The sequence below is a fragment of the Hibiscus syriacus genome, unplaced genomic scaffold, assembly GCF_006381635.1.
Source record: "Hibiscus syriacus cultivar Baekdansim isolate YM2019G1 unplaced genomic scaffold, ASM638163v2 tig00111587_pilon, whole genome shotgun sequence".
NCBI lineage: Eukaryota > Viridiplantae > Streptophyta > Magnoliopsida > Malvales > Malvaceae > Hibiscus > Hibiscus syriacus.
The window spans coordinates 94156-224646 of NW_024063129.1; the positions used below are offsets into that span (position 1 = coordinate 94156).

General features: G+C 32.9%; 6 protein-coding genes, 1 long non-coding RNA gene and 3 pseudogenes across 13 annotated transcripts; 5 read left to right on the top strand and 5 right to left on the bottom strand.

Annotated features, from left to right (window-relative positions):
- The first annotated feature begins 7362 nt into the window (after nucleotides 1–7362).
- LOC120165688 (homeobox-leucine zipper protein HAT14-like) lies at nucleotides 7363–8486 on the top strand. Its single transcript, XM_039175154.1, has 4 exons — nucleotides 7363–7537; nucleotides 7613–7905; nucleotides 7992–8071; nucleotides 8162–8486. Exons 1-4 carry the CDS (start codon nucleotides 7363–7365, stop codon nucleotides 8484–8486), a joined length of 873 nt encoding a protein of 290 aa, XP_039031085.1.
- A 2422-nt stretch (nucleotides 8487–10908) lies between these two features.
- Nucleotides 10909–12822, top strand: LOC120165689 (probable protein kinase At2g41970). Its single transcript, XM_039175155.1, has 7 exons — nucleotides 10909–10999; nucleotides 11104–11369; nucleotides 11562–11688; nucleotides 11771–12044; nucleotides 12206–12338; nucleotides 12443–12529; nucleotides 12691–12822. The coding sequence occupies exons 1-7, from the start codon at nucleotides 10909–10911 to the stop codon at nucleotides 12820–12822; spliced, it is 1110 nt and encodes a 369-aa protein (XP_039031086.1).
- Nucleotides 12823–14718: 1896 nt separating this feature from the next.
- On the top strand, nucleotides 14719–15749 carry LOC120165690 (annotated as a pseudogene).
- A 6886-nt stretch (nucleotides 15750–22635) lies between these two features.
- On the bottom strand, nucleotides 22636–28775 carry LOC120165666 (annotated as a pseudogene).
- A 14555-nt stretch (nucleotides 28776–43330) lies between these two features.
- On the bottom strand, nucleotides 43331–44300 carry LOC120165679 (probable CCR4-associated factor 1 homolog 11). Its single transcript, XM_039175148.1, has one exon. The coding sequence runs from the start codon at nucleotides 44205–44207 to the stop codon at nucleotides 43362–43364; it is 846 nt and encodes a 281-aa protein (XP_039031079.1). The 5' UTR covers nucleotides 44208–44300; the 3' UTR covers nucleotides 43331–43361.
- A 1379-nt stretch (nucleotides 44301–45679) lies between these two features.
- LOC120165682 (ubiquitin-conjugating enzyme E2 variant 1D-like) lies at nucleotides 45680–47737 on the bottom strand. Of its 2 annotated transcripts, none has more exons than XM_039175149.1 (4): nucleotides 47597–47737; nucleotides 46551–46690; nucleotides 46170–46295; nucleotides 45680–45984 (listed from the first exon to the last, which is right to left on the bottom strand). In XM_039175149.1, the coding sequence occupies exons 1-4, from the start codon at nucleotides 47628–47630 to the stop codon at nucleotides 45844–45846; spliced, it is 441 nt and encodes a 146-aa protein (XP_039031080.1). In that variant the 5' UTR covers nucleotides 47631–47737; the 3' UTR covers nucleotides 45680–45843. The 2 variants fall into 2 exon arrangements, with proteins under 2 accessions (XP_039031080.1, XP_039031081.1); XM_039175150.1 differs by lacking the exon at nucleotides 47597–47737 and adding an exon at nucleotides 47041–47059.
- LOC120165683 lies at nucleotides 45925–67982 on the top strand. Its single transcript, XR_005519849.1, has 3 exons — nucleotides 45925–46061; nucleotides 59607–59612; nucleotides 67972–67982. It is a non-coding gene; the product is annotated as an uncharacterized LOC120165683 (long non-coding RNA).
- Nucleotides 67983–79971: 11989 nt separating this feature from the next.
- Nucleotides 79972–81360, top strand: LOC120165685 (B3 domain-containing protein At2g36080-like). The gene is made up of 2 exons (XM_039175152.1): nucleotides 79972–80617; nucleotides 81042–81360. The coding sequence occupies exons 1-2, from the start codon at nucleotides 80086–80088 to the stop codon at nucleotides 81215–81217; spliced, it is 708 nt and encodes a 235-aa protein (XP_039031083.1). The 5' UTR covers nucleotides 79972–80085; the 3' UTR covers nucleotides 81218–81360.
- Nucleotides 81361–82490: 1130 nt separating this feature from the next.
- LOC120165705 lies at nucleotides 82491–97451 on the bottom strand. Of its 6 annotated transcripts, none has more exons than XM_039175162.1 (16): nucleotides 97262–97447; nucleotides 96054–96529; nucleotides 95839–95930; nucleotides 93910–94074; nucleotides 93416–93809; nucleotides 93009–93127; nucleotides 92844–92916; nucleotides 92537–92757; nucleotides 92401–92445; nucleotides 92073–92148; nucleotides 86188–86379; nucleotides 84742–84891; nucleotides 84449–84574; nucleotides 83511–83681; nucleotides 82918–82977; nucleotides 82491–82836 (listed from the first exon to the last, which is right to left on the bottom strand). In XM_039175162.1, the coding sequence occupies exons 2-16, from the start codon at nucleotides 96333–96335 to the stop codon at nucleotides 82723–82725; spliced, it is 2280 nt and encodes a 759-aa protein (XP_039031093.1). In that variant the 5' UTR covers nucleotides 96336–96529; nucleotides 97262–97447; the 3' UTR covers nucleotides 82491–82722. The 6 variants fall into 6 exon arrangements, with proteins under 6 accessions (XP_039031093.1, XP_039031094.1, XP_039031097.1 ...); XM_039175163.1 differs by having other exon boundaries at nucleotides 96054–96532; XM_039175166.1 differs by lacking the exon at nucleotides 83511–83681 and having other exon boundaries at nucleotides 97262–97449.
- A 13210-nt stretch (nucleotides 97452–110661) lies between these two features.
- On the bottom strand, nucleotides 110662–111475 carry LOC120165700 (annotated as a pseudogene).
- Between the last annotated feature and the right edge of the window lie 19016 nt (nucleotides 111476–130491).

The window sequence follows — 130491 nt, forward strand, 5'->3', positions numbered from 1 at the left end:
TATGATAGACATCATGGTGCGGTTGAGGGTTTTGCATCTCGGAACTCACTCCCATTCTAGTCTACCGATGATGAGGCCCAAAATCTCTACATCTGACACAACACCCTTGACTAACCCACCCCTCGCGAGTGTCGGGTCTTGACCCTAGTTAGTCAGTTTAAAGTGCCTCACGCACTACCTAAGGATATCCGGACTGATTCTAATTCTCGTTACTAATATCATTTACTAAAGTGACCTAGGTGTCTTGATCATTTCCCGAGTATTCAACCAAGGATAGTTTTGTGTCCCCCTAATTTATCTCGTTTATACTATATTTAATCAATATTATTGTTATTACTTGAAGTCTTATTTGAGGGTAAATATTGGGTTCTTGGCATCATATTCAGTTGATCAATTGAGCTTTGAAAATCCCAACATAAAATAGTAATAATAAATAAATATTCTTATATAATCAAACGAAGTAAATGAATAAAGAATTAAAGTAGAGAAACAAAATTGATTTACTTGTATTTAGACATGAAATCGGATGGGCGAGGTTAGATAAATAAAAGAGAAAATTTTGTTGAGGCATGTATGAACAGTTTCCTTAAGACAAATTTGTCATCTCCTCGGTGCTTTGAGTAACGTTAGATGTCGGTCTCCTAGGATACAACGACAAACTATTACAACTGTAAGCATAACAGTATTGATCAATCAAACACAATCTTGTCTTTCTCTATCACCAAAACGAATGAATTTGGAAGGAGTTTTTCTAAGTGTTTTCCTATTCCAAAGTTCTACACTTGTGTGTTATAACTCGTGTTTCTAAATTTGTGCCTTAACTATATTATATATAGAGAAGAGGAAATTAATCATAAGGTTATGACCTTTTGACGAAGAATTAAGACCATTTGATGAATGGATTTATTTAAAAACTAATAGATATAATTGAATAGATGCAACATTAAATCAAAAATAAATCTATTCACTAAACGAAATAACTTATTATAATAAGTATATTTATTAAATGACGTGAATTATTATAAATATCATTAATTTTATTCAATTAAATCATTGTTTTCTAACCATTTATGTTTAAGGGGTGATTGCCCTCGTCAATCCTTCTTAATGTATCTATGAATTTAAAATCAGATCTAGAATGTTGATGTGCCTGGTGTGCTGTAAATAATATGATACATTTCAGCCCCATGTTTTACTATAATTTAGACATATAATGAGTACTAGAGAGAGCTCCAAGTTTTTTTAATAAACATCTTCTGTTATTATATCGGTCGAAGGAAGGAGAAGACCTGTTATTATATTGGTCTCTTCCATTCATTCAGCCTTTTGGATTTAGATCCATGGTCTATCATTCGATTTAATGTCTGAAGTTATGCTCGCCAATTTGAAAACTCCATTGGTTCGTTCATGGAGTATGATACTAAGTTGATATCTAATTAGGGTGAAATTCTTTTTAGAAGATTCAGTCCATTCCGATCGCCGAACAGTTTGTCTGCAGAGTGAATGCTTTGTCATGGATCAAGAAAATCCTGGACAAATATTTCCTTATAATCACGCTATTTTAAAATTTTCAATTTATATATACTAGTCCCAATGGAAGCAAAGTATTCAAATTTATGGTCAGGAGAAGATTACCCATGAGCCGGGAAATTGCAGAAAGAGCCCATTGTGTTTTCAACTTGGATTTTAACGTCTCGCAGAAACCCTAGAGTTGGGTATATGGGCTAAGGCCCGCGGGTTATCCGTTTAACCCGTGATCCGTGCGGGCTTCGGGCCTCAAAAATTGAAGATCGTTTAAATTGCAGGCTTTTTAGCCCGGACCGTTAAACATGCGGGTTTAATGGGTATAATCGCGGGCTACCCGCGAAACCCGCTAAAGCCCGCTTAATTTAAAATTTATAAAATTTTAGAGAAAATAAACTTAAAGAATTTTATAGAAAAAGAAAATAAATTACCTATAAATATGTTGTTACTTATATCTATTGTAGATCTTAAATTTATTAGGGTGTTTGTCATAATTCTATCGCTGCTTGATATTTTTTTCATTTAAATATACATCATTAATGTATCAAATTATTCTTCATTTTAAAAAAGTTATATAGTATTTTAGTCTTATTATAGCCTTGAATAATCGTATTTTATAAAAATATAATGTGGTTATTGTTTTATTTGCTTTTCAATTTGGTGATATAAGTGAATATTGTTTTTTTAATTTGAGTTTAAGTAATTATATCATTATATATATATATATATATATATATATATATATATATTAATGATTAAAAAATTAAAAAATATTATTTTACAATCATTTACGGCTATTTAAAATAAAATTTAAATATTATTTATTATTTTGACGGTGCTACCTTCATTTTCAAGTTGCTCAAACATTTTTAAAGGTGTAGTAAGTTAAAACATTATTTTTTATTGCATTTAAAGCATTTAAAATTATTTTTATTAAACGGGCCACGGGGCCCGTGGCCCGTTTAGCCCGCGGGTTAAATGGACGGGCCACGGGCCTTAAAATTCAAAACCGTTTATGAATGCGGGCTTTTTAAACCGCTCCGTTTAAGCCCGCATCGTCAAAACCCGCTGGCTAAACGGGCGGGTAGCCCGTATACCCACCTCTAAGAAACACCGATAAATAATAAAGCTCTCGCATTCGATAAAGAAAAATGAGAAGAAATTTTATTTTTATAGAGATCCAAAATGGCGTTTTGAATTAAATTTGGTTTTTTTCTTTTAAAATAAAATTATTTTGGTTTTGTATGTCACGTCATAACGTCGTTAACTGTTTAACGAAGAAGTGACCAAAGCATGAGTAATTGAAAATTTTTAATGGTTAAATTCTACATTTTAAACTTAAGTGACTAAAATATAAGTGAGAGTAAAATTAAAGGATAGAATTTGTAATTTACCCCTAATAACAATAATAATGGCAATAATAATTAATAATAGTAATAAGAATGAGAATCATTGACAAAGCATTGAAAGCTTGTAAGACTAGAAAGAAAATAAATTAATGATAATTGGATTCAAAGAGAATGATTGAGTGACGAGTGAAGTATGTTTGAAGGCATAAAAAAATGGTCAATATTCCTCATCATTACTTTCTAAAACTCAACCTCTATGTCTTTGGCCTTGTAATAATTTTATGTTGATATTTTTGTTAAATTATGTTTCATAGGATTGGATCTTATATTGATTTTATAAATCTTAAATATATATTTTACAAAAGTTTAAAATTTATAGTAATTGATAAATAATTAGCAAAAAAAAAAACTAAAATATTGAAGAATTGGTGTATGAATTACCCGTCCAGCTTAGTTGGTAGAGCGCAAGGCTCTTAACCTTGGGGTCGTGGGATCGAGTCCCACGGTGGACAATTCATAATTCTGACTGTTGGAGATCTTCCACGAAAGCTGCTCTCAACCTGGCGTTGGGGGTAGCCTACTACCTTACCTCCCCCTCACCCCATTACATATGGGAATAAGGTCAGCTACTTATTGAAGAATTGGTGTATGCTATTGTTTAGTGATAGAATTATGAAATGGTTAAATAATGATTTTATAAGTAATTGTTGGATTAATATTTTATTACTTTTTTATATATTTTGTATGAATAATTAGAGTATTTTTAGTTAATTAAAATTAATTTGATTGACATGTTGTTGACCAAATATTTAAAAAGATGTGAGATTAAATATGTTTTAAATGTTTAATATTGTTCGATTTATAGATGGAAAAGAGTTTGAAATATAGATATTGTTAAAAAATAAAATAAAAAATAGTTATATTTTAAAAATAATGACATAAATTATTTATTATTTGAATATTATTTTTTCAAACTTTAGGAAAGTGGGAAAATTCAACATAAATTGTGATTATCAAAGAAAATAAATAAATTGTTATGAGCCTACGATGAAGGATGTTCATGATAATGAATTGATGATGATTTTTATCACTAAAAAAATATTGCTGCAATTTTTTTTTGGGTGTTTTGCCCCATGCTTTTTCAGCATCAAAACAACATCTAAAATGACGATGATGATGGATGGAGATAATTATAATAAGGGTTAACTACACATATGATCACTTATGTTTATGTTTTGTCTAATTTTGGTCATTGATTTAAAAAATATAAGATATGGTTAATTTTGTTTTTATTTAATTAAGATATAATCACTTTCGTTTTTATTTAATTAAGGTGTTGTCATCACGGGTTAACTGATGTTAACAATTGATAGAATGTGGATCACGTTGGTATAATCACGCATTTGGTCTCTGTTATTTACATATTCTCTCAATTTAGTTTTAATTTTAAATAAATTTTTTAACATAAAATTTATATTTTTAATAAAATATTTTTAAATTAAGTTAATAATAAAATATATTTAATAAGTTAATATAAAAAAATATTTTTTAAGTTAATAATATAAAATATTATGAATTTAAATATTTATACACTAAGATACAAAATATATACACTATGTTGTCAATTTTAGACCAAGTGATAGTCTTGGCATGACATGTGGCATCATTGATTGGAGGATCAAATTTATTTTAATTTATTAAAAGTATGACTAAATTGAGAAAATATATAAATAACAATGACCAAATGTGTGATTATATCATAATATTTACCTGTCGTTAACGTCAGTTAACTTGGGGTGACCACATCTTAGTTAAATAAAAACGAAAGTATCATATCTTTTATTTTCTGAAACCAGTGACCAGAATTGGATAAAATACAAACATAAGTGATCATCCATGTAGTTAACCCTTATAATAATGAAAGGAAGCATGTCAAAATGCTTAATGATTATGTCTCGGAAGAGAACATGCAAGAAGATCCTATGTCTCGGAAGAGAACATGCAAGAAGATCCTTCTTTCCATGCGATTGCAGTTGCTGGCCTCTGTTTTTATTCTTATTTTCTTTACCAAAATGGAGAAAAAGCTTTAAAGTATGTATTTTCAAACACTTCCATTCTACTGTTTTTTTTTTTTACATTTATAAGTAGATAACATCAAATTAACAAAATAAAAATAAAAGTATATGTATATGTATGTTTTCATTTTATTATTTTGAGTTTTTAATAAAAAAAAATATGTTACTGGGGTTTACAATGTTTGAAAATCTAATTAAGTAGAGCTGTAATGTTACATAAAGTAATTATCAGCTCATTAGTCCAAACATAATAGTGTCACACATGATTCCCGTGATGATCTTCTACTGTCATAATTAGTAAGCAACAGCAGCCTAGAAGCCATTATTATGTTGTTTTTATGTATCTAATTAATATGTGTCTATAACTATTCCACTTTATTTCATGATTCTATTTGATTAATGATAAACAATCACCACACTATGACACTATATTATATTACTATTTATTGTTTTTTTTGTCATTAATATCATGTAATCATATCAGTTTAATAAAAAATTATAAATTAAATAACTTGAAACTATTCATTTTTTTTATTAATAGTCTTTTATTTCTGAAAAAATCTTAATTTATGTCTAAATAAATTCTTAAAACAACTCATTCCTTCACTTGGAATACTTTTGTTTATTAAATACAAATAAAAAATGGTAAAAATTAAAAAATATCATTTATCATTATTCCTTTTTTTCAAATGACATGTTTGATGAGATATTCAAATATCATCATTTTTAAAATTCAAAATCTTTCTATTGTCGATATAAAATAAATATTTAGATCTCTTCAAAGCGTGACATAATTAACTCGTAATAATTTAAAACCTTATAAAAAATTAGTAATTTAATTCTTTTTCATATTTTTTTATAAATTAATATTTGTTCAAATACTCTCAACTGTTTGATAATGAACGCTCATAGAGTCATACTCTTTCATACACGATGCTTGAACTAAAAACCTTAAGAAATAACAATAAATATATTAACTACTTATATCATTCTATTCTTACTTATTTAAAAATATTGATGCCATTGAAGATACGTTAATTGACCAGTCGGAAAACTGAAAATCATTGTATTAAAGTGGCATCATCATTTCCAAAAGAAGACAAGAACAAACGGTGAAAAAAAATGTGTTTGGTAAAACAACACATTTCAATCATTAATTATTTTCACTCTCATCATCATGAAGTAGACAATATTTTTAAAAAAGAAGTTGCATGGTTCACAAAGGGTGGAAGAATATTTGATGAAATATCTCTCATGTTGGGTTGATGATGATGATACATCATTTTTCCTGCCATTGTTTAGTGAGAACCTAATAATCACTAACCTTGTCAAGTTATTGCATCTAGGGATGGACTTAGGGTAGCAAGTAGGAGCGGTCACCCCATAAAAATTTAAAATTATCATACGTCTAAGATTTTTTTATGTATTTTTTATAGAAAACTTATTTCCGTTTCCTGAAATTTTATAAGTTCAAATTCACCCTCTTAATTTAAAATCTTACATACGTCTCTAATTGCATCATTAAGTAACAAAATCCTTCCTTTCAGTATTTAATAATGGATGGTGCGATTCTTTAAACTGGTAGCTGGGAATTTATGACTTAAAAATGTTTCAATAGATAAAAATATATATGACAATAAATATTAATCTTAAAAAAATAAATTTATAATATGTTTAATGATATTTTGATCCTCGAGCTTTTAAAAAGAAATTATTTTTGTCATTAATTTTTTTTCTATTATCTTTAAACTATTATTTTTTATCAAATTGAATAAATATAAAAAGAAAAGAGAACATGATTATTAAACTTAGGTTAATAGTACGAGGTGATTACATCTTGTTATCTTTTTCATTCAAAATTTTTTAGTAAATTGACAATGGTCACATTCTCTGCGAACGTAGTTATCAAATCTAAGACTTCTAAGAAGGACAACATTCTTTTGTACTACTAAAATCATTCAACGGATTCAATGTAAAATTTTTGAAAAACTATAAAAATATGAAAATAAATTATATGCTTATGTTAATAAATTTTATTTTTTTAATATTTGGCTCTAGTTTGAATCTCAAAATTTTAATTGTTATTTATATATATATATTATTTTTATTGAAACAAATATATTTAAATTCGATTAAACAACACTCATACCTGGTGTTGGTGTATAATTTATATAGATATATAATCCCCGTGCATTTGTCAACCTGGATTTGTCGGTCAAATCTTTTTACTCACACAAGGCAAAATGAAAAAGGGTTGGTGGGTCTTATGTCTTCACCAATCTTCCATTAAACAACACTCATGCCTTCGATTTCTTTAACTCTCTTTTTTATGGTGTGTGTATATATATATCTGTAAATGAACCATACAACATATTCGCAGTTGTTGTTGTTTTAGATTTTGAAAAAGGCTAAAGATGGAGCTAGCTTTGAGCTTGGGTTTAGGGTTTCTTGAGAAATCCCCACAGATATCGAGAAGCAAGGATCTAGGGTTTTGCATTGGGCTTGGAGATGCTCGTAAATACGGAGATGAAAAAAGGGTTCCTTCGGATTCGCCTCTTCTCCTTCGTTTTCCTTGCCTCACTGATAATCGTCAGTATTTTCATCTGCCCTAGAAATGATAGATCTGTTTGTTTTATGTTATTAACCTTTGCATTGTTACGTTAGATGGAGATGGCCGAGGGTTAGACGTGAACAGGTTGCTACTGGCGGAGGCGGAGGAATCTGAGGAAGGAGCGGCGGTTTCGTCTCCGAACAGCACGGTGTCGTCTTTCCAAATGGATTTCGGGATTAGAACTGGGAGTAACAAAGGGAAGAGAGACCTAAACAGCTTTGAAGCTGAAAGAGCGAGTGATGACGATGATGAGTTGAACGGATCAGCTCGGAAGAAACTCAGGCTATCTAAAGAACAATCTGCTTTCCTGGAAGAAAGTTTCAAAGAACACAACACTCTGAATCCTGTAAGTAAAAAACATAAAAAAAAATCATATCTCCTTGTTTAAGGGTTCTAATTTGTTCCAACATTCTCTTGGGGTGTTTTTTTTAGAAGCAAAAACTTGCTTTGGCCAAGCAATTGAATCTTCGTCCTCGACAAGTGGAAGTTTGGTTTCAGAACAGAAGAGCAAGGTATTCTTTTGTTTAAATATAAAGGAGAATAATTAAAAAAATGACCTTTTTTATGTTAATTTTATTGAAATAATAATTGTGATAAAACAGGACAAAACTGAAGCAGACTGAGGTAGATCGTGAGTATTTAAAGCGATGCTGCGAGACACTGAGAGAAGAAAACAAGAGGTTACAAAAGGAACTCCTAGAATTAAGAGCTTTGAAAAATTCTCAACCTTTTTATATGAACTCACCAGCCACCACTCTCACCATGTGCCCGTCGTGTGAGCGCGTCGCCACCGCCAAGGCCCAGTCACCGGCAGCCAACAATAGAGGATACCCACCCTCTCTCCGATCCACTGACGCATGTGACCTGGAGCCATCACCACGCACGGCAGCCCACTTGATCAAATCATTGGATTTGGATGACCTGTAAAAATGCATGAGTACACCCCTTTTATTTTAATTTCTTTAACTGTTTTTAGCATGCTAGGATTCTTTTTTTTTTCTCCTAAGAATTTTTTTAATTTGTTTCTAGGAAGTAGGAACTGCACACCTTTTTTTCCCTTTTTACAATGGAAGAAATTAATTTATTTTAATTATCTAATGTAATCTTTAATTTGATATAATCTTAAAGTTTTATTTACCTTTATTAGGAACTTTATTTTTTTTGGTACACTTATTAGGAACTTTTATTCATTAGAATAGTTGGAGCTAGAGTTGTTAATGGGCGAAGTCAATATGAAAATTATACACACTTCACTGGTTGAAACTGGGTCCAATAAAAATAGTTTTATTCTATTACAATCATATTTAATCAATAATCTCTGGACCATATAGTTAAAATATATTAATTAACGAGAAGACGTGCTTGTCTTCATGAACAGAAGCTCATTTTTGTCCTTTAGTGTTACAAAACTTAAAAGAATGGAAACTATATAAATGGTCCCCAAACGTTTAGAGAGCTTGTAATTTGATCTTCAAACTTTTGAAACTTATAATATAATCATTAAACTTTGTTCACTTTCATTACGATCGTTATTGTCAACAATTGTTATGAAATATTGACGTGACACGTTAAAGTTTTCTTCCTAAAAACTCCTAAATTTCGCAAATTAACTTCTAGTTATTGATCTCTTTTTAGTTGTGTCATCAGAGTTTGACATTCTTCCCATCATTGTCACCTCCAAACACTATGGTCATATACTCAAAAGCTTCATTATTTTCCCATAACCGTTGAACCATTCATCATCATTATTTCATCCAAATCTCAAACATCATAATCTCAAGCCACAACCATCATCTACAACTAGATCAACCTCGATCGGCCGCAACCGCTATTCATAACCAGACCAACCCTGTGCCACAATCACCAATTTCATTTGATCACCATCCAAAACCACTAATACCATTTGATGCCATCTTAACCTCCAATAGCATGAGGCAATAAATAACAACAAAAACAAACAAAAAAGTAAAGAAAAAACTAGAGAAAAAAAGGAAAACTACTCATCTTGGCCTTGGCAAATTTGGGAAAGGCTTTTTTTGACCAAAAGATTAACATAGCTTGTCTTTTTCAGTTTCAATTGAGATTGAAAGATTTTATGATGATTTTGAACATATGAAAATAAATAAAAGAAGAAAAAAAGAGGAGTGTTTGATACTGATATTTTCGATAAAAAAAAAACCATCGATCAGAGACAAAAAAAAGTCAACAAAAAGAGGAGCTACGATTGTTAATTTTAAGTTCAAGAAACTGAAAGTTTGGGAAAGACGATTTCTTACGTGTCACTTTAGTATTTCTTAACATCAATGGACGATAATGATCATAGTGAAAACGAATTAAAAGCTTAATGATTGCATTATAAATTTTAAATTTTTTATGACCAAAATTCCAATTCCCTAAAAGTTTAGAGAACATTTATATAGTTTACCATCCCTTTTATATTTTGCCTACGAATATCCGGATTGCATTAGTAATATTGTACTCCGTGACGCTATATTTGGTTAATATTATGATCATCTTACCCTTTAAGGTCGCAACCAACCAAGAAACTTCGGACCTGTCATCAGTGTGGTTGCTGACTAATAATAAGAAACATGGAAAACCCATACATATCCAACAAAATCCTAATTAAGAATACATCATGCATCTCGCGATATGTATGTATGTATGCATGCATGCATGATCCTGAAGATTGAAAAGATTCCAACCCTAACGTATAAACAGAAAATAGAAAACTATTTTCATATACAACCATGAGCATTTTAATTGTGAAGTTACAATAAAACCCGACTACTAATAGAAAATAAGAAAAATAGAATTGAATTATGAGACATGCAGACGTGAATCCACGTAGAATTAGGTTAGTTTTAAGATTAACGGTTAAACTATAAAGAGACCCGAGTTCCTCGCAGAACAATGAAAAAACGTGTGTGTCTGTTCCAAAACAGAGCAAAGAGGGAATTAACCTAAAAGAAGAAGATGAACAAAACAGCCTTTCAAGAATTCTTTCTCCCTTTTATGTTTCCCCCCAACATTTAAAGATTTTGTTTTTATTTGTGTTTCTTTTTCTTCTCTGTCATCAGCCTCCCCCCTCCCTCTCAATTCAGCCTTTCATAGCTTATTATTATCATAATTACTTTTTTCCCATTTGAGTGTTTTTTTTCTTTTTTTCAGATCATAGTTTTTCAGGTATGTTGCTATTGTTTTTTTTATTTGATTGTAAATGTTGGAATTTGAATAATTTGGATGTGTAGATATGATATTAGTACATTTTCATTTGCCATGCAGGAAAAAATGATTTGATTTTTGCATTGAATTGTATGAACAAGTTGACAATTTAATATTCTAAGCTATGTCGTGCTGCGGGGGTGCGGAGGAGGAACTCGACCATCCACCGCCGAATCAATATCAAGCCCCGCCTGGTCAATACGGTGGTGCCGCCGGTACTTGCTCCCCACATTGCTCCGATTTTCTATTTTGTTTAAATTATGATTTTAGTCCTTGTACAATACTCGAGTTGCGGTTATTTTTTTTATTTTTTTTACAGCGAGTGGAAGAGGAAGGGGAGAGCCGAGGGGTGGCCCAACTACTCAAAGTGGGGGCGGCTCTCAGCAAATTCTACCAATTGAAATACCAGCCATTCCATTAGAAGAGTTGAACCGGATGACTAATAACTTTGGTACACAGTCTCTGATCGGAGAGGGTTCTTATGGCCGAGTTTTCTATGGAGTTTTAAGTGATGGTCAGCCTGCAGCTATTAAGAAACTCGACACCGGTTCTTCTCCCGAACCTGATTCCGACTTCGGAGCACAGGTGAACACAATTGACTCGACCCTTGCACTGTAACTCAAAGGCTCTTGTATGAAGGAGCCAGCTGGCTCTTTGGAGGCTTTCGTAGTTTGAGTGGCCTGCTTACGGCTCTAGCTGATAATTTCTAGAAATCATTCTCTGAATATATAATATTTTAAATATTTTAATATGTGTAAATTTATGATTTGTTGACAGCTATCAATAATTTCGAGACTTAAACATGACCATTTCGTGGAGATGTTGGGGTATTGTTTGGAGGATAATAACAGGATCATGGTGTATCAGCATGCAACAAAGGGCTCTTTACATGATGTGTTACATGGTAAAATACACATGCTCAGTTTCACCAGTCATCTGAAAAAAAAGGAGAAGAATTCATTTTTTTTTATGTTTAATTTTATTAGGGAGGAAAGGGGTGCAAGGGGCTGAACCGGGACCAGCTCTAACATGGCACGAGAGAGTAAAGATTGCATTCGGTGCTGCAAAAGGGATCGAGTATTTGCATGAGAAAGTTCAGCCTTCCATCGTCCATCGTGATGTGAGATCAAGCAATGTGCTACTTTTCGACGACTTCGTCGCCAAAATCGCCGATTTCAACCTGACGAATCAATCTTCCGACACGGCAGCTCGGCTTCATTCCACTAGAGTCTTGGGTACCTTCGGCTACCATGCCCCAGAGTAAGTCTTTCGATTTTAACACATTATACAATATCCTTATAACTATATGATAGAAACAAATCTCGTATTCGACACGTATCTTAAATGGGGTCAGAGAATGTAAACTCAAATCCCGTGATTTTGACTCTATATTTTTAAGAAAAACTTGGTTTTGTTTCTAGGTATGCTATGACAGGGCAAATAACACAGAAAAGTGATGTATACAGTTTTGGAGTTGTTCTTCTTGAACTCTTGACAGGGAGAAAACCAGTAGATCATACAATGCCCAAAGGACAACAAAGTCTAGTTACTTGGGTATGTTTCCTCTCTCTCTCTCTCTCTCTCTCTCTATATATATATATATATATATATTTGCAGCCATTCAAAATGTGTGTCTAACTCATTTCCACTGATTTCAGGCAACTCCAAGACTGAGTGAAGATAAGGTCAAACAATGTGTGGATCCCAAGCTAAACAATGACTACCCGCCAAAGGCAATCGCCAAGGTTGTAATTCTCTCTTCTGTTCCATTACTTTCTGGTTTTCATATATATATACTAATTGTAACATAGTATAATGCTTAATTGGCGTATATATATATATATGTATATACTAATTTATAACATAGTATAATGCTTAATTGGCTTGTTGGGGTATTAAAAATCAGCTTGCAGCAGTTGCAGCACTTTGTGTGCAGTACGAGGCAGACTTTAGGCCAAACATGACGATCGTTGTCAAAGCTCTTCAGCCTCTCCTAAATGCAAAACCAGCAGGAGCAGAACCTCCTCCATCATCATAATATATATACAATATATATGTGTGTGTGTTATATTTCCCACGTAATAAACAGTAGTAAAAGGCTTGTGCAGTAGTAATTCTTTTTCTTCATGTTTTGTAATCTCTTTTCGAATTAATTTCCCTGTAAGGTTTTTTACATCGACTGAAGAAGATGATACTGTTGATTCAATGCTATCACCTTAAAACCAATTGCAATGTATTTTTATTTATTTTTGGGGTCCTAAACTGGTGTTTTCTTCATCTGCTAAGTTTTGAATCTTTAGTTCCTGTTGTTATTATTTTTTTTTCTTCCGTGTTATTTTTGCTTATTATCTTTACGAATTTATCACATTGCGGGCTCTATTTTGTAATTAAAATTCGACGTATAAGGTTGTATTTTTTTCTTTCTTTCAATTACATATTCAGTTTTTCATTAAGCATAGATATTAGATTTCTTGGTAAATATCAAAATTCGAACCCATATGAAACGAAATAATATGAGTATTTTTTATCATTTAACCGATTAATGGATTACTATACACCTAACTTTTAATTTCGTAGTTAAGTATTTAACCTTTTTAATGAGTTTCTAATTTCTTTAATTGTGCAATTAGGTATTTAATTTTTTTGGGTACAATTAGATAGCTGATTTTTATTTTCTTAGTGCAATTAGGTACTTAATGCTTTTCTAAAAAATTACACATTCATACTTAAAATTTTAACACTTAAGTTATGAATCTATAACACATATTATCTCTTTAACTAGATGACATTAAAATTATAGTTATAAATCAATCAAAATTAAACATTTATAATTAAAAATATATACTAATTACCTAATTATACCAAAAAATATCTAATTATACTTTTAAAAAGGTTACCTACTTAATTCATCGTTAAAAAGTTATAAATTGGACCTCTGACTATATGGTATTGTTTTATTAAGTCCCTCGACTATTAAAAGTTACAAAGTGATCATTCAACTATAGAGTGTTTCTTTGTTGAGTCCTTTGACTATTAAAAGTTACAAAATGGTCACTCGACTATTCATTACGTTCCAAAATTGTCCTTTTTTGTTAAAAATTTGAATTCTCAGTTGAATGTTAACCTACTGACTGTGATATGATAAAATTTGATCCCATAATCTTAAACGACTATCATATCTAAGGCATTATGTTAATGTTCAGCTTAGACAACCGTCAAATTTTTAACGAAAAATGACAAGTTTGAAACATAATGAATAGTTGGGTGATCATTTTGTAACTTTTAATAGTCAAGGGACTTAATAAAGTAACATTCTATAATTAAAGGATTATTTTGTAACATTTAATAGTCAATGGACTTAATAAAATAGTGTCCTATAATCGGGGGACCAGTTGTATACTTTACCCTTGTTTTTATATCTTGTTGCATTAAAGAATGACAATTAAACATTTTACTTTTATGGTTTTGTTTATTTATTTTAAGAAAGAGTTTAAAATATCTTTAATATATAAATATATAGAATTATATATGCCGAAACGGTATTATCTTCGCACTCAAGACATTTGTATCTTAAAATCTATGTTTTTCAATCTCATACATGAACTTTATGAGGCCAAACTTTCTCCATGCTATTAGTTTGTTTTGAGACAAATGCTAATATGATATCTCGTTAGTTGCTTTGGAACTGTCAAACAATTCCCTTGCAGGTGTTCAACCTCATTCTCTTTTGCTCAAATTCATGGTATTACCGTGGCAGTAGCACACTTTTTACATGAGAAAAGCAAATGTTTTTGGGTGTAGTTTATAAAGATACTATTTCTGAGAAATAAGCTGTAGTTAGCCAGCCTGAAGGAGTGAAAGAACAGTAGAGAGTTTGAATAGAGAAGAACACCGGGGGTTGCCTGGTAGGGAAGTTGGAGTTGATCCCAGTGTCATGGTGAACTGCGTTGAGAAGAGATATCAAACACGTTATAAAGTGAGACCATCTACAACCAAGGCTAGTGATATCAAATTTAAGGCTACATAAATCCTTGCTTCTGATATAGGTGATTGCCATAGTTCAGAATTTTTTTAAAGAAAGGGTTTGTCTGTGTACATGTTAAGAAATGTTTTAAAAGATCATTTAAGCAACCGAATCGCCGAGTTAAAATGAGTTTGTGTCGAATACGTCTAAAACATGCGGAAATTAGAATAAACTTTTGGCTTTATTTGGTGGTTCTTGTGGATTCTATGGAGTAGTGGCACAGCAATCATACAAGTCAAAGACTGTTTCAGTTGTTAGCGTTTTACATTGACAATTGCCCATTTTGATTTTTCAGGTTGAAAAGGCTTTTAGTGAAGGAACATCACGCCAAAATGAACACAGTATTTTTGTTTCCTTACAATAAAGCTGTTGGAGGAACTGTCCATGTTGCATGCAAGGAGATTATTACGCTGGAGAAGCAGGTCTGAATAAATTGGTCAGACTTCAGGATAGCCTTTCCTTTCTGCGTATTAGTAGATATAGGAAACTTTTCTTTAGTTTTTTGATAAATATTACCGGCATTAAACGATTCTACAGATGAAGCTTCTCGAAGAAGAAGGAAAAGTGTGAAGAAGAAGAAGACAAGGAGAGGAAAAGAACAATAGAACGAGAGAAAAAGCTCAGGAGAAAGGAGAGACAAAGGAAAAGAAAGAGAGAAAGAGAAAAAATGTGCAGAGTTTGGCATTGCACCTGCTGCTCCTGATTTATCCAAGGAAGTATCTTCAACATATATCGAGATTGAAGAAAATATTGCTATTGATTGCAGAGACTCCGTGAGTGAGAAAGGTGATATAATTGTGTCTACACTTGGTTCTCTAGACGATCAAGAAGAACAATTTTTAGATGAGCATTCAACTTCTAGTTTGCAAAATGACTCTTTAGATAGCTCAGACGGAGAAGATGTGACTGATGGGAAAGAATCTTTCACTATGGAACAATAAAGATCTTTCTGGACGGAGATTGAAATTTCGCAAGGATGGTCAATTTGATATGCCTGTGAAACAGTCTGATCGCTGTTTCTGATAGTGCTCCTGTTAATAGATGTGAAGCTAGACATAAAAGTGAAAGCTTTAAGGCTCCTTCAAGGAGCATTAATGGACTAAATAGGCAGTCCAGGATAAGCAGTGCCAAATCCAATGGCCGTAATTGTGGTGTTAAGTATACTGAAATGTTTCAGTGTCCAAACAGCCGAAGTGACAGATATGAAGTTCGCAGTTGCGGTCAACACAATGAGTGCAGAGCCAGGATTGAGCCATATGTTTCTGCTACTAGAGTAGGCCGAGAACCGAAGTCTGTAAGCAAGTCAAAATATGCTTTGGATATGTCCAAGCAAGTCTATCCTGGTATCAAGTATAATCAACAATAGTACATGCGCGGAGATTTTGGAAGACTAAAGAATAAAATTAGATAAAATAATTTTAGTGACTGAAAATGTCTTATAATATACGATTTTAATCAAATTTTTTTGGATTTACGAAAATAACCAATAAATTCGCAACGCGATTTTATCTGATAAACTTTATAAACTACACAACAACAACTCATTTCATTTCGTTGGGACCCATGTCTATTTTCGCAATACGAACTTAAAGTTTCGCAATGCGAAAACTGTGTGTGGTTTTGGGGAAAGTTAATCCTCTGAACTCTCCAGTATCTTTCTTCTTCATCACCCACCCCCATTACCCATAACCCAAAACTAATTTCTTTTCCGTTTTTCTTCTTTTCGAAATAAGCAGAGAACATTGTGGAGCTAGAACTTCTTTGACAGCCATTCGTAATTCATCTGCATCAAAATGATTCAGAGCATAGTGAAGCACCTAAAAGGTTTGAAGCATATTAGCTGAGTTGCTAGATAACTAATAAATAAACAGAATTCGTAATCATGCCGATGCTTTTGGTTTATCCAAGGCTCTTGAATGAACAATCTCAAGAATCGGCTTCTCAACACCAAGTGATTTCAAGGAGTTCAGATCAACACCCACATGATTGTCGTTGATATCATCGAATTCTTGGTTCGCAAACACATCGAACTCAACACCAAAGATGCTGCTATTGGGATCACCATTGTTGGTGAAGTTAAAAAGACCCAGATTCTGAGCTGAGCTAGCACCGGGTATACCAGCAAAAGGCAGGAAAACAAAGGCAAATCCATGTCCTGGGAGAAACCATTTGAGAGGGGAGATGGAGAAGATGAAAGATGTGGAGAAAAGAAGTACCTTTGATAAATTCGATGACTTTACAGGGATCTTCAAAAGGTACAAGGCACGACCAATGGAGAAAGTTGTGTTTGTGAGGGAGAGAATTGAAGAAGAATCAATGGTGGCATCGCTGAAAGTGAAGAGATTTGTGGAGTTGAAGTCGGTGTTGTAAACAAAATCAAGAGATGAAACTACCTTAGCGAAGAACAAAAGGATGGTTATAATTGCAGTTGAAAACAACAGAGGAGACATGAGAAACCATAAACAGAGATCACAGACGATGAAAGCTTGGGTTACATGTCAAAAAGGTATATGCTTTTGGTTTGCGAAACTTTAAGTTCGCATTGCGAAAATAGACATGGGTCCCAACGAAATGGAATGAGTTGCTGCTGCTGCGTAGTTTCTAAAGTTTATCAGATAAAATCGTGTTGCGAATTTGGAAACTGTGTTGCGAAATTGGAGTTCGCGTTGCGAATTTATTGGTTATTTTTGCAAATCCAAAAAAAGTTGGTTAAAATCGTATATTATAAGGCATTTTCAGTCACTGAAGTTATTTTCTCATAAGCAACCCTTCTGGTAGAAACTCACTCCGTTCCAAGAAAGTTTGGGGAGCCAGCAGAAACCCAGAGAAATTATCCCAGGAGAAACTCTGACACGGATATTACTCTGAGGTCGTCTACTTACAATGAAGGAGTTGGACCAGATCATAACTTTGTTAAGTCATCTGGTGAGACATGCTCAATCGAAGTTAGAGTAAATTTGGGAGAAATTGATCAAAAGCATATCAAAGTTAACAAACCAAGCACCAGCATTGCAACATAAGAGGATTTTCATGTTGAAACACAAGATAAATGATCGTGAAACATCCAAGGAAGTTGGAGTTTGTCCTAGTAGAAACCCTACCTTTAATGGAATTTCTCATTCTATGATGAGTAACACTTCTAGTTCTGATAACTTCTCTTCATGCCTTAGTGAAGGAGATAGCAATACCTTCTCTTCGAGTCATGAAAACTTAGAATCTTCATCATCAAATTCTGAAGAGGCCAGTCAACAATCAGATGGGAAAGATACTTAAATCTGCTTTCAAAACGGGTTCTCCGAGCTTCAGGTGAAAGGGATTGATAACTTACAACACGTCAATGCAAGGGTTGCTTTCGAAAGCCAGCCATTGTTTGGACATTCACTTGATGGAAGAGATTCTTCAGTCTGCATTCCGAGTGTCTAGTGAAAGGAATTGATAAGAAGCAGGATGTCAATGGAGGGGTTGCTTTGGAAAGCCAGGCATTGTCTGCGCAATCCGGAAATCCATCGACAACCATTGAAATTTCTGATAATGAAAAGTCAACTGCTACTATGGGTTCTCAACACCAAGGCATGTTGACGTCAGTTTAAAACCAACGTCTACTATTTCCTATCTATCAAGCTCCTTCAACCATGGGTTATTGCTATCAGAATCCCGTTTCTTGGCTGGCAAAACCTGCTAAAAGATTAATGCGTTTCCCTCTTCCAAATCTTTATTTTTATAACTTCCCCCTTGGCTATGGTTTAAATGGGAACTCAGGTTTATGCATGCCATATGGCACTCTGCAGCATTTTGCTATCCCCATGCTTAATCCTGGTCCGGTTCCAGTCTATCAGCCAGTTTCAAAGGCAAATGGCTTGTATGCCGAGGATCATATTCAGATTGTAACACCCTTAACCCATATCGAACTCGAATACGAGTCTGAGGTGTCACATTGACTTTTCAAACTTTGACTCTTGACAAAATTCAAAGAAAATTTAAAACTCTCATTAAAATAAAAGCGGTTTATTTACATAAATTGATCAAAATAATCAAAATCGATCAGGGCATATTCAACTCAATCAATTAGTACATGCCAACTATATTCAAATTAACCAAACACATTTAAATCATCTATTTTCTGATATGAAATTTTGTAAAGGAGATGCTGACCTGTCTTGCTCTTCTTCGCTTCTGTTCTCGCTTCTGTAACCTATGTGTGAAACAATCACACGAGAAGTCTATGACTTAGTGAGGTATAAACAAATCGACTATAACATATCATAACTAATTTCTATTATGCACATTTCATGTAATCATGATAAACCATAAAATGCATCCAAACATAAATATATATATATATATATATCATATACATACATATTGTTTCACAAAGAAATACCCATATCATCATATAATTCTGGTAACATATTTCCTAACATAAAACATATAAAGCGTATGTAATAAATTTCTCATTATCTCTTTAATAGTCTTATTTTCTTCTTTATCTTTTAGTCAAATGTTCTTGTACCGATTCTTCTTAACCAAACTATATACACATCACCATCATATCACATATATCATTTCACCATAAAGATTACAAACAAAGCACATAATATCATACAAGGTTCTTTTATATCATCTTCTTTATTAGCCCATATACATATGTGAGAACTATAGATATGTGAATCTATAGAGGTTGTGCACTAATGTTGTCACCACAGCTCGTATAAATGCACCGAAGTGTCACGTAGAATTGCACCTAAGTGCCGCGTAGAAATGCACCGAAGTTCCATATAAGATGTCCCTAAGGACCACATAGAAAATTTCTTTAGATCCATATACATATTCCAAGGATCAAGTATGTGTCTCAAAATACCTCATAGATGTTCCAAAGGATACATATATGTCCCGAAGGACCGCGTAGACCCTCGACTCTTGGCATGCCAACTATACCCCTAGCTCTCATGACACATATCATGGGCATTATCTTTTATATCGTTTTTCATATTCATGTAAACATATCACATATTCATATAAAATCTTAGCTTCATTTATATATACATGTAATCACGTAGTTCATGTAAATTCTCATATCATTTCGTATTCATATATCTCATAGCATATAACACTTCTCATGTGTTCCTATAAACATGTTATACATATCAGGTATGTTTACACAACTCATTTCTATATAACTTACATGAATCTATATTCTTTTTCATATACCCATATAATCATATAATATAATATTTCATATAACCTCATGTATCACATCACATAGATACATACTCAAGTACTCATAGCTACATATCACTTAAATTATTCATATTTACATAATTCATGGTCATATAACTTCTAACACCAAGTCACTTATCTTATCTCCTATTCTCATATGTTCATATTTATCATATAACACATAAGATTTATTACATATTTATATTGCATTCCTACGTCATTAATTCATAATATAATTTTTATCGTATCATCTATCTTATTCTTTATTTCTTAGTATGGACTTACGTTACATAACCTATATTATACTTATAAACATATATATATATATATTACTTATATTATTTATTTTATATACAAATTAATCTATTTACTTAATTCAATTCCATATAACTCCTATAATCTTCTCATATCACTAGCTTTTATCATACAACTAATGTATCATAATTTTATTTAAGTATATGAATCTTTCCCATCTATCTTATCCTATATGTTCATATTATCACTTAATTGATCATACTACTATGTACTTGCCCAACTCACCTTCTTATTATTTATGTAACCTTTTCCTTTGCTTACTTAGTTCATATAATTTCTCATAAACTCACTTTTACCATATTCTCATATTATTACTTAAGTTATCTCATATCATGTATTCGCGTAGTTAAATTTCATTTCTATATATATCTCAAAGTTCTTATCTTTTATATTCATATAATTTATTATCATCTAATATGGTTTATATCATCATAACATAGCATATATTCACGTCAACCATATAATACATATATACAATAACATGTCAACACATATAATTCATACACACATATACTTCTATTTATGAATTCATGCATTTTACTAGGAAATCGACTTGTCGCAAGTCTTATTTCCATTTAACATCATATACTACTAATATGCATTCACCTTGACCTCACTAAGTTACAATCCACTTTTATGCTTTCCTTTCTTCCGATCGAATCTTAACTTGATAATCGTTCCAGAACTTGTTCGTGCTCGATATCTACATAATCATGTATTTATACTATCAGTATCCACTTGATATACTATAATCTATCATTTCTTAGACTAAAAGAAAGGTCTATTTCTATTTCCCCTTTGAAGTGCATCGATACATTCTACAGTGCATCGATGCATTCTTTAACATGTGCATCGATGCACTACCCATGCATCGATACACAAATCACCTTCGATGTTTTCATTTTAAGGGGGTGCATCGATGCACTCCTTATGTATCGATGCACTAATTGCATTCGATGTTTCCATTTTTAATGGGTGCATCGATGCACTTCCTGTGCATCGATACACACTGAACAATTTCTGGAAATACCCTTGATGAATCGGTACACATTGAATGTGCATCCATGTACATAGCCCAGAATTCATTTTTATGCCCGAAAATCCACTCTTTTCAGCTTAATTCTTCTATTTTAAGCCACTATCATGTCATTAAACTCAATTACCATTACTTAAACCAACTTATATCCATGTAAACCATCTTTATCTTCCATATCTCATCACGATTCTTAAAATTTAAGAATCTTGCTAAACTTTCAACTTTGTTAATAATCATTTCTAACTTCATATATCTCTTATTCTTAGTGATGACAAGTCAAATTCATTCAAATTTCACTTATTGACTCCTTTCCAGAAATTCATCTAAAAACTCATTTTCTTTAATCTCTTCTATATCTTTCATCTTGTTGTTTTAGAACAAATTAAGCTTTCCTTAAGCTTAATTATCATCTAATGATCATAACCCAACCTTAAAATCAATAATTAATCAACAAACAAATAAACTCACCTTTGAGTCAAGCCTTCACGTATGAAGAAGGAAGAAGAGAAGAGAAGAGAACTCTGGAACATTTCTCTCTTCCCACGTGGTTTCCTTATCTTATAAGGAAAATAAAAAAAATCTTTCTTGTCAAATGACCCTTTTGTCCTTCAATTCATCTAATAATTACTAACAACTTTTATGATTTATTTTCAAATAAATCATTGAACTAATCCATGGTTCTACTCTAGTCACCAAATTCTGAAACTTTACAATTTGATCACTAACCCGGTATTAAGGATGTTACACATATTCTCAAGCTAAACCATGTATTCGATAATGGTGGTTATTTTGGCAAATGAAAGCAGATTTAGAATAGCCTTAAGCCAACGAATTTTCAGTACATTTTAACAAGATCAAACGTGAATGATATCAAAACGTCATGCAAACGTGAATCTCATAATCCGTATGATGGGTGATATGGTTAAATGCACAAGGAATTGCAAGGCCTATTTAATAGCTGAAGCCTAAAATGGATAAAGGAATGGAAAACAAAAACCATAATTTAAGCATTTTGTAAATGCATATAAAGATTATCAAAAGGATTTACGTTTGCGGGATATACGCTACCAGTATTTTTAGAGAGAATCCTTTAGGCTCAAGAGGTAACAGATCATGTCACATTGGAGTAAATGACTAAATTTGACCCACCCCCCCCCCCCCCCCAAAAAAAATACAATTAAGGAATCAATAGTCTTACCCGTAAACACATCATTAACAATAAAACCAAAGCCAAGGGGATGTATGTATGTTCCAAAATAAATACCAACACTTTATGCAAATTTATCATAAATATATGGAAATTACAAATACTACTTCTTTTGCCTTTTTCTTTTCCCATGGCTAGGAATCTACTTCCGACTGTTTTTATGTTCTGCATTTCATATGAGTGGCTTATTTAGAAAGTGAATAAAATAATAATAATAATAATAAATAAACCTTATCGTTGTATTCCTATAATTACGACTGGAAATCACTCCGTTGTCACCTCTCGTATCAGCCCTCATGCAACTACTGAAGAAGAACTCGTCTCATTCAGAATGCGGTAGTACGTAAAGAAATCTGAAGTGCTACGGAAGCCGGGAATGAAATCTGAAAAGAAACGCAAAACTGCGGCCAGGTGTTGCGAGTCATTGGAGGTGATAGCTGCTTCAAGAAATAATGAGGGCCGGATGGTAGTCACCTGAAACAATTTAAACCATGATTTGGTGAAATGCCCTAAAATATCACACACAGATTCGAGTATGAGTATTGGATGCATGGATGTGTCTGACACGGGTATGTTTAGATTTTTCTAAATTTTCAATACATTTGGTGAGGATCAAATATCCCCATTCGCATGTCCAGGTATGTGTTGGACGTGTATTTCAAGGGAATGCCATCAAATACCCCCTATATCTTTACAGCAATTTCAATCAAGTAAAGATTTAGGTAACTTAAGGTTCAGAAATATGCACAGGCATTTTACGTAAAGAACAAATTTATTTTCGAATGCAGTCATCTAATAAAGGATTACCTTATGCTTTCGTGCATAGCATAGAGCTTCAAGATAATATCCATCTTGCACTAATAACAATACATAATCCTGATGTAAAGAAATCTGTCTCAGCATATCAGAGCCCAGTTTCCTAATTTGAAAATTTTGACGACCTGACTCCAGCAGCTGTAGAGCAACTTCTTTCGAGGGCTCAATAATCTGAAGCAGAAGAAATGGAACTCTTAAAAAGCTAAAATCAATATGCAAACCTCAGTACTTTCGTTCTTTTGCAAGGAACACTTATTATTAAGGTAAAAGGAGACTTGTAAACCTTGTTTATGACAAGCAAACCAAGTTCTGCATATTGCTCGCTGTGGGCCAATAGTTGAATAGTTAACACGTACAGATTTGGATGCATTTTGACCTTTTATAAATTGGCACTGCAGAAAGTAAACATATAAGATTTCTCGGAACAAAGTACAAACCAAACTCCTTTTCCATAAGAGTACCATAGCCAAGGAGGTCAATAAGCAAGAGTTAGCTTGGTTTGTCATGCATTTAATATTCTTCGACCTGCTCTAGACACAGTTATACCAAAAATTCTTTTCTTTCCCTTTTTTCTCCAAGGCTCATTAACTGATCTAAAAAGGTAGCTATATGTTGTAAGAGTTTATTTGATGCATATCTACACATATATTATACACTTACATAAGGCCACAAAAAATTTGCTGCTCAGTTGAAGGACAGGCCAAGGACTTCCTCACAGTAACCAGGACATGATTTATTAAATAACCTATATTTCTATTGACCACATAAATGGCTAATAAAACATGGTTAGACAACAAGCTTAAACACCACAGGGAGCTTTGTTTATATATCCAGAATACGACTATAGTAGCTCTTAACAAGCTTAAAGCCAATTTTAAGAAACCTTTAGAATTGTTATAAACAAGAGTCCTAAACCACTTAAACGATAATCATACCTTCGAAAAAACTCAAGAATGATGGCAACCAGATAAGAAGGCTCTCCAATCATCTCTTCCTCAATAGGAGCAAAGACAAATATGTACATCTCATCGGGTGAAATTGCAGGTGAAGTGAACTGAGACTCCTGCTGCTCAGAAACACTAGCATTTAACAGATTATCAGTGGTAGAACTTTCAGCACCCATATCCTGTTTGCCACCATCGAATTGAGCATCATTTGAGCTGATTTTTGATGGTTCAAAGCTGGAACTATCCTCCATCTCTGAAGACAAATAAGTTGTAGGCCTACTGACAGATACACTGTTGACTCTGGAAGCAGATTCGTGCTGGACAGATTTTCCAAGTCCATCTTCTCTGCTGGTGTTTACATCTATGCCTTGCTCTGGGCCACTCACATTTGGCACACTCGAGGGGGTCCTCTCAGTCTTTATTCCCTTGAAAAAACTGCCAGCTTTCAGAGAGAGGGCGTATGAGGTGACTAATACATCCATTGCCTTGGCAACCATGGTGATAAGTCTGCGTTCTAGAATCATTGTTTGTGTAATTGCCAGACATAATTGTTTAGCCTGAAATATCAGGAGCAATATATATTAACACTAGACAATGATTATGTCACCCTTCATTGTCAAAAGATAAAGAAAGTCAGCTGAGATTGACCTTCTTGGCTTCCAACTTTCGTCTTTGCAAGAATTCCAATACTGACGGAACTTCCGAGGAACTAGCAGAAATTGCCTGCAAGGAGTGAAAGTGGGCAACAATTACGAGAGTTAACTATAACAAATTCAAAAACTATGACCAACAAGACTTGCCTCCAAATCTAAGTGTATCTTCCATACACGCTTAATCGCAATATCACAAATAAGATCGGGAACCAAAAAGGTCCAGCCATCTCCATAAATAATTGCTTCATTATCAATTGAATCAGAGGCCTCTAAACTTTCACTTTCTTTGGTGCCAGGTCGAGATGTAAAACTATCGGAACTTGGAAAACCCCTCAAGAGTACAGGAAGTGGAGCAGATATGGGAGCTCGAGAATCTGAAAATATGTCATAGAGAATAACAACCTTCACATCTACTTGGTGCACAAGTAGCACATTATCAACCACACTCACTGCAACCTTGCATGAATAAATTGGCAACGAACCCTGCAAATGAAATGAGTTTGGTTACGATTCCAACACAAAACCAATTGAATCAAGCCTGTACCTGGAATAAACTAGAGGGAGTTTTGAGTAACACTTACCTGTTGGATAATAGCATCACAGTAAAACCTATATGAATGCAGTACCATTGCAACTCGATCAACTTGCAAGCAGTATATTCGCCCATAGCTGTCAAAAAATATAAAAAGTAGATAAAATAAACATATACATGATTTAGCAAGCAATTTCCTGTATTAGCAAAAACAGATAAAAGAAACATACACAGTGACGATATAGACATCTTCAGAAGCAAGGACAGGCTTACTGTTGGCTTCAGGTTTAGCCATTACCATCTCAAACTTTGGTAATCGAATAATTCCAGCATATGAAACCTGACGATAAGAGATAGCACCTTGTCAAATCAATGGAATTAGGGACAAAAAGGATCATAATCTATCTGTACTATTCATTAAATGCTCCCTATCAGAAGGGAGTCAGGCACTTTAATGCTTCATAGTCATGTGCACTTAGTTGAACAATTCCAGTTTTTTTACCATTTTCTCACATTTACCAGCAAGACCAATTTCAAACTTTATTTCCTTGCATGGAGGAAGCATTGCCTAGAAAAAATAGAGACCAAATCTAAGAGGATTCTAGAAATTGAGCAAGTGAAACTCATAGTCATAACTGAAATCCATGGAATGTTTTGCACTGCATTCCTGAAGCAAGAAGAACCAATCTGCTCTCATGTGTATAGACATACCAACTAACAGTCATTTTCTTTGTCTCAACCAAGACAAATGACTTCAAGTCATGATCAAAAGCAAACAAGTCCAACCCACTGCCATTAAATTCCATTCCAGTAAACAGAGTACATTAAATCTTTGCTGCTAATAAAAGTAGAAACATTAAAAGGAAAAATATAAATAAGAATATACAACGTAACTCAAAAGGGAAAAGAAGGATGATTATTTTCAATAACAAAGACAACAGTAATTGCAGGTCTAGATGGATGATTTGATGATGTTATGGTGCACAGTTCATTTAAGTTGCCAAATGAAACTTGAGTATAAAATATAAGGAAGATTGTTGATTTTAGCCTCGGGAAATGCTGCTTAATCTGGATCCATGCTAGAGCAGTATCTCCCCAAAAATAACTTTCATACTCTGTTCTCCTTCTTGGAGGTACTGATAAAATTTCTAACAACAAATACTTTCTCAAAAAATAATCGTTTTCCTCTCTATTTTTATATTTTATTACTTATGTCCTTGGTCATGCAACAAAGGCAGCAAAATTCCATGCATCAATGGCAACAGAAAATCCACAGTGCCATGACTGAAACAAAAGTTGTAAGGCTACTTCACCTGGTTGCATGGTCTGAAAGAGTATCATTGCCATAAATAACAAGGGTAGGATAAAGGATAATTAAGTGATAATAACATCTTTTTTATGCACACTAAATAGTAGGCAACTCCAAATTTCACACTCAATCTTAGTTCAAGTGTTAAGGGTGGGGTTGGTTTGAGAAGTAAAAAGTGTGTCGGGTAATAAAAAAATTCTAGTTAATGGAATAAGACTGGAAACTTTATACATTAGTTATACAAGTTAGAGGGAATCAAGCATTCAGCTTCAGAGAAACATTCCTATTACATGAAATCTTATTCCTTTCCAGAAAAAACATATCTCAAATTCTCAATTGAAGCGGAATTCTTACATAAAAGATCAGTTTAGGATACTCAGAAGACAAATCATTGCCCAATGTAAACGTAAAACGGACAGGAAGCTTCTCCCTACCTGGTTTTCACAACTACAATATCGCATGATGGACAATCTGTCCAGAAAAACCCAGCGTACTCTCTGACTCGGACTTGCACCTGAGAGTGAAAATTTCCCCAGTTTCTCTATTAAAAAACTGTATAAAGGTGTTGGACCATTGAACTGCTATAAGCTTTTCATCTAGAGAAAATCGGATGGAGAAGATAGGCCCTTCGGTTATTGAATCAATGTCAGGGGCAATATTTGGAGAAAATGGAGCAGTTTTCCATGAAAAGACCTGTGCAGAAAGAAATGTAAAATATGGAACAGCAATATATAAAAAAGTATACCATACTATTTAACTTCAGAACTATTAGACCTGGCCTGATGTTGGAGAGAGGAGCAATTTATTTGCATCATCATAATAGAAACCTCTTGGACCAGGAATGTTGCACCATAGAGGGGGATATTGTATGAAAACATGTGACACAGCACCAGATCCTAAACCACCAAAGCTGGCTTGCGAACTTGAAGCTTTCCCAGTCATTTTCTAAGGTTATGTTGTATTTTTAACTAAAAAAAAACTCAAATTTCTGGAGAATAATAACACAGATAAAGCGCAAAAAAATAGTATCAGTAAAATAAAGAATGTACAAGTGCTTAAAGACTGCCATCAAAGAATAAACAGAAAAGTTCATTGGAATTACCTTATCATAAAAATTTCAAACCCAAAGCTCAAAATATTACACCTTTCCCCGGAGCTATAAACAAAAAAAAAAGTATAAAACATTAATGTTAGCACACTCTTTTCAAGAAGGAAGAAAGCTAGGATCTTTGCAACCAAATTATCTACCTCAGTATACTTCTTTCTCTTAAAATATAAAAGTATGTTTCTAAGCAATCTTAGAATATAGATACCGTATTCTGTATGCAAGTCTTCAGTGCAAGAAATTCTTTCAAACACATGGAACTTTAGCTGCACCACAGGCCCCGTATTCTTTTGCCTGCATAGACAATATTTTAGTCGAAACAATAAGCAAATGTAAACAGAATTTAACAACAGGTTGAAGGAAATATCTTTCAGCAACTACGTTTCAGTTCATTTTCAAGTTTCAACCTCAGTTACTAGTTATACATAAATCCAAAATTAAATGTAAGAATGCTATGTCAAATGAGGGCCTCGTCGACAAACCTGTGCTGTACAATTCGCTAAAATGCGCCCAAGTGGAGAGACTGTTTTCTTTTCTTTCATATCAACAACTCTGAAAAAGGAACAAAAGGGGTGCATCATAATTTTCAGAAACTGAAATAGTGATAAATTGTTCGTGGATTGGTGAAATTAGGGTTTCCAATGAAACTGATAATAAAAAGATTGAAAAGTAAAATTCGAGTCCAAGAGACTGATTAACTTTAAGGAGAAAACTGCGACAGAGAAAATTACCTGGGCAAATCAACATTTTTATTAAGCGGGAATCGAAGAACAAAATTCCACTGATACTCTTTTCCTTGGGTACCAAATCGAAAGAATTTATTTTCAATCTACAAAGCGAGTTTACTTCTTAAGCTACACCTAACAGTCTTCGTCTCGAAAATTAGGGGAAGTACAAGGTCGTCGTACATGAATACAATATAGAGATTTGTGAGTATTTCAACCCTTTTCAGTCTTGATTGGGGTAATTATAAGGGTCCTTTATTGTGTGTATTAATTAATTTTAGGATAATTATAATTAGGTTTATATTATAAACAATTACTTAAAAGTATGTTATTTTTTATCTAATTAGTTGAAGTATTTTTTTTGTCAAAATAAAAATGTAAAGTACTTTTTTTTTCTCAAATCATGTACATTAAGTATTCAATCTATTTCATCTAAGTTTAAAAAAAATTTTGAGACGTGATATTATTTAAAGAATATACTTAAATAAAAAATTAAATACTTGATGTATTTATTTTGACTAAAAAAACTTTAGGAACTTATTTATGACATAAGCCTTATAATTATTTGTATGTCGATGAATTCAATAGATCTATTAATCAAATTTTAATATCATTCTTATTAATTATGTAGATCTTTCAAAGGTTATGTATATATATTGTAGTAGATCAAGAGTACGTATATAAGGGATGTAGACTAATCAAACATTCGGGTGGATGAAAAGATCTATTTGAAGATTTCAACTAGTAGAAATATTGACAATTTTGATGGTCCAATTTGATGGAGGCACAAAAATTTTCGAGGGTCATTCTCTAGAGATATAATAGTTTTATATGGTGTTTGTTATTTACGCGTGTAATTTTCGTCATATTATCTTTTTATTAGTCTAAGTGATCATAAAGTAGTATATATTTGAAAGATTGTTAACTATTTGAAAATAAACGCTTAAACACTCTTATAGACAACATGTTCAAACTCAAGACCTCTAAAACTAGCAATCATCCATTTAATTACTGAAATCACTTGATTTATGCTTTCATCACATTAGTTAAGTAAATAGGGGTGAGAATTCGATTAAGTCGAGTCTAGTAAAATAATTTTCGAGTTATTGAAGTTGGCGGGTCCTATTTTAAAGCTCGAAGTTAACTTGAATTTCTTTTTGAGCCAAGTCAAGTCGAATTTTCAAGTTTCCGCTTAAATTTAATTGTAAATATTTATAATATTATGATATCATTTGATTATAATTTAAATGGTTTTTTATAACCATATACAATACATATATATATTTCTTCATATTTTTTTCATATGTGGTACACATGTATACCATACAGAGTCGAGGGACTTGACTCAAACTTAAAAAATCAATCGACTAATTACTAAAAATTTTGTGTTATTCAATTTGTATTTTACAACTCAATTTGAACTTGAAATTTTTTAAGTCGGATCGAATTTATGAAATTACAACTAGAAATTAATTCGAGTCGAATAAAAAAATAAATTTTTGTATTCTCAATTTTTCGAGTTAAATGAAGCTTTGCTCACCCCTACAAGTAAAAACTCACCTTTTATCCTATGTACATAAACCATCAATTTGAGAAAATAGATATATATTAAGGAGCCCAAGGCCCATATGGTTAAATGCAACATCTTAAAAGAAAAATGCCCATATTTGTGGTCCAAAATCCCTCAAACCAAATGATCATTTTAAACGGTTTTTTATCAAAAAATCATCATATAGATAAAATATTACATGTCAGTCACCGTTTCTCAAATATTGTTCGATCTAACATCTGAGAGAAGGAGGCACGTTCGGTGAAACACGCTTTAGGAGGATCGGAGGGTAAGGCACGATTGGTGAGAAACGCCTTAGCTGAAAACCATCTAACACCAATGATACCCCTAGAAGGCGCATCCCCACGGGCGCGCTTTACCGGGATTTTCTTATAACCCATGGGATGCACCTTCCCCTTCCCGCCCCAAACTCCCGCCAAATTCTCTCGTCTATTTCCCCAAACCAAGTACCTATATAAATCACTTTTCCCAACTCAAATAAACCACACCTAAATATCTCTCATTCCTAACTATTTTCAATCTAGTAAGGTATAATTATTTTTATAATTTATTTTTTCTTCATTAAAATTTTTATTATTTAAGTAATTAATTATTTTATTATTATTTTATTTTAGTATTTATTTTTTTATTTAAATATTTGAATATTTAATTATAAACTTATTTAGTTAGTTAATAGTTATTAATTGCAGTTAAAACATAGAAGGCGCTTTGTTGCGATTAGATGCTAATTATATTTCGAGTTATTTTGCCGATACGGTAAGAATACAAAACTATATTCTTTTTAAATTTATGAATATTTAAATTATTAGAATTTATTTATTTTAATTTATTTAAATAATTTTGAAATAGTAGTTCAAATTTTAATGGTAGAATTTATTTGTTAGGAAAATGATTGTATATTAGAAGTTTTTATTCGCAACAAGAAGAAGGAAACACCTAGGCATATTTGGCCATATTTGTCTATGGCTAGATTCGGTTACTTAGCAAAAATTGAAGGAGGTTGTAAACTTGAACCCGCCCTGATTTCTGGACTAATTGAGAGATGAAGGCCAAAGACACACACGTTCCATCTACCATATGAGGAGTGTATCATTATGTTAGAGGATGTTTCAATGCAATTGGGGCTCCTGGTCAATGGAATTGTCATTTGTAGTGTGGCAAATGATGATTGGGGATTTATGAAGAGAGTATCTTGGAAGTTGCTCGCCCAATTTCAACAGTGGCCGAATAACATTAGGGTGGTTGAAAAGTGAATTTAAAGAGTTAAGCAAAAATTGTTCAGAGGACGAGGCAAAAACATTTACCCAAGCATATATACTACAACTCATTTTAGGTATATTGATGCCTGAAAAATCTCGAAACTAGGTCTATTATATGTGGTTGAGGCACCTGATCGATTTTGAAGTAGCTGACACATTGAGTTGGTTTTTGTAGTGTTGGTATTTTTGTTTAAAGAAATGTGTCAGGCTAAAAATTATAAGAAAACTTCTATTGACGGTTGTCTCATACTTCTCCAATTGTGGGCAAAATATCACATGCCTTTTTTATGCCCAGTCGTGAATGAGTCATACGTCTTTCCATTACTTTCAAGGTATCAATAGTTAATTTATTTTTAAATAATGTTTGCGATTATTATAGAATGACATATATATATATATTAAATAAGTGGTCAAGTAATAGGAAAAATCATCGTGATATCCCACAAGAATTACAAGATATCTTATTACTCATTGACCAGAAAGTTGGTGTAGATATATGTTTTTTAATTTTAATTTTTTTATTTAATTGTATTTATATAATTTGAATCTCATTTTAATTTTGATAAGAAATCTATATTTTTTGTTTTAGTTCAAATGGTTGTCATATTTGGACGACGAATTGAGGATTTACATCCCACTTAACTTGAGGGATATTAGATGTATAGGTGGCGGTTATGCCCCTTATTTGTTATGCTATTGTTGAGTGGCATTCGACTAATTGCATGCTTCGTCAGTTTGGGTTTACATAATTTATTCCAATAACACCAAGGATCCTAGACAATATGCATAACATCGATAGACGGGGCAAGAAAAAGGTCAATTGGTTGGTGAAGCATAGAGAGTGGTTGGCGATGTGGGAGAACCGACATCAACGCTTGCCCTATTGACAGTATATAACAGAAATTGGTTCGATGGTTTTAGATGGTTATTTTGACTGGTTTAACACAAACGAGGAACTATTCTTACTTTCAGCAGAAGCACGAGGGGTGGTAATTCATCGTCACCGATAAAAATGTTTGATGTCACATAATCATCGTCCCCAACTACTGGACGAAGAGTATATGCTTCTGGGTCATCATCAGTTATGCCACCGGAACCATTACACCAATAACCAGTGACACTGGTTTACATCTCTAACCCTCCAATTCACATGGGGACACCACTTAACTTTCAGACGCCATCGCAGCCGGTTCAGATGCCACATCCACAAGTCTAGATGACATATCCATCAGTTTAGATGCCACTACCGTTTGGTTATGCATAGAGCCCGCAGGGTTTTATGACACCCACTAGTAGATATTTTTCGACTATGTTTACGGATCTATCATTTAGTTCATGCGCGAATTATGTTGCGGGTGGTTCTCCACCATAAACACATCAACCGCAGTATGTGTCACATACATCGATATCCGATTTTTCATAATTTTTGCAGTTCTTAGCGAGTGGTGGGATCGTCATTCATACACCTCTAAGATCCTTATTCTACAGAGGTCATATATTGGTATTCAGCCCTTATCGAGACAATATTGTTAAGACTGATGATGACGATGAGGACGATGATGATGGTTAGGAGAATTATGAGGATGGCGATGATGAGGACGACGAGGAGCAGCATATAAGAAGAAACCCTCATAGAAGTATAAGACCACCACCCTGTGGAACACATTCCAGGAGACATCAATGAATCTGACAACCATGAGAATCTTTTTATTTATTGTGTGTTTATTATGTATTTGCCTCTTATTTTGTTTTTTATTATGTATTTATATGAAGTAAGATTTTTCCTCTTAATTGGTTTTTGCCTCTTATTTTGTTTCGTTATTATGTATTTATATAATGTAAGTTTTTGTATGATGTTTAATGTCTTTTTGAGAACAAGGACAAAGAAGACACAATAATTTGGGTAGGCTCGTTTTATAAGACCGCTTTGTAAGGCATATATATGTGTGTGTGTGTGCGAGGTGAAAGCTAATAGTAATCTATTCAGGCAAAAACTTTAGTTTTTTAGCTAGGATGGCTACTATTCAGGAAAATATTTTTTTATTACAAATATTTTGTAATACCCCAAACATCGGGTCAGTGTGTAAAGTGTAAAGATTTAAAAGTTAGTGGTTATCTTTTGATAAACTGAAAAGTTCAAGGATTAATTTTGGGAATTATTGTTTAGGAATTATTATTAAAGATTGAAGGGTAAAATGGTCTTTTGAAAAGAAATGAATTAAAAATTCATTTTAAGGCTTATTTAACATGTGATCAAGGGAGAAAGAAAGAAAGAAAAATAATGGAAGCTTGCTATTCTCTTCTCCTCTTCCCCGTGAACCTCCATGTTAAGGTAAGAGATTTCAAAGTTGATTGTTTCTTTCATTTCTGATTTGTTTTTGGTTCTTTGGGTGATATAGAAGCTTAATAAAGCTTAAAGATGAGTTGAAACTAAGAGGTTAAGGATTTAATGGTGATTTAATAAGATGGGTTTTTAAAAGAATTGATTTAAATTGATTGTTTTTGGATTTTTAAAGATATATTTGACTTTTCAAGGGTTTAATTAAGGGGTTAGAAGTGTTAGAAATGATTAAGAAATGTTTAAAGAATTGATATGATTTTTATTTTCAAGAGTTTTATGGAGAAATTGACGTGTTAAAGGGGTTTTAATGGACATAAGTTAGTAGTAATAAGTGTAAATGAGTTTAAAGGCATGAATGGAGTCTAAGTAGGAAATTTAAGTGAAGTTGGGTAAATTTTCGAAGTGAAATAGATGAATTCTAGGTAAGGGTATCGATACTGGAAGAACAGTACCGATACTATAAGGTTAAAATTGAAGGAAAGAGTATGAATATGATGAATAGTATCAATACTGATATGAAGGTATCAATACCAATAGGAAGGTATCGATATTGTAATTGAAATATGATTTCCAGAATGCTTAAATGGTATCAATACCGAAATGGGTATAGGTACCATAGGAGAAAAGTATTGATACTGCAGGAAGAGTACTGATACTACTAAGTATGAAATGTTAAATTTGGTATTTCATTTTGCTTAAGTAAAAGTTAATTGGTTCAATGTAATTGAGCTCCGATATTCATGGGTCATATAATGTGTAGATTTGATTGAAATCAAGTGTTGAATGAAATGTTAAATTTGGTCTTTCATTTTGCTTAAGTAAAAGTACATGAAATGTCTGCTTAGGACTTATGTGAGGCAAAGGTGAGTGCATTTTACTATACTTTTAAATATAATAGGAAGAATACACGCGATGAGTCAACCTCGAATGTTTTGAAAGAAAATGTTTTGAATTTTACTATGAAACACTTTTATCATGCTTTGATAAATAAATTATAAATAAATTGGTTTGTGAAGAGCCAAATCTTGAAAGTTTGTTAATGTAAATTATTTGAATTATAACATGATCTTTTATGATATTTTGCTATATTTTTGTTTATGAAATTTGACATGAAATGATATATGGATTTAAATATAATACTATATGATATACTATGTAAAGGTTTTCTACGTGAAGATGATATGTGAATATGTTTATATGAAAATGGTCTAAGTGAAAATGTTTTATATGAGAATAACCTAGCTTCTCAACAAAGGTGATACACCTGAAAGTGAATCATATGTGAATGTACTTTATGAGAATAAGACACACTTTAAGTAGTGAAATGAAAAATAATGATAAAGCTAAAGCCCAAGGTATATGTATGAGAATTAGATGTATAGATGGCATGCCAAGAGTCGAGGGTTATATGTAGTCCTTCGGGACAAACCTATGTGGTCCTTTGGGACAAACCTATGTGGTCCTTCGGGGACAAATATGTGGCACTTCGGTGCAAATTATGTGAGCAGTGGTGACTGCATTAGTGCACAACATCAATGTACTCAAATACCTAGAGTTCTCAGTAGTATGCATTGGGCTATTAAAAATAAAGTGATATAAACTGAATAATTGATTAAAGTATACATTTTTGTTATGCAAAGTAACGTGAATTCCTTAAGAAATGTTTTCTATGAAATGTGTAAATAAATATTTTATGATTTTATATAGCTCATTATGCCTCACTAAGTCATAGACTTAGTGTGTGATTGTTTCACATATAGGTTCAAAGAGATTCGAGAAGTGAGTCGAATAAGCATGGGGCTGGATAACATATCCATGAAGACTGTCAAATCAGTAAAATTTGAATTGTATATGTTTTATTATTTGAAATATTGTTGGCATGTACTAAAAATATTTTAAATTGTAGATGTTATGATATGTTTTGTAAAATGTTTTCATTTGTCCAATAAAAGTAAAATTTTAGTCAAATTTTCAAAGAGTCAAAGAGTTGGAAAGTCAACGTGACACCTCAGAGTCATATCCGGGTCGGGTACGGGTAATCTAATTTTGTACCATTGAAATTTTATAATTTTGTACCCCTAAATTTCTAATAACTTCCTAAATTTGCATCCTTACATAAATTCATGCATCCGTTCCTGCCTTCACCTGGTTTAGAATGCCAACATAGATAGCTGTTACAGAAAAATAATCTAAGGTCATTCTTGGGATGAGGTTGAATGCACATTTTAGTAAGATGAGATACAAATTTACATGTTTGTTCTTCTTGAAATTTTCTTTAACTTGCCTGCGTTTCAGGTTGTAATCATGTTAGAACTTTCCCGACATTCATTTGTCTTGTTTAATCCTTGTGCTGGTTCCGTGCTCTCATGTCATCACCGCAAGCTTGATATAACGGATATTTGAAACTGTGGTACTTGTATTGATATATCTGTCACAGAAACTCTAAATCCCTCTATGAGGTGAGCTCAAATTGATAATTTCTGTAAGATTAGGCGCGAAGTTGCATAATATTTTGAATGAATTTGCTGTAATATGTCTGCATTTGACATTTGAGACTCTGATCTTGTTATAATTTTACTGCGTTGTTTAACCTTTATGCCAATCCGGCACTCATGTAATCACGCTCCATGTATTCAATATTTGAACTTGGTGTACTTGCATGATAATGATTGTCGATTTCAGGTCGGTAACAGGATAATCAGGAAGAGGATTCACGTGTGAGTGGAGCACGTACAGCCATCACGGTGCACCGAGGAATTCAAGCTTAGGAAGCTGAAGAATGATAAATTAAAAGCAGAGGCTAAGGCAAAGGGTGAAGTTATTAGCACAAAGAGGCAACCAGAGGGACCTAAACCCGGTTTCATGGTGGAGGGTGCTACATTGGAAACAGTAACTCCCATTCCATATGATGTTGTTAGTGATCTCAAGGGTGGTTATTAAATACACCCCTTCTTGCGGTTTATTTTATTTTTGATAAACTTGAAGTGAAACTGGATTAGTTATTCGGTTATGTTCGTGTTTGTTTTCGTTTGTAGTTTCTGTTGAAGATACTGCTTTTTCAGAGATTTTAATAGATGATGGATGCCTCTAAATGCATAGTGTTATAATATCTGTGTTGCTACTAAATCAAATCAATTAAGATTGATTTATAATAGTCTGTTCGAGTTATAGGTCATTTTGAGCCCCTTTTTTCTGTTGCTTTATATATTAAATTCATTTTGGTTTCAAGTTATTCTGAGTTTAAGTTCATTGGAGTCCAAATTGAACGGTTTGAATGTTTTATGATCAGATTGGATTAATTCATTCAAATTTTGATTAATAGAACAGATTTTTAAGTAAAGTTTTACAAAAGTAAAGAGATTAAGATTTAAACTTTTGTCACTCGAGGATGCCGGTAATTATGAGTGAACTTACAAAACGAATAAAGAATGCAAATGGTCATCGACTATAGGGTATTGTTTTATTAAGTTCTTTGACTATTAAAAGTTACAAAATGATCCTTTGACTATAGAGTGTTGCTTTGTTCAGTCCATCGACTATTAAAAGTTATAAAATGATCACTCGACTATTCATTATGTTTTAGACTAGTTTTTTATCCAAAAGTGGACAATATTTTGAGTTGAACGTTAACTTGTTGATTGTGATATGATAAAATTTGATCCTAAAATCTCAAACGAATATCATAACCCAATCATCATGTTAACATCTAGCTTAAGCAATCATCAATTTTTAATCGAAAAGGACGAGTCTGGAATAGGGGTGCTTAATGAGTTGAGCAGCTCGTGAGCAACTCGAACTCGACTCAATCAAAACTCGAATCGGGTTAACTCTACTCGAACTCGAGCTCGAGCTCAACTCGAGACCTTAACGAGCTGAGTCGAGTTAAGTCCAACTCGACTCGATAAGTTCACAAACAGCTCGTTAGTTCATTAAAAAATTTACTAATTTACTAATAGATGATAAATGACTAAACTATTAATATTCTAATAAAAAAACTAAACTATTAATTAATGATAATTATTTTACTACACCCAAAAATTAAACCCTAATTATTATTTTAGTATATTTGTGGAATTTTATTTTGGAGTTAAGACTTTAAATTTGTTTCATACACTCTTTTAATAATTTTTTGATAAACTTATCAATTTACGTTTATATTAAGCTTTATATAGTATTATTAGATTTTACCTATAGTTAAAAAAATAAGATAAATATTTTGGTTAGCGTAATGAGCAATTAGACGAGTAACGAGCTTAAAGAGCACAAGTCGAGCAAAATTTTAACGAGTTTAACGAGCAATGAGTCGAGTCGAGCAACAAAAATTTTTAACGAGCATGAGTCGAGCACTGCCTAGCTCACGATCGACTCGCTCGATAAGCATCCCTAGTATGGAACATAATGAATAGTTGGGTGAACATTTTGTAACTTTTAATAATTGAGGGACTCAATAAAGTAACACTCTATAGTTAAAGAATCATTTTGTAACTTTTAATAGTCTATACTTAGCAAAGCAATACCCTATAATTAGGGGAGCATTTACGTTCTTTATCCATAAATAAAAAAAACATTAAATCTCTTACTCTTTGACTTGAAATGAATGTGGTTAGATTAAATGTAAGTTAAGAAAAAAACTTACATGAATATGTGGTTAGATTAAATGTTTTCTTTCTTTTGTTTTTTTAATGTTCCAACATTAAGAAAAAAAAAACACCTGGAGAGAGCTATAAATTTCAAATTGTGGTGTAATAATTTTAAATTACGGTATTTAGATAAAATCATATAAATTTATATTGTCAATAGACTTTCTTGTAAGTTGTAATAAATAAAAATTAAATTTAAATTATTCATAAAACTATTGAATGAAACAAACATTGAAAATAATGAATATACATTGTTGCAACAAAAAAGATTATATAGTGTTAACCAAACTCTTCGAATGAAAACAATGAACTTATTAAAATAATTGATATGCATTGTTGCATTGAAAATATTTTTTAAAATGTAAGATAAGAGTAAAATATATTTTCAACTTAAAATAAGAATAAAATATACTTTTAAGTGAAGATAAGATTAAAAATATATTTTTATATTAAAATAAAAATAAAATATATTTAATAAGTTAAGACAAAAAATAAAAGATGTTTCTTAAAATTTAAGATAATAATAAAATATATTTTCTAAATTCAAAATAAGAATAAAATATATTTGAGTGATGTCACGAGTTTGAGCACCAACGGCTGCAGCAGGGTGATTGAACATTTATCGTGAAATGGTTGATAGTGTTTAGAATAAATATTACTTTGTAATCACCTTAGCATAATAAAAGAAAGTGAGGATAAGAATAAAATATATATTATATTAAAATAATAATAAATATTTAAATATATTTTAAGTTAAGATATTTAAAAAATGTATTTATATTATTTATATTATTTTTAAAATTAAGATAAGAATAATATATATATATATATATTGGTTACGAATAAAATATATTTTTAAATTAAGATAAATAATATATATATATATATATATATATATTAGAATAAAAAACATTTAATAAGTTAAAAAGAAAATAAAATATGTTTTTAAAATTTTAGATATATAAAATATTATTAATTTTGAGTAAAAAATTTACATGCAAAGATACAATGTATATATTTTTTGTTGTTTAACCTATGTTAAGGGTCTGTTTATTTCCCTGTAACTGATTTTCAAGAAAATATTTTTCTCATTTTCTAGTGTTTTTTAGAACTTATATTTTGATATAACAAATAAAGACAAAATGTTTGTGGACTAAATTGAATTTATTCAAAGTCTTTAAAAATAATTCAAAGTCCAAATAAAAGTTAAAAATATGTTTTAAAATGTTTTTCAAACTTAGTTGAACCTTTTCAAAATATACTTGATCGTTTTCGCACTTTAAAGTCATGTTTCCAAGCTTCTCTGGCTCAAAGGATCGATCCCTTGGACAACAAGGAGTTTTGGGATCGATCCCTTCCCAAAAAGGATTGACCCCTTTCCAAAAAGGATTGACCCCTTTGGTATAATGGTCGAAATATTTGAAAAAGGATCGATTCATTTGGCAAAATGATCGATCCCTTGTGCCTTAAAAGTTGCAAATAACGGCTATTTTGATCCCCAATGGCTTCGAAACATCCCCAATGGTTAGAAACAACTAGTAACTCATTTCAACATATAAAAACAAGTTCAAGACACTTGAAGAACGTAACCAACATCTATCCAAGCAATCAAACACATGAGAAAAGCTTTTCATTTTTTTATTTTCTTTCTCTTGTAAATATTTGTGTTTTTGTGAGCTTTAATTTATAAACATCTTCCTTTTTAGAGGTTCTCTTGTTTACAATTCTTTTCCTTTGTAAAAAGGTTTTGATTCTAGCTAAGCCTTTGAAAAACAGGAGTTCGTAAAGATTGTATCTTTGTCCTTAAAAAAGAAAGAACAAATTAGTGGATTTGTTGGAAAATCCTAAGTGAGGAGCTTAGGTAGTGGATGTAGATTTCATTGAGGAAGTTGAACCACTATAAATCATTGTGAAAATTTTCCTATCTTTATACTCCTTACTCCCTAAATCTCAAAAAGGCAATTCAGCCCTTGGCATCTTCAGTTGTTCGTATGAACTCAACATGTTTGGTTGGTGGAAAACTTATGGTCAATGTAATTCATTTTTCTAATCAACTGAATTTCCTTTACATTTTCTGGAAAATGATTTACCATCTAATTTTTTGTAAGTCATTTTACGAGCTTTCCACTTCAAAGCATAAATACTCAAAACATTATTATTTTATATATTTAATATTAATATATTATTTTGGTATCATATTAATAAAATATTAAATTATTAAATTATATCTATTGGTAATTTTAATAATATAATATTATATTATTAAAATATATAATTTTATAATTTAATTTTAATAATATATAATAAATTATTAATAAAATTAATAGTATTTACTAATTTCATAAAAATAATATTATTGAATTATTTGAATATCTAATATATACTCCTTAAAATATAATATAATATTCATATTTTAATTTTTAATTTTTAATTTTTAATTTTTAATTTTTAATTTTTAATTTTTAATTTTTAATTTTTAATTTTTAATTTTTAATTTTTAATTTTTAATTTTTAATTTTAATTTTTAATTTTTAATTTTTAATTTTTAATTTTTAATTTTTAATTTTTAATTTTTAATTTTTAATTTTTAATTTTTAATTTTTAATTTTTAATTTTTAATTTTTAATTTTTAATTTTTAATTTTTAATTTTTAATTTTTAATTTTTAATAATATTTTTATTTTAATAAATTATTAGTGTAATTAATAATATATGATTCTTATTTTAATAAATTATTAATATAATTTATAATGATTTTATTTTAATAAAATATAATAATCATAAAATATTATGAAATATTAATTGTGAAAAAAATAATTTTTAATAAGATTGTTAAAACATTAATCTAATTAAAAATTTATTTTTATGAAATTAAAAATTAATTTTTATGTAAATAGTTCTGATTTTTAAGTTCATTTGTTTTCTGATTTTTTACAAGAGAATAGATACGTCATTTTTAACTTTTAATTAATTATAAAATGTTATAAATTATAATATTACTTTAAAAGAATATATCAATCTCTAAATTAAATAGTATATCAACTCTATAAAATAAGTAAAGATTTTTGTATGACCACATTATCATTGCATGTTTTTATAGTGGTAAGGTGTTTAACCTTACCCCCAAGATCTGGGTTCAAATCATAGCAATTGCGAGTTTTGATTTTCTTACTTCATATTTTTAAACTACTCATATGACACATGTCATCATTTGGTTGATTTTAATTAATGTAATTAAAAATATATAAAATAATTTAAATCTAAAAATGCTGATGTGTTGTGATGATATGGCATGTTGCTGAGGTGGTAAAATGATGTCATCATGTGTATGAATGTTTGCTAATGTGGCATGATAATGTCGATATGTCACGTCAACATTTTTTCCATGTGTCAATTTCAAGTGTTGATCGTTTATTGACTAACAGTATTTATGAAAGAATTTTTTTACTCAAAATAAAATGTTAAGAGTTAAAATATTTCAAAAAAAGGATAAGGGACAAAATTACACTAATGTCAAACATTAGGGGTGTTTTAATGCATTGCTTTTGAGAAAGGGTCCTCTCATTTCAGAAAATTATGGAGAAACCGACGAGGACATGAGCGAGTGGAAGAGATAGGAAAGCTGTTACTAACGAGGGGTGCACTATTGGCCCACCCATACAATAAAGGTTCGAATACAAAATAAAGGTTAAACTTTGTTATTAGTCATCAATTGTTTTTTAATTTTGATTATCGGTGCTCAAATACTTAATGATGATATTAATGTAATTTTAAAAAATCAATTATTTTTATTAATTTAATTAAAATCAATTAGATGATGTCAATATTTTATTGGTCCCAATAAAATTTATGCATTTAGAGAGAATCAAACCTAAGACTCATTTTCCAAAGGTTGTACATTCAGTCGTGGTACTAGACTTATAATTCCACCAAAATTTATATTCAAAATTGTCATAAAATTATTTGCTTTGCTGCTTCAATTTACTATTTGGCTTTAATGATCGTAGTCAAGTATACGCGGTCCAAATGAGTATAATTAGAGAAATGGATTGAGATTCCCAAATTGAGAATGTAAAAAGCTTACAAGTCGTAAAACTGATTGAATCTGACTCGAGTCAAATTTATTTGTGACCTGAGCCGTGGTAATCCAAAACCAACTCGAGTCTGAATTGGTGTTTACCGGAACCCAAGTTGAATATGAAAATTATAAATCTGAACCCGACTTGCACCCGATCTAAGAATGACCTAAACCCGAATTTACCGATAATATGATAACCGAACCTTGTATCCGACTGAAAAAAATCCGAATCAGAGATTAACTTGGTAAATAACTGGTATTATCCGACCTGTAATTGACTCAATACGTAAATGATATGAATTGTTATTAAATCGATAGCTGGTTAGATTAGAGCCGGTTGCCATTGTTTATGATTTTATCTTGGTGTTCTTTATCATCTCTACCTATGAGTGCAACAACATGCTTTCTACTCGCCATTAAAGTAAACATCTAACCCAAATATATACGACACGGCTAAAGTATTAAAAAAGAGCACTGAAGGTAATCAAATAGATCATTATCTTTGATTTGTACTCAAATAACACCAAAGATCTTTAGTATAATTAGATGTTAAAACTTATTAGGTACACGTTAAGCTCAAAAGCTTAGTTTAATGTAAATCAAAGATCAAGAATTGATTTCAGCAGAAGAAGTACAAATTCGTAATACGGGGAATGAGGAAATGAAAGAATAGAACTGAAACTATTACTAATATTGATGATTGGTCAACAACCCAGAAACTGTGTACAAAAATCTAACCAAAAACAAATGCCACGAGATTTCTCACAAACACGAGTACTTATGAACAGAGAATGCATTAAAATTTCATGAAGATTCAACTTCTAAACCATAAAGAACATTAGCATAATTCTCAACATCCCCTTCCCCAAAATACCTTCTTTTGACCTCCAACCACGCGTCCAATGTCAGCAAGCTATCGGAACCGGCCTGATGGCTCTTTCCAATGGCCCTGTTCACCGACAGAGCGTTAGACGCCCGGTCCAGCCCCCCGTACAAGCCGGCGCAGAACCTCATCAAGTGTTTGACATCGTAGACCCTTTCCCCGAAGAACATGCGCACGAGGCTCAAGAAATGGGTGAGTTTGAACGGTAACAACCGGCCTGTCAAGCACTTCACAAGGTATCCGAAATCGTATGCGCAGTGGAAAGTCACCCACGTAACTTCTTCATTCAAAACGAGTCCCGATGACATCATCAGTTCCGCGAACCGGACCGAGTCGATCCCGAATTCACGGTTTTTTTCAAAATCTATGCCTTGGCGACGGAGAAGCTCGACGGAATCGTGAGCGTGGGCATCGTTCGCGACATCGAACTCTCTGAAATTGAATTCCCAGATAAAATAGTGTTCCGTGCCGAGATCTGGTAAATTTCCTTTACCGTCTGAGAGAGTTAAGCCGAGTTGGATCATCTTCAGCATATCGACGTTCGCTTTGAGACTGTTATAATGCTCCGTGACGTCGGCCGGCCGTGCGTAGTGGGCGCCTCCGCCGGATGAATTTGGCCTGATAACAACGCCGGGGAACTCCGTGTCCATTGAGATGATCGGAAAGACGTCGACGATGGATCTGATTAAACCGAATTCGTATTCCACATTGTGAGACCAAACGGATCGGATCACGACCGACTTTCTTAGAGGTGGTACATCTGACATTCTCAACGAAATCTCCCTTGTATTTTTCCTGGATATAAGTTTTGGTTTAAAGTGTGTTTAGGATTTAGGGTTTCAATTTGGGGAGGGGGGAAGATTGAAAGAAAATTGACGCCAGGGGAAAGGTATTTGTAGACGACGGTAGAGAGAAGGTTTACTCATATTTAATTTCTTTTATTTTAATTAATGATTATTAAATAATTAATTACTTAATTAACAGATTATTATTTGAGACATATCAATTCATTTACTATTTTAATTTACGATATATTCGTTAGTTATTATTTAAATAAATAAATAAATAAAATTGTTTATAGAAAAGAAATCTCTATCATAATAATTAGAATAGATAAATCAATTAATTAAAATTTTAAAATGGGAAGTGTAAGTGGCGGAATACCAAATTAATTTTGTATAGCAAATGATCACGTGCGACAGTCTTAATATACGGTTAAAAAAAGATATTATCGATTTTGTTATTATTTAAATAACAAAATCAGCAAAAAAAAGTAGCGAAAACATTATTATTTCTGTCGATTTTTTTATTTTTCTACAGGTTTTGTTATTGTTTGGCACTTTACCGAAAATATTAAAAATATTGATATTTTAAGTAGAAATAATAATATTTTAAATAATTTTTATCAATTTTATTATTTAAATAATAATAAAACCGACAACATCTTTTTTTAATTATATAGAGTAACACACCGTATAACTTCTCAATTTTTGGTAGTTGAATTTGAAATAGAAATTTTAAAAGAAATGGGAGGAAACAACTAGAAAATTGATTTAACACGTTTTAAAAGTTAAATTAGAGCCTTGATTTTCACTCAATATCGGCGCAAACAACTTTTGCCAGCCGCCCGCCCCACAATCCACCAAAGCATGGAAACCGTGTTCTAAAAGCCCTACCAAAGTACTCTTTTTAATCTTTAAAATATCATAATTAATATATATTTTAAAAACAATATCAATATTTTCTCATTGGGGTTTAGTTAAAATATCATAATTAATATATATTTTTAATCTTTAAAATAGCATTTTTGTTTGACAGTTATATGTTTTGTTAATTTTTTCGATTTTTAAAAATATTTATATGCTGACATTTTAGTATCAATTTTTTAATAAAATGGATAAATAAATGTAAATTTTAAAAGTAATAATTAAATTTAACAATAATGGAAATGACTGTGCACAGCTGGTAATACAACAGTCGCAAGGAAGACGACGTAGAAACGCAGAAATCATGAAGATTAAGTTTTTGTTCAAAAGCTTCTTTTAGTTGTTAAGGAAGAAAATAAACAAAATTGACCCCCCCCCGCGGCAGATGATGAACTATTGCCACAATTTATGTTAAAAAAACGAACTTATACAATTAGATATCATTTTATGTTAAAAAGATGAACTTATAAAATTAATAATAGATATCGATGGTGATTCTACTATCGGTAAAAGACGATCTTCGGCACTAGAAATTAAAAATAAATCAAGTGTTTTTCTTAAATATTTGACACACTGATTCATTAGGATCCTATCAATCAAATGGAAGCCGTTCAGCAGAGTTTTGACAAAGAGGATTAAAAAGATGATGCCAAAGATGCAATTCGATCCAGGATAATATCTAATACGATCTCGAGAGCTAGAAGTAGGTACCCTCGGGTGGTTGGGCACCCTTCCGGTTATGCGGGGAAGCCATCTCCTTCTTCAGTTGTGTCAATATATCCTCCATTGTATACTCCCTCTGCCAATTTGCAACAAGTCCAAACTTCTTTGGTTCCACCTGTTGCCATTCCATACCATCAAATTCTAAGTCGCATGTTTTCTCTCATAATACTATTTAACCGTATGAATATACAGGTGATTTAAGAAATTAACCAACCAACGAAAAGCAACAATTAACTGACGGATATGAAATAAATGCACCGATCATTGCATGACGAAAGATGTAAAATTACTAGTATATACCACTCCGGTTTCATGGTTAACACAAGTCATGTTGATCCTTGAATGAAAACGGACACTTGGTGGCTTCTCGGGATAATCTTTATCACAAAACAGCTTCAGCTGATAAATTCGACCCTCGTGTACGGTCTGAAAACAGGAAAAAAGAATCACCACAAGGAGAGAGAGAAAAGCATGTACAAAATGATAGCTTCCAAAAAACCCCAGCAAAAAACCAATGTTTACTCCAAAATCCAACCAAAACAAGCTTTAAGTTCTCTGTTTCTATGAAAAGCTGTGTTTAATACCCAGTGCTTCGTCTATGATTGTTCATGTAGAGACTAAGTTTCATCTGAAGGAAAAAGACATTAAAATATGAAGGTTCACTTAAAAATATGCAATTACATTATGAGGACCAATAATGGTGCCAGTCCAAGAGCGCATGTAAATATCATCTCCATCATCCATTCCATAGCTCACAGTACCATCTCCAATACCTTTTTCTCCACGTTCAAGCTCCTCCAGCAATCTGAAGTTCCGAGGCACTGTAAAATGAGCGTATAAAACTCAATAAAGGGCATGATCATTCTGCTAATCACAGAATAAGTCCTAACAAGCTTGTATCATTTTCATTTTATTCAAACTGTACTTATTCTAAAACAACGAGGACAATCCCTAGAGATTGATTTATTGGTAATAACACTTGATGATAAACATATTTATAGTCCCATGCTAATAAGCCAAAAAAAAAAAAAGCATAGTTATTGCTTTTCAACCTACATAACTCGACTTATAGACATTATCTGTTCAAATAAGGTGCAGATTACAACGCCAACTGTAAAGCAGCAACATCATCATACAGCTAAAGAACATTTAATCATCAACGCCCATCTACTGTAGTTTTAAGAGGGGAAAAAGTCACAATACACAAAATGCACATTTCTATGTTCTTCGATTCAAGATTTTTCTTGCAAAACATATTCAACCACTATTAGAACATAAACGATCAAATATTCATATTAGATTTTCACATAGCATGAGATTTTTCATGAAAAATCACAATTAATAAACTAACATAACATTCGTAATGAAACTAAAGATGCTTTAAATTGTTCGATAGATACCCAAGATAAGCAAAAAAAATTAAAACTTTAAACCGAATATAACAGCAATGAAATCAATTCAAAAGCAAATTTAAAAATTAAAAGCCACCCAGAACTTGAAACGAAATGATAAACCTATAAAACAACATGAAAATAACTTGTCCAGACCCATGAATAATAACTGATTATACTTGCAAGAAACGATAAAACAATAAAAAAAATAAAGAAAAACAAAACCCAATAATGGAATCTAAGGAAGATCAACAGAAAGGCAAGATCCAGTCGAGAAACAAAGGGGGAAGAAAACTAAAAAGAGAAGAAGGGTTAAAGGGGAGCAAAGGGGCTAACCCACTACACTCGATCCTCCTGAGCCAGGCGTCATGGGTGATTCACTGGAGGTTTTTTTTTCACTGGTTTTTACAGATCTGATCGGGTAGGTAGGAAAAGCGGAAGATATAGAAGTCAAGAGTGGAGAATCTAGAGAAAGAAAGTCGATGAAAAGTAAAACTATTGTACGGGGAAGATTTTTTCTTAGTGTAAATTACACAAATGGTCCCCCAACTATAGTGTATTTATTTATTAAATTTCTCAACTATTAAAAGTTATAAAATGATCTTCTAACTATAGAGTATTGTTTTGTTGAGTCCCTCTAGTATTAAAAGTAATAAAATGGTTACTCGACTAATCATTATATTCTAAACTCGTCATTTTCCTTTAAAAAATTAATAATATTCTGAGTTGAACGCTAACATATTGAATGTGATATGATAAAATATAATCCTAGAATCTAAAAGACTATTATATCTTAGTCATCATGTCAACGTTCAGTTTAGACAATCACCAATTTTTTAATGAAAAAGGACGAGTTTGGGAAATAATAAATCGTCGGGTGACCATTTTGTAATTTTTAATAGTTAAATGATTTAATAAAGTAATATATAATTGAGGGACCATTTGTGTACTTTACCCTTTATTAATATGATAGAAAAATAAAATAAATTTAGAAACTATATATATATATATTAGTGGTTCATGATTCATTTATACAAGTAAAACTATTTTAGTTTTATATATATTTAAGATAGTTGATTGAATAAAAATAGATTACTGAGATTATTTATTTGTTTTTTCTCAACAAATATCTTCTTATTTTCCATTGTTGATCTTAATAATCTATTTTTAATCATTTAACAATTAAATTTATGTTTTACATTTTATAATAATATTCTATACATTTTTTAATAATTCAGATTTCATTACATTTATTATATTATAAGATAATATATATTGTCAAAAATATTATAAGATAATATTTTTAAAAAAATTAATATATTGATAATATATATACATTCTTCAGATATTATTATTCAAATTCAAATTTTATGAAAAATAATAATTTATTGTATCATTAAGATTGTACAGTAAATTTTAAGATGATACAAATTTAAATATATCTTATAAAATTTAATTTTCATCCACTCGTAAATAAAGCCATACTATAACTACATCAAGTATAAAATAATAAAAAGTCTAATTATTATTTTTAAATTTATTACAAAATCTAATATCTATTAATTTATTCTAAATCCGTTTAGTCCAAATTTAATTACAATCCATCTCAGAACCCTTAATCATCTAACCCTTTTCCAGACAACAGAATCCAATTACATTAAAATTAGACTCGTTGCATTAATTAACCCAGTAACCAGCCCAATAACCCAAATTAAATCTAATTGATCCGACTCAAAAAGAAAATGAGCAACATATTCCGGTTAAAGTTTCTATGATTTTCCGTTCTTTAAAGGCTTAACACCAAAATAAGTGTACAAAATGTATCGTTTTTTCTAAAATAGGTGCCTAAACTATTTTTTGATTTATCGAGGTACCTAACGGTACAAATGTTATTCATTTAGGTGTCTGGGCTGTCAACGGCGTTAATTTTTCTGTTAAGTGACATGTATTACAATCTGATGATTTTAAATTTATTTTAAAAAAATATTATGATATTTATAAAAAAAACACTAACTTTTCATATATTATAAAACATTCCCAAAATCTCAAATCCTAACCTTAATCCACCGATGCCACCCTCTTCGGCCACAACCACCACCATCGACATAGTCTATGCCATCCTCCTACTATACCCCGTCGTAGTTTATGTAGATTAGACGTCAGAATTGTTTGAGATCGTGATTTTCATCATAGGGTTTGCGGGGATTAAACATTGATTCGTTGTAAATCGGTCGTCGATCTGTCACGATTTCATGAGGGTTTTGGTCATTCGAGGGGAAAGGGAGGTCGGGTGGAGCTTTGTCTATGGCAAAGGGCGGCGATCAACGTGGGTTTAGGGGTTAAAATGAAGGTTTTTAAAGTTTTGGAATTAACACCGTTGAAGACTCAAACACCAAAATGGGCAACGTTTGTAACATTAAGCATCGGGATGAGTCAAAAAATAGTTTAGGCACCTATTTGGGAAAAGAGATATAATTTGGACACATATTTTAATATTAAGCCTTCTTTAAATTCATATACAACAACAACAACAAAACCCAATTCCCATATACAATGAGGGTAAGCGGGAGGTAGGATAGTAGGCTGCCCCCAACGCCAGGTTGAGAGTAGCTTCCGTGGAAGACCTCCGGCAATCAGAAAATTAAAAATATAGATAAAATACAATGCATATATAAATTTACGTGTGTTAATATTTAGTGATGAGAACAAATGGATTGTGTTAATGGTTGATGGTTTATTTATTTTAATTTAGATAATAAATTTACGTTGATGGTTTATTTATTTTAATTTAGATAATAAATTTACATTTGATAATCGATTAAAGATAATAAACAATTTTCTCCATTTTTTAATAAGAAAGAGGAAGAATAAGTATTTTTTCTCTACTGTCATAAAAGTTAAAAGGTAATGTTTAATATTAGAGCCAGACATATATTTATGATAATTACTGATAAATTGATAGATCAAATAAATATAATGTCAGATAATGGATTATAAATCAAATTGAATTAGTATTGGTCACATTATAGAAACATAACTAATCAGACGCCAAAAGACAGGGACGAAACATAAGAAGGATTAGTGGGGGCATGGCTCTCCCAAAATTTTAAAAATTATAATTTAGATTCTTAAATTTTTTTAAAAATTCAATTTGGTCTCTCTTCAAAATTTTTAGAAATTCAAATTAAACTTTAAAATTTTTAATGTTCTTAATTAAACTCCCCCCATAATATTTAAAATTCTCATTAAGCCTCTCAAATTTTCAAAAGTTTTAGTTAAACCCTAATTTTTTAGAATAAAATATAAACTAAACCCTTCACAATTTTTAAAATTTTTAATTTAAACCTTTAAAATTTTAAAGTTTTAAGTTACCCCCAAACTTTTTCGTCAAGTTCCGCTATTGCCAAAAGATATAGAACAATGAAAAAAATTATATAAAAGATATAATATCCTATACTTGAACCGATAAAAACATTATAATTTACCTAATAATATATATTTAGGTTTAAACATACCAGTTATTTATATACTATTTTAAAATTTAGTATGAAGAACCCATCAAGGGTCAAATTGATAAAGAGCGTAAACTTATACGACTAGCATTTTATAATGAAGTTGACTGAAAATTACGAGAATGGCCAATATTTTCAGATAAAAAGAACAATATAATAACGTAATTGCATAAAAATATAGTATATAGATTAAGGGGTTGTTTGTTTATTTCAGAATGATTAAGCGCTGAATGATTCAAATGCTGAATGATTCAGAGGCTCTGTATGAATTAGCTCTGAATGTGACATGCTGTTTGATAATGGCTCTGAATCATTCAGAATGTACTTCTGTGCTGAATCATTCAGTATTGTTTTGCTGAATCATTCAGTTTTGTTTTGCTGAATCATTCAGTTTTGTTTTGCTGAATCAGTCAGCACTGAATCATGCAAAGGTAAGAAACAAACGCGCTGAATGCTGAACGGTTCAACATTCAACGCTGAACGGTTCAACATTCAACGCTGAATGGTTCCATTCAGAGCCAAACAAACAGCCCCTAAATTTTAGAATAACATAGAACTTAAACCTATTAAGTGGATTTAGTGGTTAAAGAGAATAGTGTTATCTGTTAAGGTTTTAAATTCATATAATTACGTTTGTAGATAGGTGCAGAATTAGAAAAATGATTTTGAAGTGTCAAATTTAGAAAACAAATATTTTGAGTGTCAAAATTAGAAATTTTAGAAGAAATTTTTTAAGTAGATGAAAATAAACAATGACTGTCCAATTATGTATAAGGGTATCAATATTTTTTTTAAAAATGTATTAATTTTATCTTTTAAAAAATAGTTTATATTAAATTTATAAAGATTTTTTTTCAAAAAATTTTGGGCTGTCATATGACACCCCTCACTATAGCCTGGCTTTGTCAGTGGTGTTTACATAGTGCGTGAGCATTATTGATCATTAAAAAAAATTATGAACATATATTATTTTATAATCATTTATACTAATTAAAAAAGAGAGAATAATATAGAAACTTTTAACATATTTAAAACCTATCTCTTATAAGAAAATTTGGGTAGGTGCAGCTAAAGCGGTTCACATATATTAATCTGCTAGAGGGAAAACAACCTTAAACCAGACCAAAACGGAGACACCAACTACCACAAACGTCAATACCCTATGTTCTATGATTTGGAACCCTAAAATCCTGTTACCATTCATGGTCCGCTTTGGGGAAAAAACCAAAAAAAAAGGAGAATAAAAGGCGAGATAAAGGAAAAGTCCTATAACACTAAATGTCCTAATGGACCGACATTATTTGATTCCAAATCTAACTCTTTCTCGTCTTAACATTGGTGGTTGTTGCAGTATCATGGAGGAAATCAAGCAGAACAGTGCTTTTGCATTTGGGGCATTTCGGGTCATCCTCCGAAAGCATCACGTACATAAGGCACCTCGGGCAACCTACGAGAGCCATGGCTGACGACTTCGACTCGGGACTGCCTGAATATCCAACAGTATCGGTCATGTTTACATCGTTTGACGATACACATGAGCTCGGAGAAGCGGGCGACGCCGACGCCGCTCGGCCAAAATTTTGGTGACTGAATAAATCGCTTCAGTGTGGTTAAGTGAGCATTTGTATGTTTTAACCAAAATTTTAATATAAAAAAATAATTTCTGAATAATAAAATGGGTTGTTAGTTCGGTTTCCTAACATAAATATCCAATTGTCGAAGAATTTCTCTCATTTATAACCAATTAATTCCCCTCTGACTTATTCAATTGTCAACATAAATATTTGTAGATGTTGAAGTTTTAAAATACAATAATGAATCACCAAAACAATAAATTCAGTCATTTAATGCATTTAACTTAATAAAGGGTTTTCATTTTTTTAAGAATCGATTAGCGTAGAATACATCTTTGAACTTTTAGTGTCTATATTCAAGTCATCAAGCTTTTAAAGCTTCAATACAATCACTGAACTTTTAATTGGCTTTCATTATCATCATTTCAGTTAATTATCGTTACAAAAAACTAGCGTGATAGTTAAAGTATTACTCCTAAAAAACCCAAAAGTCTTATTCTAAATTGGCAACTTTCGATATAGCCATCATCGACGATAACTGAAAATTTTAATAAAACTCTCTATGATTCTAAGTGATGAGTACTTTAGTAAGTGTTTCGATGAGGTATAATGGTAGTTTATGCTGGCCAAGAGATTAGGGTGCTTTAGTGGTTTCGAATTAGGGATTTTGTAGTGTAAGAGAAGTCACAAGTAGGGATGGATAACGGGCGGGTCGGGTGTAGATACCCCCTCCCCCATCCCATACTCACCTAATATTTTTTAATTCACCACCCGCCCACCATCCATGATGGTAAAAATTTTCAAATCCACACCCACCCATACGGGTACATTCTCAAATCCATCCCCACACCCACTACCCAACTGGAGACGTACCCGACTAGACCCGCCTGATAGTTAGGGGTGTGCAAAAAAATCTGATTCGACCGATCCGATCCGTTGACCCATTGATCCGATTAAAAAATTCAGATATCCGATCCGTTTTTCAATTTTTCGGATAGTTCGGATCGGGTATCCAAAATTTTTTCCGAATTATTGGATTAGATACGGATCGATAAAAAACCATGTTTTGATTATTCGAAAACTCCAAAACAAATTGGGCTATATTCGAAGACCAGAGGAGGTTTTCGCATAAGGCGTGGGTACGACTTATTCATCCTAAGCTATCACAGAAGAAGTCTGCAATTAAGGCGTGGGCACGCCTTACCAGACCGTACAACCCTAAATTAAGACTTGCTATATACGACGCCATCGTCTATAAACTTCAAAACCTCTGTTGTTTTTGTGGATTTCATGTCTCCCACCTCTCCGTTTATAGACCACCAACCACACTACCATATTAAGCTAAACCATCTACCAGTAGTCATTATCTGTCCTAATCATCTTCCTATATAAGTCCAAAACTTCAACAAATCATCAGCGATAAGAATTACAAATGTTGGATAGACACCTAAACAAATTCATTCTTTGAGTTGTAAAAATATTATTGACACAATTTTCTCTGAGTTATTTAATCAGTCTCTTTGTTTGTTGTTACACCTGTTTCTAATTATAATAAAGTTTCACCTACCCAAAATTAAAACATTATTTCATCTCTTTCCCCACACCAGCAACAAAAAAAACTTATACAAATCTAAGCAAATGATCCAGGATGCGTAAAATATAGCCCGGTGTTTGGATCTTTACCTTTGCATTATCTCAATCTAAAAAAAGAAGATCAAATCTAAGTTGTATTGGTTTTGAGCTTTTTTTTCAAGATGTTTTTGTTTTTCAATGCATGATTATACAAATTATAATGCATAAATTATTCATAATTTTCAAAATCAGCAGAATGTGTGAATGCACTTAAATTCAGAAGAATACCAAAATCGATAATTTAATATACGTACATATAATGTGTTTCTTAAAAATCAAAATCAATATATGAATGCTCTTAGATTCAGTAGAATATCAAAATCAAAATAACGAAGTATTGACTATTGGTCGTGTATCTTGAACAGAACTAAGAGGATTAGATCTGAAAACCATAGTATTCACCTTACGACAAATTAAAGCGGCCACAAACAACTTCGATGCAGCAAACAAGATTGGGGAAGGTGGTTTTAGATCTGTGTATAAGGTAACATACAACTCTACTACCTGTAGAGGAGACCAAAGTAAAAAAGAGGAAGAAGACATACCTGAATGAGCTGGAGACCAGAGTTTGAAACTTAAGAAGAAGAACTACCAAAATATCGACCTAGTAACCAACAAACAAAGCATGAGAGGTTTGAAAGAAAAAAATTGATTCATAAACTTATCCCTAATATTTGGTTAAATTATAAGTTATATCTTATACAATATTAAGATTTATAAATTAGTTTCTAAAATTATACCTAAATTCATAATGATCCAAAATTTAATGGATATTTAGTGGGGTGGGCGGATGTGGGGCGGACGGATACGGGGCGGGTAAGGTCTCAAACCCATCACCCGCCCACTACCCGCGACGGGTACCACTTTCTAAATCCACACCCGCCCACTACCCACTAAAGTTATACCCATCACCGTCCCAATTGGAGCGGGTACGGTGCGGAATCCACAAAATTATACTCGTTTGCCATCCCTAGTCACAAGGATGGTGGTGAACAATGCGTCATGAGCATGTCAATATTTGTTGGTTTCTATTGAGGAATTGGTCGAAGCTTAGGGATAGGGATTGATGAGGTTGAAGAGGATGGTTTTGGGGAAATGTTACAATTCTTACTCTATTTTTCTACGTTTTTTCTTTTTCTCGAGGGTGTCATTAGCCGAAAATAAGAGTTTTAGGGTCATATATATGTTGACATTTGAATGATTATATTTTGATATAATAAATATTTATAAAATTATTTTTAGATTTAATTAATTCTTTTAAAAATAATTCAGTCCAAATAAATTTAAAAATTTTGTCATAATTATTTAAAATATAAAAAGATTGATCCATTTCACAAAAAGATCGATATATCATGTCATAATTATTTTCTTTCTTTATAGGTTTTCAGTATCTATTTCATCTCCAACAACTTATAGTATCGATATATCGTGGATTAAAGCATACATTAATAATAGTCTACAAATATATGTTAATTTAAATTAAAGTATATGATTACATATTGAAGTTGAGTATAGCATGTGGGCTAAAACCATAATTTGACCATGCAAATTCAAATGTTAAATTTACAATATTAAATAATTTTCTAGGTTAGAAGGCAAAGTAGCAATCAGAATTGATGGCTCAAGCAAAATTAGAGCGATCACAACGTGACTTTTCCATGGCAAACTAGCAATAGTTCATGTCAAGCGCTCCAATGAATGGAATATGCAAAATGATATAATCTTACGCCAAGCGCTCTAGCGTGTGGAATAAGCTGTGTGAAATAGTATGAGGATAGCACAGAGGAGCTAGTTCCTAGATTGAAGCACAACAATGCTCAACCGTTTATTAAAAGCACAGAGGTACCAATTTATAGGCTGAAGCACAACGATGCTAAATTGTTTATTAGAAGTATAGAGGTGCAAATTTCTAGATTGGAGTAGAATGATGCTCAATCATTTATTTAAAGCACAAACGTGCCAGATTTTTGGTTGAAGCACGACGATGCTTAATCATTTATTAAAGCACAGAGGTTCTAGATTGTTGGTTAAAGCACAACGGTGCTTATAAATTTAGCACAATGGTGCTCTTTTGTTAGTTTGTGCATGAATACAAGTGTTGATATATTGATAATATTGTTCGAGCACCTAGTGACAGAAAACAAATTTCTCCAGAACTGTGGGATAAGACAACATGATGCATGTCATACAAGATGATGATCATGCATATCGACGAAACATTGAGGAGCTAGAAGCCGTACTAGCAGATCTCAAAGCTTATTATATGGTCTCAGGTGACTAAATGTAACGTAGGACTAAGCATCGAAACTAAGAAAATCAAAAAACTAATCCAAACCAAATTATGTAATTTGGTTCGGTTCGATTCAGGTTTTTTATTTTGTGGTTCAATTTTGGTTTGATTTAAAATTATATTTATCATTTAGTTTTGTTTCGGTTTTTTCATACGGAAACTGATTGTTCCGAATTAAATCAAATGAAAAAAAGAAATTTATTATGCAAAACAAATTTATTATAAGACAAACTTAAATAAATAAAATTTTAAAACAAAAAATATTTTTTATGAATTTAAATTTATATATTTGTACTCAGTTTAAGCTTTAAATATGCTTTTTTGGGATCTTGAGTTTGAAAAATAGTGAGCAATCAAAACCCACAAAATCAAACCAAACCAAAAACTACATTATTTATGCCATTCGGTTTTGATTTCAATTTTTAAAAATCCACGACGTGTAGTTAGATTCATATTTTACTAAAAATCAAATCGAATGAAACTAAACTGAATACACCTCTAATGTGAAGAGTTGAAATGATTCAACAAGTCTTATCAGAGATATTGTCTGTGCTTGAGATGAGGCAAGGTATAAGTGTCATACAACTTGGGTCGAAATAGCTTTAACCAAGTTAGTATGCTTCAAATGACAATGGCTACTACGAGTTCAGCTCTGAGTGAAAGGAGCACAAGGGAAATATTTCTAGGTTATGTGTACTGAGTCTGAAAACAAGGTTGTGATGGATGCGATAAATCTGGCAGGCACTGTCAAGTTATGGTGGCGGTCAAAGTTTCGAAGATGAGAGTGTTCTGTAAAGTTTAAGAAGAGTTAAAGAAAGAGTTGTAAATTTCTTCCCTATGAGTATGCAGATTTCAATGCTCGTAATAAGTTGAGGAACTTGTATGAGAGATTTATGTTGTCGGCTAGGTTGAATTAAAGAGTTAGAAAGTGCAAGATGTGGAAAAATGGGATATCTACTTTTGTCTTTTGTGCAGGGTCACTCGTTTATCATAACTCAAGGATGCTTGTTTATGATATTCCTTCAAAAGTGCTTATTCTATAGTTCGAAGATGTTTATTTCTGGTATTCATGCAGGAGTGCTTATTTCTATTATTTCGCTTAGGGTGCTTTTTCTTGATAGCATCTAGGTGATTATTTTTTTAATCTTTGCGCATGAGTGCTAGTTCCTTGTGGCATAATAGATTTTCTATTTTGTTATCTTCTTTCGAATTGGTTCCTGACCGATCAGGTCAAATGGATCATTATTTAATTTGGGAATAATTTTTTTATTTTATCAAATTATCTATGTGGGAGCTATCTCTTCTATCGTGACAAACTGTCTATGCAAATGATGTACTAAATTCGAGATAAAAAGGTAAAAGATGTAATTGTTTCAATAAATATTCTTTAACATCTAGGAAAACATTATGAAATGCGATGATATTCGTGATGAGGGCATCACAAAATTAAGTGAGGGAGAATATCAAGGAAAAAAAGAGTGGATTATATAGACAACATCATGGAATGCGATGATATTCGTGACGAGGGAATCACAAAATTAAGTGAGGGAGAATATCAAGGCAAAAATGTTGGGTTAAGATTCGATGAAACTCAAATTGATCAATCGAATAATTTGCCAAAAGAGGGGAAATTGACTTTTTGAGTTTAGGGAGTAAGGAGTATAAAGATGAAATAATTTGCACAAGGATTTATAGTAGTTCGTCTTCTCAACCAAGTCTACATCCACTACCTAAGCTCCTCACTTAGGATTTTTTAACAAATTCACTAATTTGTTCTTTTTTTTCAGAACAAAGAGATAATCTTTACAACTCTCTAACTTTTCAAAGGCTATGCTAGAACAAATCCCCTTTACAAAGGAATAAAAGATGTAAACAAGAAAACCTCTCAAAGGAAGGTGTTTACAAAAATTAAGCACACTAAAACACTAATATTTACAAGAGAAAGGAAAAATGAGAATGAAAAGCTTTTCTCTTGTGTTTGATTACTTGGATAGGTGTTCCAACCTTCTTCAAGTGTCCACAACAAAGATTAACAAACATGTTAGTAACACATTAAATTTAATATATCCAAGTCTAATATACTTTATGCAATACCAATTTTTGTATTTAAATGCATGTGCATAAAGCTATCCAAAAATGTTATGAATTTGAAAATTTGATATCAATTGTTAAAGAGATATCATTTGTAATAAATCACATGCATAAACATTTAAATTAAGGTCGAAAATTAAAATTTGTAAAAACAAAAAAACCAATTTTGACAAAAATTCAATATGATGAACAAACATTTGAAAAATCATTAAAACTTTAGAAAATGTCCATCACAATTCTTTTTAACATACATGAGATAGAAAACATAAAATCATTTAAAATAAAAACTCATGCATGCTTAAACTAAATGAGCAACCAATTATGCAAGATAATCAAAATAAGCTTAGAGGTTACCCATTCCATATCAAGTGTGGCTAGAGCATTTGAGTATCTTCACTTTCATCACTATTGCTCCCACACACCTACAAGAGACATTTATGTGGATTTTGGTATCCAAATTGCTTAGGATACTTGAATATTAGTTTCAATGCCCCTTGTTCCCTTAGGAATCCATATTTGTTTAATTTTAAAACGTTTTCCTTTCTTTAAAGGAAAAGTATGTTCCTTGTGACCATGATAATGACAATGTGAGCATTTTGTCATTATGAAATTAGATGAATTATTTAAAATGATTTCCTTTTCTTTTGTTAACCATTCAAGCTTAACCTTTAAATAAAAACTTTCTTTTTTCAAAATTTTCAATTTTCATTTTTGAAAACTCTAAATCTTTTTTCAAAATTTCATTTTGTTTTTCAAAATCAACTTTTGCTTTCAAAAGAAAATCATTTTCAACTTTAAGTTTTGAAATCATTTTCTTGTATTTGGAGTTCATGGTCTCAAACTCCAAAAATAATTCATCATATGCATCTTGTAACTCATCAAAAGAATATGAATCAGATTCATTAGAGTTAGAAGATACATTGAGCTCTTCAACAGTCATTAAGCACACCACCTTTGTTAGTTCTTATTTTTTGTTTCGGTGGATCTCTTCGAGCTTATTCCAAAGCTCCTAGGCATTTGAACAAGAAGAAATTCCTTCATAAACATCGGGACAAAATGTACAAAACAACATGTGCATGACCTTAGCATTTTGTTGAGCTTTCTTCCGTTCTTGGGCACTCCACTCCTTCGTCTTCTTCTTTGGAGAAGAGTAGTCGTTCTTGATCATCTCCCATGCATCAAGATCATTGGATTGGATGAATAGATTCATTAATTTCTTCCAATGACAGTATTTGGCTCCATTTAAGTATGGAGTCTTGTCGATCGGTTGGGAGTCTTTCATGTGGAATGAGTCGGAGGTGGAAGTCATCTTCTCGGTTGTGTCAAAAATGGACAAAGCTTCTTCAAGGATCATCTCAAGGTTGTTAAACCTTTTAATGAGTCAAACTCTGAAAACAATTGTTGGGATTGATGAAGCTTAATTGAACGGCCGAATAATTTGCCAAAATGGGGTGAATTGGCTTTTCGAGTTTAGGAAGTAAGAAGTATAAAGATGAAACAATTTGCACAATGATTTATAGTGGTTCGACTTCTCAAACAAGTCTACATCCACTACCTAAGCTCCTCACTTAGGATTTTCTAACAAATTCACTAATTTGTTCTTTCTTTTTCCAAGACAAAGAGATAACCTTTACAACTCCCTAGCTTTTTAAAGGCTAAGCTAGAACGAATCCCCTTTACAAATGAATAAAAGATGTAAACAAGAAAACCTCTCAAAGGAATGTTTTTACAAAAATTAAGCACACTAAAACACTAATATTTACAAGAGAAAGGAAAATGAGAATGAAAAGCTTTTCTCTTGTGTTTGATTACTTGGATAGGTGTTCCAACCTTCTTCAAGTGTCCACAACAAAGATTAACAAACATGTTAGTAACACATTAAATTTAATATATCCAAGTCTAATATACTTTATGCAATACCAATTTTTGTATTTAAATGCATGTGCATAAAGCTATCCAAAAATGTTATGCATTTGAAAATTTGATATCAATTGTTAAAGAGATATCATTTGTAATAAATCACATGCATAAACATTTAAATTAAGGTCGAAAATTAAAATTTGTAAAAACAAAAAAACCAATTTTGACCAAAATTCAATATGATGAACAAACATTTGAAAAATCATTAAAACTTTAGAAAATGTCCATCACAATTCTTTTTAACATACATGAGATAGAAAACATAAAATCATTTAAAATAAAAACTCATGCATGCTTAAACTAAATGAGCAACCAATTATGCAAGATAATCAAAATAAGCTTAGAGGTTACCCATTCCATATCAAGTGTGGCTAGAGCATTTGAGTATCTTCACTTTCATCACTATTGCTCCCACACACCTACAAGAGACATTTATGTGGATTTTGGTATCCAAATTGCTTAGGATACTTGAATATTAGTTTCAATGCCCCTTGTTCCCTTAGGAATCCATATTTGTTTAATTTTAAAACGTTTTCCTTTCTTTAAAGGAAAAGTATGTTCCTTGTGACCATGATAATGACAATGTGAGCATTTTGTCATTATGAAATTAGATGAATTATTTAAAATGATTTCCTTTTCTTTTGTTAACCATTCAAGCTTAACCTTTAAATAAAAACTTTCTTTTTTCAAAATTTTCAATTTTCATTTTTGAAAACTCTAAATCTTTTTTCAAAATTTCATTTTGTTTTTCAAAATCAAACTTTTGCTTTCAAAAGAAAATCATTTTCAACTTTAAGTTTTGAAATCATTTTCTTGTATTTGGAGTTCATGGTCTCAAACTCCAAAAATAATTCATCATATGCATCTTGTAACTCATCAAAAGAATATGAATCAGATTCATTAGAGTTAGAAGATACATTGAGCTCTTCAACAGTCATTAAGCACACCACCTTTGTTAGTTCTTATTTTTTGTTTCGGTGGATCTCTTCGAGCTTATTCCAAAGCTCCTAGGCATTTGAACAAGAAGAAATTCCTTCATAAACATCGGGACAAAATGTACAAAACAACATGTGCATGACCTTAGCATTTTGTTGAGCTTTCTTCCGTTCTTGGGCACTCCACTCCTTCGTCTTCTTCTTTGGAGAAGAGTAGTCGTTCTTGATCATCTCCCATGCATCAAGATCATTGGATTGGATGAATAGATTCATTAATTTCTTCCAATGACAGTATTTGGCTCCATTTAAGTATGGAGTCTTGTCGATCGGTTGGGAGTCTTTCATGTGGAATGAGTCGGAGGTGGAAGTCATCTTCTCGGTTGTGTCAAAAATGGACAAAGCTTCTTCAAGGATCATCTCAAGGTTGTTAAACCTTTTAATGAGTCAAACTCTGAAAACAATTGTTGGGATTGATGAAGCTTAATTGAACGGCCGAATAATTTGCCAAAATGGGGTGAATTGGCTTTTCGAGTTTAGGAAGTAAGAAGTATAAAGATGAAACAATTTGCACAATGATTTATAGTGGTTCGACTTCTCAAACAAGTCTACATCCACTACCTAAGCTCCTCACTTAGGATTTTCTAACAAATTCACTAATTTGTTCTTTCTTTTTCCAAGACAAAGAGATAACCTTTACAACTCCCTAGCTTTTTAAAGGCTAAGCTAGAACGAATCCCCTTTACAAATGAATAAAAGATGTAAACAAGAAAACCTCTCAAAGGAATGTATTTACAAAAATTAAGCACACTAAAACACTAATATTTACAAGAGAAAGGAAAATGAGAATGAAAAGCTCTTCTCTTGTGTTTGATTACTTGGATAGGTGTTCCAATCTTCTTCAAGTGTCCTCAACTTGTTTTTAGATGTTGGATTGAGTTTGTGGTTGTTTCTAGCCGTTGGGGATGTTTTGGAGTCGTTGGGGATTAATTTTCTGTAAAATAAAACTGCCCAGAACATGGAGTATCATTACTCTTTTAATGAGTATTGGTGCTACCTTTGTAATATTTAAATAAACTAGCCATTGAAGACCGTTGGGCTTGACCAATATCGATACTATGATTCATGGTATCGATATCATTGTGTAAACTAGTAACGGTACCCCCTTGGGTATCGATACCTATTTTGCATTATGGAATTTGAGCAATTTGGAAAACAACTGGTTGTATCAATACTACTTAGAGAGTATTGATACTTCTCTTACCTTTGGTATCGATACCACATGAACAATATCAGTATTGTTCATGTAGTATCAATACTGTAAGAATAGAATCGGTACTACGTACTCAGAAAACTGTTTTGTGCTCAAATTATAGTTTAATGGACTTTGAATTATTTTTGAAAACTTTGAACAAATTCAATCAAGTCCTAAAACATTTTGCCTTAATTTATTATATCAAAATATTATAAAACATAGTTAAACAAAAAAACGAGTGGATTATATGGACAACATCATGGAAATAAAGTAAAATTATGTTCATGACAAGGCCATCATGATATTGAGTGGGGAAGAACGTGGAGTTACAAAAAATAGAATGGTATGATAAATTATGTTTATGACGAAACTGTCATGAGATCAAGCGGGGGAGAATACAGAGTTGTCACGATGCAAAGCCGTAAAGGAATGGTTTTAATAAATTAAACCACGTGGCATGATGTCAACAATCGAGAATCATAGAGAACGATAAAACCAAAAGTGTTTCGCATCTTGCTATGGTATATTTAGATTCGTATTATATTTATTAGGCTAACGATGTGTTTTCTAATGGTGTTTTTGTGTTTAGCAACGAAACATTTACATCATTACTATTGTGAAGACATGAACAAGAATAATGGTGGGTGAGCCTTTAGTTCTTATTGGTGATGCTATAAGTGAGTAATCATTGGTAAGGTGGGCCAAGTTTAGACGGTGTGCCTATAAAAGGCTGTGAGGACTAGAGTTAGGGCATGTCTTTGAATTCACATACATGTAGAACCATTATGGTACCATTAAGAATAATTACGCAGACCTTGTCATATGTGACACATATATAGAGAAGTTATAAAGTAGTAAGTACGCGAAGGGTGACACACCAAGTGATGTGTCATATGATTTAAAATGATGTGATAGTGTTCAAAATGTTAGACATAACAACAATACTTCCTCCAGGTATCCTTAAAAGAAATCAACTCAATGGTAACGAGAGGAAAACGAAAGGTAAATGGGCTTATCTACCTAGAGCTATGATTTTGGTGTTACATAAAATGAATCATAATCTAAGTTTTTGAGGATAAATGATGGACTTCGTGAAGAGGATCAACTCTATGCAACAAGGTAAAAAAGATATGGTTTTAGTGTCGATGAGGATATCAACCAAAGTGAATGGGGAGAATGTCAGGGACAAATCATATCCATGAGATTAAACTGACAATAACCTAATGGTGGACCGAGTTGATACGACTGTGAATCAAAGAAAAGTTTAAAGATTGATGATGATGGGCTTACCAAGGAAATGACCTAATTTTTTATAGGTTCCAACGTCTATTGGTGTCATAACTAATAAATTTCTTTAGCTCTTTAGGAAAAAGTGCTATGGTGTTGAGTCACCATCATTCCCTTCACCTTGAGCTACCATGTGGAGCTACTATGGTGTAAGTGACCTTTTCCTAAGCTGATGTGGGGCTTAGGTGTACGAGCATTCAGACCAAATGGATGGTACAATGTCTCTCTAGGATTATACCAGGGATGGTTTGGGGCCTATAGGTCTCATAGCACGCTCTTGATTGAGGAATGAGGTTGCAACCTAGCATTCGTTATGTTCTGCGGGATCTCCCTTCCAAGAGCACTTGTAGCTTATGGACTAATAGAGGCTTACCTATTTGATTAGGTTGATATAGGATTAATTAATGAACCGAGGGGATGACTTTTTTCAAGTATAACATGGCTTTATGATGGGCTAATCTGAGGCACATATCATTAAGAGAAAGATTGACTTGTCTAGGAATCATCATAATCAAGTGCCGCATGGCGTAACAATCAGGTCGAGATGTTATGTCCGTGACATTAAGATCGTGATTGCCGATAGGCAAGTCATTGACAACACATATATATTTTATAAATATAATTGTTCAAATTTAAGTTTTTTTAAAGAAAAAATATTTTTATCGCTATCTAATTAACATTTAAGATTTGTTTAAAACCTCATTTGTTTGTGGTATTTTTGTTGATTATTTGTGAATTTATATGTATAAGTAAGGGTGAATAAAACTCGACTCCATTTAACTTCAAGTAATAATTTTATAAATTCGACTCGAATTAACTACAAGTTATAATTTCATAACTCGACCCGACTCAAAAAAAATTCAAGTTCAAATCGAGTTGAAAAAAAAACTTGAATAACTAGAATAGTAACTCGAATAATTTGAAATTTTTAGTAATTAGTGAATTAATTTTCAAGTTTGAGTCGAAGTCCCTCATCTCTCTCTCTCTCTCTCTCTCTCTATATATATATATATATATATACACACACACATTATAAATATTTGTAACTAAATTTAAACAGAAACTCAAATTTGACTCGACTTGACTCGACAAAATTTCAAGTCAACTTCGAGTTATAAAATAGAACTCATCAACTCGAATAATTCGAAATTTTTAACTCAACTTGACTCATTCGAACGCTCACCCCTATGCATAAGTACATATATATAGTTATGTGTGAAGTCTTTTAAGTAATTAAGCACCATTCTACCTCAATAAGAACGGAGACTTAATCCTCTATTGGATCTCGTTAAGGTCCATTTCTCACACAAATCTTTATTTTTCTTCTAAAAGTGGAAGCGTTTTTATTATTAATAAATCAAGTAATATCGAATTTTCTTAAATAATTTTTATAAAAAATATTTCAAATTCATACATAACATGAAATCTCATATTGATTTTATTTGAAAACAAATCGTGAATAATAAGAGAAGTTCAATAACATAATTTAATAAAATTGAAGGATTATGTCTTACAAAAGTTCATATTCAATTTAATGAATTAAAGCATGAAATAGTGATGATAATCAAAATCAACGGAATCCTTTTGGAAACAAGGGCAAGATTTGTCTAGTTTGTAAACAAATGGGGTTGGCTGGACCACTTGGATTAGCCCTTTGTTTCATATCATATCCCTAATCTCTGGTCCCCACTCGCCATCCTCAAACCCCCCATTTTTACTCAGCTATCCAATCCCATCACCATATCTCTCATCTTTGTTTCCATGGACAAGTCAAAATTTGGATTAGGATTGCATAAGGTATAAAGTAGGAGTTACCCCTTTTTACAAAAGATGAAATCATGTTCATATTGAAAGATTATCAATGAAGGATCCGTATTTATGTAAAGGGGAATACATATTTATTTTTTGAATTTTTTATTATAGTAATTTATTTTTTGTTTCCGTCCACTCTGAAAATTTATTTATGTCCATCCAATATGTAAAAATTTTATATTTATAATAAATATATGTTTATTTTAGAAAATATTTATAAATCGGTCACTAGAGATGATTAGATACCAAATATAAAAAAAGAAACGAAGAGGAGACGTGGTTTGCTTGTACACACTCTTGTTTCTTTGTGGCTGTGAATGAGATTTTCTTTGTGATTGTGTCATACACAAATATACATTGGCAACTTGGAATTGCCTCGGGAATCAGTTCATTTAGATTAAATGATCAATTTACACTTTGTGTGTGCAGTGAAAGAGAACCATTCTGTGAATTCTTGAATGAAATATACTTTGATGATCAACCGAGTGTTTTGAAAGAAAGAAAAAGTGTGCTATCATAAGTACCACAAGTTATATTTCTACGTTTGGACAAAGAATTCCCATATTCAAGTTAAGTGGATTTCATCATTTTCAGGTTTTAAGACTAAAATTATTTCAAGTTTCAATAATGGTTCTTGCCAATAGAAGAAGGCTCAATTATGAAAATTTTGTATCTATGGAGTAGCCAATTATTGCTTGCGAAATATTATTTACAAAATATTTGAACCGATCATACAACACAAATTCCTATGACATTACTATATATATTGTAAGGGACGCAAACGTAATCTGCTTTCAGAGTTTGTTTGGAATCATTTATAAGGATTCAATTATATCAGTTAAAGCTGAAACATAATATAAAACTAATATTACATCATTTCCACGTGGATAATATGTTGATTAAGTTTTGGTCACTTTCCTTTCATATTCGTACACTTTTCGTCACTTACGTTACTGTTTTATTAAGTCTTGGTCACTTGGACATTGAATGTCATTAGTTTGATGACGTTATCCGTTAGTAAAATAGTTTAATTTTTATTTTAACCCTTACACTTTAGACAAAATACTGATTATAGATCATTTTGTAAATTCAAATTAGTTTAGTGACAACATTTCAATTTATCCATTTTTAGTAGGTTTTTTCCCAACTCCTTTATTGTTAATCTTCTCCGTGCTTCTTCTTTAGACGTCTCTGCTCCATCGCTCAATTTGCCTTCTTTCAAGACTCATGCTACATTTCAAGAATAATGAAAGATTTCCAACTTTCGATAACAAATAATAACACCACAACTTCAGAGAAAAATGAGAGGGTAGGCATCTAAAGAAAAAATGAATCTGGGTAATCTCAATTATACAAGCTAAAATTCAATTTCCAAAGATTGAGATTGTAGAATGTCAAATCCAACAAGAAATGATAAGACAAATCGATGGATCCAAATAACCCGATAACCGAATATCACTCTTCGTGGTGATTTTCCCTTGAGAAAATGCCTCCAGTGAAACATAATCAGTGGATCCAAACAACCCGATTATTGGATCTATGAATTAATCAACTAAACTCAATCCAAAATCCATGATCTTCAACGTCAAATCTTTATTTTTGCTCAAGAACAAGCAATTTTTCGATTCTAGATTCCTATGAATCATCATTAACCCCTGCCCTATGGCTTGATTGATCTGTCACACCATTACCACCATATCGACTTTCGAGTATCTTATTTCCAAGTGACCAAAACTTAATAAAACAATAACGTAAGTGACCAAAACTTAATAAAACGATAAAGAAAGTAACCAAAAGTGTACAAATATGAAAGGAAAGTGACTAAAACTTAATAAAATGATAAAGAAAGTGACCAAAAGTGTACAAATATGAAAGGAAAGTGACCAAAACTAAATCCACTTATTATCTACATGGAAATGATGTAATTTTAATTTTATATATTATCACACCACGTCAGCAAACCGTTAAAGGTTTAATGATTGTTAACCTTTAGTGACCACATCTTAATTAAAGCGAAACAAAAGTGACAAAATCTTATGTTTTTCGAATTCAATTAGGGAAAAATTATAAAACTCAAACTAAAGTTACCATTTCTGTAGTTTGTCCAATAATGTATGTTTAAACACATTTAAATTTGTGTCCTTCTAAATATTGCAGCAAAAATTATACCCTACTAAAACTCAGTTAACATAGATGATATTTTTCCCCATATTTTAGTTATGTTTTAAGATGTTACTATAAAATTTAGGGTAAAGTGCACATTTTGTATGTAACACCCCAAATTACGAGTTAGGAGTTTCAGGTTTTCCAGCGGGCCTTAGAATAAAATTCCTTTAGCTTATGAGAGGCTTTGACCCCAAATGGATTTTAATTTGGGCTAAGGATGAGCCCAATAGGATATAGAAGGATGATTTTAATCATAAACCAAAAGATGAAGGACTAAATGAGTAAATAACTCATTTTTCAAAACAAATGTTGAATTTCATTTATGTGGGATGATCTCACTTCTGGACACCTCTTTCCCCCCCACACTTCCTTGTCTTTGTAACATCCTCAATATCGGGTTAGCGACTAAATTGAAATATTTCAGAATTTATTGGTCAAAGTAGATAAATTGAAAGTTTGGGGACTTACAGGAAAAATTGTTTTGTAGGATTTAAATATTAAAGAAGGAATTATGGAAGGGTAATATGGTAATTTGATGGAAAGATATTTGTTAAGTGGGGATATATATGGGTTACACGTGGGATTGAAGGAGAAAATGAAGCTTTCTAGAGTTCTCTTCTTCATCCTCTTCCAGCTGTGAGCTCAAACTTGATAAGGTGAGTTTTCTAGACAATTAATTATTCAGAGAATTTAAGTTGGGTTTATGATTCTTAAGTGATACTTAAGCCTAAGGAAGGCTTAAGCTAGCATTAAAACAAAGAATAGAGGAATAGGGAGGAATTAAAGTTAAAGAGTTTTTAAGTGAAATTTTGATGGTGAGTTAATAAGCTATAATGGAGGCTAAATTTGACTTGTCCTCAATCTATTTAAGACAAACAAAGTGTTAAAAGTAGAATTAAATCATGTTGCAAAGTTGGTGAAATTCTTGAATTTTATGAGGAGGATAGATTTTGAGGTTTAAGATGAAATAAATGAGTATAGATTGTTTTAAGTATGTGTACTGGAGTTAGGAATAAAAAAAGGGATGAAACTTGAAGGATTTAAACTAAAATGGATGAATTTTTGGGTTCAAGAAGATGTGTACCGATGCATCAAGGGTAAAATCCCAGAAATTGTTCAAGGTGTATCGATGCACATGAAGTGTATCGATGCACTCCTTTAAAATAAAAACATCGAATGCCATCACTGTATCGATGCACAAGTAGTGCATCGATGCACCCCCTTAAAATACAAACATTAAATGGGATTTATGTACCGATGCATAGATAGTGCATCGATGCACCCATCAAGGGATGCATCGATACATGGTGTAGTGCATCGATGCATACATTATTAAAAGATGAAAATAGCTTTCTTTTTAGCCTAAGGAGTGATAGTTTAGAATATATTAATTAGTATACTGATATGTATCAATGTATTACTATGTAGATTTAGAGCGTAATACTGTTCTGGAACAATCGAGGGATTAGGATCAAATCAAAGCAAGCAAGGCTAAGGTGAGTGCATAATATAAGTATAAGGTAATGGAAATAAGACTTGTGATAAGTCTATTTCTGAGATAATGTCATAGTATAATAATATGAACATGCATATATTATAGTTTAGATTAAATATGTGTAAGTTATATATGCTTACATAAGAATTTACTCAAATGCTTGTGTGGTAGAATATGAGATGGATGATTATTGCATATATGTTTATATGTTATAGTGAATGTTACATAATATAGATATGTATATAAATTTATGAACTTATATGACTATGAAATATGAATGTGATATGTGCATATGGAGAAGACTAAGTGATATGAACTACGTAATCATATGAAAATAAGAACATGTGAAATGAAATATATGATAAGGAAACAGGGAACTCTATAAGAGTATTACATGATGCGTGATAAAGAGCTATAAGTATGTGCTTATGTGATATAAATAAATGATAAATACAATAACAATGCCCATGTTATGTGATGTGAGAACCATAGGTACAGTTGGCATGCCAAGAGTTGAGGGTTCATAGGTCTTTCGAGACATATAGAGATCCTTCGGTATATACATAGGTCATTCGAGACAACTTTCACATGCCCCTACTGGGACCCCATACGAGCTGTGGTGACAGCATAGTGCACAACCTCAATGTACTCGCATACCTTAAGTTATCAGCAATGTACATGGGCCTATAAAAGATATGAAAAGAGTTTGTATGATTGTATTTTATCATGTTACCATTGCTTGCTTTGAATCATGTATGCATATGAATTAATAAGGAGATTAATAATAATCTACGCATATGTATTTATTTATTGATATGTAATTTGAGATGATTTTGTCTGAAAGGATGAAATGAAATGAGGTTGGATGATATGATGGAATATAGTATGCATATAATGTGACCGTTATAAGTGTATTATATATTTTAGTATGCCTCACTAAGTCTGTGACTTAGCGTGTAAGTGATTTACACGTAGGTACCGAAAAGCAAGAAGACCGGTCTTGGGAACAGCAGAACAACATATCCTCATTTGAAGATCAGAAGAGAAGCACCTGACGTAGTATGTTGGTTTATATTTTATATGTGTTGGCATGTAAATAGATTCATATAGTATATACGCTCTGATCGAGGTGTAATGTTTTGAAGTGGTAATGTAAATAAATCGTTTTTATTTTAATGAAAGTTTTAAATTTTCCTTGAATTTTTTCAAGAGTCAAAGCTTTGAAAAGTTAATGTGACACCTCAGATTCGTATTCAGGTTGAGGTGTTACATTTAATGGTATCAGAGCTACGGTTTAGCTGATTCTAGGCATAAACCTGAGTCTAGAGTGTCTTTAGATATGTACATGCCAACATAGTAGTGATAACTTCTGATCTGATCTGAGTAATAAGTATGTTGCGAACCTTTGGCTTAACGATGTGAAAATCATACTCGAAGGACTTTATTGTTCTGATATGGAAAAGTTAAACAGAGTAGTCTCATTGCTACATGGGCAAGCGAGAATTTGGTGGACGGATGTCACTTTTAGGATGCCAAGTGATCAGATAACTTGGTATTTGTTTTTGGAAGAATTTAAGCACAACTATATAGGAGATCAATTCTTCAGGAAAATGAAGCAAGAATTTTTAAATTTGAAGTAGATGAATCGTACTGTGTATGAGTATGAGTGCGAGTTTAACAAGTTAAGTCATTTTGCAACTGAGTTGATTCCAACCGAGAAAGATGCGTGTGATTGGTTTGTAAAGGGCTTGTGCCCGAGATTAAAAGAGATGTTAATCGTGTTAAATTTGTCCTCGTTTCAAGAGGTAATAAATCGTGCGAAATCTCTTGAAAGAGCTCAGAATGAACGGTTTGAGGAGCAGAGAGATCAATCTTCTAAAAGAACTGGGGTTTCATCGAGCATGGTACCACCCAAGAAAGGTAGAGATTCAGGTTTTCGATCTCAAGCACTGTCAGAATCGATGGCATCATCCGTTAAAGAATCAAATCAAATGAGAGTTAGACAAACACAGTCTGGAAGGTCTGGTGATAAGCGAGCACAACAAAGTCAAATTATACAATGTCAGATTTGTGGAAGAAGCCATAGTGGATTGTGTAGAGTGGTCACTGGAGCCTGTTTCTGATGTGGAGAAACAGGGCATTACATGAAGGATTGTCCGTTGAGGGCTGGAGAGCCTATACAGTCAGAGCGATCTTCGTCGATGTCTCAGAGAGGACGCGGTAGAGGTAGAGGAAGGAATCAGGCAGAATCTTCTACTCAACAGGAAATACGTTCCACTGCTAGAGTATATAATCTCAAGATCTATGAGGACTGTGATGACCCAGAGATAGTAGCAGGTATTTGTTTTCTATTGTACAGTAAATGCATTATGATATTGGTTGATCCGAGTTGCATATCTATAAATGAGTAGTGAATGGGTGAGAGAATTGAGAATTTAGATAAAGTCATTTGTAGTAATATTAAAGTGACAAATTTAGTAGGGCACAGTGCTCAAGTAAACAAGATATGTGGAAGGTGTTCCATTTGGATTCAGGGAATTAAATTCTTTGTTAATCCAATAAAGTTATTTTTCAAGGGATTGGAAATAATATTGGAGATGGACTAGTTATATAGTTAGTATGAAAATGATGATTGTAAATTAGGAAGAGATACAACTAATCAGCTTAGACGGATTGAAAATATCAGTGTTGGAAGATATATGTTATGAGGGATAAATATGTTTTGATTGAATAATGATTTTACAAGGAATGAGGTTGTGCAAGTAGTGTTAAATATCAGAATTATGGAAATACGATGTGGAATATTATTTAAAGATAAATATAAGTGATATGAAATGATTATGAATGCATAAGGAAAAGGATATGATTTATGAGATAAGAAGATGGTGGTTTATGAAGAATTAAAAGGATATAAAGAAATTAATTGGAAAAGAGTGTAAAGTGTGAATTATAGGTTTGATAAGGAAGTAAGGAAATGATAGATAGTATTGTGGAAAGGTTGTTTGGTTTTAAAAATATATGTTTTCACCAATTATGATGGAGAGTAAATTTTATAGATAAAAAGATAATAATTTAGTTATATGTATTAATGAAGTTAAAATATAATTGAAAGAATGTTTCTCTCGGTTCAGATAGTGAAGGATAAGTCTGTTGTGTTGCAAATGATATGGATGTATAAAATAAAGGCAATGAAAGTCAGGTTATGATAACTCGAGATTAATTGAAGAGGTAATATGTGAATATGAATATGAGACGGGTAGACAATAGTTTAATCTAATAGTAAAATGAAAATTCGAGGACGAATTTTCTTAAAGGAGGGGAGATTTGTAACATCCTCAATATTGGGTTAGTGACTAAATTGAAATATTTTAGAATTTATTGGTCAAAGTAGATAAATTGAAAGTTTGGGGACTCACAGGAAAATTTGTTGTGTAGGATTTAAATATTAGAAGGAATTATGGAAGGGTAAAATGGTAATTTGATGGAAATATATTTGTTAAGTGGGGATATATATGGGTTATACGTGGGATTGAAGGAGAAAATGAAGCTTTCTAGAGTTCTCTTCTTCATCCTCTTCCAACCGTGAGCTCAAGCTTGATAAGGTGAGTTTTCTAGACAATTAATTATTCAATGAATTTAAGTTGGGTTTATGATTCTTAAGTGATACTTAAGCCTAAGGAAGGCTTAAGCTAGCATTAAAACAAAGAATAGAGGTATTAGGAGGAATTAAAGTTAAGGAGTTTTTAAGTGAAATTTTGATGGTGAGTTAATAAGCTATAATGGAGGCTAAATTTGACTTGTCCTCAATTTAGTTAAGACAAACGAAGTGTTAAAAGTGGAATTAAATCATGTTGCAAAGTTGGTGAAATTCTTGAATTTCATGAGGAGGATAGGATTATGAGGTTTAAGATGAAATAAATGAGTATATATTGTTTTAAGTATGTGTACTGGAGTTAAGAATAAAAAAGGGGGATGAAACATGAAGGATTTAAACTAAAATAGATGAGTTTTCGAGTTTAAGAAGTGAATTTTGGGCAGAGTGAATCGGTATACATTCAATGTGTACCGATGCATCAAGGGTAAAATCCCAGAAATTGTTCAAGGTGTATCGATGCACATGAAGTTTATCGATGCACTCTTTTAAAATAAAAACATCAAATGCCATCAGTGTATTGATGCACAAGTAGTGCATCGATGCACCCCCTTAAAATACAAACATCGAATGGGATTTATGTACCGATGCATAGATAGTGCATCGATCCACCCGTCAAGGGATGCATCGATACATGGTTTAGTGCATCGATGCATACCTTCATTAAAAGATGAAAATAGCTTTATTTTTAGCCTAAGGAGTCATAATTTAGAATATATTAATTAGTATACTGATATGTATCAATGTATTACTATGTAGATTTAGAGCGTAATACTGTTCCGGAACAATCGAGGGATTAGGATCAAATCAAAGCAAGCAAGGCTAAGGTGAGTGCATAATATAAGTATAAGGTAATGGACATAAGACTTGTGATTAGTCTATTTCCGAGGTAAATGTCATAGTATAATAGTATGAACATGCATATATTATAGTTTAGATTAAATGTGTGTAAGTTATATATGTTTACATAAGAATGTACTCAAATGCTTGTGTGGTAGAATATGAGATGGATGATTATCTGCATATGTGTTTATATGTTATAGTGAATGTTACATAATATAGATATGTATATAAATTTATGAACTTATATGACTATGAAATATGAATGTGATATGTGCATATGAGAAGACTAAGTGATATGAACTATGTAATCATATGAAAATAAGAACATGTGAAATGAAATATATTATAAGGAAACATGGAACTCTATAAGAGTATTACATGATGTGTGATAAAGAGCTATAAGTTTGTGCTTATGTGATAGAAATAAATGATAAATACAATAAAAATACCCATGTTATGTGATGTGAGAACCATAGGTATAGTTGGCATGCCAAGAGTCGAGGGTTCATAGGTCTTTTGAGACATACAGAGATCCTTCGGGATATACATAGGTCATTCAGGACAACTTTCACATGCCCCTAGTGGGACCCCATACAAGCTGTGGTGACAGCATAGTGCACAACCTCAATGTACTCGCATACCTTAAGTTCTCAGCAATGTACATGGGCCTATAAAAGATATGAAAAGAGTTTGTATGATTGTATTTTATCATGTTACCATTGCTTTCTTTGAATCACGTAGCATATGAATTAATAAGGAGATTAATAATGATCTACGCATATGTATTTATTTATTGATATGTAATTTGAGATGATTTTGTCTGAAATGATGAAATGAAATAAGGTTGGATGATATGGAATATAGTATGCATATAATGTGACTGTTATAAGTGTATTTTATATTTTAGTATGCCTCACTAAGTTTGTGACTTAGCGTGTAAGGGATTTACACGTAGGTACCGAAAAGCAAGAAGACCGGTCTTGGGAACAACAGAACAACATATCCTCATTTGAAGATCAGATCAGAAGCACCTAACGTAGTATGTTGGTTTATATTTTATATGTGTTGGCATTTAAATAGAGTCATATAGTATATACGCTCTGATCGATGTGTAATGTTTTGAAGTGGTAATGTAAATAAACCGCTTTTATTTTAATGAAAGTTTTAAATTTTCCTTGAATTTTTTCAAGAGTCAAAGCTTTGAAAAGTCAATGTGACACCTCAGATTCGTATTCGGGTCGGATACGGGTTGGGGGTGTTACAATCTTTCTCATCCTCTCCAAGTACAAAGAAAAGTTTAAAACTGTAAGAACTCTAAGCATCCTCTGAAATTTCCAAGGTATGAACAATAATATCCTCCCTCTAAGCTTCAATTCAACCCCTCCTTTGCAAGTTTTGGTTGTGGTAGCCAAACATGAGTTTAGGGGAGGTTTATGGAACCTGAGAATTCTAGTTTGTTTTTAAGAGATATGAGTTTAAGGATTTGTTTCTTGCATTATCGTAAGTTACAAAATGAGTTAACAACTCATTGTCCCTTGTCTCGATTAGTGAAATAGAAATGAGAAAGCTTTAAGGTAAGGGGCAAGGAGAAACTAGTCCTTGGGTGATTTGAGGACGTTTTCCAGTAGCTTAGCACCAAGATAACATGTTTCTAACTTGTTCATACCACATGTAGATCATTATATGTGCATAAATGATTAGTTAAGTTCATGAAGCATGTATGAGTAATTCATGGTAAATTTCACGCTTGATTTTTTAGCATGAAATGTGACTCCTTTTAACACCTAAAACCTCAAATAAGACTTAAATAACGTTTATTTGCCTTAGTAGGACGAATAGGTGAAGTTAGGCCACATTTTCGTACCCAAAATAGGGTATTTTTGGGCAGAGTATCGGTATTGGAAGAACAATACCAATATTGTTTATCGATTAGTGTAAAATGAGTGTGTTTTGGGAAGGGAGTATCGATACTTGTCCAAGGAGTATCGATATTGTTGGTTCGTTTTTTATACACATAGGGTGCTATCGATACCGGGGGCACTTAAAGGATTCCAGTAGCCATTTTTGTATTGATACTCATGAGAGTATCGATACCAAGGGTAAAGTGTCGATAATGAGGTATTTTTCAAAACATTGAAGCCATTTTTAGTATTGATACTCGAGTAATATCGATACCCTCCCATGGGAGTATCGATACTCCAATAAGAGTATCTATACCTAAGTTTTTTCCAAAACATTGAAGCTATTTTCGGTATTGATACTCAAGGCGGGTATCGACACCGAAGTCTCTTTAGTTGTATGACGAATCATTCATGATGTAATATCCGAATATAGTCTGTTACTGCATTAGGCATTTCATTTTCCAGCTAGATGTGGACGCCTCAATACTCGACGGAGTAAGTTGGTCGGGTACATATCCAATACACGTCAAATTCTAGATTGTGCCCAATGCTTGAGAGCCTATATATGGGCTAGGGATGTAAGCTTCTGATGCGTGTAAATTTTGATTCTTACCCTGATACCCTCGAGTGTTCAAGGTAGGCTAGTGTGTTGTCCCGAGATGTAGAAAATTTCTCCGACCATACCACTAGGTCTATCTTATGTTTGTTTATATACTTTTGCATACCCATGACTTTACACAACAGCATGTTCATGTAATGAATGTATGTAGTATTGCATAGTTATTATCGTAGCACTGAGCTTGTGAGCTCAGCGTTCAAAATTTATTTACGCGCGCAGGTCAATAGAGAATTGACGAGGAGCCTATTGCACATATACATTCCAGATCAGTTGTCTTCAAAGTATGACTTGAGTCTTTTAGAGAGCATGTATATATGTGGACCTTGTATTAATTCAAGTCATAACTCTGTTTTGATTTGAAACTCAATATTTGTATTTTGTACATATCGGAGCTTCCCGTATTTTGTAAACCTTAACTTATGATGTTTTATTTCATACGATGTTGAATGATTTGTTGATGCTTTACAAATGTTTTGAAGAAAATTTTTTGGTTAGCCACTTCGGTGGTCCGTGTAATGCTTTAACTGTATTATCTTCAGGTTAGACCGAATTAAGGTGTTACATAGTACCTAAACTATTATTTTTGTTCTATTTTGGTACCAAAATTTTATTTCTTTTCAAAATCATACTTAACGTTTAGTTTATATTTTATTTTGGTACCCGTTGTTAAAAACTTAATGGTGATATTAACATGTCACCGTAAGGTAATGCAATATCATCATTGGAAAAATAGAAAATATATCATGCCAGCAATTCTATTAATTTTTTAACTGTGGATACCAAATTGAAACCTAAACTAAACATGAGGTATAATTTGAAAAAAATAAAGTTTCATTGCCAAAACAGAACAAAAATAATAGTTTAGGTACTGAATATGCAGCTTACCCTAAAATTTAAGATATCCATTTATGTTGTCATGTTTTATATTATTTGCTACATCAAGCAATACTTTAATAATTTGTTTATTTTTATATTATTTGTGCTCCGACTAAATTTATATATAATGGGAGAGTGATTGAAATGAGAGGAGAGGATTGGAACACGAGACAAGTAATCTTATTCCTAATTTCTATATTATTTTTCATTGGAAAGGCAAGGGATCTTGTGATTTTTTGCCCCATATCCTTTGATTGCTCCTTTGTTTTAAAACTATGAATGGCCAAGCATCAATAATGCTATTTTATGCACTCATATAAATACAGGTGTTGTTGATTTATATTATTTGTTTTCCTTATAATATATATAATATATTCGAGAGTGAAGTCAAAAATTGTGTTAAGGGAACTGACATAAATTTATAAATTTTAGAGTTAAAACTAAATTATTTGTTGAAAGACTTAAATTGATTTATTAATTTTTGGATTAAGAGTTCATTCATTTTAAAAAATAATTAAATCTCAAAATTTTTATTCAATTATGTATTTGAATAATTACTATTATCTTTTGAAGTTGTTTTAGCCACTGATATGTACTATTTCTCTTTATATCTAGGGTTGGAGCTCCCTTACGGCCCAAGGAGCACGTCTCCTGTTAAAATTTATATATTTGATATAATTTTAGTTTAATAGTATTTTAGTTCATGTAAAAATAAATATTTTAATTTAAAAATATAAAAAAAATTTAAATATTTAATCAAGCAGGGGTCGAACTAAAGAATGATAAGTCAGTGTTCTCTAATTTTTTTGTCTAATTACAATTTAAGTCATTGTAAGTTTAAATATTAGACAATTAGAAGATGTCTTTTGAGTTTTGAGGTTTTTTTTTTTAAATTTAGGATAAATACAAGGTAATATATGTACAAAGACTTTCAACTATTTGACAATGGATGCTCATACCCCTAAATACATGCTTGAACTCTGGACCTCAAGGATAACAAAAATCCCTTAATCACTAAGGTTGTTTGGTTCATGCTGAATTTCGAGTTTAAATACCTAATAAGTCTTTATATTTTTCTTAAATAGTCTAGTATTTCTGCCCTGCTATTTAATTTTGGCTCTATCCTATTTATATCTCACCGACTATAAACCTAACAAGCATGTTCATATACCGAATTAACCTACCGAATCGAATTAGTTCGATTAATTTGGTTGGCCACATAATTAGTTCAATCGGGAAACGGTTAATACTTTTTTCAATATTTGTTTAACTATTAATTCGAATCAAAATTGGTTAATTAACCAAAATTATTAAATAATATATATTATAAATATATTTTAAGTTCAAACCCATTAAAAATTAATACCCATTATTTTTTTAATCACACTAGACTCATTAAATTACCAATACCTAATTAATTTTTAACTCAAATAAAAAATATACATCTATTATATTTAAATTAATCTAATTATAAAAAATTATAATTTTTTTTGGTCAATTCGATTAACTGGCCGAAATAATTGAACTTTATTCGGTTCGATTAATATTTTTTTAAAAAAATCAATTTTGTTAACGGTTAAAGAAACAAGTTCAATTAATTCGATTAATAATAATTCGATTCGATTGGTGACCAGATTAACCGTTTGAACATCCCTATTCGTATATTATCCGTCAGGCTTCCTATGAAAGATAATTAGATAAGAGATATTTTTACTGTTTGAAATTACATAGCCTCCTCCTCCTCCTCCTACTACTATTATTATTATTATTATTATTATTATTATTATTATTATTATTATTGTTATTATTATTATTAGTGACAGAGAATAAAAAAAAGGATGAAACATGTGCGCCCCGATTATCAAAGATCTTGGCCACCTGTTGCTTGGTCGACTGCCAAACCCTAATCTTCCATATTGTGCGTCAGGTTTGTTGGCCCCCAACCCTTTTGATTTGCTTGCCAATGTATTGTTTAGTAACATGGGGCTTTCAAACTCACCCAATTATATATCTCCCCCCAGTATTATATTTAAATTATATAATGTTAATGAAATATGCGATATTAAATGTTAAAAATTTAATCAATTATTCAAAATTTAATTGTCGTTTTATTATAAATTGTAAAGAGGAGTGTGTAATAATTTTCCATGTACAGATTTATACAATGAGAGTATATCAAGTAAAAAGTCTTGCAAAAATATCTCTTGTATTTGCTAAATTGTATGAAATTAAAATGCATAAATGAAAAATGTAAGATAAAGAGAATGCATCTCAATAGTTTTGGGTTTTAACAACTATATCTAGGGATGGGTATGAGACATGAATTCGACAAGTTTCGACCCGACTCGACCTGATCGGGTCGATTATTTTAAAAAAAATAGGTTTTATTCGGGTCGAGTTCGAGTTTAAGGTGAAAAATACCTGACCCGAAAAAATTATTTTTTCTTATATATTTAGGGATAATTTCAATAATACTCATATATATATTATTTTATTTCAATTAAATCCCTATTTTTATTGAATAAAAATAATAATTTTTGATAATATATTATTTTAGGTCGGGTTCAGATTTTATCTCAAAAAATATGATCGAGTTTGGGTCAAGTAGAAATGTATATTTTTCGAGTTGAGTTGAGGATTTATAATTTTTGGATTGAGTCGGATGGACAAAAAATCTGACACGACAAGATCCATGTGCATCCCTAAATACGTCTAGAGGTATATGTATATTATCAATGAATAAAAAAATTCTGAAAATATATTAAATTTTATTTTCAGAATTTTTTTAGTCTCCCGGAATATAATTTTTTTTTCATATGTCAGTGATTGCCATATGTTTTAGCTGCCTCAAATAGTCTCTACAGACACAGTCTCTCTTAGTACTAAATAACCCATATTCTCGATTTCTCTCAAAACAACCAAACAACGTCAACATCATCTCTCAAACCAAGAAGAAAAAGGGTCTTCAATGGAACCAACACAAAGCTCCCTATGGTCATCTCATTTCTACCCTGAAAAAACCCCAAACCCTGACGATGAAAGGGAGCCGATGTTCGAGAAACCCTTAACCCCCAGCGACGTCGGGAAGCTGAACCGGCTCGTTATCCCCAAGCAGCAGGCGGAGAAGTACTTTCCACTCGGAGGTGACTCGGGTGGATTGCTTATGAGTTTCGAAGACGAGTGGAGCAAGTGTTGGAGTTTCCGTTACTCGTACTGGAACAGCAGCCAGAGCTACGTGTTGACCAAAGGCTGGAGCAGATATGTCAAAGAGAATAAACTCGATGCTGGTGATATTGTTTTGTTTCAACGACACCGTCTGGATTGTAGTAGGTTGTTTATAGGGTGGAGGAGGCGCGGTGCTCCGGAGGTGGCGGCAACGGAGTATGGCGGAAAAGCCGGTGGGGATGAGCGGTGGGGATTATCTCACGTCCATCCTTATCTTGGGCACATTCAAGGCCTTGGGGCTAATGTGCCATACCAATCCGACCGTCTTCATGCAGGTATATTAAATTATTGTCATATCGTAAACTCTTATTTTTCCCCTTTATTTTTAATGAATAGATACTGATTTTTATTTTATAAATTTGGGATTATTTTTAACTTGGAACTCATTCACACATTGGAGTGTGAGAGACACATTCCAACTATATGGGAGCAATGTGCTTCTATACGGTTGTTTTCTGGAATTTGTTTTTGGATGAGTTTCTTTGAATATATATATGTATATATATATATTAATTGAATTAGAAAAAATTATTCAGAAGGGTATTGGAATATCATAGTTTATCAAATATATTTTAATTCGTTAGTTATATATTTCAATTAATTATTCAATGATATGTATAGACTTAATGATTGTATCATGATGGGTGGGATTATTGATAACATTGGAGCATGTGTTTGCTGTGTTAAATATATTTACAGGAAGCATGATTCAAAATGGAGGAGGAGGTGGTGGGAAGCCAAAGAGGCTGCTACGGCTATTCGGGGTGGACGTCGACGTTGAGTGCCACCTTGATGTCTCCGAACCATCCACGTCGGAAAGCTCATCGGTGTTGAGTCGGGGTCCGACCACCCACCTGTTTTACTCTCAGTCCTAAACTTAAAGATTGGACGGCAACTGGGTAAGCAATGCACATATTCTCATAGGCTATTTCAGTGGGGAATTTACATCTATTTGGAAACGTGCACGTCTCTGCTTTTAAATCTGATTTCTTTTTTTCAGTTAGTTATATATTGTATTTAGAGGGTCTATCCTAAAATTTTATGTTTGTGAATTCTATTAGAAAATTTTATTATATATATTCACTTTCAAACATGTTTTTAGATTCATTATCGGGCTATTTCACCATCATCAGTGAGTCACTGCTACAAGCTTAGATTAATTAATTAAGAATGTTAATAAATTAGTAAAGTCAAATATTGTGTTTGGTTAGGTGCTGCTGCTTCTAATGGGACAGATTAACAAAAGCATAATTAATGAGGTCGACTAGTTACCACGTGGCCTAATCCCAAAAGTTGCGACGTGGTTTATTTGGGTCCAACTAATTTCAAAAATCCAAGTCAAAATATTGTTGGGCTGAAATTAAAGAGATTGGCAATGATTAAAATGCCGTCCAAATAATTGAGAATCAACAAGGGGTGGTGTAGTTATAACAGTTGGGCACGTAATTCTAAAATTGCTGCAAAAATAGCTGCTCCATCAAAGGCATTGATGATTACAATGCAATTTTGTTTACATGACTTGTTCCATTTTTTAAATGATTACAGGATAAAGATGAGAAAATCACGTGATGTGATATCCACCGACTTGGAAGTTCAAAAGAGTACTGAAAATTATTTAGACAAACTGCCCTATGCAAGGGCGGTGATTTAAGCAAAATGTCCAACCAGGGGACGTTTTCGTTTTCAAGTTTACTTAACAACCAGAATGCGGTAGTGGTTAGAAATGATAGGTGGTTTATTATATCTATAAATTTTGTAAAAAATAAATTTATAAAATCATTTTAAATTTAAATTTATTTTATTTTTTTTTGTATAAAATTTAAATATTATTATTAATGATCAAATTTTAATTCAATTAATATGATTATTATTGTAGTATTTATACTCAATAAAATTTAAAAAGAAAAAAATAAACTTGAATATTTAATAAATTTACTATCTATAACATGTATTTTGAATAATGAATACTTAATTTTCTATCCAAAATACTAATGAAAATATTTAAATCAATAAAAAAATAAATTGAACATTTACAAATATCTAACGGTTCTTGAATACACCAGGCATCAACATGCTCTCCCCCTATCTTGTGTTTTTCATTTTGATGTTATCGTATTTTGACCACCTTAGTCATTCTCATTGCTAAAAAAAAAATAAAAAAAACCCAAGAATAGTAAAATACACTTTTTTTTTCAGGGGGTGCAAGCCTACCTAAGGCATTTCTCGGGCTCTGTTGGTTTACATTTGTGTTTTTATCTATTTTGTGCAATTAATGAAGAAAATGCAAAACAAGGAATACGGTGATTTAAAACAGAATATGCCAACCATCTGTTACTCTATACGAAAAGCATTGTTTCTCTTTTAAAGGCTATACAGCTATTCAGGCTGCCTCCTCCACATTTTCTTCAGAATCCACTTCGCTCATCTCCATTTCCTTTACTTTCTCAAGCTGCCTCAAGAGGTCTAAACGTTCAGATCCATATGTGGATGGTATCTGCCATGAAACAGACAGTTAGCTAGCCATTGAGAAATAGAGGTTCAACACCTGAAGCAGACATTAACAAGGAGGACACACCAGCGCCGGCACATATCTTTGAATGGCAGCCAACATGGCTGCATGCCCAACAGCAGTAACCTCAGGCATAATTTTTCCGTCACAATAAGACATAATAGATCAATGGTAAATTGAATTGTAAATAAAAGATGATAGGAAAGGTAACATTAAAAGCTGTAAGTTGTTCCAATCATGTAGAGGTATGAAACTACTAATTTTCTAATTCTCTAATAATTTAAGGCTCGCTCGACATTACTTGCCTGATATACCCAGCATGCTAGATGTTTATGCTATGAGCCTCTATTTTGGATAATGAGGGAAGGGAAAAACTTAATTTAAAGAAGCTTGTAGGTGTTAAAGATACCTTACATGAAAAAAGACTTCCATATGAAATTATAGGAGAGTATTCTCTCTAAACTTAAATTTTCAGCCCCCAACTCTTGTGGTCAAATTATTAGCAAAAGTCTTGCTTTTTTGTTTATTGATCCAAGAGTGGTGATTTATGTAGAAGTCCCATGATCGATATGAATTGTGCATGAGGAAAACAGAAATGATGGATCAGCAATGCATTGGCAGAGATAGACTTGACAGAATGATGTATTATTTTAACTTACAGGAAGAAGCATCAAAACACTAATAGGAATGACTGATGCCAAGTCGGTTAGAGTTCTCCGAAGAGCTTTCTTTTCTTTTTCCGCTAATTCATCCCCTATCAGGGACCTTCTAAGAAACTCCGTTGCAGCAGCAACATCAATGGCTAGAAGCTGAGTTCCTTGCAAGACGTCCTGTTTATTGGTAAATAACTCAGATTATGGCATCATGAGAAAACTATAGATGACTTCTTAAAGTGGTGATTGTAATTATATACACCACAATTAGTCAGACCAAGACATATTGATGAAGAGTCAAACAATCGATAGAAATCATCCAACACAATGACCTTATCAGGGGATCTTAAAAATCCAGTTCATAATTCTTCTCATGTTTCATGAAAAAGGGGAAAATTACATTAGCAAGCCAAAAGTTACTTTGCATGCTGTATAACCTACTTCCACATTATTCGTATACCCATGTCAACATGATAGTGTACAGAAAGAAGTAACCACCCTTGCTACCTACAAATAAACTAGTTGTTTTAGTATGCTGAATCATCATACGGGACCAGAACCAGAACCAGAACAGGAAACATAGCCGAAGCTTTTTTATTAAATAAGAACCAAGTATGCTTCAATGGCATCAAGAGTATACAGTTTATAAATTATCATTATATAGAAAATGAACCACATGTTGGACTTTAAACTGCAGAAAGTTCCTCTAGCCTTTAACCAATCTAATAAAGCCTTATCATGGGCAATATAGAAAAGTTTTTTCAAGGTCTATGAAAGGTTTCAATTAGTCAAATTAAATTTTAACATGAGAAAAAAATTAGTCATTGAAAATAATGACGAATTCTTTCGTCCAAAAGTTGGAAGAACGCATGTAAATCAAACTAGAGAGATCACAGAATGATAATATACAAACATTATTTGACTTATCCTCAAGAAACTCATACCGTGCTTGTTTCTTTTATCTTCTCTAATGATTTTTCAATGATACTTTCTTTCTTCTCAACCTCAACCAATGGAGCACGTCCAATGTCATCAATAGAGCTAGGACGATCAACTGTAACCTTAACATCCTGAACAAATTTGAAAACAGTAAAGCAAATTAAAAATGGAAGAATATTAAAGCCATTCTGAAAGGTTCACGGTTAATATATCATGCATCATCATGTTTCTCATTCTTTTAATGGATGCATCTTTTGTGACAAAACTACAGTTATAACTGTCAACAGATTGAGCTTACCTCCTCATATGCTGACTTATCAGCACTTCTTTTAACACGCTTCTCAAGCTCAATTAGTTCATTCCTTAATTGTTCAAACCGGTGGATTTCATTTGGTTCTGAATCGGAATTATTGGCCTTTGAAGCATTCTGCTCAATCAATTCATTTCCCTGGATGCAATAAAATTGCAAATAGCTTTCATTTACATAAAATTCACAGAGATTTCCAACACCATATTATATGCTTTAGCACCTGGAATATGTGTTATCATAATTATAGTCTTAAGAATTTTTTAACATAAGTGTATATTTGACAGTGTATCTAAGAAAGAGGTGCTAAAAAGCATGATTATTGATGATAGATTTCTTCTCAGATTCTTCACTACCCTCGAACCTTCAATCCATGATCATGTTCAACCTTCCATACAGTTAAACAACTAAAGCTTGATGTACATGTACACAGCTTTATAATATTTTAATTAACAAAACAGAAGTTGAAACCAGGCATTATTTATCTATTATTCCAACATCTCAACAGTATATCTCCAGAGTTAAAAGGTCCAGTTCTCAAGTCCTTTGGAATTAGATCTTGAGGCCCAATTACTGGTGGTGATATAGACCAACAGGAGAATAAATGGCATGCAAATCTGATACTAAAAGGACCAAATGCTACCAACAAGTGTAAAATGCTACTTGTGAGGCAGGTTATACCGATTTCTCTATAGCTGATAATCTGCACCAGGCTTCCTGGATGAAGGGTGTAAGAAGCTCCATAATCCACGATACTTATTGACAACTCTAATGAAAAAGACAAATAAAATAAAGATGCATGGTATGGTTGAACTAGCATTAACAATAAAATCCGTGAAAGCAGGTAAAAACTGTAGTGTACAGCTTAAGTTGCCACCTGTTGCTTCTATCATTTGTTAAAGATTTTGTTCTAGGATATTCTTGCTGCTCACTAAAAGAGGACTGGGAAGTATCATCACCAGCTTCCTGAATGAAAGTAATGAATGTACATAATTTCAAACTAAGCTCACAAACATTTTCTATAATGTGTAAGATGCAAAATCAAGGCATGGACTGCCACGTAAACAATGTAAAACACCCAATCACGGAAGGGGAAGCATAATTGCAATTTGAACTAAACTATTTATATTGTTGCAAAGTCAATCATGCAATTTACAAAAAAAAAAGGAAAAGCCACTCATGTAGTCTATGGTATATGTTGTGCTGATCGGCAACTAACCCCATGAAACTAATTACACTAATTTGCAAATACGCAGCAGAAAAATTTCTTTTTCATTGAAGCAAAAGGCAAAAAACTATCTTCTACATGTGGCACTGAAAAGCCAGAGCCATCTTGCCATTCTAGCATTAATTCCATAGTGAAGGCAGTACCAGAATATATGGTATTTAACAAAAATAAAATTAACAGAAAAAGTGGTAGGAGGGGTAGGAAGAAACCTGTCGAAGAAAAGCTTCTTTTGCTCTGAAAGATGCCTCCAAAAATTCAGCCTCTTTCTTTAGTTTCCTTATTTTCTCAAGGTCGGAACAAGCTGCCTGTAATTGTTCTTTCCCAGAGTAAGAACTTGAACAATGCAACTCTTGAAGCAAGTTTTCCAATCTTTTCAGAGCTTCTTCAATACTCTCTAATGCCTGAAACCAACATGATGCCACTGCATAGTTAGAATTCAACAAGTTCAAATAAGGCACATATAGACTGCGGCAAATATGAGAGCAAGAGTTCTATCCATACAAGCATATCAGAAGAGCCGCAGCAAGATAAGAACGGAGAAAGCAATTATGTCTTTGTGAGTTGATTACTTAGGCAGTTTGTGTAGGAACATACGTGTCAGAAATAGATTAAATTAGTAATGCTTTTAATAGGATTTTGTGAATATTTCTTGTAGTTACAATCCCTTGCTTTAAGGGGGTGTTTGGATCAAGGAATGTGGGATTCCCATGGGAATGGAATCTACATTCCCATGTTTGGTTGGCCGGGAATCTCATTCCCGGTAATATTTTATTACCAATAGTAGATTTTTTGGGATATATTACTGGGAACGTCATTACCCCCTTTCCTTAGATATTGTTGGATTACCGACGTTTTGGACTAAAATGCCCTTAAATTTTTTTCCTTTCAAAAATATCCTTCTTCTGTCATTGACTAATAAAAATTCTATGAAGGTTAAATTACAAATTTATCCTTAAACTATTTTAGATTTACAAAAAAATTCTATAATTAAAATTTTATATGAAGTTCATGGGTTAAAATAAAATTTTACCCTTTCATTAAACATTTTTATATTTTCAATTTTATAAAAAATATATATATAAATTTTATGAATTTAATTTTTTTTTAAAAAATATATAAATATTTTCCAACTTGATAAAAAAACAAATATATAATGACAATTTGGTCAAATATACATTCCAATAATATTTTATTCCTTTACCAAACACGGTAATCTTACATTCCTGCTAAACCAACCAAACACAAAATACAACATTCCCAGTAATCTTATTCCCTGGTAATCTTACATTTCCACTGGTAATCTTACATTCCGTGAACCAAACGCACCCTAAGGGATTATATCTTTCCCTAGAATTAATTTCTTTCCTATCTTAATGCTTACTTAGATAGAGATATAGCTTGTATATAAATATGTAACAAATCCTATTGATTAAACAGAGAACTACTATGATTTATCACATGGTATCAGATTAGGTTTCGACAATTCTAATTCCTAATTGATGGCCAATACTTCTTCCTCTGCTTCTTCCTCTTCTTCTACTGAGATTACCTCCTCCTCTTCTACTCAGTCCACCTTAGCTTCTGCCACTATTGTTTCTAATTTCACTAAGGAACAAATTGCAGATCTTCAGAGGATGTTTCGTCAATTAGCAGGGCCTCGAGCGGGTAATCTAACCATGGCTGAACCAGAAGGTAAAACTTTTCCTGCAGCCCTTCTTTCTCAACAGTTGACCCGCATTTGGGTCCTTGACTCCGGGGCTTCAGATCACATGACTAGCAACAGGACATTGTTTAAAACTTTTTCGGCTACATTTGGCAGGGCTATTAAAACTGCAGATGGTTCCTTTTCCCAGATTCATAGGCATGGTTATATCTCTCTCAATAAGAATATGCTTCTTGATAATGTCCTTTTTGTACCTAATCTTGCTTGAAACCTTATATCTGTCGGTAAACTTTCAAAGGATCTAAATTGTGCTATCAATTTTAATGAATCTGGATGTACTTTACAGGCATTGGACATGAAAAAGATGATTGGCAATGCTAGCTTGCACAATGGCCTCTATATCCTAAATGACCCTCCTTCCACTTTCGAAACACCTCATAGTTCTTTCACAGCCTTAGAAAAAAATGATATTGTTATGTTATGGCATTTTAGGTTAGGTCATCCTAGTTTTCAATATCTAGCAAAGTTATATCCTTCTCTTTTTATTAATAAAAAGTCGCATTTGTTTAAATGTCATATTTGTTCACTTGCTATACATACCAAAGCATCCTATTCACCATCTAAATATAAGCCTTCATGCCCTTTTTCTTGATCCATAGTGACATTTGGGGCCCTTCTAGAGTGAAGAATGCTAATGGCTGTAAGTGGTTCATTACATTTATCGATGACCATAGTAGGTTAACTTGGACTTATTTAATGAGAGACAAATATGAAACTTTTGTTATATTTGAGAGATTTAATACCATGGTTGACACCCAATTTCATTCCAAAATTCAAGTTTTTCATTATGATAATGGCAGTGAATTCTTTGCTACATCGTTAGGTGATTTTTTCAAAACCAAAGGCATAGTTCAAATCAGTTCCTATGTTGACACTCCACAGCAAAATGGCATTGTCAAGAGGAAAAATAGACACCTTCTTTGATGTTACCCGTTCTCTTCTCTTCACCAACAACGTTCCAACCTACTTGTGGGGAGAGGCCTTGTTAACTACCACATATTTGATAAACTGTATGCCTAGTAAGGTTTTGAATTTCCATACTCCTCAATCCATTTTCTTGGAGAGTTACCCCCACTTCAAGCTTATTTCTTCTATTTTACCTATTAAAGTCTTTGGCTGCAATGTGTTTATCCATAATTCTGCTCCTAATAGGTCCAAGTTCGATCCTAGATCCCTAAAATGCATTCTAGTAGGGTATTCTTCACTAAAGAAGGGTTATAAATGCTATCATCCACCTTCTAAACGATTTTATGTCACTATGGATCTCACATTTTTTAGCAGGACCCCTATTTTCCCAAAGCTGAAATTAAGGGGGAGACATGGAATGATTTTCAACCTTATCATCAACATCAGGTAACCTCTCCTAATTTTTCAATACCTTCAGATTTGTCACCTTCAAATCCACCTTTATTACCTAAACCTACTACCTTTCCTTCCATACCTTCATATTCTTCTACACCCACTCCTAATAATCATCCTGATACTTCCAAAACTACACCTCCTAAACAACTTTTGGTTTACACAAGAAAAAAGAAAACTATACCTGAGGCTATTCTGCAATCTGATACTTGTCGAGAGTTGGATTTAGGTCTAGCTGCTAATGTGGAAGAAGAAGGAAATGAGTACAATAAGTGCACTTCTCTAATCTTGATGATTTTCCTATTGCCATTAGAAAGGGAGTAAGACAATGCACTAAACACCCTATTCAAAAATTTACTAGTTACAGCTCTTTATTGACGTTTTTCCAAGCCTTTACAGCTAGTTTGAGTGAAGAACAAATCCCCTCAAATATTGATAAAGAATTAAAGGATCCTAAATGGAGAAGGGCTGTTGAAGAGGAAATCAGTGCACTCGAGAAAATGCTACATGAACTATAACAGACCTTCCACAAGGCAAAAAACTTGTTGGTTGTAAATGGATCTTTGCTGTGAAATATAATTCTAATGGCAGTGTACAGAGATACAAAGCAAGACTAGTGGTAAAGAATATACACAAACCTATGGGGTAGATTTTACAGAGATTTTTGCTCCAGTGGCTAAACTCAATGCAGTTCGGGTACTACTAAGTCTTGCTGTCAACCATGACTACTTGATGATAAAAATGCCTTTCTCAATGGCAAACTCGATGAGGAGGTCTATATGAAGGTACCACCTGGTTTGGAGTCTATTGAAGGAAATCAAAAATGTGCAAGCTTAATTGGTCACTATATGGGCTAAAACAGTCCCCTAGGGTCTGGTTTGAAAGGTTCACCAAAGTGATCCTAAAAAATGGTTACAGGCAGTCCCTTGCCTATCATACACTCTTCATCAAGAAAAATTCCTAGAACAAAAGAGCTATCCTAATTGTGTATGCGGATGACATAATCCTAACTGGAGATGATGATGAGGAAATTAGCAGTTTAAAAACACTCTAAACAAGGAATTTGAAACTAAAGGACTTAGGAAAGTTGAGATACTTCCTAGGTATGGAGGTTGCAAGATCTAAAGAGGGGCTCATGATCAACCAAAGAAAGTATGTTCTTGACTTACTCAATGAAGCAGGTTTTTTTAGGGTGTAAGCCAACAGATACACCAATGGAAGCCAACCTGATATTCAACAAGGAGGCAGCAAGCTCCTTAGCAGATAAAGATAGATTTCAAAGGTTAATGGGAAAGCTAATCTACTTGTCATTAACCAGGCCAGATATAACTTTTTCAGTAAATGTAATTAGTTAACACATGGCTAATACCAATGAAGAACACATGGCAACAGCTAACAGGATCCTGAAGTACTTGAAGAACTCCTGTACATGGTTTAATGTTCAAAAAGTCACAAGACAGATGTGTGAAAGTCTTTACAGACTCTAGCTAGGCAAGGGACTTAACAGAAAGGAGATCTACTAGTGGCTATTGCACATTTGTGTGAGGAAACCTTGTTACTTGGAGAAGTAAGAAACAATAGTTGTTTTGTGAAGTAGTGCTGAGGCAGACTTTAGAGCCTTGACATTGGGAATGTGTGAAGGAATCTGGATACTTAAGCTGCTAAAATAATTATACCCTGAACAAGAAGATTGTTCTGAAGTTCTTTGTGACAATCAGTCCACAATTCAGATTCGCCAAAAATCCAGTTCAACATGATAGAACAAACATGTTGAAATTGATAGGCACTTCATTTCAGAGAGAGTAAACAAAGGGATGGTTGCTCTTACATCCCTTCAGAAGGACAATTAGCAAACATGTTTACAAAGGCCTTATCAAAACATGTATTTGACAATTTTTTATCCAAGCTGGGATTATACAATGTATATTCCCCAGCTTGAGGGGGTGTAGGAAAATACGTGTCAGGAAATAGATTAAATTAGGAATGCTTTTAATAGGATTTTGTGAATATTTTGTACAATCCCTTGCTTTAAGGGATTATATCTTTCCCTAGAATTAGTTTCTTTACTATCTTAAAGTTTCCTTAGATAGATATATAGCTTGTATATAAATATGTAACAAATCCCATTGATTATAGTACAAAATAACAGAGAATTACTCTGATTTATCACAGTTTGTTATTTGTTATTTCTCTTAGTTTGTTTAGATTAGATTAACCTTGTCTCTAGTTTAAATTTCAAATGTTTTGTATAGTTGTTAGTTTTCCTAGCAGGGTAAAACTCTAGGCTGATGTCTATAAAAGACTAACTCTGTAAACTTTAATGAAATGTAGAAACACTAAAACAAACCTGTTTTTCCAGTTTCCACATGGTATCAAATAAGTTTTCGATTTCTAAAAACATATGCTAAATCCTTCAGGTATAATCGAGAAAGAAGCATCACCTAGTTATAAGGTCATGGGGAATCTGATAATCAGTGCCGACCATCATACCATCATACTGCAGTAAAGTTTATTTATTGATGGTAAAGTGAGCTTTGTAGCTACTACTATCCTATATGATTGCGATTTTCAACCTTTATGATTCTAGTGCGCGCATATATTTCTAACGATTCTTCTACTTTCAAGGACTCTTACTTTTGCTATGCATAAAACATTTTATCATTTGCTTGCTCCCTCAAAATCACATGTATTATGGAGAACAAACGATGTAATCAGCCAACAAAACAATGCAGTTCAACAACAGAATCTAGCGCACACAGAAGCCAGACAAAGAAAAAATATGGGATGTTACATTCATTCAAGAATTTTGCAAGCAAAAGCTATGACATCTTAGGTTTCATGGGAAAAAGACGGAAGCATTAACAACAGATCCGCCTAAAGCATATGAATAAAAAAATAGGCCCCGCCGAGACTTAAATGCACACCATTAGTATCAGCATAGTCAAAGAAGCTAGTTCCAAACTACATAAAATCTACTTTGGAACAACTTATTTCAAAGGAAAAAGGAGAAACCTTATCAAATGAATCTGACTCTTTCTCATTGACTAATCCAGCCCCACTAACAGGTCTAGTCTCAACCATTTTCCTTCTGCATCACATTTCCAGCAAGTATAATCACAGATTAGAAATCATTAAATATAAAGCAGTAAAGTACCACTATCAAGGGAATGCAACACTTTTATGGCATAAAACAAACAATAGTAAATGTTTTCAATATAGCAATCATGCATCTACTTGAATTCAAAAGTGCATGCAAATGTGTGAGAGAGAAAAAAAAGAGGGGGGTTCAAGAGAGAGAGAAGGAAGCAAGGAATACTAAAGTTAAGCATCCGCAACTTACGATGGCATCCTGAATTCTTTCATGCACATCATCAAATTGTTGTGCCTAAACAATAAAGATAACAACATTTTGCTCAAATCACGCAACAGAGATCAATATAAACTGGCTATCACTAGTCAACTGTAAACTCCTTTACCCTCTAGACAGGAATCTTGCAGCCTTAACACTAGAAGGATTTTCCAGCCATCTACTATATTTAATAAAGCTCTGCATCCAATGAGAACAAACATCCAACACTTCAGGAATAGCTTTAGTATTAGGTGGACCTTCTCGTCTACTTTTATGTCCATGAGACTGTTTTGATGTGCTGACAGTGCCAGGATAAAAAGGAAGCCAGTCTAGCTCCTCGCATACGACCTAATGGATTAAAGATAGGGTCAGATATTTGTCATAAAACATATTTGTCAAGCGGTAATAACCAAAAAAAAAATCATGCAGCTAACCTCAACATAGAGCTGATAAGAACTTATTGATGATAGTTGGGGGTAGTACAATACGCTGCCACCTATAAGATACCTACAAGAAAAGGACATGGAATTAAATTCACAAATAAATCATAGGAACGGACCTATCATAATAGAGGAGAAGGTTAATGTATTCAATGATACCTAATGAAGCTTTCAATGGGATCATCTATAACATCATATCCATTTGCATATAAAAAACCCTGTGTATTTCTGCCTAAGGCAATAAAGAATCCAAAAATGGTCAAATCCCTTTCCAATACCTGCAAGGAATTAGTACAACTTTCAATGAACCTTGACCAAAATAAAATGCGATATGTAGATGTTCTCTAGCATAAATTATTTTTCTTCCTCCAATTATCATAATTTCACATTTTATCCATCATATTCTAAAAGGATGTGGGAACCAAACCATCTTGTCAACAAATTCATCCCCGAGATACAAACTCATTAGATTATTTTATAACCTTTGGCCAGGATGCTAAGTTCAGGAGATGAAAAAGAAACAGGGTGTCTCAAAAAGCAACAAATCATAAACTGTCACTCCAAACCTCAATGCTTTCAGATGTTGTTAGCCTCGACCATATTTTCTCTCTATCTATAGCTCTCAGCAGCTGCTTCTGTACAAGATCAACCCAGAAAATAACCTCCTCTGAATCTTGATCATTTTCCACTCTGCATGCTGCAGCTCGGGGACCAAAATGGACAAGAAATTCTCTGTGTAGCCCACTGTCCTTTATAGATTGATAAACTTGGTGAATTGGAACAAAATCAACCAGCATATCCATAAGTCTACCAGTTAAGTCCGGAATTGTGGAAAAGAACTGGGAACAGGAAATTTTAGCAGAACCAAGTTTTGTGATTGCAGCAACACAAGTCAGGGAAAGCATGAGAAGAGCTCTGTCACTTGCAGTTCCTGCAGATGACAACTTGCCTTTCCAGCACCTAGGAGCAGACTAAAAGAGTCAGAATATTACCACAAGCTTCACTGCTATCAAGCGCTTCATAAGAGGCCCACATGAAGAAGCAAGAGGTGATTACTTACAAATCTGTGGCAGCAGTGAATTGAAGGTCTCCTTCAAAATAATTTACAAAAGAGGTCACCACAGCTGGAACTTGCTCATTCCGGAACCAGTCATATGCTTCAGGTTGCTTGGCTGATAGTTTCTCCCTGATTAAGCCCTCTAAGGGGGCAGATTGACTCAATAAACTGCATCAACATGATTATTAGAGGATGCTAGAAATGCTTAATGAAAAGAGAAGTAATATAAACAGTTTTCCAGAGAACTAACTGATTAGAGTTATTAGAAACACATAAATGAGCATATTGAAAACAGAGTTTTCTTATGAAAATAGAGAATGACAGAGAAAGTGTAAGCCTCTTTCAGCAAACTTGATAGAACGGAATTTCAAAATTACAACTATAACATAATCTGCCTCCATCACCGAAGCAAAATAAAATACCCATTAACTACCAAGCATTATCTACTGCACATTTCACAGCACAAAATGATTTCCTTTAGGTATTTTGTTCTGCAGAAATAACAGGTTACTATATAACAACTAGAGGAGAGCAACCATAATATCTAAAATCATTAAGGTCCCATTGTGACATTGATATTTATAACTTGTAAAGCCAATTGTAACATGGACCATATTCAAGATGGGAAAAGATTTCAAATTTCTTTACTGCAAAATAATCCGAAAAGCATTTACACAAATTGATGCTACTTTTTTTATAGAAGAATAGGCCTCATTAAAAAAAAACCTTCGTACCCTCCATGTTACGTTAGTAACATGTAGAACATTGAAGGAGGAAAAGAGTACCTATGACTTTTATAAATCTGAACAATAATACACTGCCAGACCCTAACATCCTGCTGAAACACCATAACAGAAATTACAAAAGACTGAAAACAGAACTCCCTACATAAATGTAAACATTCCTACACCTCAACACAGCCAACACAAGGCAAATAATCAACCTATCTCATCTTTAGCTAATTTGTCAGCTTCCCAGTTGGCAGCCCTCAAGATATGCCTTAAAGTAATATCCTTCCCTGCCATAATAGAGATTATATCCTTCACCAAGGATTGGAACATAGGGGTGCCTAAACCCAGATTTTTGATCCACTTCAGAGCATTACTTGAATCCGATTCAAGAATAATCCTCTGATTAAGAACAGAACCTGATTCTTCCAGAAGATACAACCCCCTCTTAATCGCCATTAATTCTGCCAGGTTAGGAGTCCACCCCCAACTCTTTCTGAGAACCACTGAAGCAACATACCACTGTTGTTCCTAATCAGACCACCTATACCTCCTTTATCCCAACCTTTCACCATCGCTCTATCAACATTAAACTTTATGAACCTATCCGGAGGAGGAACCCAGCAAGTTGGTTGAGAGCAACCCTTTTTCTGTCTACCCACATAATCAACAAGTTTTAAATCACCCACAAGGGAGTCTAAAGGGATATGCACACATTGAATCTAGCAACAAACCAAGAAGCTATTCTAAATCGAAACTTTCCTTTCTCAAAAATAACCTCGTTCCTACATTTCCTCACTGTCCACGTCACCGCCCTTGGAATAAATTTCCAAATCATGGAATTCGAAAAGTAGATCATCCCACAAAATGAAGAAATCAATGACGTTCTTTGGAATCACCAAAGACACATTCCAAATATTCAAAAATCTATACCATAGGCCCCATACTACCTCACAATGCAAAAAAAGATGTGAAACTGATTCCACCTCCCTACCACACAGTGGACATAAGGGATCATCAATCCCAATCACACCTCGCTTCAACAATTCGTCCCTAACCGCCACTATCTGATGAACATTTAAATGTACATAAGTACGTTTATATAAACTTGAACAGGCAACAAAATAGACTATACTTGAACAATATTTGTGAAAAGTAAATACCCATAAGCTACATGAAATATAAAATATATGCAATGCACTACCTTCTTTGGGCAAAAACATTTGTATCCCTGTCTCTACTATCACCTCGAGATGCAATCTCGATAGCAGCTTGGAGTAGGGAATACACAGCAGCCTGAAAAAATGCATGAAATTTTCAGGCTTAAATGATACCTAATAATGAAGCATACATACTTTTTGCATCAAATTAAAGTATTAAACATATTAAAAAAAGCTTAAAGAGTGAATCAAGACCAACCTGATAAGAGAGTGTTTTCACCCATGCATTCCTATCTACACCAATCCAGGCCGTTGAAAACCAAGACAATTTTGATAACGAGCCTTGTTCTTTGATTGATAGCTCAAAAACCCTGGCTGCATCATGTAAAGATTGAACAAGACCATTACTATAATCTTCACCCTCCAGTGATTGGTTAAGCTTGGTCCTTATGCCATCTATGTCTGTACTAGTACTGGTTTGTGAAGTCCCATTGAAAGTTACACCATCTTCAGCTGATGCAAGAGGAAAACGGAGTCCCATCCTTCTTGATTTACCAAAGGCTGAAAAATATTTCCTACAACCCCACTAGCCTGTGATTATCTAATGAAGTCTTCCTTATTAGACATTTCTTCCTCAGATTACCACAATTTGTCAACCTATAACTGGATCTAGCCATTCTTTTGCAAGAAGCATGGGTTCCAAATGAACTCCGCGAAAGACATGGATTTGAAGGCCTGCTAAAACAACAGAACCAGCAAGGCGCAAGTGTCTTCACACAGCATTAATAAAAAGAACACTAAGTGTATCATATAACTTATATCTTGTTAACTACAGATATTCTATAGCAGGCATTTTTTAAATTTCCTTCCATCCTCCTTCTAAAAGGTTTTTAAGTTCTAGTTTAATCCATAAACCAGCAGCCAGATAACTCTTGGTCTTTGAGTCAATTGAATTGGTAAATACATGATCAGTTGAAACTTATTTCTTTAACTTTTTTTAGCAATCCTAAATATAATATTATCAAAAACTTCAAACTTAATACCTCATAAAACATCATCTTAATTCATGTGAAGTGAACCACTAAATTTCAGAAATAAGTCACTTGTTAAAATAATCCATGAAAAACCACAATTAAGTTCCCCCCCCCAAAAAAAATCAGCTTCTTAAAACAGCAATGTGGTCTGGACTTTTTCTCTTCTTTGTATATGTATATCGAGCTGTTTGGCTAGCAAAGGAAACGAAACAGCTCGCCAGAATCGGACATGAAAAATTAGCCTTCATTTAACCATTTTCAGCATCAAATTTTCCAGGGGAAACAGTTTAACAAGTATCATAATTTAATCTTAAACGAAATAATTATAAATAATGAACGTAAATCGTTCAGCCGAAACCAAAAACAAACAATCCGCAAGTGAAAACAATAAGTTAAAGGGGAAACAAAATAAAATAAGGAGAATTCTAAGCACCTCGAAGATACAAAGCTGTGATGATGGAATTTAATCGACATGAACAATTATGAAGGAATCGAAGGGAATGCTTTTAGCGTTTGGATTGCGAGAAAATGTGCAGGGAAAATGGTGGGAAAATGAGGAGTAATTTTTATTTTATTTTTTTGGGAGTAAAAAGAAGAATGAGAGGCGGCTGACGTGCAGTCTTGTGATGGACGTTTATTAATTTATTTTTAATTTTTTATCCGTCGACGTGGAGAAACGGATAATCACAGAAACAGGCATCGCCTTCCGCTTTCTTTCTTGAGAAAATTGAATGGAAAATTTAGACCCAGGAAAAGATTAAAAAATTATTCAAATGGTAATATTTAATTTTATGATAAATTACACGTTTAAAAGTTAAATTATTAATTTTGTTTAATTTTGATATCTAAATTTTATTTATTTTCAGAATCATATCTACATTTAATTTAGGTTTTAATTTAATATTTTATCATTAGAAAATTAACATAATTATTGATGTGATATTTATTAAATTTTACACACCGTATAAAGGCGGGATGACTAAAGTGGAGGGCCGCTACTGGAGTTTTGTGTGAAAAGAAGGTGTCTCTAAAACTTAAGGGAAAATTTTATAGAATGACAATAAGACCAGCGATGTTGTATGGATCAGAATGTTGGGCAACCAAGAAGGATCATGTAAGGAGGATAGAGGCCGCAGAAATGAGAATGCTTCGATGGACATGCGGTAGGACTCTGTGGGATATGACAACAAACTCTGCTATTAGGATGTCTTTGTGGGTAGTGATTGTTTCCGAAAAATTGAGGGAGGGAAGACTACGGTGGTTTGGGCATGTTCTTAGGCGACTACCGTCGGATGCGGTCAGGAGGGTAGAATCGATTACAGTCGACAGTTCCAGAAGGAGAGGAAGACCAAGGCGAAAGTGGGAAGAATGTTTGAGATCTGATTTGATGGATTTAGCCCTTACCGAGGACATGACCTTTGATAGGAAATTATGGAGACTTAAGACTATGGTAGTCGAGTAGTGTGGGTCACATCTCTAGGGTGTATCATCTCTGTCTTCTTTTAATGCCTTTGTAGTAATTTTCATGACTCCTACTTTTTATACGTTTCTGTTATTGGTATTTATGAAGGCTTAGAACTGGGCTTGCTATCGTAGACTATTGTGTATCATTCTCTTCACTTTTAAATTTAGTTGGGTCTTACGTTTCTGTCTATATGCAGAGATTTTTTCGCAGGGGTTTTTTGCAGGGATTACTGCCCATTACAGACGCGCATATGATATTAATAACTGCATATGAATACTGTTCAACTATGTATTTATGTATTTATTTATATATGCATTGCATTTATCTATATTTTTAATTTTCTGACTGCCGGAGGTCTTCCACGGAAATACTCAACCTGGCGTTGGAGGCAGCCTACTACCCTACCTCCCCCTTACCCCATTGCATATGGGAATTGGTTGTGTTGTTGTTGTGTTGTTGTCAACCTTATCGTTAAGTTTTTAAAGCGAGGTACCAAAATGAAACATAAGCGAAACGTTAGTCATGATTTTTAAGAAAATGAAGTTCGAGTGTAAAAATATAACAAAAGTGACAGTTTAGATATTAAACTTGTAGTTTACCCTTAGTTTTATGGGTAAAGTGCATGTTTATTACCTAAACTATTATTTTTGTTCTATTTTGACACTCAAGCTTTATTTTTTTTAAATCATACTTAACATTTAGTTTAAATTTTAATTTAATACATGTCATTAAAAATTAACAAAATTACTGACGTGACATTTTTTATTTATTTTCAGTAATGATGTGATATTATTGATGATATGTCAATATTATCATAAAGTTTTTAATGATGAGTATCAAAATTAAATTTAAACTAAACACTAAATGTGATTAAAAATATCATAACAAATAGTTATTTTTTAAAAAATTAAAAATTTTATATTTTTTTAATTTTTAGTTTAACTAAAATATTAGTGTTTATTTTTCTTATGAAATTCGGTGTTTTATGTTTCATTTCGTTAAATTGAATTGTCAATGTCTGTTAAAATAATATGTTATCCAATTAATATTTAACGCATGATTTAATTTTTCTTTATTTTAGAAAAATAAAAATACATTATTTTTATATTTCTTTTATTCTATTCGTATATCGTTCCTGACTTTTTTCGTCTTTTCAAACCTTATGTTGATATTGTTAATCATACTAATATTCGATCAAAATGTCATCATCAAACCTTCCTGCACCTTTCCCCCCACCCCCCACAATCATCTCCAACCCCTCTCCATCGTCATTCTTCTTCTTCCTTTAAATCTTTAATATTAGTTATAAATCACAAATTAGAAGATTTTCAAACAAATTATTTTTTATTGAATTTAAGATTATAATGTTTAATTTAAAGAATTATATGAATATATATTTAACAAAAAAATTATTGCTAATAAGTTAAATGTTCGTTATTAAATAAAAAATATTTACATAAAAATTTAAAGGAACAAAAATGCTTAGATAATATTGTGGGAGAAGAAAGTTTCTCACGTTATGCTCCCGCAAATTATTTGCAGAAATTCTATAATTGTTGGTGCTTGAACTCTAAATATCTAATAATTATTTTTTTTTTAATCATTGAAGTAATTTAGTTGGTGTAAGTTAAATCAATTTTTAATTTACCGATGAATTGCTATTTTTAATATATTTTTGTGGTGTTTTTTTTTATAGAAAGTTATTAGTTTTATTAAAAATCGAAAATATCTAGAATTACAATGAAGATTTACAAGTATAATCGTAAACATAAACTAAATTATAAGAGAAAATAACTTCAGTGACCGAAAATACCTTATAATATACGATTTTAACCAACTTTTTTTGGATTTACGAAAATGATCAACAAATTTACAACGCGAACTTCAATTTTGCAACTCAGTTTCCAAATTCGCAACACAGAAGTCAAATTCGCAAAACGCGTTTATTTTCGCAACGCGAATTTTATTTTCGAATTCGAAGCACAATATTTATTTCGCAACACAAATGTAAACAGTATAATTGCAAATCATAACCTAAAACCCTAAATCACAACTCAGTCCCATCTTCATCTCTCACTCTCTACGGCGACATACGTCCCCATCTCCGACGAAATCCATCCCCATCTCTGGCGAAATCCGTCTATCTCCATCTCTCAGAGCCACCCTCACAACCATTCACGGTCAAAATGGAAAATCAACCACCGAGGGTTAGTTTTTTTAATTATTTTTATTTTGAATTTTTTGTATTATTATTAGATTTTTCATATTTAAATTGATGATAAATTTACTGGTAATTTTAGTAATAGATTAGCCATTTCACTTAGATTGCTTAGTAAATTCATTCGGTTGCTGCCAATACTACTAAACTGTTTAGTCTTTAACCCTATGAAGTTAGTATTTGTCTTTGTTTTGTCTTTTGGTTGAAGTATTGCAATTCATTCAAGTTTCAATTTGCATAAGACTATTTGAAACTTAAATTCGCAACACAAAAATGAAAACCGCAACGCGATTTTAGTTTCGCGTTGCGATTTTAAGTTTCAGAAACTATTCTTCTTCTGCAAATTGAAACTTGAATGAATTGCATTACTTCAACCAAAAAACAAAGACAGACAAATACTAACTTCACAGTGTTGCAAATTTAAGTTTCAAGAATAAACTACTACTCTTTATGTTGTCCTTGAACCTGCACTAAACCTATATGTTGTCATTTTAAATGTTTATATAAGTGCTTATTTCTGGAATAATAACTGATGTATTTTGTGAACTATGATAGAATAATGACTTGGGTGAATACAGTGCAAGTTTGAAACATATTTGGCTTTGTTTTCACTGTTTAATATTATGTCTGTTTATAGCGTATAATTTGTAGTTTTTGGTATATCTAACTTGGTATGTTTATTGTTTTCGTAGAATTTTTTTTGGCTTCATTGACCTTAAGGAATAAATTAAGCCTAGCCACTATAATTGCGTCGACGCTTACACCTGTACAAAGAAAATTATTTGAGGATACTTGCTTCGGGCCACAGCTGAAAGTACAACATCCGGGTGGAGATGCTATGTTGACCCATTTGTTTCTTCAGACCATGACTAACGATATACCCGAGAGGATACAACGTGGTGATGAAGAGATATGGTTTCATTTTCCTCCGGCGTATACTTGTTTTGGGCGGGAGGAGTTTTGCTTAATCATTGGTCTATGCTTCGGACACGATGATGTAGGTCGGTACACTAGTCATATCACCCGCCCATCATGGTTATCTCAGGTTTTTCCTGAGCTAGCAAAGACGAAGCCGAGTTTGCACATCGACGACTTGAAAAGATTATTTGTTAAAGATGGTTTTACTCAGATGGATGACCTTGATATTGTCCGAGTATGTCATTTATTACTTTTGCATGCCAGATTTTTAGGCAAAGAGGCGAGACAACCTATTTCTGAGGACCTAATATTATTGGTAGAGGACTAAATGCATGAAACATGTTTCCGTGGGGTTATATCTATGGAAACCTACCTGGAAAAAGTTGTCGTATGCCTTTGAGGACCGAAAAAGTTTGCCTGGCCATGGTTCCAAATACACTTTGGCAGGCTTTATTTGGGCCTTTAAGGTAAGAATTTCTATATAATATTTCCAAAATTATAATTAATTATTTAACAATTACTAATGTTTGTGTATTATATTGTTTGTAGATTTGGATATTTGAGGTTTTTCCTAGCATGCAGACATATGCAATCAAAAATTCAAATGATATTCTAGGGCTATTTCCTGGAGGAGGATCCAGTTGTTGGATTGGGAAGTGATACTACCATATACGACGATGAATGATGTAAGTTAACACAAATACTACCATATATAAACAAGTTATTACTAGTAGATGTTTAAATTTGTTTGAGCTTTTATATTGTTAGGAGACCAACTATCCATTACAGAGGCTGACACCCACAGAGGCTGAGCTTGCCACTGATTTGCGGCAAGCTAGTAAGCATTTTTTGATGGCACAGATGATGAGCAGGCCCCACTTCGAGAGCCATGACCTTACCCAGAGCCACCACCTGATCGAGTCGATTATACACCTCCACAACGAGAGTCATCACCTATTCAATCACATCATCGAGCCTCTTCTCCACCATCACCTCATGATAGGTGACCGGCAAAGATGCCACGACATTTATCTCCTTGTTCTCCACCTCCACGGGATGAGTTAGGGGAGTTACGTGATGAGGTCAATACTTTGCATGAGGAGGTCGGTACTTTACGTAAAGACAATGGTGCATGGTGTGATGAGGTACGGTCTTTACGTGGTGAGGTAGAGGTTTTACGCGATGACAATGGTGCTTTACGTGGTGAGGTATCTACTTTACGTGATGAGGTAGCCGCTCTACGTGAGATTGTTATATCGTTGTAGAATGAGGTTCATACTCTACGCAATGAGGTAAGTTTGTTTAATACTATACTAAAAATTCAAATAACCTTTTTTCGACATTATTTATTTGTTTATTTACTGATTTATGTATTAATTTATTTTTAGTGGCCCGATAAGGTAGATGTTTTATGTCGGGTTTTTCTTGCACGATGGGGTTCACGCATCAGATGTCGTGCACGTGCCATTACATCTCCGTTCACCGTAATAGTGCCAATACTCCGTAAGAAGAATCCCGATTCACCTGTCATCGTTCAAGAGGCCTCTCCTATCGTTCAAGAGGCCTCTCATATCGTTCAAGAAGCCCCCATCATCCTTCAAGAGGCCCCTTCCACCATTCAAGAGGCTCATGTCATCGTTCAAGATGTCCCTCCCACCGTTCAAGAGCTCGATTCACATGGCATAATATGTAACATATTGATAAACCCCCTCACGTGCCCGACATGATGGATGAGAGTTGGCTTTCGTATGAGTTACCGGTCAGTACCATTCGGTATTTGAAGTGGAGAGGAGAACACTACCGGACACAATTCTGGATATACCCTTTGGGCTAAGACCGCAGTTGATTTTTATCTACATGAGTGGAGCCAGGGGTGTTACGCTGGCATATGCAAACTCGACGATGATATGTATTTCTTTCTTGATCGGTCTTGGTGGGGTTTGTTATTAGAGGTTGAAGACAATGGCTATTTCGATGGGGGGTAAGTCTTATATTCTTCTTATATTGCATTTTGATTAATTGTTTTTTAAAATTTATGAAATTCACTAAAATATGTATTTTTTTATAAAACAACATATTGATGCATGGGTGTCACGTCTTCTGATAATAAGGAAATTGAAGAAAATAAAAAATACGCGATGGATTATTATGCCGACGTCTTTTCATGTAGCTCACTTGAAGGATCATAGAGACACTTCATATGTGTTGGGTAATGGAAAAGCTAAACTTTATCTTGCGTGGTGGGAGGTCGATAAGGTTAGTATTTATTTTTGAATATTTTAAAGGTGTTCATAAATAAAAATTTGATGTGCGCAATTGAATTATTATTTATGATTGCAGGTGTTTATCCCTGTTTTGGAACATCGTCATTGGCTTCTCGTCGAGCTTCAGCTCCCATCCCTGAAGACAATGGTATATGACAGCATGTTGAATTACATACCATTGTCTGATTTGAGAGATATTATTTGTTAGGGATGGAGCGCTCATTTGGCTAAATACTTGGATGCGATTGATTATTGGACTAATTCTGGAAAAAAGAAGCCAAAGAAGTTTAAAGTTATAATGATCAGAGACGAGACCGCGCCACAACAAATGCAGGGAGCCAGAGGGGATTGTGGTCCTCTCGTATGCATGTGCTTGGAACGTTTGACGATAGGAAGTAAAAATTTTCTACCTCCCACAGATAGAGATAGAGGTACAGTAGGCTTGTGGTTTCGGCATTTTATGGCTAGAGCGATATATGCGAGACGCTGTCTACCTGCATCCGCGTGCTGAAAGTGTGCATAAACAATTGGTAAGTTTGAGCAAGTGTTATTAACATATATACTCTTTGTTGGTTTGAAAATGTTTGGTTAAGTACCTAGAATTAATAATTTGTTGTTTGTTGGTTTTAGATGTGTAGAAAGTGTTGTTTGAGCAAATGTTTGGTTTTTGCAAGTTAATCTTGAAGTGAGCTGCGTGAAATTGATGTATTTGTGCATAAACAACTGTCTGCGTGAAATTGATGTATTTGTAAAAGTTGATTTGTAAAGTTGATTTGTTTAATTGATGAGGAAATAAGAATTGTTTTTTGCTTGTTTAATTGATTTGTAAAAGTTGATTTGTTGTTTTAAATTTCAATATGCATTATGTTGAAGGCAAAAAAGACCTGTTGAAGGTACACTTTCGCAACGCGAAAGTCAAATTCGCGTTGCGATTTCGCGTTTCGAATTTGACTTTCGCAACAATCGCAAAAAAAATCTGATAAGTGATAACAACTGAACATATCATAGCAATGTTCAAACTCAAGTTACTAATGAATGTCTAACTGAAATGTATGCATTCACACATAAAATACACATAATACAACATTTGCATTTAAAAATCACCTAAAAGGTGAAGCCTGTTGTGATTGGGATTTTGATTTCCTTTTGCTTGGCACCATATGAGCTTTGGATTTTGATGAGGATCCAAATTTTGGTAGAGGAAAAGATGATTGTGATGGCACTAGTGATCCACAGGTCTACCTTGTATGACCACTTTCCTTGCACCGACTACATGTCGATATCCTCTTCTCTTCACCCTTAGACGGTATACGATCGTGATTTTTTGGTCGGCCAGTAGCTTGCTGTCCATGACTGGTGGCAAAACTGTTTGTAAGTCATCTGGTATGTCCCACTCAGAAGGATGTGGAATAGGGTAGACAATCTCGGCATAAGTCTGTCGATATACTTCTGTAGTGTAGTAATCCTTAGCGTATACGCTTGAATCATCTTGGTTTAGATGAAGAGCAACTTTTATAACATGGCCACACGGATAACCAGATGTTTTCCATTTCATACAACTACACGTCTTTGCATTTAGATCGACAAGCCCATTTAAGTTATTATCCAATACTTCAAACAAAGTATTTGAACATGGTTAAACTCTCCATGACATTAACTTCACAACACGTTTCGTTATTTTTTTCAGTCCATGGTGTAACACGACGTTCCAATGTTCCTGTAAATTTAAATAAATAATACTTAGTAAAATATATGATAAGTTACGAAATTAAAGAAATAATACCTGCGTGGTTTCTTTTCTTATAGTACCACTGTTGAATAGAAGCTCGAAAAAACTCTATTAACATAGTAATGGGTAATTTCCGGGAATGACGACTTAGAGCGTTGATTGATTCTGCACTATTAGATGTCATGAAATCATATCTTGCTCCAAGTTGATGTACTCTTGACCATCTTTCAAACCCGACATCTTCTAGTGTTTGAGCACATTGAGGCAAAACACGTCTTAAACAATTTATATGCTTATTAAAATCCACTTCCCGATAAGTTTTTACACACTTCCAGTATGTCATTGGTGATTTTTTATACCAGCAGACCTTGATTTTAGATTTCTGTACAAATGAACACCACAAAGTCCATGAAAAGCATATGGGAAACACCTTCTAACTGCGTTTTCAATTGAGTTTGCCCTATCGGATATGATTTTCAGATTGCTAATAGGACCTATGCAATCCCTAAGATGACCCATAAACCATGTCCATGAATCAGAGGTTTCAGATTTGCCAACCCCGTAAACTATTGGCAGTATCCCATTGTTAGCATCCATGGCTACTGCTAATAAGTTTATCCAAGGTATCGACCTTTCAAATGTGCTCCGTCAACTATAATAACTGGGTGCATGCAAGTAATAAACTAACGAATCTACAAAATAATATACACAAGACATAATCATTTAAATGTGAAATGCATGTAACTAACAAAAATGAGTCAACAAAATTATATTGATTTACTAACCACAGCACCAATGGCGATAAACAGTAACTCAAAGCATCCATCTCTATCTGTTTTGATATGAGTTACCGACCCAGGACTTTTTAGCTTTAAATTGTGACAATAAACTGGCAGTTGGGCAAACGATGCTTCTGGAGACCCCTCAACAATTCCAAGGCATAACATTTGGCTCTCAAAGCTTGAGAATATGAGATACTAATCTTGAACTGAGCATTCATGTCAGTCATAATTTCATGTCCCCGATATACCCTGCCATTCAAAAACATTAACTCAGCCAGAAAACCACCCAACACCTTTTTGTTTGTCTGTCTATGGTGAGGAAAAACTTGGGTTCTTGAACATGTATGTTTATCAATAAAAGTCCTAAATTGAAATATTTAACAATCTTTTATCCTCTTTGCAATCATACGCCACGTACAGTTTTTGTCAATCATACACTTTGTTTCGAAACGATCTTTGCTTGATTTGTTAACTTTTAGTTAATAGCCATCTTCCACACATTTCGTATACAAAGCTATCTTCAAGTCTTTCTTTGTATCAAAACAATCATCTTTCTTGATACGAATAACTTTTGTGTAACAATCAACTGCTATCTTTACTAACTCTTCTTCTGGTATCTAAAGTAATTCTGGCATATTCAGTTATACTCCTGTGGCATTTTCTTCTTTTTCTTTTCTTCGGGGACTTCTTCTTCTTCTTTTTCTTCTTCAGGGTTATATGAATTACAGAATGGATATTCAACATGTTCATTCACAGTGTAACTTCCTCCTTATTATTATCAACAACATCTTCCTCGATAGCAACTGTTTCATCATCAAAATTCGGGTATTGACTAATAACAAAACCATTACACGCATGGTCTGTTTCTTCTTCTGAAGCATCATCAAAATACGATTATTGACCAAGATCAAAGTCCGGGTATTGACCAAGATCAAATTTCAAATACTGACTAGTGCTCACAATTTTTCCTGTTGGCTCATAATCGTCTAACTGGTCAATACGAAAACCAGAATTTGGTATTGAAAGTTGATTGGGATTTGGATTAGGAAAAGGTTGTGGGTTTTGAGATTGTGTTTGGTATTGGAAATGTAGTGAAAAAAATTTTCTTGGTGATGAAATTGTGGTAGAACCATTAAATTTTGAGGTTCATAACAACGTTGTACATTGTGAGCACCATAAACTGGGGTTGAATAACTTAGTTGATTACTACCCGCTACTGACCCAACTTCACTACTTCTAGGTTCAACAACATATAATGTAACATATCTTCTTGCGAAACACTAATGTAAGCAATGAATCGTTCAACATCTTCATTGTCGGTTAACAAATAAATTTTATCTTTTCTCTGATAAGATAGCCAAAATCCACTTAGAGGCTCTAAATTCAATTTCTTTGCAACACGTAACATTAGAGTTTCATAAGTTAACTTTTTTAATGACAGTTTTAGTTTAAGATTCATGGGTAAAGGCATATATTGTAAAACACCATGAACATTCTCCCATGACCATCCAAAACACAAATCTATCCAAACATGATCAACATTAGATGATTTCATTCTACAAATTGTAAATTAATTTACTAAACAAACAAGCTATAAACTACATATCATCACTAACTTAGAGAAAAACATACCTTTATTAAGTTGATAGTTGATAATTTGGGAGAGAAATCATTGAAAAATTATATAGAAATAAAATTATGTAAAAAGAATTAGAGATGGGGAAGGATGTTATTGGATATAGGAACGGATGTCGCCGGAAAGAGTGATAGATGGAGATGGAATGAGTTACGATTTAGGGATTTAGGTTATGAGTTGTTGATGCTGCGTCGTTATATACCCAAAATATTTGTGTTGCGAACTAAAACCTGTTGCGAAATTAAAATTCGTGTTGCAAATTCGAAAATTGAGTTACGAAAACAAAATTCACGTTGCGAATTCAGAAATCGAGTTACGAATTTGAAATTCAGTGTTGCAAATTTGGAAAATCGCAATGCGATTTACATATTCGCGTTGCGAATTTGGGAACTGAGTTGCGAAATTGGAGTTCGCATTGTGAATTTATTGGTCATTTTTGCAAATCCAAAAAAAGTTGGTTAAATCGTATATTATAAGCATTTTCGGCCACTGAAGTTATTTTCTCAAATTATAATTTAGACATTTTTCTATAAGACACAAAAACTAGCCACCTAGATTACTCAAGAACCAAAGAATGGAAAGGTTAAAAAACTTAACCAAAATGCTTGAACAAAATAAAGATACGAATAAATCTGACTGCATCGGAAAATGAACCAAAAGAATGGATGAAACTATTGAAAACCACCGACAAATCGTAAATCAGAGTCAAGCAATGTGAGAAAATTATCCACGAACACAAAATGCGTATCTCAATCAATCCGAGGGTCCAAAGCTGGTAAGATTAGCATGATAACAAATAAGCGCTATCTTGATCAGTCGAGACGATGCCAAATCCAACATTGAGAAAAAAGTTAAACGAAAATAACGGCCAAACAACCGAAAACTACCAAAAGGTAGAGATAAATATGCCGCAAAGACATAGATAAATATGTCACAAAGACGGACTTAATCTTATTAAAAAAATTAAAAAAATAAAGAAAAAAGACAACCGAAAATCTACAACCAGTATCAAAATCAGTGTTGCCACCAACTAAACAAAATCAAGGAAGAAAAAATTGATTTTATCTATAGGTGATGACACAAATTGTAAAAAAAAAAGGAAAAAAAAAGGCTAGGGTATTATTATCAACAATGGTTAACTGTTATTTTTGTGTTGGTTTTTAAAAATAAATTTGCAGAAAATATGTTATTTTTCTATTCTTATTATATATATATTATATAGAGTTCTTATATAAATAATTTAATATATTTTTAATTTTATAGTAGTATATTACATATTTTATTTTCGGCATAATATTAAAATTAGTATCCATTATTTATCAAAATGTTCATTCTCTATTTTTTGGAAGCATTTTTAACTATTATTTTTTTGGAGCATTTTAGCTCTCAACATTTTATTTTAGGGCAAAAAATCTTTAACATTTGATAAAATAGTCACTTTAGCTCTTAATCTTTCTTGGAGCATTTTGACCCTCAACATTTCATTTTAAGGTAAAAAAGATCAATATTTTGAAGTATTAATTGTGTTTAACTAACGTTTTTCATCTATGAAGGAATCTTTTTACCTCAAAATTAAACGTTTGGGGTCAAAATACTCCAAAAAAGTTAAGACTCAAAATGACTGTTTTGATATACATTAGGGACTAAGTTTGATAAATTTAGATTTTAGATATAACTTAAAAAATCTAGGATAACCTACCAATTTGTCATATTTATTAATAAAGAAATTCAGACCGGATAAATGAATACATCGTATTAAAGAATCGGATTTATATTAATAAAATATATTATTTTAAGAATTATCTCAATCAAAAGAAATTGAAATTGTGCAGTACCGGTGAGGATGACGTTCCCGTCATTTAAAGGAAAAATATATATTATTAATAATGAAATATTTTGATTGGATGGGTGGGAGTTATTTCAAACGAAACATTAAAAATATTTTTAAAAAATGATATAGTACTTTTTCAATGACTTAATACAAAATTAAGTTATACACATTTAGTTGCCCACCATTAATTGACTGTTAAATAACACGTGTCAGTTATGTAATTTTGAGAATTTTTTTAAAAAACAATTTTTTTTTTGTAAAAAAATAACAATGCCCCCCGTGTGCTCCTTCTTTCCCTTCACCTGCCCTTGCAATAGTCACCGGTCAGCCAGCGGTGACTATCACTAGCACCAGCACCGACGTCGGTCTTCGATCAAACCCCCAACAACCTTTCGTCAAAAGTTATCGTCGTTTTTCGTGGAGAAGTGTTCGAAATTTTGTCGGATATTAAGCCACCGTCATTATTTTTTTGTCAATTTCGGCCGATCCCGATGTTCGTATGTCACACATCACCACCATTCGAACCACCGTCCAATTCCTCTCAAAATCCATTATCGACGTCACTCTGTCGGTGCTCCTCTGGTGTTCCACATGGTAACGGGTTGAAATGATATTTTAGTTTTTTATTTTTTTTAATTTCATTAAAAGTTTGGAGTTCTTTTGTAAATAAATTAAGTTTCTTTTAATTTATTTTTTCATTAAAATAATATTTTTATTATTAAAAAATAAAAAATATGGTGGGTACCTAAAAATAATACTTTAGGCATCAACTTTTAGCAAAAAATTATTTAGGCTCCACATTATTTTTTTCGAGGTAAAGTTCAAACACTTATTTTTGTATTAATCATTTTTCAATAAAACACTCTTGTAACAGAAAGTGAAATATTTGATTTCATTGGAATAATTGTACTTCCCTCTTAGCACAGACAATGGTCATTTTAAGAACCATAAACATGCTTTAAGAAAATTAAGAAGGGAAAAAATCATTGGAAATTTTAAGATACAAGATCACTAAGTTATAAATTTCTCAGTGCCTTTTGAGAGCAAAACCAGAGAGAAGAATCAACACCATGAGGACCACAACAGTGACGAAGGATGCCACCACACCTCCGCTCACATTCTGGCAAAAATCACCAAATTGTTGGCAGATGGCTAGCCAGTTTGTGCTAGGATTTCCATCCGCCCCCCCCACCGGCCGCCGTGGTCAGAGTCAATGCCACCTGCCACATATACATGTATTCCACTACCAAAACTTTAATGTCTTCCTCTATACATATATATATATATATTTATAATACTTGATATTGGATTAAATTCAGACTTAAGGGGTTGCTTACAGTGTCTAAAATGAATAACATGAGTCTGGGCGCAACGGCATAAGGGCGGACGATAGTAACTATGGAGAAAGGGAGCGAAAGGACGAGATAGCCGGCGATCAGCGCCATTGCAATGACGAAAAACCTGCATTTATGTCTCTGTTTCTTCAATTAGATCGATAGATAAGTGCGTTTTTGTTTTTATTTTTATATGTATATGACGTACATGAATGTGGGAGATCGTCGTAACTAGCTTCGAACTGGAAGAACTGAGTGAAGAAAGGAAGAGTTTGGTCGCTGGTGCCCATGGTGGCTGCAGCAGCAAGAGCAGCGGCTATGGCTCCTAGTCTCAAAAGGAAGTCCGCAATGCCCAATCCCTTATTGAGCCCTCTCTTTTGCTCCACCGGAGTCCCGATCAGAGGTGCTTTGCCTTTTGCAACAGCGCTCGACTCCGGGACATCTATGGTTGCATGATCATTGCTCTTCATTTTTTCTTTTTAAGTTGTGTATGAGAAAATGCTTCGTTTGTGGGGAAAATGGCTTAACGGACGAAGTTTTTACTAGGGATTCAAATGAGAAAGAAGCGTGCTATCATAGTTTAAGCACATTCAGTGCAATTAATATTTTAAAATATAACATATTGTTATGGAAGTTGGTAGAGAAACCATTGGGATATACATGGCTTACATTAGAAGTAGACTCAAAAAATAAATATGAAATCAAGTCCTTTTCTTACCAGTTTAATGGATTTGTTATTTTTTGTAAGAAAATTAGAACTAAGAAATTGGTTTTTGTTTTTTAATTAGACCAAATGTTTTTTACTTTTTGGTAAATTTAACAACTATAGCTTTGACTTTTATTAATTTAACACGTTAAATATGCAAGGAAAATTCGGGAAAATATAAAAAATTATGGCTCATAAAAGAAAGTTATTCTCTTACCCAATCAACTAAAACATCCAGCTGACCTCCCTAATCCGAAACATCAGAACAAGCTGCTCTACCTAACTTTTCGTATTAATACTGTTTTAATTATAGTCTGTGATCATATTTCTAAATAATGTATACATTCAATTTATTATTATGAATAATTTACTCGAATCTAAATATCTTAATTCATTATTTCTCCGTTGTCAAAAAGTAAAAAACAAATGTACGAATCTTATTTTTTAAAAATGAAACGAGCACGAGCTGTTCAAATGACGACAATAATACATGTATAAATCTTATTTTTTATTATTAAATAAATATATTTTTAAAGGTTATATTGAAACACTTAATATATATATATAATGTATGATTTGATAATCTTATAGTTAAAATTTATTGATTTTGAACTATCTAAAATTGTCTTTCAGATCTATATCTAAACTCATATCAGCTCGGCAATCAAAGGTTCTTTTTAAATACTAAAATTTCGAGTATTTCATAATACAACAATAATCTTCTGAGATGATAAATCATTGCAGCTAAATATCTGATAAGTATCGTAACAGGTTATAATTTTTTGGATCCAGTCACTGGATATGTTGATGTCAAGCCTTTCCAGGCGGTGAAGAGGCCATAATACTTGAAGCATTAACGGTGGAATTCTTGAAGAGGCCAAATATAGGTTCAATTTAATGCTTCTCGCTTCTGTGGGCATGCGTGCTTTGCCACCTAGCACGAAAATTGAATGGCTCATGCATACATTTGTCACATGGCATGGCAAGTTGTTTCCCCCCCCCCCTCCAATTTTGTAGTTACATTCCATATTTGTGTCGGGGAGTCAATGCCAGGTGTCCTTGTGTAATCCCCAAAAAAATCTTGTTTTCTGGCATTGAACACTTGACAGAATACAAAACATTGAAAAAAAGTGTGTTCCTAACCTACACCAAAGATAAATTTTCCTTTAATGTGAGTAGGATTGCAATCTGATACGAAGATTGAGTAATGACTAATGAGGTTTCTCTATATTTTTGTTGATATAAGGGTCTTGGTTTGATTCACAATCATCGCTTTAGCTTTGGCCAAAGACCGACCTGCCCACTATCTCATGATGAAGCCACAACTTGACTAATAAGTGTGCACAATGATTCGACAATTTTACCTAACCTAAAAAAATCATTATCTATCAGATTAGCAACCTTTAATCAATATTTATCAAATATCTCACCCTGTCAGATGAAGCGTGCTTTGCAAAACGTGCCTTAAGCATACATGGCAAAGTCACATTCTGTATAATGCACCTTATGCTGATTTGGAAACACATGTGGAAAACACTTTCTGTAGAACGTGCCTTTGCCTCATTAGTACCACTTTGGTTTTAGGGTTAGAGTTTTTTTAGTATTTTTGTAACCCCTAGATCTAGCCTATATGATACGACTAGATTTAACGCATTACAATAAAAATTTTATAAAACATTTTCAAACCCTTTAAAATCATAATGAATTCGGGTTACTATTGAAGAAAATTTTAAGTCTAAGTGTTTATAAATTTATAAAGCTATACGAGTAATATGGGCTCACGCGGTCAAATGGATCAAGAGGAGCTGGGTCGAGCTAATGAACAATCGGGACAATCTCGAGTACCTTCAATAATCAACGTCATAAATAGTCTTTTACCTCAATTTAAATGTATTTTAATAAAATAATTAAATACATATGCATGTTTAGGGTTTAATGCTCGATTTGGGAGATTTGGGTTCGAATTTGGAAAAAGAGACTTTGAATTCGGACCCAGGACGTCAAAAAACATATAATATGACTTTTTAGAAAGAAAAAAGTTGACTTTTTTTATAAAAGTCAAAGTCAACTCTAGCAAAAGTCAACAATCTTGGTTAAAGTCAACGGTTCAATCAAAGTCAATGAGTCAGACCGATTCAAGTTGACTCAGCGCAAGTTGACTCAATGTGAGTTGACTTACTTGACCCGGTTCAAATCAGACCATTTCGGTCTAATCAGATTAGTTCGACTCGATCTAATCTAACCATATAGGTTCTAGAAGGTTTCTTGCCAGCCGAGAAGCCCAAGTGCGTACATGGCGATGCGTGCGGTGGAGACAAGGTCGGGGTAAAATGACAGATTGCACAGATCTATTATCTCACCATTATAAACCAAAATTAAGCCAAACAAGAGTAAAAGTGAATGGAAAACATAGATTAAAGAATTTACCCACAACGGAAGACGAAACGCAACGACGACTCAACGATGATAGACGAAACTGGTCACTTTTGTTCAGATTTATGTGGGGATGATGCTGGTGAGGGCGATGTGGTCATCAAACCTCGGTATCGGTGTGAAATCACGAAAATAACAACGATAATGGTTTAGTTCTGGTGAAGCGTTAAATAATAAATCACAACGAACAAAGGTAAAACTCAACGAGGGGTTAAAGGGGTTTTGGTCACATGACGACGAAGATCTTAATGGTGGGGGTGATGATGATCAAAACGGAGGGACGGAGCTTGAACGGTGATGGGGCGACAGAGAAGGCTTTAGTTTAATTGGGGATTTTTATTTAGGGTTTGATTTAAATCTGATTTAAGGGAAAAAATTTAGGGATTTAGTGTTCTAGGTATTTGTGATATAAAATGAAGTTTTATTATTTTATTTCAATGTGCAATGCCTAACCTAGTGGCCAACCTGGGTTAGAAGTTCGGGTCAAACCGAGACCCAATAATTGAGCAAAAGTGTCCTATTAAAATAGTTTGGACCAAGTTTAGTGATGGTGTGCTTGAGTTGAGCCCAAGAGAATTTATGAAGGGTGATGAATATTTTATGAAATAGAAGGTAGAGGGAACAAAAGTGCAATTTACCCATGGATCAAATTAAAAGTTGAAAACCCCTATTTTATACTTGTTTATGTGAACCTACAACCCTATTAGCTCACTAAACACTCATCTCTTCATCTAATCTTTTCTCTCTTTCTTTTCCTTTCCAAAGTGAAGATTTCAAGCATTGCAAGTTTAGTTTGGTTAAATAAGGTAAGAATATAAATCCCCATCTTTCAAGCTTCCATTTAAGCTCCATATCACAAGTGTTTAGCCGTAGAAACCAAAAAAGGGTTTTTGGGAAGCTTGAGAGAATATATAGATTCTAGCTCGTTTTTTGTAGATTCAAGTTATAGGAAGTGTTTTAACTTTATTCCAACCATCTAGTTAAGTTAGTCATTTCTTTTCTTACCTTTGTTTAGTCAAAGAACTGGGAGAGAGCTCAAGGGCAAGAGGAAAATAATGTTGTCTCTTGGGTGATTAGAGGGCATTTTAGCAGCAGAAGAAGTAAGGCAATACATTTACCACTTCTTCATATCACTTGTGAGTCATTAGAGATACATTCTAATTTCAGAGTTAAGTTTGGAGCATTCATGGTAGATTTCATGTTTTGTGATTTCTAGCATGTTTAAAGCCTTTTTTATGACCCCTAATATCAAATAAGATATTTAAGCACTAATTGGGGGCCTCATTGGGACTTTTTCGGTGGTTAGTTGGGTGTTTTCATGCCAAAATATGACACTTTGTAATGATGATAACTCTCCCCTCCTAATAAGAAATTTCTTCCTCAAAATTTACCTGGATAGAAAATATACAGATATTGAAGATGGATGCCTTCTCAGTTTCCCAATTAGGTTCCTCGACCACATGATTTCTCCGAAGCACCTTTATTAAGGAAGTTTTCTTATTTATCAGCTCTTTCACTTCTTTGGCCAAAATTCTGATTGGTTCCTCTTCATAAGTCATATCGGGATTCAACTCTACTTACTCTAAAGATAGGACATGCGATGGGTCGGAACGATACCTTCAAAATGTGGACACATGGAACACATTATGAATACATTCCAACTCTGGGGTAGGACTATACGATAGACTATTGGTCCAATTCTCTCAAGTACCTCATAAAGACAAATGAAACGCGGGGTCAACTTCCCTTTACATCTAAACAGAAGTACTTTCTTCTACGGAGACACCTTAAGGAATATTTTGTCACCCACAACAAATTCTATTTCCTTATGTTTCAGATCCGCATACGATCGCATCCTATCGAACGCCTCTTTCAATCTACTCTAAATCATTTAATCTTTTTCTTCAGTTTCTCTTATTAGTTTTGGTCCTACTATATTTCTTTCACTAAGCTCGGTCCAACAAAGAGGAGTTCTACACTTGTGCCTATACAGAGCTTCGTACGGGGCCATCTGGATACTCGATTGATAACTATTGTTGTACGCGAACTCTACTAAAGGCAAGTGGTCTTCCCAACTACCCTTAAGATCAATAACAATGCACCTAAGTATGTCCTCGAGAACCTGAATAACACTCATATTTACCATCGGTCTGGGGATGAAACGCAGTGCTAAAATAGAGTTTGGTACCAAAGGAATCGTGAATAACCTTCGAAAATCGAAAAGTAAACCTATGGTCTCTGTCTGAAATAATCAAAGTCGGGACTCCATGTAACCTCATTATCTTACAAATATAGAGCTTTGATAATCTCTCCAAGGTAAAGTCCATCCTAACCAGTAAGAAGTGAGCGGACTTGGCCAACTGATCCACTATCACCCAAACTGTATCATGTTTGCGTTTCGTCATGGGTAACCCAGTCACAAAATCCATAGTTATTCTGCCCCACTTCCACTGAGGTATCTGAATCGGTTGAAGTAATCCCAAGGGAACCTGATGTTCTTCTTTAACTTGTTAGCACACTAGACATTTTGCAACAAATTTAGACACTTTTCTCTTCATACCCGGCAAAAGTATAATGGTTTAAGCTCTTGATACATCTTATTGCTACCAGGATGAACTGAAAGTGGACTGCAATGGGCATCGTGAAGGATCTTGTTACACAATTGATCAATATCGGGTACATATAAAAGACCCCTACAGAACAATACATTACCCTCACTCAACTAGAACCCTAGGGCCTCGCCTCGTGGATTACTCCACGCGAGTCCTCAAACGACGATATGAACTTTGCAACTTTTTTAGCTCGCTCACCAACTCTGGTTCTACTCAAAGTTCAGCTAACAATACCCCCTCACTAGATAAACTCAGGCACACTAATAATCCCTCAGCTCTGACATCGACTTTCGACTCAACGCATCAGCTGCAACTGTAACACCCCAACCCGTACCCGACCTGGATACGAGTTCGAGATGTCACATTGACATTTTCAAAACCTTTATTCTTGTAAAATAACTGAACATTTGAATTTATATTAAGAAAATACAATCATATATTATTCAATTGTGTTTGGTATAAAATTTTGAGATAAAAACGTGTTTATGAACGGTGAATTACGATATGAACAGTACTACAGTAACCTGCTACAGTGCTACAGTGATTTTCGTAAATTGTACATAACACTCGTAAAAATTTAACCGTTCATTTCTTTGCATTTATACTTATATAAATATGTTTAAAATATTACAAAACTCGATCAGAGCATAAATACCTAATTTACCTACTTTATTTACATGCCAACCTATTTATCACATAATAATACATACTGTGTAATTTCCTTCTGATCTGATCTTTGAGCAGAGATATGTTGTTACTCTGAACTTAACTTTGATCCTTCTGCTTCTCAGTACCTACGTGTAAATCACTTACACGCTAAGTCATAGACTTAGTGAAGCAAAAACATAATAATAATGCATTTCTCATAAATATAAACATTCAATCTATGAATTCAATCGTGTCGCATATAATTCAATATACATGATAACATAAGATAACACAAGTACTTTTAATACCTTTTTATCGTATAAATATATATCAACATTTCTCTACATACCATGGAACACATATACTACTTCACAACAAAACAACATAGTAGCAAATCAATTTATTATTTACTCTCTGTAAAGACCATGTATTAGCCCATGTATACTTTTGAGAACTTAAGGTATGTGAGTACATTGAGGTTGTGCACCACTATGCTGTCACAACAGCTCGTATAAATGTCCCGAAGGACCAGTCCATAGATTCCGAAGAACCTAGGTAATCAGTCCATATGTCCCAAAGAACATAGGTAAACTGTCCATATGTCCCGAAGAACATAGGTAAACAGTCCATATGTCCCAAAGAACATAGGTAAACCCTCGACCCTTGGCATGCAAACTATACCCCCTAGCTCTCATATCACATAACATGGGCATTATCATTTATAACAGTTCACATTACTTATTCATATTCTTTCTCTTATAAACACATATCTTTTCTTTTTAGTCACGTATCACATGTACGTGTAATCATTGATCTCATAATCACATGTTCCTTCTCTTCTGTCACATACCACATGTATGTGTAAACATATATCTAATATCATATGTTGCATTTTCACGTAAGCATGTAAATCATGTAACATCTAAATATACATCCATTTCTATGTACTAATGCACACATAGTAATCACATAACATTTTATAAGTTACTTCTTACCATAGTAACTCTATCATTGACTCATCGCAAGCCAATGTTTGATCAATCACATGAGTACAATTTAAATTGCACTCACCTTAGCCTTGCTTTGATTCGATTATAATCCTTTGATTATTCCGGAACTTGTTTAGGCTCAATATCTACATAAATATATCATTTCAAAACAACTATCAGAAGCCTAAACTTTAAACTTGATGTTAATAACTTAAACCGGTTTAATGAATCAAATTCTATATTTTCATTTAGGGGGAATCGATACCCCCCCAGGGGAATCGATACCCCCTGAACATACTGGAATTTTTCGTTCAAGAGGGGGAATCGATTCCCATTCATAGGGTATCGGTTCCCTCTACCCATAAATTGTATTTTAAGCTCGAAAATCATCAATTTTTCCTTCAATTCTTCTATTTTAAACCCCTACATGTCATTAAACTCAACTACCATTACTTAAACTAACTTATATCCATGAAAATCCTCTATGACTTCAAAATCCTATCCTTCATATGTAATTCAAGAATCATACTAAAATTTCAATATGTTCTAAATACAATTCTAACACTTCTATCTTCTTATTCTTATAGATGACAAGTCAAATTCAACTAAAAATTCAACTTATCAACTCTATTCCATGATTTTATATAAAAACTCGTTTTCTTAAATCTCTTATAACTTCTTCATCTTTTGATTTTAAGATAACTTAAGCTTTCCTTAAGCTTAGTTATCCTCTAAGGATCAAAACTCATGCTTAAAATCAACAAACAATCAAGAAATTAGAGAACTCACCTTTGCTTTGAGTTTTCACGTGGAGAAGAGAAGAAGATGAAGAAGAGAATTGCTTTGAAGCTTATCTCTTCAGTCATTATCCACATGGGTTTTATAATACCCATTAATTATTATTTAATTATTTTCCTTGTTCAATTACTTATTTGCCCTTTGACTCCTTTAATATTTACTAATAACTTTCAGGAAATATCTCCACATAAATCATTAAACTATTAAACTATTCTACTTTAATCACCATATTCTGAAATTTTTACAATTTAGTCATTAACCCGTATTTGGGATGTTACAAATCTTCCCCCTTAAGAAAATTCATCTTCGAATTTTCATTGCACCATGAGATAAAAACTGTCTACACGTCTCCAATGCATTTTACTTTAACCTTTCTAAAATCCATATAATGTAATTCATTATATAGACAGTAACCTCTATTTTCATCGCTCATACCAATAATCCATCTATTTTTTTTAATCTCTAATTACCATATAATTTTTTTTATGGTTCAGATTCAACCATTCCATTTTCCTTTGTCTTATAAACTGATCACTGATGTTCATATTCTTAAACTTTTCTATAACAATATTCTACATCATTTGATCTTTTAATATTCTCCTTATAAGAATCATCCCCTCTACCTTATCTTATCAATGCAGCAAAGAAACTATTCTATTTCAGAACGATATAAATCCTCTAACATTAAAATTTCCAATTCATCTAAACTGTTTAACTCTAATCTTTTTAATTATAATTGACATTTTTATGGTAATTATAAAACTGGTTTATTTCCAATCTTACTTCAAATTCATTGAATAATAATTCATCAATTTAGTAAGAAATTAAATTCTCTGAATTATAATGGGACACTTTCAATATATCTTACTTATACACACACTATACCTTAATAAATTTGTCACTGTCATATTACTATAAATAACTTCTAATTGAATTCTCAATTCTTTCACCAATTTACTACTAATATATGAACAAACAAGCCTAAATCAATCATTATCATAATGTATTTATTTCACACTCGAAAGATACATGCTATTATCTCCGGATCATCAAAATCTTCATTGGTATTAATATTATACATTTGAGCAGTGGAGCGTATTTCTTGTTGATAGAGGATTCAGGTTGGCTCCTACCTCTTCCTCTACCTCTCCATCTCCAAGGTATCGAAGCAGATCATTTCGACTGTACTGGTTCTCCTTTCCCTAATGGGCAATCTCTCACAAAATGTCCCATTTCACCACATCGGAAACAAGCTTCGGATTCTACCCTACATATTCCACCATGATATTTTCCACAAGTCTAACAATGTCTCTGTTGGGTTCTGTCCTCACCAAACCCTACTGATTGGGTCTGTCTAGCTTTCCTCTGATTTGATTCTCTAACGGAGGATACTACCAATCCAGACCTTGCCTGAGACTGAGTACCAGAATCTCTACCCCTCTTGGTGGTGCAAAACTCGATAAAGCCCTGGTTCTTTTAGATGATTGGGTTCTTTGATCCCCAAACCTTTCATTCTGAGCTCTCTCTAGAGCTTTAGCACGATTTACTATTTCTTAAAACGAGGACCAGTTCAATACTATTAACATTTCTTTCAACCTTGGGCGCAAGCCCTCTACAAACCACTCACACACATCCTTCTCTGTTGGGATCAACTCAGCCGCAAAATGACTTAACTTATTAAACTCGCACTCGTACTCATACACTGTGCGATTCATCTATTTCAGATTCAAAAATTCTTACTTCATTTGCCTGATAAATTGGTCTCCTATATACTTATGCTTAAACTCTTCTAAGAACAAAGACCATTTTCACTTGATCATTGGTCATTCTCAAAGTGAAATTTGTCCACCAAATTCTCGCTTGCCCACGAAGCAAGGAGACCACACCATCTAACTTCTCTATATTAGAACAGTGGAGTCCATCTAACATAATTTTTACATCATTAAGTCAAAGGTCCGCAACAACAGGACCTTCTTCGCTTCACCTTTAAACTCTGTAGCTCCTAAACCCTTCAACTCCTTTGCAACATTCATTCTTGGAGTTGAAGTAACAGGAGGTTGAAAACGCGTCAATACCGCTTCTAATGTTCTAAAGAACATATCTTGATCAGTTACAGGCCAGAAGGTGTCTGTTCTTCACCTTGCCTGGCCAGGGCAGGTGAATTACTGCTCTCAGCGGGCCGATCATCTCCCGCTTGACTTCTATAACTATCATATCCGGACATCTATTAAGAATAAACATATCGTTCTATTAGCAAAACAACATACTCATTACTATACCAGATCAGAAGTTTTCACTATTTTGTTGGCATGTATACATTATAAGACACCCTAGACTCTTGTTTATGCCGAGAATCGGCTAAACCGTAGCTCTGATACCATTAAATACAACACCCCAACCCGTACCCGTCCTAGATATGAGTCCGAGATGTCACATTAACATTTTCAAAACCTTTATTCTTGTAAAATAACTGAACATTTGAATTTATATTAAGAAAATACAATCACATATCATTCAATTGTGTTTGGTATAAAATTTTGAGATAAAAACGTGTTTATGAACGGTGAATTACGATATGAACAGTACTACAGTAACCTGCTACAGTGCTACAATGATTTTCGTAAATTGTACATAACACTCGTAAAAATTTAACCGTTCATTTCTTTGCATTTATACTTATATAAATATGTTTAGAATATTACAAAACTCGATCAGAGCATAAATACCTAATTTACTACTTTATTTACATGCCAACCTATTTATCACATAATAATACATACTGTGTAATTTCCTTCTGATCTGATCTTTGAGCAGAGATATGTTGTTACTATGAACTTAGCTTTGATCCTTATGCTTCTCAGTACCTACGTGTAAATCACTTACACGCTAAGTCATAGACTTAGTGAAGCAAAAACATAATAATAATGCATTTCTCATAAATATAAACATTCAATCTATGAATTCAATCGTGTCGCATATAATTCAGTATACATGATAACATAAGATAACACAAGTACTTTTAATACCTTTTTATCGTATAAATATATATATCGAACATTTCTCTACATACCATGGAACACATATACTACTTCACAACAAAACATACATAGTAGCAAATCAATTTATTTATTTACTCTCTGTAAAGACCATGTATTAGCCCATGTATACTTTTGAGAACTTAAGGTATGTGAGTACATTGAGGTTGTGCACCACTATGCTGTCACAACAGCTCGTATAAATGTCCCGAAGGATCAGTCCATAGATTCCGAAGAACCTAGGTAATCAGTCCATATGTCCCAAAGAACATAGGTAAACAGTCCATATGTCCCAAAGAACATAGGTAAATAGTCCATATGTCCCGAAGAACATAGGTAAATAGTCCATATGTCCCGAAGAACATAGGTAAATAGTCCATATGTCCCAAAGAACATAGGTAAACCCTCGACCCTTGGCATACCAACTATACCCCTAGCTCTCATATCACATAACATGGGCATTATCATTTATAACAGTTCACATTACTTATTCATATTCTTTCTCTTATAAACACATATCTTTTCTTTTCAGTCACGTATCACATGTACGTGTAATCATTGATCTCATAATCACATGTTCCTTATCTTCTGTCACATACCACATGTATGTGTAAACATATATCTAATATCATATGTTGCATTTTCACGTAAGCATGTAAATCATGTAACATCTAAACATACATCCATTTCTATGTACTAATGCACACATAGTAATCACATAACATTTTATAAGTAACTTCTTACCATAGTAACTCTATCATTGACTCATCGCAAGCCAATGTTTGATCAATCACATAAGTACAATTTAAATTGCACTCACCTTAGCCTTGCTTTGATTCGATTATAATCCTTTGATTATTCTGGAACTTGTTTAGGCTCAATATCTACATAAATATATCATTTCAAAACAACTATCAGAAGCCTAAACTTTAAACTTGATGTTAATAACTTAAACCAGTTTAATGAATCAAATTCTATATTTTCATTTAGGGGGGAATCGATACCCCCCAAGGGAATCGATACCCCCTGAACATACTGGAATTTTTCGTTCAAGAGGGGGAATCGATTCCCATTCATAGGGTATCGGTTCCCTCTACCCAGAAGTTATATTTTAAGCTCGAAATTCATCAATTTTTCCTTTAATTCTTCTATTTTAAACCCCTACTATGTCATTAAACTCAACTACCATTACTTAAACTAACTTATATCCATGAAAATCCTCTATGACTTCAAAATCCTATCCTTCATATGTAATTCAAGAATCATACTAAAATTTCAATATGTTCTAAATACAATTCTAACACTTCTATCTTCTTATTCTCATAGATGACAAGTCAAATTCAACTTAAAATTCAACTTATCAACTCTATTCCATGATTTCATATAAAAACTCATTTTCTTAAATCTCTTATAACTTCATCATCTTTTGATTTTAAGATAACTTAAGCTTTCCTTAAGCTTAGTTATCCTCTAAGGATCAAAACTCGTGCTTAAAATCAACAAACAATCAAGAAATTAGAGGGAAGAGAATTGCTTTGAAGCTTATCTCTTCAGTCATTATCCACATGGGTATTATAATACCCATTAATTATTATTTAATTATTTTCCTTGTTCAATTACTTATTTGCCCTTTGACTCCTTTAATATTTACTAATAACTTTCAGGAAATATCTCCACATAAATCATTAAACTATTCTACTATTCTACTTTAATCACCATATTCTGAAATTTTTACAATTTAGTCATTAACCCGTAGTTTGGGATGTTACAACAACATTCTCTTTCTCTAGGTGGTAATCGATAACACAATCATAGTCCTTTAATAATTCAACCCATCTTCGTTGTCTCAAGTTTAGCTCTTTTTAGGTAAGTAGATATTTTACACTCTTGTGGTCGATAAATATGTGACACTTCTCCCCAAATAGATATTGCCTCCAAATTTTGAGTGCGAAGACTACGGGTGCAAGCTTTAAATCATGGGTGGGATAATTTCGTTCATGAGGTTTAAGGTGAAGTGACGTTTAAGCCACTACCTTACCCTCTTGCATCAAAACACATCCGAGGCCATTGAGTGAAGCATCGCTGAACACGATGAAGTTTTTCCCTGACTCAGGTTGGGTTAAAACTGGGGCTTAGGTTAAAAAAGTTTTTAACTGTTTGAAACTACTTTGTTGTTTCTCACCTACACAAACATCACTCCTTTTTGAAGCAAGTATTCATCATCACCTATTTTGGCACGAAAATACCCAACTAGCAACCAAAAAGTCCCAATGATGTCCCAAATTAGTGCTTAAATGTCATATTTGATATTATGGGCCATAAAGAATGCTTTAAACATTCTAAAAATCACAAAACATGGAATCTACCATGAATGCTCCAAACTTAACTATAAAATTAGAATGCATCTCTAATGACTCACAAGTGATATGAAGAAATGGTAAATGTGTTACTTTACTTCTTTTCCTATTAAAATGCCCTCTAATAACCCAAGAGACAACTTTTATTTTTCTCTTGCTTTTAAGCTTAAATAGAAGCTTGAAAGGTGGAGATTTATATTCTTACCTTAGTTTAACCATACAAAACTTGCAATGCTTGAAATCTTCACTTTGAAAAATAAAAGGAAGAGAATAAAGATGAGATGAAGAGATGAATGTTTGGTGAGCTAATAGGGTACTAAGGTTACATAAACAAACATAAAATGGGGGGGTTAACTTTTAGTTTGAACCATGGATAAATTGTACTTTTGGTCCCTCTACCTTCTATTTCATAAAATACTCATCACCCTTTATAAATTCTCTTGGGCTCAAATCAAGCCCACCATCACTAAACTTGGTCCAAACTATTTTTAATAGGCCATTTTTGCTCAATTATTGGCTCTTGGGTTAACCCAAACTTTTAACCCGATATTCGATGCGTTACACGTGCAATATTAACTGATGTGATGCATAAGTGACTACCCTCTTATCCTGCATCAGAATGTAACCAAGTCCAGAGCGTGAAGCATCACTATAGACTGTAAAATCCTTCCCAAGCTCAAGTTAAATCGAAACTGGAGCTTGAGTCAAAGTTGTCTTTAATTTCTCAAAGCTTCTTGTTGAGCATCATCTTAGAAGAAAGAAATATTCTTCCTAAGTAGCTTTGTCAAATGGGAAACAATGATGGAGAAGCCTTCAACAAAGCATCTATAGTACCCAGTTAAACCCAAGAAATTATGTATATTAGAGACATTCTTGGGTTGCTTCCAACTCACAATGGCCTTGATCTTGCTAAGATCAAACTCAATATCAGTAACAGAAATAATATGCCCAATAAAAGTCACCTCTTGAAGTTATAATTCACATTTGATCAACTTTACACACGAACGATGATGCTTGGAGTCTGCAGAACTATCCTTAATTATTCGTCATCTTTTGTCTCAGTCCGGGAATAAACCAGAATATCATCAATGAATACCACCACAAACTGGTCTAAATAGGATCAAAACACATGGTTCATAACTGTAACTACAATCTTGGTGTCCTCGATTATAATCTAAAGGTCTCGAGATACAGAACTTGAAACATAAGAGTGGGTAGAACTGAAACATAAGAATGGGTTGAACCGTTGTGTAGAAATGCAAAGTATGGAACATAATAAATAGTAAAAGTACTTGCGATAACTTATAACTCATATCTATCATCCTAGCATCTGGTAGCATACATAAGAGTTGGTTGTCTAGCCTCAGATACAACTGACCCTCTATTCTATTGTGCATGGATCTAACCTCAATCCTACAAACATATCTAGAAGCCCTCTCCTGGTTATGCCTTCTTTTTGGGGTCTGAACAAAAACCTTAGAATGTCCAGAGTCTAGGTGGAAGTACGCTTAGAAGAGGCTGGATGTGGATAATTCCTCAGAAAATAACCATTATATCCACAACAAAAGTAAGCACCCAACTTCTAACGACACTATCCCTCGTGTCGATTTCTACAAAACTCACAAGCAGACACCTGGGGAAACCCAATGAATCACCTCGACTAACAGCTGGGGTTGGAGGTCATGTAGGCCTAGAATCGGTATTACTTCTCTAGGGAGAAGCGGTACGAGTCATCTTCTCTAGATGTGTAGAAGACTCGATCAGGACAGAAGACGTCTAGATCACTCTCGATCTACTCAGTCTTTAACAGATCCATGACCTTAACCTCATCAACATTTTTCGCTCTACCCACCAGAATATCAAACACCTTATCCTGATGGGTTACCACTTACTTACGCAGCTCGTATCTGAGTCCTCGAGCAAACTTGCGACACCTATCCCTTTTAGTAGGAACCAAACTAGTATCATACTTCAACAACTTAAGAATTCCATCTCATACTCAAAATCTATCATATCTCCCTAAACCAAATCTTGAAACTTGTTGTCATCTCTCAGCCAAATAATGTTCATTAAAGAAACAGTTCATAAAGTGCTCCTTTAAGAAATCCCATGTTATAAGGTTAACAGAAACACTGCTCACTATAGACTTCCACCAGGTGTGGGCATTCCTATCAAGCATCAAAACAGCTCCTAAATATCTTCTCGATGGATCTAAACCCTACTGATTTATGTGTCTATCAGTTTCACAAAATTAGTCTTCAACCATAGTATAGCTCCACCAGTCGAGCCTCCAAACATCCTAACTCTATTAGTGATCAGAGTCTGAGTAATGAGAACTTTGGGTGTGGCACTCACTACTCTAAATGCACCCTGAATCAACTGAAGAAATTATTTCCCAACATCTCATCCAAAACTACTCATACAGACTCACTACCAACAACTATCGCTCCTCTAACAGGTGTCGTCATATCAATACCGGGAGCAAGTACGGATCTCTCAAAATAGAAGGACCTAAAAGAGTATGAGGATCAACTTGAAGCGACAAGTCTACAGTCAGATTAGAGAATTTAATAATTCGACGTCACACACAAAAATGTCAATATCCTTGTCTAGCACTCATGATGATGGATCTCGAGGCTCACTACACAAAGGTAAAAACTTATCTAGATTTGGTACTAAAGTACCCTGGACATATAAACTTATAAAAATTTGGTGACATGACCCTTATAGAAAAATTTGAAAATGTTTTAATAATGTTTTTATTTAGTACTTATTCACAGTCTGAGTTTTAAAAACCAAAAAACATTGATACCACTAATTGTAATCCCCTAGAACCAGCCTATACGATATGACTAGATCTAATGGATTACAATAAAAAAAATTCTAAAACATTTTTAAACCCTTTAAAATCATAACGAATTCATGTTACTACTGAAGTAAATTTGAAATCTAAGTATTTATAGAGTTTATAAAGTTATACATTAATCATGGGATCACGTGGTCGAACAGATCAAGAGGGGTTGAGTGAGCTAACGAGAGGAAGTGATAGTCTTGAGTACTTTCAATAATCAATGTCATAAATTAGTCATTGACCTTAATTTAAATGTACTTAAATAAAATAATTAAATGCATATGCGTGTTTAGGGTTTAATGCTTAACTTGGGGGCTTTCAGGTTAAAATTTAGCAAAATAGACTTCAGATTGAGACTCAGAATATCAAAAAACATAAAATATGACTTTCAAGAAAAAATTGATTTTTTGTTGAAGTCAAAATTAACGATCTACGTCAAAGTTAATGGTTCAGACCATTTTGAGTTGACTCAGCATGAGTTGACTCACTTAACCCGGTTAAAAAATCAAACTGGTTTGGCACGGTCCAGTCTAAACAGATTGGTTCCAAAAGGTTTTTTGTCAGCCGAGAAACCTACGCCCCCAGGCGACGTTTGGCAGTGACAAGGTCTGGGGAAATGGCCGATTGCACATGTTCTACATTATCAACCAAAATTAAGCCAAACAAGAGCTAAAAAACGAACGAAAAATAGAGATTAAATAATTTACCCACAGTAGAAGACGAAACGCTACCCCTGCTCAACGGTGATGGACGAAGCATTGTCTGTCATAGCCCAAGTTACGGGTTCAAGGCATGTTAGCCTTAACTTCTCTTTTTTTATTTTCATAGCTGACAGAAGATGGTAAAATTTAGGGCTTAGTCTCGGGACTTTAAGGAAATTCAAAAATTGTCCTAACAACTTCAAAAACTTAAAAATTAGTCCTCAAAATTAATTAAATAAATTCAAATTAAAAAAATGAAATTGGGGGTGTTATTATTTTAAATTATTTTGAGTTCAAATATAAGACCTAACATATTTGATTATTTATATTTTGAGTTTAAATTAGTTCTTTTCCCATAAGTTAAGATATTTCAATATATGACAATAATATAAATGTTTAAAAGATTGAGAATTTAAAATGTTAAAAGAATAAAACCAAATAAAAACATAAATTCATTAATATTTATTTGACAAAATATAAAATAAAATTACATAAAATAAAGACCCAAAATATAGAATAACATAAAATACCACACCAAAAATTATAATAACATAAAATATAATACCAAAAAATACAATATGAGAAAATACAATTACAAAAAATATAATTACATAATTATGTTTCACGGTTGAGAGATGGTAAAAGTGATGAACATTTTTTCTATTATGGCTTGGGTTTATACAATGTCCACACCTTTTAGGTTCTTTTGATTTCTCTCGAATATCCATCTCCGACACAAGAAATAATTGAAGAGTACGAGAAAAATTTGTTACTAATATCTCATTTGATGTTGTAACTTGTGTAAATATGCTATTAATATTGGGTGATAAATATGATCGTTTTGCATCCAAGTAAGAGTTTGTCCCACGAGCTTCACAAAAAGCTTACCCCAAACAAAAATATGACATTTTAACCAAAGCAATTATAGGTAAATGACCCCCTTCAAGACTGAATTGATAGCCTCAACCAAATTGGTTATCATATGACCATATCGATATCCCTCATCGTATGCATTTGTCCACAATTTTTTTTGATGAGTTTGATGTAATTATAGTCTTGTTCATTTTTGGCTTAAACCTCTTGTAGCATATACTAAAACCTTTGAGGTAAGAGTTCACAACCTAAGCCATATATACTAGTTAGTGTAACACCCTTAACCCGGATCCGGGACTGAAGTGTCACATTGACTTTTCAAAACTCTTTTCTTTACAAATCCACCAAAATATTAAATTCATCATTTGAAAAAGTGAGTACTTTTTAGAAATAAATATAATCAAATCGTTTTACAAACCAATCAGAGCATATTCAATCCAAATCTTGTAACTACATGCCAACTAAATTTTATAACACAAAATACATATACTCCATATGTTTCTGATCTGATATTCGTAAGGAATATGCTAACCTGTCTTGCTCCTCTTAACTTCTCTTCTCGTTTCTGTAACCTACGTCTGAAACAATCACACGCAAAGTCTATGACTTAGTGAGACATTAAATTATAAAAGAAATCTAACTATTTACACATGCATGATCATAACATCTTATAATGCCACATCAAAACAATATAACATTATACATAACGTACTATACACATATACATATCACACATTATTTTCATCTCTAACCTTATTCCACTATCAATATTCTTATCATTTATATCTTATAATTATATCCTCTTATATCTATTCTTTTACTCAACATATGATTCAATTAACCAAGCAATACAGACATCATCATATAAATCATATCAGATTATCTAATAAGAAATACATGCATACATATAAATCATCATTAGTCACTTATCATTTAATCACATTGCACATATACTTAACCTTCTTAATCATATATTATACCTATACATCATCATATTCTTGCTATAAAATTTATCATATCACAACATATATTTGTTATTATCTCTTGATTAACCCATGTACATATGTGAGAACTATAGATATGTGAGTCATTAGAGGTTGCGCACTAATGCTTTCACCACAGCTTGTATAAATACACCGAAGTGCCACGTAGAATTGCACTGAAGTGCCACGTAGAATTGCACTGAAGTGCCGCGTAGAATTGCATCGAAGTTCCATATAAAATGTCCTTAAGGACCATGTAGAAAATTCCTAAAGAATCATATATATATATACTAAGGATCAAATATGTGTCTCAAAAGAAATCACATATGTTCCAAGGAATACATATATATCCCGAAGGATCGCGTAGACCCTCGACTCTTGGCATGCCAACTATACCTCTAGCTCTCATGACACATAACATGGGCATTAATATTTATGTTATCACACATTGCCATATTCATATCACATATACACATAATCTTATAGTTCTTTCACATAGC

What these genes read in the sequence shown, in the direction of transcription:
- LOC120165685 (XM_039175152.1), top strand. Translation starts at nt 80,086, where the DNA reads ATGGAACCAACACAAAGCTCCCTATGGTCATCTCATTTCTACCCTGAA. An exon ending in ATCCGACCGTCTTCATGCAG is followed by an intron (nt 80,618 to 81,041) that starts GTATATTAAATT and finishes ATATATTTACAG; the next exon opens with GAAGCATGATTCAAAATGGA.
- LOC120165688 (XM_039175154.1), top strand. Translation starts at nt 7,363, where the DNA reads ATGGAGCTAGCTTTGAGCTTGGGTTTAGGGTTTCTTGAGAAATCCCCA. An exon ending in AACACAACACTCTGAATCCT is followed by an intron (nt 7,906 to 7,991) that starts GTAAGTAAAAAA and finishes TGTTTTTTTTAG; the next exon opens with AAGCAAAAACTTGCTTTGGC. An exon ending in TTTCAGAACAGAAGAGCAAG is followed by an intron (nt 8,072 to 8,161) that starts GTATTCTTTTGT and finishes GTGATAAAACAG; the next exon opens with GACAAAACTGAAGCAGACTG.
- LOC120165705 (XM_039175162.1), bottom strand. Translation starts at nt 96,335, where the DNA reads ATGGGACTCCGTTTTCCTCTTGCATCAGCTGAAGATGGTGTAACTTTC. An exon ending in AGTCAGATTCATTTGATAAG is followed by an intron (nt 86,380 to 92,072) that starts GTTTCTCCTTTT and finishes TGTTGGTTTCAG; the next exon opens with GCATTAGAGAGTATTGAAGA. An exon ending in ATAAGTCAGCATATGAGGAG is followed by an intron (nt 84,575 to 84,741) that starts GTAAGCTCAATC and finishes AAATTTGTTCAG; the next exon opens with GATGTTAAGGTTACAGTTGA.
- LOC120165689 (XM_039175155.1), top strand. Translation starts at nt 10,909, where the DNA reads ATGTCGTGCTGCGGGGGTGCGGAGGAGGAACTCGACCATCCACCGCCG. An exon ending in ATTCCGACTTCGGAGCACAG is followed by an intron (nt 11,370 to 11,561) that starts GTGAACACAATT and finishes ATTTGTTGACAG; the next exon opens with CTATCAATAATTTCGAGACT. An exon ending in AACAAAGTCTAGTTACTTGG is followed by an intron (nt 12,339 to 12,442) that starts GTATGTTTCCTC and finishes CACTGATTTCAG; the next exon opens with GCAACTCCAAGACTGAGTGA.
- LOC120165679 (XM_039175148.1), bottom strand. Translation starts at nt 44,207, where the DNA reads ATGTCAGATGTACCACCTCTAAGAAAGTCGGTCGTGATCCGATCCGTT.
- LOC120165682 (XM_039175149.1), bottom strand. Translation starts at nt 47,630, where the DNA reads ATGACGCCTGGCTCAGGAGGATCGAGTGTAGTGG. An exon ending in AGGAGGATCGAGTGTAGTGG is followed by an intron (nt 46,691 to 47,596) that starts GTTAGCCCCTTT and finishes CTCATTTTACAG; the next exon opens with TGCCTCGGAACTTCAGATTG. An exon ending in CCATTATTGGTCCTCATAAT is followed by an intron (nt 46,296 to 46,550) that starts GTAATTGCATAT and finishes TCCTGTTTTCAG; the next exon opens with ACCGTACACGAGGGTCGAAT.